This window comes from Hyperolius riggenbachi, chromosome 1 (genome assembly GCF_040937935.1).
Source record: "Hyperolius riggenbachi isolate aHypRig1 chromosome 1, aHypRig1.pri, whole genome shotgun sequence".
Lineage (NCBI taxonomy): Eukaryota > Metazoa > Chordata > Amphibia > Anura > Hyperoliidae > Hyperolius > Hyperolius riggenbachi.
In genome coordinates, this window is record NC_090646.1 from 102,557,785 (window position 1) to 102,701,963 (window position 144,179).

Genomic DNA, 144,179 nt, shown 5'->3' on the forward strand with positions numbered 1-144,179 from the left:
GAACTGCTTCCAAATTATGTGTATGTTGGTGGAACTGCTGCTGCCACATGGTCTATTTTGGGGGAACCACTTCCATATTATCTGTATTTTGGTGGAACTTCTACCAGATTATGTGTCTTTTTGGTGAAATGCTGTGAGATTACATCTATTTTTGGGGGATACACTACGGCAGAGCTCAAACTTCCTCGGCAGACCTTTTACATCACTGCTAAGGTCATGTATATTTGGCCCCACCCATGACCACGCCCACGGTGTGCTTGACCACGCCCATTTTTTTTCTCCAAGTGAGTCCACTCACTTCTTTTCCCAGGACTAGACCCCTGATGTTACCTTTCTAAACGCAGCATAGGCGCTGCAATTCTTCTTAGGGCTCATTCACACTAAGTGCTGCGCTGTCAGTTTTGACGCATTGCACATAGTGTGCGATCCACATGGTAACATGAAAGTCCATAGACTTTCATGTTACTTTTCACCGTACACATTTTACCAATGGTGTGTTGCTGCTGCCAATGTCTGCGCTTTAAGACACCTCGATGTGCATTCCGTGCGATGAAGACGCATGCACAAAATCGCATTTGTGCATGTGTTCTGTAGTGTGAATGAGCCCTTAGCCACAATGCTGGGGATATCATGTGTAACAGAGGCCTCCTGACCTGAATCTCCGGCCTGGCATACTGTGATCTTCTGGGCTGTGTATAACCTGAGGTCTGTGTATGGGGCGATGCTGAGCGATATTATGGTGCCGTTAGGGAATGTGAGGAGTATTGCTGGCAGTGTGTAGGGCTGGATCATATTCCACAAGGTGACTGCTATGGCTTCTATACACTGAAGCTACATACACACATGCGAGAATTGTTGCAATGACGGAAGGGCTTTAATTGGTGGGCAGGCTAGTAGAAAGCATTGTGAATGGTCGTGCTTGGGCATCGGGGGTCGTACGGATCTTTAACGATGCCCGAGCAATAGCGATCTGCAGCCTCTGTACACACATAATGATCGGCAGTTGAAACCGCCATTATCGGCTGTTTCAGATGCATGTGTGTACGTGTAAACCCAGCCATAAAGTGACCCTAAGGGCTGGGACCCACTGGTGTTTTTGGCAGTGTTTTGGGATCACTGACAATCGACAGCGATTCCAAAAAAACTTTGTCACTGTATCTAAATGGGGCTGAACCCACTAATGCGATTGTGATTAGAGTTAATCGCAATCGCAGGGCATGCAGCATTTTGAGTGTGTTTGAGCTCAGTGCTAAGTAGAGAAACACTGCAAAATCGCTTTGAAAATTATTTTTGCAGCAATTTGGGGGCGAGCATTTGTAAATTTAAATAAAAGGCTTTCCTTAGCCCTGCCCCCTAATGGAAGAGGTCATAGGTGTTTCTCTAGGACCAATCTGTGACATCTTCTGCTAGGGGGCGGGGCTATGGGCGGAAGCTAGACATCGAGACACCCAGTAAGTATAATTAATTCCCCCAGTATACATTAGATAGGTAGGTTCCCCCAGTATGGGTTGGATAGGTAGGTTCCCTCAGTATAGGTAGGTGCCCCCAGTGTAGGTTAGATAGGTAGGTTCCCCCAGTATAGGTTAGATAGGTAGGTTCCCCCTAGTATAGGTTATATAGGTAGGTGCCCCCATTGTATAGTCTAGATAGGTAGCTGCCCCCCAGTATAGGTTAGGTAGGTAGGTGCCCCCCTCATAATGGGGGAGCCGCAGCCGTGGGGAGGGCAGCCCGACCTCTCCCTTCCTCACCCCGGGCCGCCCTCCGTGCTCCCCCTCCGACTGCAGAGTAATTAGCGCAGGGAAGCGCTGTATACAACTACTCACCTCCCTAGTTCCAAGCGCCGCTCACTCACCGCTGGTCTTCTCCTCTCTGCACACACACTGATACACCCGTTGAACAGGAAGCAGCGTGTGTATCAGTGTCTATGCAGAGAGGAGAAGACCGGGGCGAGTAAGAGGCGATTGGAACCAGGGAGGTGAGTAGTTGTATACAGCGCTTCCCTGCGCTAATTACTCTGCAGTCTGGAGGGGGAGCACAGAGGGCGGCCCGGGGAGAGGAAGGGAGGGAGAGGTCGGGCTGCCCTCCCCACGGCTGTGGCTCCCCCCTCCATTACAGCGTTCCCCCCCCTCCCTCTGAGCTCAGAGCTGCTGCACGGCCCCTAGAAACGGACCTGCATAGCATTGAGTGCCCAAAATGCTGCATGTCATGCAATTGTGATTAATCCTAATCGCAATCGCACTAGTGGGTTCCCCACCATTTAAATGCATTGGCAAAGCGTTTTGTTTGTTTCTTTTCAATCGCCGGCGATCTAAAAACGCTGCCAGTATCTCCCTAGTGGGTTCTAGCTGTAAACATGGCCCAAAAGCCTTGTGCACGCACCTAATTTTCATCATTTACCCTCTAATAGGATTAGCACTGTCCAAAGTTTTCATTGATGGTTGGGAACACACTAGGCGATGCGTAAAAGGTTGCGTTTTGCTGCATGTGCATTAATGTGCAGCACGGTGGTGTAGTGGTTAGCTCTCTCGCCTTGCAGCACTGGGTCCCTGGTTCGAATCCCAGCCAGGGCACTATCTGCAAAGAGTTTGTATGTTCTCTCCGTGTCTGCGTGGGTTTCCTCCGGGCAATCCGGTTTCCTCCCACATTCCAAAAACATACAGATAAGTTAATTGGCTCCCCCTAAAAAAAATTGGCCCTAGACTACAGTACTTACACTCCATAATATAGACATATGGCAATGGTATGGATTAGATTGTGAGCTCCTTTGAGGGACAGATAGTGACAAGACAATATATATATATATATATATATATATACACTGTACAGCGCTGCGTAATATGTCGGCGCTATATAAATACTAAAAATAATAATAATAATGTGTTTTATTAGCATTTTGAGTGCATTTTAATTGCATTAGCATTTTGCACATGAGTTTTTCTTGCGTTTTACTTTGCTTACATAGAAAAGTGCGTAACTAACTGCGGGTGTCCTGTGAAGTATTGTTACCGCGATAATTCACTTGCGGCCGCTACGATGCTCATTTACATAGTTGTAACTATGTAAGTTAACATAGTAGCGGCTGCAAGTGAAGTATCGTGGTAACAATACTTCACAGGACACCCGCAGTTAGTTACGGGCCCTAGGCAAAGCGGGCGCTCCTTCACATTAACCTCCCTAGCGGTATGGACAGATATACCCGTCCATAAAAACATGCTGTGAACAGTATAAACGTGCATACACATCAATACTCTCCTGCACTGTATACTAGACCCTTGCTTGACACATTTTTTCAAGTTACAGGAAAAAAAAAGTTTTAAAAATACATTTTATCACTTTTTTGCACAGAAATCCTGGGAAAAATTGAACGCCAGGGTTAAAGAAAATCTGTAATGAAAAAAGCTCCCCTGGGGGTACTCACCTCGGGTGGTGGAAGCCTCCAGATCCTATTGAGGCTTCCCCCGTCCTCCTCGGTCCCACGGCGGCGGCGAAAATCCTCCCGGAGCGGCGGCGATATAAATATTTACCTCTTGGCTCCAGCGCAGGCGCAGTATCCGCTCTACCCACAGAGATTGGCGGAAATAGCCGATCTCTGTTGGGCCGCTCGCCTGCGCAGTACAGCGGACCCGACGGAGATTGGCTATTTCCGCCTATCTCCGTCAGAAGAGCCGCAACAGCGTCCCCGCTGGAGCCAGAAAAGGTAAATATTGCACAGCGCGACAAATTGTCGCCTGTGCGTTCCGGGGGCTGCAGCGAGACTGCCGTCGGACACAGGAGGATGGGGTAAGCCTCTATAGTGTCCAGAGGCTTCCCCCTACTGAGGTGAGTACCCCCAGGGGAACTTTTTTCAGTACAGGTTTTCTTTAAGCTGCACTGCTAAGGAACGCAGCTTGATGAATCAGGCCCAAGGGTACACAGAGCTTGTGCCAAAGTAAGCGCTTAGCTTCCGATTTGGAGGAAGCTAGTGGAGGCGGGGAGATCCTGTAATGGAGGAGAACAATGATTGACAAGTTACAGGTGAATACAGGTCCTATTTAGAATTAAAAATTCCGCCTTGGGTTCTCTGTAAAAACGGATTTTGAAAATCTAGTTCCACTTTCATGCTTTCCTCTGCACTGACTGATATAACTGTCCGGTTGATATGGGCAGCATCTCTGCACTGACTGATATAACTGAAACGGTTGATATGGGCAGCATCTTTGCACTGACTGATATAACTGACACGGTTGCTATAGGCAGCATCTCTGCACTGGCACAAACTGATATAACTGACGCGGTTGCTATGGGCAGCATCTCGCCTTGCATTTGCTGCACTGCCACTGCGCCACATGCATCATGTTCCCATATGGTAGATTAGATAAAGTAGCAGTATGGGCTGCTGGCTGGAGGGGATAGCACACCTGTCTGCTCAGTGGGAGGCGCCCTGCAGCCATACTACAGAGGCAGTATCAGAAAGCTTGGGAGGCTCCCTTCACCTGTAGTGTCGGGGTTGGTGTGAGCAGCACAGGCAGCCTGCTGTGGACAGTACTTCTTCCCTGCAGTGACCTGCGCCACCAACACAGGCCTACCCTGCAGTCACTGATGTACCCAGCAGTCACCTTGCTTTGATGATAAAACCCCCTATTGTACTGTGTTTAGCTAAGCAGCCTGCCATGTGCAGCAGCAGCGCCCCTGATCACGTGCAGCTCTGTCTGCACCCACCTGCATCCATATACAGCTGCCCTGTCCTTTCCAGCAGCCTTACTACTGTATTCCCCAGACTCACAATATACACACAGGCCCTCACAGCCCTAGGGCCGGTTTAAGCAGCATGGGGGCCCTGGGGCAAAGGTAAATTGGGGGCCTCCTATCCCCCTCGCCCTTCCCAGCATAGTCAGCCCCCAGGCTTGTAGTAAACTACACCCACACTATTTGGCCAATCACATCGCTTAGTGCTGTAAGAGAGTACTGTGATTGGAGAACTGCTCCCCGTGAGGAATTGTGCTGGGTTCCCTGAAGTAGACTAGAGCTAAGGATTGTAGTTAGCCAATAAATAGTATCATCCTGATTCAAAGCATTACCATACCTCCCAACTTTTTGAGATGGGAAAGAGGGACACTTAAGCCACATCCCTGCCACACCCTTCATCACGCCCAAATCACCCCCCATAGTCATGCATACCATAAAGATTTCATGAGAAAAATAGGTTGTTATATAATTCAAACCTCGCCCCACCCCCGATTTGGAGTGATCACACAGCACCCGACAATTTACTCTGCTTCATTTGAAGTGAACCTCCAGACTAAAAATCGACTCAGCAGCACTGAAAAGGCCTGGTGTTTCTGTAACAGTTTCACAGCATAAAAACTTTGTTTCTCTTATACAAGCCTCATTTTTAGCTGCACAGAAGAAAACTGCCTGGGCAGTTTTCCCCTTATGCTCTGCAAAGCATGATTTGATTTCAGATGTTGTTATTCTCGTTCTGCTGTTTTGGTGCAATTTTTTTTTTTTTGACATTTGAAGCCTAGTGCGTGCAGCTGGGAGGGGTAATCAGGACACTGGACAGTTGGAACTGTGTCTCATGCTCCCTGTCACCTCCTTTCAACCAAAAAGATGGCTGCCCCATGACTAAGATGGCAGCCCCCATACATCACAAACATTTGCCTGTTCTTTTAAAACAGGGTGGGTAAAAAATTATATTACCTATCCATTCTAATTAACATAACTAATGTAACTTAATGACAGTATGTTTGTTTAGGCTGAAGTTCCTCTTTAATGTTTTCACATGACATGCTGCAGCTCAACACAATAGCACACTGGCTGACTGAGAGTCTGTGCCAAACAGACTGCTAGCCACTCCATTCCTCCTCAGAAAGGTACACACAGTACAAAAATGCTGCCCCTGAAATCTCTGCGCCTGATGCAAATGTTTCACCTTGCTTCATGAGAGAACCGGCCTTGGGTATGGCATTTAATGTGTAAAACCTCAGTCCTTCGCAGACTGCGATAGAGCAGATAGGATAACTGTAAGTAAGAACTGTAGTGAGAGTCGTAATGGAGCAAGAGAGACAATGTGGATTTTGTGTGCAAACTGGTGTTCTGTGTGCTAAACTGCGAACAATCAGCATGTGTCCTGCTACAGCGAAGTGGGTAAAAAGGGCGCCTGCTGTGCCGTGAAATACAGGGCACCTTTATACGCGGCAATGATAAATTAGCAGTTAGCCCCAAATTACCAGCTATTGATGCTAATTGCAGCTTGGAGGCAGGGGTGGGAGGGTGTTAAGGGTTAGACTCCGCTAGGGGAGGTGGTTAATGGTTAGGCACCAGGGTAAAGGGTTAAGGGTACAGGGCACCCCTACGGGTGGGGATGGGTACACAAGATAGGCTGCTGTCATCGGAATGTATCGATAAATAACGGCTCGGTTGAGAATTGTGTATAAAAAGTGTCCCAGTCATGGTAAAAGAGCGATTATTGTCCATGTAGACAGATCTGTCCCGGAGGATTGGTTTAGACGGGTGTGGCAAATGTCACACTTCTGGGTCCTCATCTTCGCGCTTCTGGTAATGATCCGATTGGCAGACCATCGTTATGCTGTTACTGAATTAAAATGTGCGTCGAAAACATTCACTCATCACTAACCGTCAGGGATTGTTCATTTTCCAACAATCACGATCTAGCGTGTACCTCCGCACACATGCTAGACTGTGTCCTTTGGGAAACTAGCTTTAGAGTACAGCAACATTAAAAGGAACTGAACTGAAAATATGGTAATTGGGGTGCCCATTAACGGTACAATTTTTTCACCAAATGTGATCTTTCGATGTGATTTTATTGATCCAATTGTATAAAAAAATTGCCATTTATGAAGGCAATCAATAAGGAACGATTCTTTGCTGAGTAGGATAAAAATCTATCCAAAAGTTGGATTTTATGATCGAATTTGATATAAGAATTGTTCAGTAAATGGGAACAATCGATAATTACCTTCGGATTATTTTCGAGCATGAAAATCGCATTGAAATATGGCATTTGGTGAAAAAATTGTACCTTTAGTAAAATAGCTTATTACGTACAATATAACTTTATACATTATCTGGTCAGTGTTTGCCCATTTTAAAATCTTTCCTCAGCCCGATTTTGCATTCTGAAATGTATCACAGGTAGAGACATCTTTACTGCTGTCAGGTGCTTCTCTGCAGAATGCTTGTTTACCGACAGTCCCATCAGTGAAAATGATACTTAACTGGGAGGAGAATTCTGCATATTTAAATAGACTAGGCTGTGACATCATTGGGAGGGCAGGGCTACATACCAATATACTGCAAAATATACAGATATAGGAAGTGAGTCTGATGCTGAAACCAAGATAATTAATGTAAACGTGGGTATCCTGAATAATTTACGTGTCACACTGCTGTCCATGCACCTGAACCTGCCATAGGAATGAATCAGCCCTGTGCTGCTGGAGCCATAGAGTCTTATCCCCCCACCCCATACACTTTCCATGCACATGGGGGATAGAATTCCCTTCCCTTTGATGCTGGAGAAATGTGAAGGATACATCAATTTTCATGCTTTGTCATGTGATGTGCAGCTCCACGACCCTTTAAAGGACCACTATCGCGAAAATCATAATATTTAAAATCTATGTCAACACATACAAATAAGTACGTTTCTCCAAAATTAAAATGAGCTATAAAAAAATCCTTTTCAGGGAGTGTCTTTACAAAGGCCTTGCTGGGAATTCCCCATGAGGATATGGACTAGTCCAAAACCTGTCAGTTCATTTTACTCTTGGAGAAACTTGCTTTTTATTTATGTGTTTACGTTTATTTTACATTTTTGCGATAATGGTCCTTTAAGAAGAATGTAGCGGAAAGAATTGACAGATTACTGGGTGGGGCTGGGGAAGACCCGGCTGTCATGGTACACATTGGCACCAATGACAAAGTTAGTGGGAGATGGAAGGTCCTCAAAAATGATTTTCAGGTACTTGGAGATAAACTTAAAGCAAGGACCTCCAAGGTGGTGTTTTCTGAAATACTGCCAGTGCCACGTGCTACATCTGAGAGACAGAGGGAGCTTAGGGAGTTAAATAAGTGGCTGAGAAATTGGTGTAGGAAGGAAGGGTTTGGGTTCCTGGAGAACTGGGCAGACTTTGCAGTCGGCTACAGGCTCTACAGCAGGGATGGGCTGCACCTTAATGGGGAGGGTGCAGCTGCATTGGGGGAGAAGATGGCTAAACGGTTGGAGGAGATTTTAAACTAGGATCTGGGAATAAAGTCTCAATACGTAGACAAGATGAGGTAAAAAGAAAGTGGGAACCTATCATTACGGAGGGTGGAGAGGGGGGTGGGGACAGTGTAAAGATTAAGGAGGTTGGTAAAAATTCAAGTAGCCAATTTCATGTAAACAAAATTGGTAAATGTGGTGGTAAAAATATAAAGTGCATGGTAACCAATGCTCGGAGCCTTGCAAATAAAATAGACGAACTAGAGTTCATTCTGAATGACAAAGGCTATGACATTGTGGGAATAACCGAGACATGGATGGATGAAAGCCATGACTGGATAGCTAATTTAAAAGGATACAATGTGTTTAGGAGGGATAGAACAGGGAAAAAAGGTGGAGGGGTTTGTCTCTTTGTTAAGAATTCTCTTACAGCTGTCCTCAACGATGAGATGGAGGAAGATTGCGAAGATGTGGAGTCCGTTTGGGTAAATATTCATGGTGGAAATAAAAGTTGCCAATTGCTTATTGGGGTATGCTACAGGCCACCTCTTATTAATGAAGCTGCAGAACTGCGATTACTACAGCAGATTGAAAAAGCTGCAGGTAAAAATGAGGTCATAATTATGGGCGACTTCAACTTTCCAGACATTGACTGGAGTATTGAGGCTACCCATTCTGGTAAAAGCAGCAGATTTCTGGCAGCACTACAGGACAATTACTTGACTCAAATGGTAACTGAACCAACTAGGGGGAATGCGTTACTGGATCTGATCATTTCTAATAGACCAGATAATGTATCAAATGTGCAGGTTCAAGAACATTTGGGAAATAGTGATCACAACATGATAACGTTTGATCTGGTGACTGATAGGCCACGGGGCAGCGGGACCACTAAAACTATGAATTTTAGAAAAGCAAAGTTCACTCAAATTAGGCAGGCACTAAGTTTGGTGAACTGGGATAATGTACTACAAGGGGAAGACACTGAAGGGAAATGGCAAGCTTTTAAACTTATACTCAATCAATACTGTAGTATGTATATCCCATATGGAAACAAAATGTCTAGGAATAAAAAAAGGCCTCTATGGATGAATAGAAAGGTTAAAGATAAAATGAAGAGGAAAAAGAATGCCTATAAGGTCTTAAAACAGGAGGGGACCGAGGCTGCACTAAGCAATTATAAGGAGTGCAATAAAAATTGTAAAAAAGAAATTAGGCAGGCAAAGATTGAAGTTGAAAAACAAATCGCTAAGGATATCAATTCTAACCCAAAAAAGTTTTACAAGTACATTAACTCTAAAAAAAGAAAGGTTGACTGTATAGGACTCCTAAAGGATGAGGATGGGAACTCAATGGTGGATGACCAAGGTAAGGCAGAGTTATTAAATGCTTTCTTTGCTTCTGTCTTCACAAAAGAAACAGCACTGTTGCAAACTACAGAGGCGGAAGAGTCTCAATCTTCTAACTGTAATATTAAATACTTAACGCAGGAAGAAGTGAAGGCAAGACTAAATAAATTAAAAATAGACAAGGCACCTGGCCCGGATGGCATGCATCCTCGGGTCCTAAGGGAATTAAGTTCAGTTATAGATAAACCCCTTTATCTTATCTTTTGTGACTCTCTTGCAACTGGCAGAGTCCCAGTGGATTGGCGTACAGCCCACGTTTTCCCATTATTTAAGAAGGGCAAAAAATCTGATCCAGGAAATTATAGACCTGTAAGTTTAACATCAGTTGTATGCAAACTATTTGAGGGGTTACTAAGAGATACTATACATGACTTCATAGTAGAAAATAATCTTATTTCTCAGCATCAACATGGGTTTACTAAAGACAGGTCCTGTTTGACTAACATGCTCAGCTTTTATGAGGTAGTGAATGCTAATATGGATATTGGGAATGCTGTAGATGTGATATACTTGGACTTTGCAAAGGCCTTCGACACTGTTCCCCACAAAAGTCTGGTGCAAAAGTTGAGGATGCAAGGACTGGGGAAGAGTCTGTGTTCATGGATAGGGAACTGGCTAATGGACAGAAAACAAAGAGTTGTGGTCAATGGATCGTACTCAAAATGGGAGACTGTTAGCAGTGGGGTCCCACAGGGGTCTGTTCTGGGTCCAGTGCTCTTCAATTTATTTATTAATGACCTAGTAGATGCAGTAGTGAGCAATGTTGCTATTTTTGCAGATGATACAAAATTGTGCAGAATCATCAACTCTCAGGAAGATAGTGTCATATTGCAACAGGATCTGGATAGGATGGCTATATAGGCACATACATGGCAGATGAAATTCAATGTTGACAAATGTAAGGTCATGCATTTTGGACGTACTAATGGTCTAGCACCATACAAAATAAATGGAATACAGTTGGGGACATCAAACTTGGAGAAGGACTTAGGAGTACTCATTGACAACAAGTTAAATAATCGTACTCAATGCCAAGCAGCTGCAGCTAAAGCTAACAAAATTTTGGGATGCATTAAAAGGGAAATAAAAACTCGAGATGCTAGCATAATATTGCCCCTGTTTAACTCTCTAGTAAGGCCACATATGGAATATGGAATTCAGTTCTGGGCACCACATTACAAAAAAGATATTGCAGTTTTAGAGCAGGTGCAGAGACGAGCAACAAAATTGATGCGTGGGATGGAAGGTCTCACTTATCGAGAAAGGTTAGATAAACTGGGTTTATTTAGTCTAGAGAAAAGACGCCTTAGAGGGGATCTAATTAACATGTATAAATACATCAGAGGGCAATATAATACCTTGGCGGATGAGCTTTTTGTCCCTTGGCCTTCTCAAAGGACTAGAGGACATGATCTGTGCATGGAGGAAAAACGTTTTAGCCATTTATTTAGGAAAGGGTTCTTTACAGTTAGAGTGATTAAGATGTGGAATGCATTGCCACAGGAAGTCGTTATGGCAAACTCTATACCTGCATTTAAAGGGGGCTTAGATGCTTTCCTTGCGTTGAAAGACATCCATGGCTACAATTACTAGGTAATGCCTAATGATGTTGATCCAGGGATTTTATCTGATTGCCATCTGGAGTCGGGAAGGAATTTTTCCCTTTAGGGGCTAATTGGACCATGCCTTGTAAGGGTTTTTTCGCCTTCCTCTGGATCAACAGGGATATGTGAGGGAGCAGGCTGGTGTTGTACTTTGTACTGGTTGAACTCGATGGACGTATGTCTTTTTTCAACCAAAATAACTATGTAACTATGCAAGAGGATAGCTGTCATGTTCCATCTCCCTGTTGGGCCTGTGTGTGAAGAGGAATGTGCAGTGTGTGTGGATCCACTGACCGAAGATGAAAAAAATTTATATTGTTCTGAGCTACATAATAATTGTGGGACTGACAGTGGAAGGTGACTGCAAGGCATAATGAGCAGCAGCTGCTGACAGTTTGCGGCCATATTGTGTGTGCCGGGTTCGGTTGGGCCTTCGAATGACTCGCCTCACCCTCAAGGGATTATGGGACTGGTCAGTGGACAGCATAGGAACAGTGCTAGAAGGTTTATTTACACGGGATGTTTCTGATATTGTATTGTGGAGCACCAAGCTAAAAAGGACAGCTGTAACCTGCTATAAAAAAAAAGTTACATACTCCCCTCAGAAGAGAGAAGACTCTGGATCCCTAATAGCCTTCCTTTTCCTCTCTGTGTCCCCTCGTTCCACTGCCGGGGCCCTTGTTCAAATCTCCCATCGGCTGCTTCTTCAGTTCCTCTAGTACGGAGCTGCCCGTCTTTGGAAGTACTTGGAGACCCGAGCACTTCAGTGGCCCTTAGAGGATGCCCAAAGGCCTCTTCGACATTAAAGTTGAAGACTGGAGCGGGAGTTGGCGGCAGTGGAAGGAGGGGAAGCAGAGAGGAAAGGGAAGGCTCTAAGGGAGCGGTGGCAAACTCCAGTACAAAGTGGGACAAAATTAAACACTGGGATCAAGTTGTGCACCAACCTCAAAGTCTAGTGGCCACCTCCCTGCCTTATAAACAGACAACAAACACAGAACATTTATATCGCGCTTTTCTCCTGGCGGACTCAAAGCGCCAGAGCTGCAGCCACTAGGACGCGCTCTATAGGCAGTAGCAGTGTTAGGGAGACTTGCCAAAGGTCTCCTGAATAGGTGCTGGCTTACTGAACAGGCAGAGCCGAGGTTCGAACCCAGGTCTCCTGTGTCAGAGGCTGAGCCCTTAACCATTACACTATCCAGCCACACTTGGTGTCTAGTGGCCCCCTCCCATAAAATTCCCTGGCGTTTAGTGGTCCTCCCTCCCCCATACAGTTCCCTGGTGTCTGGTCGCCTTCCTCCCCTGTGCAGTTCCTTACTGTCTAGTTGCCTCCCTCCCCTGTGCAGTTCCCTGGTGTATAGTGGCTCCACCCCCATACAGTTCCTTACTGTCTGGTGGCCTCCCTCCCCTGTGCAGTTCCCTGCTGTCTAGTGGCTCCTCCCCCATACAGTTCCCTACTGTCTGGTGGCCTCCCTCCCCTGTGCAGTTCCCTGCTGTCTAGTGCTCCTCCTGCCTCCCCCATATGGCTTCCCTGGTAGTCTAGAGTGAGCCAAACACAATGCTAAGTGGGGAAAGCACTTGCGGGCCAAATTTGATAGCTCCGCAAGCCAGATTTGACACCTTCCCTCCACATAGGTGAGTATTTAAGGTTAGAGTGGCCCTGAGAGGTGGCCACAGGATAAAATGTATACATACCATATACCTGGGTCTTCCTCCAGCCCCCTCCAGTCTGATTGTTTCTGCGCCGTCCTCTTCTGACTTCCCATTCGCCTGCAATTGGCCCCAGAAAGTTCTAGGCCTACTGCGCATGTGCGGCCCGGCCGTGTCCGCTCCCACTGTGTTCACATCGCCGGGAGCACTCTGTGTCTGCACGGTAATACTGCGCAGTACACCCCTGGCGATGGGAGTGAGACGGGAGTGCACCTGGCCGAACTGTGTCCGCGTCAACTAGCCCCCCTGACGGATTTTCCGGGGCCAATTGCGGGCGAACGGACAGTCAGAAGAGGATGGCGTGGGAGAGATCAGGCTGGAGGAATATTTTATTCCTATGGCACCATCTCAGGTACACTTTAAGGTTGTCTTTTAAGCTTTGGATAGGTTGGGAAATGAGTAGCACCTTATGCCTGGTGCACAATATGCGATTTACTGGCAGATTTACTGTTGGATCGATTATTTCAAGCATGTCCGATCTGATTTCTGATCATTTGCCAATGGAGATGAACAGAAAACAATCAAAAATCACATCGGACATGTTGGAAATTATTGATCTGACAGTAAATCTGCCTGAAAATCTCATAGGGCTTGATTCACCAAGCGGTGCAAAGTGTTTGCACGCTGGTGAAAAGGCCCTTATCACGCCTAAACTCACTTTAGGCATGATAAGAAGAAACTCACGCGAAGTTACCGCGCGTACGCGCGCGCGCAGCACCCGACGCTTCGCGCAGCACCCGACGCTTCGCGCGAAGCTCCTATTAAACCCTATGGGACTTTGCGCGCGCGCTCACGCGCGTACGCACGAACGCGCGTACGCGCGGTAACTTCGCGCGAAGAGCAGGAAAAAGCGGTGATAACTCAGTGGTGAAAAGGTCATCACGCCTAAAGTCTTTTAGGCGTGATAACTGGGTTATCACCGCTTTGTGAATCGAGCCCATAGTGTGTACCAGGCATTAAAGACTCTTGATGTGACAGAAAATTAGAGAATGTGGCCAGGATCCAGGATTTCAAATGCAAATAAACTTTTTGTTGTTGTGTCCTCACTTTTTAGAACAGTCCGGCATAATAAGGAGGTAAAGAGTGCATAATAAGTAGCCGCTGCCTGTTGCCCTCTTCTGGTTGTGGAGCCTTATTTTGTATTTAGTGCCAGTAGAGAGGGTTAGCATACAGCTGACTTCCATGCATCCAGGTTTTCTTGCCAGTGCAGTACCTTTCTCATGCATCAATGCAAATGTCTCTAAATATCTTTTTGCTTAGAAAAAGTGTGATCACCTGACCAGTCTCCCCTTCTTCCCCCTACCCTAGACCGCTCCACAAAGTTCAACCCACAGGCCTTTTTTAGACGTACAAATCTGCAATGGCAATCTATGGGCCATTTCCTTTGGATGCAGCACCTGGCTCACCAGAAACAAGATACACAAAGGACCATTTTGCCCCTGCGGACAAAAAAAAAAAGGTATGGAAGACCATCTCTGAATAAAACAAAGCTGAAAATATGAATACCTTAAAGGAAACCTGAATTAACTTTAAAAAAAAGTGTTTCACTTACCTGGTGGCTTCTGCCAGCCCCCAGCAGCCGCCCTGTGCCCACGCTGTCACAGAACGATCCTCCGGTCCCCCGCCGTGGCTAAGTTTTATTATCGCCGACTTGCGAGTCAATGGGCACTGTGCCTGTGCAACCCTGACCGCACACGTCCTCGTTTGCGCTTGCATTGCCGGGAGCGTCCTGCACAGTATGAGAAAAATTAATATTGCGTCTGTGCAGAATGCTCCGGGCGATGGGAGCCCGAACGAGTGCCACAAAGGCGCAGTGGCCTTTGAATTGCAAGTCGGCGATAAAGAAACTTGCCCCAGGCGGGGGATCGTTCAGAGATGGCATGGGCACAGGGCGGCTGCAGGGGGCTGGCAGGAGCCCCAGGTAAGTGAAACTTTTCTTAATGTTAATTCAGGATTCCTTTAAGGCTCAGCACTGTAAAAACAGTGCAGGAGATTTGGGTGCAGCCAGCGCCACCACAGGCCGTAATAGGAATTACGGCTTTAGCGGCGCTCAGTGAGTAATTTGAGGGCCGTTAGAAGACAGAGCACAAATTACTATAAAAACACTGTAAATCGACCACCAGAAATAGCTGGAAGACATATTGGGTCTATCCCCCACTATCCATGGAGGCCTGAAGGGGGAATAGTAATTAACGTCGGAGGAGCAGAGTGAGCGGTTTATCAGCTTTACCCTGTGCCCAAATCTCCCGAAGGCTGCTAACGGTCCCAGTAAATGGCTAAGTCGCGCCAGTTGGGCTCTTCTGCACATACGCAGAGGAGCCATGCATGTGCAGAAGTGACCGACTGACGCGACTTATCCAGATTCCTGGTACTGTTAGCCAACGAACGGAGGCACTCGGGAGGGCGGTGAGGGACTTACAGTGCTTATGGAGCTGGAGGAAGCCCCAGGTAAGTATCAGATCTTTTACAGTTTTAGGTACACTTTAAGACCCCCCCCCCCCTTTTCATTAGGGGTTTTTGTGCCTGATTTCACACGCACAAATCTAGATCCAGAGTCACAGCCTGTTGAAATTATAGGCTGTTTTCCAAATTGCATATATTAAAAAAAACATTAGCACTACATCAGAATTCTGGACAACGCATCCAAATCCCCATAGCTGTGCATGGCATGGCTACAGGGATTCGGATGCTTAATCCCGCAGCACAAGACAGACGCCCGTCACTAGTGGGAACTCGGGCTTAGGTAGAAAAGGTGCTGTCTTCAGGAAGACGCCCCTGCTTCCTGCATGCACAGGAGACTACATAATTAAGTATTTTACTATTTTTAAGGTGTCCTTTGTCCTGTTTTCCTAGATGTGTCCCAGAAATCTTGAAGCTAATAAGCTGAGGCCTGTTGTTAGTCGTGGAGAAGATTTGAAGACATGCAACAAAAGTTCATGTAGGTATTGCCCGTAATGCTGGGCATACACGGCGTCGAGTGGAGGATTGATGGCTCAATTGATAATATCCGACGTGTCCGATCCCCGCAGGCAGACAATAGCGGCAAATCGAGCGGGTGCTAAGAAGCGGGGACGCAGCGGGGGTCAATCCGGCGACTAATCGACCGCCAGATCAACCAGTGTATGCCCAGCATAACAACTAACACTTTGTACACATGTATGAGAACTGTCCTCTACAGGGATTTCTATTTTCTGCCTTCTATCTTCTGACTTCAATCTTCTGCCTTCTATCTTCTCTTTTCTGTCTTATATCTGATGCTTTCTATCTTCTGCCTTCTATTTTCTGTCTTCTGCCTTCTATCTTCTTCCTTCTGCCTTCTCTCTTCTGTCTTCTTAATACCGCAGCACAAGAAAGACGCCTGTCACTGGAAACTCGGCCTTAGGTAGAAAAGGTGCTGTCTCCAGGAAGACGCCCTCTGCTTCCTGCATGCAGGAGACTACAACATTAAAGAGACACTGTAACGAGAAAAACGTCCCCTGGGGGGTACTCACCTCGGGAGGGGGAAGCCTCCGGATCCTAATGAGGCTTCCCTCCCATCCTCCTCTGTCCCACGGGGTCACGCTGCAGCCCTTCAAAGCCGGCGTGACAAATCCGACAGCCTGTTCAATATTTACCTTTCCAGGCTCCAGTGGGGGCGCTGTTTCAGCTCTTCTGACGGAGGTAGGCAGAAATAGCCGATCTCCGCCGGGTCCGCTCTACTGCGCAGGCGCAGGCGAGCAGCCCGATGGAGAGTGGCTATTTCCGCCTATCTCCGTGGGAAGAGCAAATACTGCGCCTGCGCTGGAGCCACAGAGGTAAATATTTACATTGCAGCCGATCCGGGAGGATTTTCGCCGCCACTGTGGGACTGAGGAGGACGGAGGAAGCCTCAATAGGATTCGGGGGGTTCCCCCACCCGAGGTGAGTACCACCCAGGGGACGTTTTTTCGTTACAGATTTTCTTTAAGTATTTTACTCTTTTTTAAGGTGTCCTTTGTTCTGTTTTCCTAGATGTGTCCCAGAAATCTTGAAGCAAATAAGATGAGGCCTGTTGTTGTCGTGGAGAAGATTTGAAGACATGCAACAAAAGTTCATGTAGGTATTGCATGTAACAACTAACACTTTGTACACATGTATGAGAACTGTCCTCTACAGGGATCTTCTGCCTTCAATTGTCTGCCTTCAATCGTCTGCCTTCAATCGTCTGCCTTCAATCGTCTGCCTTCAATCGTCTGCCTTCAATCGTCTGCCTTCTATCGTCTGCCTTCTATCGCCTGCTTTCATTTTTCTGCCCTCTATCTTCTGCTCTCTGCCTTCTAGCTTCTATCTTGCCAGCATGTAACATTGATTCCAACATGACAATCCTCTATAACAGGGGTAGGGAACCTGTGGCTCGGGATCCAGATGTGGCTCTTTTGATGGCTACATCTGGCTCACATACAAATCAGTAGGGGTTGATTCACTAAGCTACACTGCTCAAGCAGCACAGCTTAGTGTGGCAGCACAAGTAAAATTTTCAAAGTAGGCACACTACTGCTGTAGCATGCACTACTAACTTGCGCTACCCCAAAATGAACAGCTGCTCCAATTGTCCCACTCTGGACCCTGTCAGGTCCAGTGACTTTGTAGAACGAGATCCCCACATTTTGATTGGCCCAATAGGCTGCCTGTCACTTGACAGGCAGCCTATTGGGCCAAAGTGCAGGGATCTTGTCCTACAAAGTGAATCAACCCCCCAAGTCAGCTAGATAATAGAAGCTGTTAGTCAGTATTTCTCCTGTCTGGCTCTTGGGGAAATTGCTGATGTTGCTGAAACCCAAGAGAAGCTGAAGACGTGTCTGACACTTCCGCTGCCCAGAGGATCAACTGTATGCACATCTCCATGGCAACAGGGACATGAGCCCTACTGTCCCAGTTTAAAACATATTGTATCGCTCTTACGGAATTCCATTTTAAAATATGTGGCATTTATGGCTCTCTCAGCCAAAAAGGTTAATCGCCTTTTTTGAGAAATAATTGCGTCCTGGTATCTTCCACTGCGGTGTGTGGCTTTGCTTTTGGGCGCTGCTTTTCCTCAGGTGGTCATCCCATTGCAGTTTGTGGTTTCCCACCTCTGAGCCCTGGGATGATGGCACTTTGGTGGTGGCGGCCGACTAAGTGTTAAGTGGGGTGCCAGAATCAGAGCAGGAGGAGGAAGATATGTCACGGTTCCGTGAGGAAGATGAGGTGTTCTGTGTTAAATAGTCAATTACTTCCTGACAATCTTCAGGGTTGATGGCATGTGCCTTCTGAACATTGTACTTTGGTCCAGGGCTGCACGGAAGCACGACCTAGAACAGACCTACCGGGTGGCCTGCCTCTGGCTCTGCCTCTGCCTGTTTTGTCCATATTGGGAGGGATGAAGTGAAAGGTATGCACTGACTTGACTAATACAATGTGTAGTCACACAGGTACCGTTAACAGGTATGCAGTGACTGGTATATAAAACTGCGTGCTGTCACGTAGATGCAGTGAACAGGTATGCAGTGACTGGTTTCAATACAGTGTGCAGCTGTCACACACACAGGTGCAGTGAACAGGTATGCACGGACTGGTATTACAAATGTGCAGCTGTCACATGCACAGACAGGTACACTGAACAGGTATGCAGTTACTGGTACTGTCACGCAGGTGCAGTGAACATGAACAGGTATGCACGGACTGGTATTACAAATGTGCAGCTGTCACACACAGGTGGAGTGAAAAGGTAGGCAGGGCCTGGCACAGTATAGCAATTAGCAAGGGCCAACTGCGACTGACAGGGCTGTATATGCAAGTATCAGTGGGCCACACGAAAAAACAAAACACATCACAAGAACATTAGCTCTCAAAAGAGCTGTTTTGGGGTGCTTTTTAGCAATAAGTATCAGCAAGGAGCACGCTAACAAGCCTAACAATAGCCTAACTAAGCTTTCCCTAATCTCTGCAGCAACTCTCTCCCTTCTCTCCCTAATTCAGCAGCAGACTGAGTGAGGAAATGGCCGACGCAGTTGCCTTTTATAAAGAAGGGGGGGCTCCAGGAGGGAGTGTAGCCTGATTGGCTACCGTGTGTCTGCTGACTGTGATGTAGAGGGTCAAAGTTTAGCCCAATGATGTAGTATAGGGGGCGGGTCGAACTCGCATAAAGTTCGCGTTTGATCGCAAACCACCGATGTTCGCACAAATAAGTTTGCATGTGAACAGTTCGGGCCATCTCTACTCTTGGACTTTTGCTAGTTGTAATTACAAGTCTTCTGTTAGACTTGGTGTCCTTTCACACTGAATCCATTCCGTTGCACCAGACATATTTCTACAGTATGTACACAATAAGTGTGGTGTGGCCCGTCAGTCATGTGCACATTTGCAGTGAAGCGTACTTTCATTGTACTGTATGATCACATCACGCGTCTAATGCACTGTGCAACTTTTCTGCACTGCATCTTGCATAGTGTGAAAGGATCCCAGTTACCCTGGAGTAAGTACACATAATGGGAAACATCAGGATGCCTCATCAACAGACTTGTTCCAGTAGAGGCTGGGAACACACTAGCTGTTGCGTGTTGCGTTCTGCTGCATATGCGTTTGTTCATTTTATGTGTGTTTGCCTTTCACACAAGCATACAAAACGCTATATCTCTGCATTACCATTGACATACATTAGGTGCATTTTAAATGCGTTTTGAAAAAACATGCAGCAAGTTCAGCGTTTTTTAAAACGCACATTGCAGAACGCGAATATGTGTTTTTCATGCGTCCCATTGACTTACATTATACACCTGAACACTAGCGTTTCTGCCTAGTATGTTCCTACCCTCAGCAATTGGGAAAGCATTACATTTAAATGCCACTACATTTCGCCATGATAGGTATTGCTAGGTACACACAATACAAATTTCTGGCAAATTTAACTGCCAGATCAACTATTTCCAACAGGTCCGATCTGATATTCGATCGATGTTCCATAGAAGTGAGAGAAAAATCGATCAGAAATCAGAAAGGACCTGTTGGAAATACTCAATGTGGCAGGTAAATCTGCCTGAAAATTGTATTGTGCGTACCTAGCGTTAAGGGGCCCATACACCTAATGATTTTCCCGCCGATATACAGCAGATTTGATCTCTGTGATCGAATCTGCTGTGAAATCGTTGCGCAAACGTTGACCGAACGTTCGATTTCTGACCGAAATCGATTGTTCCCGTTGTTTCTGTCCGTGCGGAAGATTTCGCTCGATCGCCGGCGGGTCGGGAGTGCGTCGATAGCGGCGTTCGAATGTCCACTGTCACCGCTGCTCCTTCTCCGCTGGGCTCCGAGTCCGGCAGGCTTCACTTCTTCCTGTCTGGACAGGAAGTTTAAACAGTAGAGTGCCCTCTACTGTTTAAACATCTCCGGATAGGAAATGAAGCTGGAGCCGAGCGCGGAGAAGAAGACAGCGGAGACCGGGGGCTCGCGCCGGCCGGATCAGGTAATGTATGAAGGGGGGAGCGGCGGCAGCTTCAAAGATGGTGAATCGGTTTCATGCTGAAATCGATTTACAATCTGTTTGCAGTAAAGGCAGCCATACGATCCCTCTCTGATCAGATTTGATCAGAGAGGGATCTATCTGTTGGTCGATCTGATGGCAAATCGACCAGTGTATGGCCACCTTTAGAAGCATTGTCTTTATCTGTAGGTTATAAAAGAGTTTGGTTAAGGCTCCAGATCCTGCAGGACACAGGCTTTCATGTTATCACACACTGTGACTGAGACCCCATTACACACAGTGATCATGATGTTATCTCTGACATCCCAGGAACGAAAATAAAATCTAACTACTTTGGTATATCTCTTGCAGAAGTCAACTTCAAACTAAAGGTAAAGCTAAAGGCCATACATCTAGCGATTTGGCTGTGTGATCCACTATTTGATTTCATAATTTTATAGAATCGAGTGTTCCAGAATTCCCAATCGATGAAAAGTGGCTGATTTCATGTCGATTCGACCAGCTTAGTCAATCAAGCAGAATGCAAGATATCGGTCGATTGCACAGGAATTGGCCAATGTTCACGTCATTCAATCGACTGAATCGATTTTTGCATTCAGAGCATAGACACATCAGTCAAATCGAATGTCAGGGTGAATCGCATAGGATATCATTTGTAGTGTGTGGGGTACTAGTCGATCGACTTTCGATCAACTATACTGAAGGCGATTCCTTAATAAAGTTGATCTCTTTGTTGATTGAATTGGAATAGTTAGATGTATGGCTACCTTTAGGGACTCATAGATGAGTAAAAACAAAAAAAATGTATACATACCTTGAACATCCTCCTGCCCCCTACAGCATGATCACCCCCACGCCGTTGTCCTCAGCCTTCTGGATCTTCAACAGGTCCTGTCATTGCGGCCAGTCAGCACATGTGCTCTTTGGTCTCGCTCCCGTGGCTGGGCGCGTTCTGTGGCTACGCAGTACTACTACACCGGCGCATAACACTCCCAGCTACAGGAGTGAGACTGAGGATCACACTGTGCATGCACCAACTGGCTGCAATGAAACGACCTGTTACCAAGGATCCAGGAGGCTGAGGACTGCGGCGTGGGAGTGATCAGGCCGGAGGGAGCTGGAGGAAGCCCCAGGTATATATACATTTTTTGTTTTTACTTGTCTCTGGTACACTTTAAAACCTTAAAGAGTATTTTTCAGCTAGTCTGCTTTCCTAGCGGCCTTCTCTTGGCCCGGTGTCTGTGCCAAAACTGAAATGCTGATTTCTGGGCAGTGGGAAGTGGAAACACCCCCAGTGATGTCATCCTCTGAACCAATGCAGTGGCCTCAGCACAGTCACGTGGGAGGTTTGCTCTAAAGGCCCTTACACACCAAATTTGCTGTGTTGCAGCAGTGAGAATAAAGAATGTTGCACTGCAACAAATTCCCAAAAAGTCACATGTGGTAAAATGCACAACTGATCAATTTTAGACAGCAATTTCCCCTCTATATAATATACTCACCTGACCCTTGATGCACAAGCTTCACAAGGTGCATGCACACCATAATTAAAGGTCACATTCTTTTCAGGCAAACTTGTGTTGCCATTTGTTAACATTAGTTTATGGCGCACATGATGGACACATAACACACAGAAACTGTGCGTTGGGTCGTAACGCACCATTTTGTTGCAACGCAGTAGGTGTGGGCTGCAAACAGAAAATTTTGCATTGCGTTAGTGCATCAGTTTCAATCAGAAATCAGAATCAGAAACTTTTATTTCTCCAAGCACGACTGGGTCGTGTCCGGAATTGGGCTTGGCACGTACAGGGTACTGATACACAATATAGTTACAGATACAGGACAGGACATGCAGTAGGAACATAACATTTACAGAATACAGAACATTATATGTCCTTTATGCAGAGGAGGACAGTGTGGCATAGGTTATAATTCAAAAACAGCCGAAAGGTATGCTTAAGCTGGAGCGCCGTCTATGTGCGGAGTGCTTCAGTGCGTCATGGTATTGTGGGGTGAGGATGGCCATTTCCATGGAGAGAGTTCAGAAGGTTGACAGCTGAGGGAAAGAATTGTTCTTGTATCTTGAGGTCCTGGTGTAGATGGATCGGAACCGGAGCTTCCGGCTCGAGGGGAGCTGGTTAAAGAAACGGTAGCCTGTGTGTGAGCGGTCGTTTGCCATCTTTAATGCTCTGGTGTTCAGCCTGGAGTGGTAGAGGAGGTCCAGAGTGGGAAGGGATCTCCCGATGATTCTCTCCGCAGATCTGATGACCCTCTGCAGTTTGAGCCTGTCGCTGGCGGAGGAGCTGGCGTACCAGACCAGGATGGACGAGCATAGGACGGATTCGATTGTGGCTGAGTAGAAGTTCGTCAGAAGTTTTGGGACCACACCGAACTTTTTCAGTTGGCGGAGAAAGAAAAGTCTCTGTCGGGCTTTCCTCTGTGTTGAGGCAGTGTTGGCGTTCCACCTCAGCTCATTGGAGATAGTTGTGCCCAGTAGGCGGACACTGGGGACTCTTTCTACTTCCTTGCCATCAATGTGGATTGGAGGTGGGGTAGAGGCGCGTCTCCTGAAATCAACGATCATCTCTACCGTTTTCGCTGTGTTTAGGACCAGACCGTTCTCTCTGCACCAGCAGCATATGTTTCCGACCTGGTGGCGGTACGCCCTCTCTTCATTTTTGGTGATGAGACCTTTAATGGTCGTGTCGTTGGCAAATTTGATTACTTTTACTGAGTCCGACGTGGATTTGCAGTTGTTCGTATACAGAGAGAACAGAAACGGCGACAGGGCGCAGCCTTGTGGAGCCCCTGTGTTTGTGATTCTAGGTTGCGAGGAGATGGTGCCTAACCTGACGACCTGGGACCTGTTGGTGAGGAAGTCCGTGATCCACAGGCGTAGGGTGGGGTGGACTCCCAGTGCAGCGAGATTGTCTTGAAGTATTTTAGAGCTGATAGTATTGAATGCTGAGCTGAAGTCCAGTAGGAGGATCCTGGCGTAGGAGTCTGGTCTGTCCAGGTGGTCGTAGACAAGCTCCAAGCAGATGTTGATGGTGTCATCGGTGGACCTGTTTGATCTGTACGCGAACTGGTGCGGATCCATCAGTCCCTCTGTGGAGTGCTTAAGGAGGGGTAGCACTATGCTTTCAAAAGCTTTCATGATCACGGATGTAAGTGCCACGTGCCTGAAGTTGTTGAGGTCGAGGATGCCCTGCTTTTTGGGGACAGGAATAATGGTGGACCTCTTGAAGCACGCGGGAACTTTGCCTTCCTGGAGGGACCTTGTGAAGATGGAAGAGAGGGTGGAAGCGAGCTGACGAGCACAGGTTTTCAGGCAGGCTGGTGACACTCCATCTGGACCCGAGGCTTTCCTAGCATTTAACCTTAGCAAGTGTTTCAGTACATCCGCCTCCCTCACTGACGGTGGGGGTGAGTGCGGGCCCAGGGCTACAGTGGCAGATTGCACAGGTGGCTGTGGGGGTCCTGCAGGTACTGGCTGGTTCTCGAATCTGCAGTAGAAGTCACTAAGACTCTCTGCAAGCTCAGTGCTCGGTGTGGCATGCTGAGGGGGAGGCTTGTAGTTGGTGGCAGCCTTCAGCCCTTTCCACGCGGCTCATGAGTCATTTGAGGAGAGGTTCTGTTCCATCTTTTCCGCGTAGCACTTTTTTTCGGACCTCAGCTCTCTGTTTAGGTCGTTTCTTGCCTTCCTGTATTCTTCCTGGTAATGCGATTTTATGCTATTTAACGCAGTCAATATGTAAGAGCCCTAAACTGGGAAATATTGTAATGAATTCAGTCCTATCAGGTGTGATCAGAGAATCCACTCGTGTGTGCAGTGATCCCAGTACAGCGTGGATGCTGGGCTATGATGAGCAGGAAGTACTGTTCTATGGAGTGGGAAGATGAAAAGCATGCACTGCTGCACTATGGGGAGGGGAAGAGGAAAAGCATGCACTGCTGCACTATGAGGAGGGGAAGAGGAAAAGCATGCATCGCTGCTCTATGGAAAGGTGAAGAGGAAAAGCATGCATCGCTGCTCTATGGGGAGGGGAAGTGAAAAAGCACGCACTGCTGCACTATGGGGAGGGGAAGAGGAAAAGCATGCACTACTGCACTATGGGGAGGGGAAGAGGAAAAGCATTCAATCGCTGCACTATGGGAATCGGAAGAAGAAAAGCATGCACCACTGCACTATGGAAAGGGGAAGAGAAAAAGCATGCACCACTGCACTATGGGGAGGGGAAGAGGAAAAACATGCATCGCTGCACTATGGGGAGGGGAAGAGAAAAAACATGCATTGCTGCACTATGGGGAGGGGAAGAGGAAAAACATGCATCGCTGCACTATGGGGAGGGGAAGAGGAAAAGCATGCACCACTGCACTATGGGGAGGGGAAGAGGAAAAGCATGCACCACTGCACTATGGGGAGGGGAAGAGGAAAAGCATGCACCACTGCACTATGGGGAGGGGAAGAGGAAAAGCATGCACTGCTGTACTATGGGGAGGGGAAGAGGAAAAGCATGCACCACTGCACTATGGGGAGGGGAAGAGGAAAAACATGCATCGCTGCACTATGTGGAGGGGAAGAGGAAAAACATGCATCGCTGCACTATGGGGAGGGGAAGAGGAAAAGCATGCACCACTGCACTATGGGGAGGGGAAGAGGAAAAGCATGCACCACTGCACTATGGGGAGGGGAAGAGGAAAAGCATGCACCACTGCACTATGGGGAGGGGAAGAGGAAAAGCATGCACCACTGCACTATGGGGAGGGGAAGAGGAAAAGCATGCACCACTGCACTATGGGGAGGGGAAGAGGAAAAGCATGCACCACTGCACTATGGGGAGGGGAAGAGGAAAAGCATGCACCACTGCACTATGGGGAGGGGAAGAGGAAAAGCATGCACTGCTGCACTATGGGGAGGGGAAGAAGAAAAGCATGCACTGCTGCTCTATGGACAGGGGAAGTGGAAAAGCATGCATCACTGCTCTATGGGAAGAGGAAAAGCATCCACCGCTGCACTATGGGGAGGGGAAGAAGAAAAGCATGCACTGCTGCACTATGGGGAGGGGAAGAAGAAAAGCATGCATCACTGCTCTATGGGGAGGGGAAGAGGAAAAGCATGCATCACTGCTCTATGGGGAGGGGAAGAGGAAAAGCATGCACCGCTGCACTATGGGGAGGGGAAGAAGAAAAGCATGCATCACTGCTCTATGGGGAGGGGAAGAGGAAAAGCATGCATCACTGCACTATGGGGAGGGGAAGAGGAAAAGCATGCACTGCTGTACTATGGGGAGGGGGAGATGAAAAGCATGCACTGCTGCTCTATAGGGAGGTGAAGTGGAAAAGCATTCACTGCTGCACTGTGGGGAGGGGGAAGAGGAAAAGCATGCATCACTGCACTATGTGGAGGGGAAGAGGAAAAGCATGTACTGCTGCTCTATGGGGAGGGGAAGAGGAAAAGCATGTACCGCTGCACTATGGGGAGGGGAAGAGGAAAAGCATGCACTGCTGCTCTATGGGGAGGGGAAGAGGAAAAACCTGCATCACTACACTATGGGGAGGGGAAGAGGAAAAGCATGCACTGTTTGATAGAATTACTAATAGGTGTTGGGGGGGGGGACGGGGACGTTTATGTGACCTGCAGGTGTACACATGGAAAAGAAGGCCTCTAGAGCAGTCTCCGAACATTTCACATACCATTTGACAGGTTGTTGTAGCAGTTTGATCTAGAACCATTCAGACATGTCTAAAATAATATTCCTGCCATGTTCTACATACCTAAATCACATTGCTTTACTAATGCACAATACCATCTCACCTTGATGGTCAGAGCTGCAGAATCTTTTGCCTCTGTGTTGAGGAGGCTGCCATCATCTTCACACCAGTAAATTTGCCATGCACAAGCAGCGCACATCAATTTTACCAGTCCACTATTAGCGTCACACGCGTCACCAGGGTGAGGCATGCATTGCTATAGTAACACGCATTACCAGAGTAACGTGCACATTATCCTGGTAATAGTGTAAGGGATGGCGCAATTTCTCTGCCTCTAGAGCTGACAGGATGGAAGATCTAGGTCGATCTGCTGCTGGCAGCAGATCGATGGCCCGTAGAGTTGCATTGGATCTAATGGACCAATAATGCATTTAGATAGATTTCCAATATATTTCATTCTGAAATCTATTGGAAATCTGTTCCCAGTGTGTGGCACACATCAGGCAGATTCCTGTCAGATTTGGCTTAACAGGCATCTGACAGAAATCTATCTAATGGTTGAATCTGCTGCATATCTATAAGTGTATGGCCACCTTAAATGCATTATTAGACCATTAGATCCAATGCAATTCTATGGGCCGTGGATCTGCTGCCAGCAGCAGATCGACCTAGATCTTCCATCGTGTCAGATGAAATCCATCAACATCGATTGAAATTGGCCACAAATCGATGGCTGAAATCGACCAGTGTATGTTTCCCTTTAGTATTTTCCCTCATCTCATTTATCTAACTGAATGAAGCTACTGTAAACTAAAATAATCTCCCTGTTGTTGCCTCGTTAAAATAATGTCTGGGTCATTCAGGCTTTTTGGAGTACTGTTCTGATTTGTGTATTCATTTTTGGTTAATAGATCTAAATGTGTGTTTTGTTTTTTTTTATCCAATTTCAATTCATTTATTTTACTGATTTATACATTTTTACTATTCACTACAATTAGGGCTGGTTCACACGGGCGTCTGTCCGGCTTTCTGTGGCATCGCATTTGGTGGCGTTGCGGTGGCGACACGTTCGGGCTTTCAGCAGCCTTCACGTAGCTTTCGGATGCGGTCGGCATTTTTCTTCCCCTAGGGGAACATTACCCGTGGCAGTTAACTGCCCCAGGACGCTACATATGGCATCCAGGGTCGCCTTGAACGCCAGGGAAAATCAGGACTCGAACACTGCGTAAACGCCGGTAAAAGCCTGGTACCAACGCTCCCATTCACTTGAATGGGAGCGTTTAACGTCATGTCCCGAACGCTGGCGGTAAACCCTCCGCAGTCGCCCGTCTGAACCAGCCCTAAGGGTCTGGAGGACCTCTTACAATTAATTTATTTTGTACTTAAAAAAAAGAGGAGTTTCTGGGACGGTACATTTACATTTTAAGAGGTACGGGGGGGGGGGGGGGGGGAGGGGGGGCAGCAGCCAGGGGTCCATCGCGTTTGCAGGTAGCACAGGTTTATCTTTTTGGAAGACTCTAGGGAGTAGACTTTTTCACATTTTGCAGCATTTTTGCTGCTCCTGCAGAACTATTGTTATATTAGGTCTGTTATACTAAACCTAGTATAGTATTTCATAAGTTATGGTGATGCAGCCAGCTATCTCTAATTGGACTTTTAATGATTGAATTTGCTGTAGACACATATCAGCTATTCATTGCATGATATCAGCCCCCAGCTACTAGAGTGAAGGTAGCTTTCAAGGAGACATTACCACAATTATCAGACAATGCAAACATTTGTATAGCGATTCTCCTGTTGGACTCAAAGCACTCAAGAGCTGCAGACTAGAGTTGGGCCGAACGGTTCGCCGGCGAACGTGGTTCGCGCGAACGTAGGTGGTTCGCGTGCGGGTACCGCACGCGAACCTTTTGCGGAAGAAGTTCGGTTCGCCCCATAATGCACTGAGGGTCAACTTTGACCCTCTACATCACAGTCAGCAGGCCCAGTGTAGCCAATTAGGCTACACTAGCCCCTGGAGCCCCACCCCCCCTTATATAAGGCAGGCAGCGGCGGCCATTACGGCCACTCGTGTGCCTGCATTAGTGAGAGTAGGGCGAGCTGCTGCAGTCTCTCATATAGGGAAAGATTAGTTAGGCTTAACTTCTTCCTGGCTGCATACCTGTTCTGTTCAGTGAGCCCTCAGCCCACTGCATACCTGTACTGTGATCCTGCCACTGCATACCTGTACTGTGATCCTGCCACTGCATACCTGTTCAGTGATCCTGCCACTGCATACCTGTTCAGTGATCCTGCCACTGCATACCTATTCTGTTCAGTGAGCCCTCAGCCCACTGCATACCTGTACTGTGATCCTGCCACTCCATACCTGTTCAGTGATCCTGCCACTGCATACCTGTTCTGTTCAGTGAGCCCTCAGCCCACTGCATACCTGTACTGTGATCCTGCCACTGCATACCTGTTCAGTGATCCTGCCACTGCATACCTGTTCAGTGATCCTGCCACTGCATACCTGTTCTGTTCAGTGAGCCCTCAGCCCACTGCATACCTGTACTGTGATCCTGCCACTCCATACCTGTTCAGTGATCCTGCCACTGCATACCTGTTCTGTTCAGTGAGCCCTCAGCCCACTGCATACCTGTACTGTGATCCTGCCACTCCATACCTGTTCAGTGATCCTGCCACTGCATACCTGTTCAGTGATCCTGCCACTGCATACCTGTTCTGTGGACCCGCCACTGTATACCTGTTCTGTTCAGTGGACCCGCCACTGTATACCTGTTCTGTGAACCCGCCACTGTATACCTGTTCTGTTCAGTGGACCCGCCACTGTATACCTGTTCTGTTCAGTGGACCCGCCACTGTATACCTGTTCTGTTCAGTGGACCCGCCACTGTATACCTGTTCAGTGAACCCGCCACTGCATACCTGTTGTGTTCAGTGAACCTGCCACTGCATACCTGTTGTGTTCAGTGAACCTGCCACTGCATACCTGTTTAGTGAACCCGCCACTGTATACCTGTTCTGTTCAGTGGACCCGCCACTGTATACCTGTTCAGTGAACCCGCCACTGTATACCTGTTCTGTGAACCCGCCACTGTATACCTGTTCTGTTCAGTGGACCCGCCACTGTATACCTGTTCTGTTCAGTGGACCCGCCACTGTATACCTGTTCTGTTCAGTGGACCCGCCACTGTATACCTGTTTAGTGAACACGCCACTGCATACCTATTGTGTTCAGTGATCCTGCCACTGCATACCTGTTCTGTGAACCCGCCACTGTATACCTGTTCTGTTCAGTGGACCCGCCACTGTATACCTGTTCTGTGAACCCGCCACTGTATACCTGTTCTGTTCAGTGGACCCGCCACTGTATACCTGTTCTGTTCAGTGGACCCGCCACTGTATACCTGTTTAGTGAACACGCCACTGCATACCTATTGTGTTCAGTGATCCTGCCACTGCATACCTGTTCTGTGAACCCGCCACTGTATACCTGTTCTGTTCAGTGGACCCGCCACTGTATACCTGTTCTGTGAACCCGCCACTGTATACCTGTTCTGTTCAGTGGACCCGCCACTGTATACCTGTTCTGTTCAGTGGACCCGCCACTGTATACCTGTTCTGTTCAGTGGACCCGCCACTGTATACCTGTTTAGTGAACACGCCACTGCATACCTATTGTGTTCAGTGATCCTGCCACTGCATACCTGTTCTGTGAACCCGCCACTGTATACCTGTTCTGTTCAGTGGACCCGCCACTGTATACCTGTTCTGTGAACCCGCCACTGTATACCTGTTCTGTTCAGTGGACCCGCCACTGTATACCTGTTCTGTTCAGTGGACCCGCCACTGTATACCTGTTCTGTTCAGTGGACCCGCCACTGTATACCTGTTTAGTGAACACGCCACTGCATACCTATTGTGTTCAGTGATCCTGCCACTGCATACCTGTTCTGTGAACCCGCCACTGTATACCTGTTCTGTTCAGTGAACCCACCGCATCAGTGCGCATACCTGTGCAGTTAAGTGAACCCACCTACCTACGTGAGTGCACGCAGTGTGATATACCACTCCGTGCATACCCAATATGGACAAAACAGGTAGAGGAAGAGGAAGAGGTAGTGGCAGAGGCAGAGGAAGGCCACCCGGCAGGTCTGCGCGAGGTCGTGTAAATGTAATTTCGTGTGGATCTGGCCCACAGTACAGTGCTCGGAAGAAGGCACGTCCCATCACCTCCCAAGATTGTCAGGACGTGGTTGAGTATTTAGCGACACAGAACACCTCATCTTGCTCAGCCACCAGCGCTACTACTAGCACCACTTCCGCTGCATTTGACACTTCGCAAGAATTATTTAGTGTTGAAATCACTGATGCACAGCCATTGTTGTTACAGCCAGATGAATTTTCACCAGCTAATATGTCTGAGTTACGCGGCAACACTATGGATGTAACGTGTCAGGAGGATGAAGGACCTACTGATGGTGCAAGTTTGGATTTGTCTGAGGCAAGCGAAGCTGGGCAGGATGACTACGATGATGACGGTAATAGGGATCCTCTGTATGTTCCCAGTAGAGGAGATGAAGAGGGGGACAGTTCAGAGGGGGAGTCAGAGAGTAGTAGGAGGAGAGAAGTTGCTGAAAGAAGCTGGGGCAGCTCTTCGTCAGAAACAGCTGGTGGCAGAGTCCGGCACCATGTATCGCCACCTATGTACAGCCAGCCAACTTGCCCTTCAGCATCAGCTGCTGAGGTCCCCATAGTGCCCACATCCCAGGGTGGCTCAGCGGTGTGGAAATTTTTTAATGTGTGTGCCTCAGATCGGACCAAAGCCATCTGTTCGCTCTGCCAACAAAAATTGAGCCGTGGAAAGGCCAACACTCACGTAGGGACAAGTGCCTTACGAAGGCACCTGGAGAAAAGGCACAAACAGCAATGGGATGGCCACCTGAGCAAAAGCAGCAGCAGCACACAAAAGAAAAGTCACCCTCCTTCTCCTCTTCCTCCTTCAGGTGCATCATCTGCTTCTGCCGCTTTCTCCTTTGCACCTTCACAGGCACCCTCCTCCACTCCGCCTCTGCCCTTGAGCGGTTCCTGCTCCTCTGCCCACAGCAGCAGTCAGGTGTCCGTGAAGGAAATGTTTGAGCGGAAGAAGCCACTTTTGGCCAGTCACCCCCTTGCCCGGCGTCTGACAGCTGGCGTGGCGGAACTGTTAGCTCGCCAGCTGTTACCATACCGGCTGGTGGACTCTGAGGCCTTCCGTAAATTTGTGGCCATCGGAACACCGCAGTGGAAGATGCCAGGCCGCACTTATTTTTTGAGAAAGGCCATACCCCAACTGCACCGTGAAGTTGAGAGGCAAGTGGTGTCATCTCTTGCGAAGAGCGTTGGGTCAAGGGTACACCTGACCACGGATGGCTGGTCTGCCAAGCACGGGCAGGGCCGCTACATTACCTACACAGCCCATTGGGTGAACCTGGTGGTGAACGATGGCAAGCAGAAAGCGGCGGACCAAATTGTGACACCTCCACGGCTTGCAGGCAGGCCTCCTGCCACCTCCTCTCCTCCTGCTACATGCTCTTCGCTGTCCTCCTCCTCCTCCTTGGCTGAGTGGCAGTTCTCCTCTCCAGCTACACAGCCCCAGCTCCGCAGGGCCTATGCTGCATGCCAGGTACGACGGTGTCACGCCATCTTAGACATGGCTTGTCTCAAAGCGGAGAGTCACACTGGAGCAGCTCTCCTGGCTGCTCTTAAGAAACAGGTGGATGAGTGGCTGACCCCGCACCACCTGGAGATAGGCAACGTGGTGTGCGACAACGGCAGCAATCTGCTTGCCGCTTTGCATATGGGGAAGCTGACACACATACCCTGCATGGCACATGTCATGAATCTAGTGGTTCAAAGATTTGTGGCAAAGTACCCTGGCTTAGCGGATGTCCTGAAGCAGGCCAGGAAGTTCTGTGGGCATTTGAGGCGCTCTTACACAGCCATGGCACGATTTGCAGAAATTCAGCGTAAAAACAACATGCCGGTGAGACGCCTCATTTGCGATAGCCCCACTCGATGGAACTCGACCCTGCTCATGTTCTCCCGCCTGCTAGAACAGAAGAAAGCCGTCACCCAGTACCTCTACAACTGGAGTAGAACGAAACAGTCTGGGAAGATGGGGATGTTCTGGCCCGACAACTGGACACTGATGAAAAATGCATGCAGGCTCATGCGGCCGTTTGAGGAGGTGACCAACCTGGTGAGCCGCAGTGAGGGCACCATCAGCGACTTAATTCCCTACGCGTACTTCTTGGAGCGTGCTGTGCGTAGAGTGGCGGATGAAGCTGCGAATGAGCGTGACCAGGAACCGTTACGGCAGGAACAGGCATGGGACCAATTTTCATCAGACCCAGCTGTTTCCTCAACACCTGCGGCAGCACAGAGGGGGGAGGAGGAGGAAGAAGAGAGGTCGTGTGCAGAAGACGAGTCAGACTCAGAGGATGATGAGCAAGGTGTTTCTTTGGGGGAGGAGAAGGAGGAGGAGGAGGGGACAGCGGCAGGACAACAACCGCAGCAGGCGTCGCAGGGGGCTTGTGCTGCTCAACCTTCCCGTGGTATTGTTCGCGGCTGGGGGGAGGAGGTTGACTTACCTGACGTCACTGAGGAAGAGCAAGAGGAGATGGAGGGTACTGGATCCGACTTTGTGCAGATGTCGTCTTTTATGCTGTCCTGCCTGTTGAGGGACCCCCGTATAAAAAACCTCAAGGGGAATGAGCTGTACTGGGTGGCTACACTACTAGACCCTCGGTACAGGCACAAAGTGGCGGACCTGTTACCAACTCACCGGAAGGTGGAAAGGATGCAGCATATGCAGAACCAGCTGTCAACTATGCTTTACAATGCCTTTAAGGGTGATGTGACGGCACAACGCCAGCAAGGTACCACTGCCACTAATCCTCCTCCCGTGTCCACGCAGTCAAAGACAGGACGCTCCAGCGATCTCATGGTGATGTCGGACATGCGGACGTTCTTTAGTCCAACGCCTCGCCGTAGCCCTTCCGGATCCACCCTCCACCAACGCCTCGACCGGCAGGTAGCCGACTACCTGGCCTTAAGTGTGGATGTAGACACTGCTGTGAACAGCGATGAGGAACCCTTGAACTACTGGGTGCGCAGGCTTGACCTGTGGCCAGAGCTGTCCCAATTTGCCATCCAACTTCTCTCCTGCCCTGCCGCAAGCGTCCTGTCAGAGAGGACCTTCAGCGCAGCTGGAGGCATTGTCACAGAGAAGAGAAGTCGCCTAAGTCACAAAAGTGTTAAGTACCTCACCTTTATCAAAATGAATGAGGCATGGATCCCGGAGGGCTGCTGCCCGCCCCAAGACTAAGTCAGTCCCCGCACACACAGCATCTCTGCCTGCACGCCGTGTGACTGGCTGCCTGGCCTGCCCCAAAAAGACTAAGTCGCTCCCAGTCCCTCCACACAGCATGTCTGCCTGCAGGCCGCTTCACTACCTTCTCCGCCACCACCAACAGGGTCCGGGACTCCAGGCGGATTGCTGAATTTTTTAGGCCGCTGCTAGCAGCGGCCGCTGTAATAATTTTTATGGTGCGTGTACATGACTGCCTAATTTTTCTGGCTGCACTGAGGGCAGCTGCAACAACAAAAGAAAAGGCATGTACATGCGCCCATTCCCCTTCGTGATCATTACCTTGCCGTGGTGAAGGGGCTTGCGTATCACAATGAAGCAATGACCGGCGCCTAGATGAGTGTCTCGGGGGGCACACAAAAGATAATAAGGTCGTTGCTTCATTGTGGTCAGACCAAATTTGATCAGCTGGACAGTCACTGTTCTGTCATTCAGCTACATCAGCCAGGCCGACCATATGGGCTGTAAAGCCACAAAAACCTGCACTCTCGCCATGGTGCGCACCAGTCCAGCACGGCCGTCACTAGTACAAACAGCTGTTTGCGGTGCGTTACACGGTGAGTTTGGTGTGTCAGTGTGAAGCAGTACCTTAATTACACTACCTGATTGATGTATACACATGCAAGATGTTTTAAAGCACTTTAGGCCTGTCATTTAGCATTCAATGTGATTTCTGCCCTTAAAACGCTGCTTTGCGTCAAATCCAGATTTTTCCCGGGGACTTTTGGCGTGTATCCCACTCCGCCATGCCCCCCTCCAGGTGTTAGACCCCTTGAAACATCTTTTCCATCACTTTTGTGGCCAGCATAATTATTTTTTTTTTTCAAAGTTCGCATCCCCATTGAAGTCTATTGCGGTTCGCGAACTTTAACGCGAACCGAACGTTCCGCGAAAGTTCGCGAACCCGGTTCGCGAACCTAAAATCGGAGGTTCGGCCCAACTCTACTGCAGACACTAAGGGCGCAATCAAGGGGCCAGTCTTGAGAAAAACGCAAAGGAATCCTTACAAGTGCAAACAGTCCTATCCACTTGTATTGGCTATGCAAATTTTGTCGCTTGCGCATTCGCAATAGTGGAAACGGCCCTTACTGAATAGGTACCTACCCTAGCCAAGATTTGAACCCTGGTCTGCCATGTCAAAGGCAGTACACTATCCAGCCACTCTATCATGGGAATAACTACAAATAATAGGGATCTGTAGCAAACATTCAATTCCCCTTTAACATTCACCACTCCATTCCCTTCCACCAATGGACATCACCACAGCTTGGGGGCCCATCTTCTGGGGGTCATGTAAAAAAAATTGCCACCATGCTCCCCCTCCCCATAACAGTCTGGCTACAATAACTCCCCCCCACCCATAACAAGTGTGGGCACAACAACGCCTGCTATGGAGGGGGTCCTATATCGGCGGGGAAGGGAGGGGGGGAGTAATTGGGGCCTCCCACAGCTCTGTAGTTTATATTTATTAGTGATTTGATTCGGATGGGCAGCACAGTGGTGTAGTGGTTTGAATCCCAGCCAGAGCACTATCTGCAAAGAGTGTGTATGTTCTCCCTTTGTCTACACGGGTTTCCTCCGGGCATTCAGGTTTCCTCCCACACCACAAAAACACACCAATGCATTAATTGGCTTTCCTCTAAATTGGCCCTAGATTACGATACATACATTCATAGACATGACTTTAGTAGGGATTACATTGTGAGCTCCTCTGAGGGACAGTTAAGTGACTAGACCAGTGATCTGCAAACTTGGCTCTCCAGCTGTTAAGGAACTACAAGTCCCACAATGCATTTGCCTTTATGAATCATGACTGTGGCTGTCAAGATGCCTGCAATGCATTGTGGGATTTGTAGTTCCTTAAAAGAGACAAGTTTGCAGATCACTGGACTAGACATTATACTCTGTTTAGCTCTGCGGAAGATTTTGATAGAGCCAAGAGATGCACAAGGGAAGAGTTGTTGGCAAAGAGTGGAAAGCATTCCAGGACAACTGATGGAAAAATGAACCCCCTAGACTCATAACTCCATATAACTCTAACTGGGGTAAAATTCGTGAAATACTGACAAAATACTGGTCAGTATTGCAGACTGAGCCTGATTTGAACAGGATCGTAGGTGATCGCCCAATGATGGTGGCAAAACGTGCCCCTAATCTGAAAGATGCTCTAGTATCCTCACAGTATGTCCCACTGCAACAACCAATTGGTTAGGTAGAAGTAGAACAGGATGTGGCAAGAGTGTTGCATGCGATGTAATGGTGCAAGCCAAAACATTCTCTGATGTGTCTGGTAAGAGACAATGGAAAATCAGAAACTTTATTAACCGTGACAGTGAATGGGTCATTTATCGTCTTGAGTGTCCTTGCCACAAAATATGTCGGCCTAACAACCCGTAAACTGAAAACCTGTGTGATGGAACGCGTTTCAAATATAAATAGTGGCATACAAGATAATGGACAATATAAAAGCTCAGTCGCTGAGCACTTCTGCCTGGAACATAATGGAGATCCAAAAGGGCTGAAAGCAATGGGGATATCCCTAATTCAAGCGAATAGGAGAGGGGAAGACAGATTGAGACTGCTAAAACAGCAAGAAAGCAGGTGGATATATCTATTAGGCTCTATGAGCCCGGCAGGGCTCAATAATGAACTGAGCTATGCTCCATTCCTACCTTGAAAATAATGGCCTGTTTGAGAATACTGGACAAGGGAGAGGGGGATGAGGTGATCTGCAAAGTGTATATTGAAGGATCCTTAAGTGTATGTCTGCACTATGAAATTGCAGCGTTATGCTGTGTAAGTGACCAGTTCTGCAAAGACTATATTCTCCTGATATGCATGCAGTAAAATGCGCCGAAGTTTGACAAGTGGCTGCACTTTAACCAATAAGAACGCAGCACTGTGTGTCGTAATGGTCTCCATGGTTACTCCTGGCTGCAGGGGGCAGGGTTGAGGTTGCGCAGACAAAACTTCCTCCTGAGGGGTAAAATACGGAAGCACTGTGACACTTCCCGCCCTACGCCTGGTAAGCAGATAAGAAGAGCAGTCTGGCCAATAGCAAGCCGCACACATCCTGACAAAGCTCCCAAGTGGGCGGGCGCAATGCGTCGGTGGGCGGGTTTAAGTCCCATGGCCTGGAGCGCTCCGATCAGCTGTAACACTACGCAGGCATAGTAGCGTGGCATCAGTGCGCGTTCCCCGCAATGGCACATGAGAGCAGAGCGGGTCGAGCGAACGCCTGAAGGAAACCTTCTGTCCTTTATGGTTGCAACCATCAAATCCAAGTGTCCAGCGCTGAAAAGACTGCAGTGTGGCGTCGACTGTGCAGAAGGACTACTGATGGTTAGACTATATATGACAGATCTGTCTTAGCTTGCAAGCTGAAGAGGAGTAAGCTACCCTACATTCCCTGAATGCACAAACAGCTCTCTCCCCCTCTCTGAAGATGTGGCAAGTTCATGGTATCGGTACCAGAAGCGGTTAAATTGAGTGTGGTGTTGTGCGTGGTGAATGAATAGGAAGTTAGTGTGCTCTTAACAGGCCACTTGTAAGTGATTTTAGTTTGTTGGTTGGTCTGTCTGTTGGTTATAGTGTCCCAATAAAGCTGATTTTGTATTTTTGATACACCTATGAGTTAACTCATTTATTTAACACATACAGCAGCTCTGCGGAAGATGTCTGTCATTATAATAATAATAATAATGATGATTCTGGTTTTTACTTGCTCTGTATACCATTGTGATAATTACATTTTGCGCATTGTTTTCCAGAACTGTCATGAAATTAAAGTTTGTGAAACTCACTGTGAAAAGTGAACTGCTAAACAGCTCTGCTACAGGAGACAATGGCCCCATATAGGCCTGAACGATTTTAGAAAAAAATTGAATTGAGCGATTTCTGTCCAAAATTACGATTTCGATTCGATTCACGATTTCCTTCAAATCAAGCTTTGTTCCCCCCCCCCCCCCTTTGTGCCTGTCCCCGCTCTGTCCTCGTCTCTCATTGTGCCCCCTTTGCCTCTTCATGCCTCCTCTGGGTCTCTCTCTTGCCTCCTTTATGTCTCTGTGCCTGCTCTGTTTCTCTCTGTGCCCACGCTGTCTCTCTCTGTGCCTCCTCTGTCCCCCAAGTTGCATCAGTTCTGGACATAGCTTCAAGCACGAGTCCAGCGATGCCCATCTATCCACTTAACCTCCTGCAGGCTCTACTGCACGGCATACTTCCTGAATATCATGTGACATACAGGAACCCGAAGTTTTGCCAAGCACAAGAGGCGGCAGAGGGCGATAGAGGATGGAAGGTATGTCCAACGCTGCGGGCACTGGGACTTTAGGAAAGTTTGAAGGCACTTCTTCAAACTTCCTCTTGTGGAAATGACGTGATCGCGATATTTGCCGCTTTGACGATTCTGAAATTGTGATCTTGGTGATCGCGATTTCGATTTAAATTCGATTTATCTTTCAGGCCTAGCCCCATATGCAATTCACTCCTGAGTTTTCTTAAAAATCATAAAATGCTCTACCACCCTGGCGTTCTATTAAGATCGTCAGGGCGGCTGCGGGAGGGTTTTTTTTACATTAAAAAAAAACTATTTCATGCAGCCAACTGAAAGTTGGCTGCATGAAAGCCCACTAGATGGCGCTCCGGAGGCGTTCTTCTGATCGCCTCCGGCGGCCAAAAGTAACACGGAAGGCCGCAATGAGCGGCCTTCCGTGTTTTGCTTACTTCGTCGCCATGGCGACGAGCGGAGTGACGTCATGGACGTCAGCCGACGTCCTGACGTCAGCCGCCTCCGATCCAGCCCTTAGCGCTGGCCGGAACTATTTGTTCCGGCTGCGCAGGGCTCAGGCGGCTGGGGGGACCCTCTTTCGCCGCTGCTCGCGGCGGATCGCCGCAGAGCGGCGGCGATCAGGCAGCACACGCGGCTGGCAAAGTGCCGGCTGCGTGTGCTGCACTTTATTTGGTCAAAATCGGCCCAGCAGGGCCTGAGCGGCACCCTCTGGCGGTACTGGACGAGCTGAGCTCGTCCATACCGCTAAGGTGGTTAAATCGCCAGCAAGCAAGAAAAGACTCAAACTAATTTTGATACCTGTAGTACTTTTTCACTAACTTGTATGTACTTTTTCAATGGTAAAATACTTAAAAGTTATTTTAAAGATAATATGAAAATTATCTCCTAGGACTTAGGAGATAACTCAGAAGAAAAAAATTATTGCATATCGGCCTGTATTTCTAACTACCAGTAATCATGTTGGCTCAGGTGTTCTGAAGTGGTCAAAATGCCCTGTTTTGCTATATACAGTGGCTTGCAAAAGTATTCGTCCCCCTTGAAGTTTACCACATTTTGTCATATTACTGCCACAAGCATGAATCAATTTTATTGGAATTGAAAGACCAAAATAAAGTGGTGTACATGTGAGAAGTGGAACGAAAATCATACATGATTCCAAACATTTTTACAAATAAATACCTGCAAAGTGGGGTGTGCATAATTGATCAGCCCCCTGAGTCAATACTTTATAGAACCACCTTTTGCTGCAATTACAGCTGCCAGTCTTTTAGGCTATGTCTCTACCAGCTTTGCACATCTAGAGACTGAAATCCTTGCCCATTCTTCTTTGCAAAAAAAGCTCCAGCTCAGTCAGTTTAGATGGACAGCGTTTGAACAGCAGTTTTCAGATCTTGCCACAGATTCTCGATTGGATTTAGATCTGGACTTTGACTGGGCCATTCTAACACATGGATATGTTTTGTTTTAAACCATTCCATTGTTGCCCTGGCTTTATGTTTAGAGTTGTTGTCCTACTGGAAGGTGAACCTCTGCCCCAGTCTCAAGTCTTTTGCAGACTCCAAGAGGTTTTCTTCCAAGAGTGTCCTGTATTTGGCTCCATCCATCTTCCCATCAACTCTGACCAGCTTCCCTGTCCCTGCTGAAGAGAAGCACCCCCAGAGCATGATGCTGCCACCACCATATTTGACAGTGGGGATGGTGTGTTCAGAGTGATGTGCAGTGTTTTCCGCCACACATAGCGTTTTGCATTTTGGCCAAAAAGTTCCATTTTGGTCTCATGTGACCAGAGCACCTTCTTCCACATGTTTGCTGTGTCCCCCACATGGCTTGTGGCAAACTGCAAATGGGACTTCTTATGCTTTTCTGTTAACAATGGCTTTCTTCTTGCCACTCTTCCATAAAGGCCAACTTTGTGCAGTGCGCGACTAATAGTTGTCCTATGGACAGATTCCCCCACCTGAGCTGTAGATTTCTGCAGCTCATCCAGAGTCACTGCATTTCTGATCAGCACTCTCCTTGTTTGGCCTGTGAGTTTAGGTGGACGGCCTTGTCTTGGTAGGTTTACAGTTGTGCCATACTCCTTCCATTTCTGAATGATCGCTTGAACAGTGCTCCGTGGGATGTTCAAGGCTTTGGAAATCTTTTTGTTACCTAAACCTGCTTTAAATTTCTCAATAACTTTATCCCTGACCTGTCTTGTGTGTTCTTTGGACTTCATGGTGTTGTTGCTTCCAAGATTCTCTTAGACAACCTCTGAGGCCGTCACAGAGCAGCTGTATTTGTACTGACATTAGATTACACACAGGTGCACTCTATTTAGACATTAGCACTCATTAGGCAATGTCTATGGGCAGCTGACTGCACTCAGACCAAAGAAGGGCTGAATAATTACGCACACTTCATTTTGCAGTTATTTATTTGTAAAAAATGTTTGGAATCATGTGTGATTTTCATTCCACTTCTCACGTGTACACCACTTTGTATTGGTCTTTCATGTGGAATTCCATTAAAATGGATTCATGTTTGTGGCAGTAATGTGACAAAATGTGGAAAACTTCAAGGGGGCCAAATACTTTTGCAAGCCACTGTATATCGCCACTGTGGTTTGCTGTCTTGGTATTAAAATCTGAAAATGTTAAGAATGTTTTTTTCCATTTCCAACTCCTGTATGAAGTTTGTGCGTCTTTCATTCTATTTGCAGTATGCTAAACACAGCTCTGGTGAAATACAGATCTTGCTGAATGGTTCCGCCCCAGGTGGTGCATTTCCCAGGCCCAGGTAAGATCTAATATCCGTTATGGACAATTCATCCACTGTGGCCCATTAAGGCTGCTTTCCCATCCTCATTGGCCACATGCTCTGTTCTGTCTCCAGAGCCTTGCTGTATGGCCATCACTGTGACGGTTAGCCATAGCTCCAGAGCCTTGCTGTATGGCCATCACTGTGATGGTTAGCCATAGCTCCAGAGCCTTGCTGTATGGCCATCACTGTGATGGTTAGCCATAGCTCCAGAGCCTTGCTGTATGGCCATCACTGTGATGGTTAGCCATAGCCCCAGAGCTTTGCTGTATGGCCATCACTGTGATGGTTAGCCATAGCTCCAGAGCCTTGCTGTATGGCCATCACTGTAATGGTTAGCCATAGCTCCAGAGCCTTGCTGTATGGCCATCACTGTGATGGTTAGCCATAGCTCCAGAGCCTTGCTGTATGGCCATCACTGTGATGGTTAGCCATAGCCCCAGAGCCTTGCTGTATGGCCATCACTGTGATGGTTAGCCATAGCTCCAGAGCCTTGCTGTATGGCCATCACTGTGATGGTTAGCCATAGCTCCAGAGCCTTGCTGTATGGCCATCACTGTGATGGTTAGCCATAGCTCCAGAGCCTTGCTGTATGGCCATCACTGTGATGGTTAGCCATAGCTCCAGAGCCTTGCTGTATGGCCATCACTGTGATGGTTAGCCATAGCTTCAGAGCCTTGCTGTATGGCCATCACTGTGATGGTTAGCCATAGCTCCAGAGCCTTGCTGTATGGCCATCACTGTGATGGTTAGCCATAGCTCCATAGCCTTGCTGTATGGCCATCACTGTGATGGTTAGCCATAGCTCCAGAGCCTTGCTGTATGGCCATCACTGTAATGGTTAGCCATAGCTCCCAACTGTCCCTCTTTTGGAGGGACAGTCTCTCTTTGGGAATCCAACCCCTGTCCCTCTTTCTCCCTCATTTGTCCCTCGTTCAGGACTCAAGTACACATCTATGTAAATATGTGTATTTTTCTACAGAAAAAAAAAATGTTTGACACTAAACTTTATTCCCATCCTGTAAATTGATATATTTCTTAATTTCAATTGTTAATATAGAGGAAAATGAACCAGGATAGAAAGGACCAGTGTGGTTTGAATTATTAAACAGCATATTTTTCTTATGAATTCATTATAGTATGCATGACTAGGAGAGTGTCGGGGGTGTGGTTAGAGGTGTGACAGGATTGTGGTTTAAGTGTCCCTCTTTCTGAGCTCAAAAAGTTGGGAGGTATGTGGTTAGCCCAGACAACCTATAAGGGATGAGGTAGATTCAAGTCCCTCAGGCATGTCTTTGTATTATCCTCTGTACGGGTACCATAACAGAAAGGAGCATAGTGGCATGGCAAGTTTGTATTTAACATCTCATCCTCCAGGAAGGCTGTATACTAGAGAGGAAGTATGCTCCGCCCCCAAAGGAAACATTACAATTAAATCAACTGGCCCCTATATAGCCCTCTTCCCATCCAGCCTCCTCAGTTTAGTTGTGTTTCCCACCTGAAGGAGACAACAGGTCACGAGGCAGAGTTACCTGTGGGTTTCTGTCTCCACCAATCTTTTTTTTCTTTTTCGCCTCTCTCCCTTTGATTTGGCCGGCGGGACTGCGTGAGGAGCTATCCCTGTTCGGGGAGGAAGCGGTAGGCTCTGCGTCCCTGAATGGCGGCATGCGGTGTCTGTGGGCTCAAGCATGCAGTGCTGGCGGATACCCTGCTCGGAAGCGGCGTCCTGATGGACTAATGCGCAGGCGTGCTTCTGGACTGGTGATTGGAGCAGGGCGGGCGCAGCAGAGATGGCGTGGTTTCCGGTTCCGCTTATAAGCGGACTTCCGTTGGCGTCTCACCGCCATTTGGTTCCCAGCTGCCGGAACATTCAGTGCGGGTCGGCATGGAGCAGACAGAAGCCTCACCTGCGGCGCACGTTGACCAGGCTCAGGCCTCTGATCCTACCGGACAGGTGAGCTGTGTGGACAGACTAGGGGCGACTGGTGAGCATTGCCGCTGTCTGTCCGCACCAAAGCGGTCAATTTTAATTCTGTGTGGTAATGCTTACTATTAGCCGTTCATTGTAGCATGTAGTGGTTGTCAATGGGGCTTATAGCATTGCATATTTTGTTCATTGTCTGTTTCAGGCTCCTCCACCTCCTCCTCCTGAAAAGACAGATAAACCTGCAAAGGCTGTTGACAAGTCCAGGCGCTGCAGGGAGTGTAATGTTAAGTTAGCAGAATCTTGGACTAGATCTCATTGTCAGAAATGTCTAAAGCCTTCTGCCCCAAAAATTGCTGATCCCTCTGTTGTCATGATGAATTTTATGGAATCAATGCGTAAAGAATTTACGTCCACTTTCCAAACTTTTAGATCAGTTATGACTTCCCCGGTTCAGTGGGGTATACCTCAGATTCCACCTGCACCTATGGCCCAGGCCTCGCCCGTTGCGGGCCCTGTCTTGCTGCCCCCTCTGGCCCCACCGCCTCCACCAGTAAGGGCCCCGACTGGGAGCTCTCAGGATCCTCAGCCGGTCAATATCGTTCAAGATCTTGCGGTATCTTCGTCGGCTGATGATTCTCTGGAGGAGGGTGAGGATAGAGGGGTCGGAGATTGAGGACGCCCCTAAAAAAAGACCAAATACCTCTTTAATGCTGAAGAAACTGCTGAATTGCTCAAAGCAGTTTATGACGCTGAACAATTAACTGAGCCTATAATTTCATCTTCTGCTAGAGATGATATTTACTTAGGTTTGGAGGGTTCAGAGGGTAGAACTTTTCCAGTACACCCGGCTATTCGCAAGATGATTATGTCCCAGTGGGAAGACCCTGAAAAGAGACTTTATATTCCTAGATCATTTAAACGCAGATTTCCCTTTAAAGAGGATGACATTTTTCCATGGGAAAAATGCCCTAGGCTGGATGCTGCTTTAGCCCAATATTCTAAAAATTCAGACTTATCATTTGAGGATTCTGGTATATTAAAGGATCCAATGGATAAAAAAGCGGAAACTTTGCTCAAGAGAGAATGGGAAGCTATTGCCTTTGCATTTAAACCGGCCATTTCTTCCATCTGTATATCTCGTAATTTAAATTAATGGTTGGCAGGCCTGAAAGGACGTCTGGAAGATGGAACCCCTCATGCCACAATTCTGGAATCTTTTCCAGTTATTGCTCGTTCTGTGGCATACTTGGCAGACGCGGCCACCGAATCACTAAAAGCAATTGCCAGGGCAGCTGCACTTATTAATGCAGCTAGACGGGCAATATGGTTGAACACTTGGGAAGGAGATGTAGGATCTAAGCTAAAATTGTGTTCTATGAAATTTGATGGAGACTTGTTATTTGGTAAAGGGTTAGAGGAGATCTTAGAGAGATCCTCTGGTAAAGGAAAGAAATTTCCTGACAAACGGAAGAAGCAGCCCTTTTGGAAAAATTTCCAGGGGAAAAAAAACGTTGAGCCTTAAGGATGGCAAGTCTCAGCAACCCAAAAGGAAATGGGTCTACAATTCAACTAAATCTAAGACCCCCTTCCTTTTCAACAAGCCAGCCGCCACAAATCCTAGGGAAAACAAGTGACATGGAGCGGGTCGGGGGGAGACTTTTGTCATTCAGCCACGTCTGGGAAAATGTTACATCAAATCCCTTCATTCTAGACCTAATACAGATGGTACAAGATAGAGTTCTCCTCCCGTCCACCGTCAAAATTTGTACTAACAGGTCTTCCAAAAGACAAAGAGAAATCGTCAGCATTACTGGAGTCAGTCAAGGTTCTGTTAGACCAAGAGGTAATTATCCAAGTTCCAAGGACCCAATATCGGAAGGGGTATTATTCCAGAGTATTTATGATCAAAAAACCCTCAGGAAGATGCAGGATGATTCTGAATCTCAAACAATTGAACCCCTTCATTATGCAGAATAAGTTCCGCATGGAGACAATTTTCACAGTAAAATCCCTGATCCCAAAGGACGCTTTTATGGCGACCTTGGACTTGCAGGATGCGTACTTGCATGTACCAATCCATCCAGCATATCAGAAGTTTCTAAGACTTGCTGTGAGGGTGGGAGATTCGATTCTGCACTACCAATATCGAGCCCTACCCTTTGGGATCTCATTCGCCCCTCGGATTTTTACCAAAATTATGGCGGAGATAACAGCTTTCCTACACCTACAAGAGATTCAGATCATACCCTACCTAGACGATCTACTGATCCTTGCAAAATCCATACAGATCCTTTTGAATCACATAGATATTACCATCCATTACCTGTCTCAATTAGGATGGTTGATCAATTACGACAAATCCATGCTAGTACCCACACAAAGAGTACGATTTTTGGGCTTCTGGGTGGATTCAGTGAAGGAAATGTTTTTTCTCCCGGAAGACAAACAGGTACACTTGATTCAAGCAGTTCAAACGTTCAGGGAGAAGGAGATTTCTCTAAGAGAATTCTATCCCTATTGGGTCTCATGACTTCAACCATTCCAGGAATAGTCTGGGCCCAGGTACATACTCGCGCCCTTCAGGGATGGTTTCTGAACACCTGGGACAAGTCCAAGAATTCACTGGACCAGTGCTATTTGCTTCCACCCTATGTGGTCTCTTCACTCCTATGGTGGGAGCAAACAGAAAACCTGAATCGGGGTCGACTTTGGAAACCGCCTTCCCCCAAGAGAATCTATACAGATGTCAGTCTTTGGGGTGGGGAAGCCCATCTAGACCATCTACAAGTACAGGGTCAATGGACAGCGGAGATTCAGGCAAAATCCTCCAATTTCAGGGAGCTTCTGGCAGTAAAGCTGGCGCCAATAGAATTCCTGCCAGTAAGCTTAAAGGGACAAAGAAGCCAGCTCCTAGCGATAAGCAGGGATGGGTTGCTACTCTGATTCTAAATGTTAAGGAAGAGCTGATTAATCAGCTGTGACCATGGGTTAACTTACCCATAAGTCCGCAGGATCCTCTGCGTGTCATACGTGTTTGGCTGCTCAACATTTGGAGCCCATCAGCTAACTGAAGGGGGGGAGCTCTGCCTAACATGTGGGGATCACTGAGCCTAGGTAATGACAAATGCTACACACAGTCTGCTTCTTCAGATCAAATAACAAAGTGTCAGGTTTCTTGTGACCTTCCGGGGTTCGGTTGATCCCGTCACTGGTATCAAGGGGTGAGCAGCCCCAGGGTGTGGGGTCTAAGCTGTCTTTCCCCCCGAATATAAGACACGGTCTTATATTCTTTTTGGGTAGAAAATTCGTGCTAGGGTTTATTTTCGGGGGTGGGAGGGGCTAGTCGCTGTGTGTATGGGGAGGCTCTTACCGTACCTCCCTTGTGGCTGCGTCCCCCTCCGTTCCTAGTAATTCCTCCGGTGGCGGCATTGTAATTCATCTGTGAGGGTGCCCTTTGACCCTCACATAGTACGCTAGGTCGGGCTTTGCGCTGGCGCTCTCTACCCTGTCATCATGTGCGCCCGGCTGATGCGTCCAGGCGCACATTGATTCAATGTGCACCTGGGACGCATCAGCCGGGCGCACATCACAGGAAGAGAGCGCCAGCGCAGAGCCCGAACTAGCGTACTGCGTGAGGGTCAAAGGGCACCCTCAAAGATGAATTACAATGCCGCCGCCACCAGAGGAATTACTAGGAACGGAGGGGGACGCAGCCATATTCTTTTTGGGTAGAAAATTCGTGCTAGGGTTTATTTTCGGGGGTGGGAGGGGCTAGTCGCTGTGTGTATGGGGAGGCTCTTACCGTACCTCCCTTGTGGCTGCGTCCCCCTCCGTTCCTAGTAATTCCTCCGGTGGCGGCATTGTAATTCATCTGTGAGGGTGCCCTTTGACCCTCACATAGTACGCTAGGTCGGGCTTTGCGCTGGCGCTCTCTACCCTGTCATCATGTGCGCCCGGCTGATGCGTCCAGGCGCACATTGATTCAATGTGCACCTGGGACGCATCAGCCGGGCGCACATCACAGGAAGAGAGCGCCAGCGCAGAGCCCGAACTAGCGTACTGCGTGAGGGTCAAAGGGCACCCTCAAAGATGAATTACAATGCCGCCGCCACCAGAGGAATTACTAGGAACGGAGGGGGACGCAGCCACAAGGGAGGTGCGGTAAGATACCACACACCTCCTCATACACAAAGCGCCCCCCAGCTAGGTCTTAATTTCAGAGTAGGGCTTATATTTCAAGCACGCTTGAAATATAAGGTAGACCTTACTTTAGAGGTAGCTCTAACTTTAGGGGAAACATGGTACGGGTCTTCACCAGCGCACCCCGCAAGGGATGATGGGCCGTCACTCCTAGTGGGTGGTGGACTACTTTGCTGCCTGTTGCTAGCCAGGTCACCACCCCCAGGGCAACTGCACCAGTGACGGGAAGAACAGAGTTCAATCAGAGTAGACCGTCGAGCAATCAGGCCAGGCCAGACTAGATGGGACTGGCTGGGCAGGAAGGCCTAACCCTATTGGGATCCCAGGAAGGATAGTGACAGGTAGGAGGTCCCAGGAGGGGAATGTGCATGAGGGAAAACCCAGGAAAGGAGCAGACTGGAGGGGCTCCCAGGAGTGTAGCGGACAGGCTGGGGAAATCCTGGGTAAGGAGCTGACAGCAACGGATCCCAGGAGGGTACTGACTGACGGGGTAAATCCCAGAGATACTGACAGTCCGAGATAACCCCTGGGAAAGGAGCTGAAAGGCTAGGTACCCAGGAGGGGAACGAACAGCCTGGAGGAAACCCCAAGAAGGGAGCTAGCTGTAGGGGCTCCCTGGAGGGAAGTGGGCAGCTGGAGAAATCCCCAGGAAGTTGCAAGTGATTGGGGAACTGGAAGGCTGCAGGAATCCCCGGGATGCTGCAAATGACTGGAGGGTTCCCAGAGGGTAACAGACAGACAGGGGGAATCCTGGGGATGCTGCAGGTGACTGGAGAGATCCCCGGAGGGGAACTGACAGGCAGGGGGAATCCCCGAGATGCTGCAGGTGACTGAATCTCCGGAATGCTGCAGGTGACTGGAGAGATCCCCAGAGGGCAACTGACAGGTAGGGGGAATTCCCGGGATGCTGCAGGTGACTGGAGAGTTCTGGGAGAGGAACTGACAGGCAGAGGGAATCCCCGGCATGCTGCAGGTGACTGGAGAGATCCCCGGAGGGGAACTGACAGGCAGGGGGAATCCCCAGGATGCTGCAGGTGACTGGAGAGTTTCGGAAGAGGAACTGACAGGCAGAGGGAATCCCCGGGAAAGCTGCGGACAACTAGTTCCCAGGAGGGGAACTGACAGGCAGAGGGAATGACAGGTAGTGCAGGGATAAACTGGCAGGCCATAGAAATGCGGGGAGACAGGCAGGGCGGTGAATCAGGGAAGCACAGTGTAAGGCTGGAAAATGACTGGCAGGCAGGGATCCTAGTTAGGCAATGTAGGCTAGCAGGGAAATAGCAGGCAATAGCATCAGACAGGCTAGAGTAGCACAAGGGATTACCCAAAGGGGTTCCTGGATAGGAATACCTGGTCGAGGGAAAGCCAAAAGGGGAACAATTAGAAAAGGGGAGAGAGGGAACGTCAGCGGAACGCCGCAGCTGAGACCAGGGATGCAACAGCATCCATCTGTGAGAGCGCAGGGTTTAAAGGGGAGCTTCAGCCTAAACAGTGTCATTAAGTTACATTAGTTATGTTAATTAGAATAGATATGTAATATAATTTTTTACCCACCCGGTTTTAAAAGAACAGGCAAATGTTTGTGATTCATGGGGGCTGCCATCTTTGTCATGGGGGCAGCCATGTTTTTGGTTGAAAGGAGGTGACAAGGAGCATAAGACACAGTTCCAACTGTCATTTGTCCTGATAACCCCTCCCAGCTGCATGCGCTAGGCTTCAAATGTCAAATTCAAAATGTAAAAAAAAAAAAAAAAAATTGCACCAAAACAGCATAACAAGAACAATAACATCAGAAATCCCATAATGCTTTGCACAGCATCAGGGGAAAAATGCCCGGGCAGTTTTCTTCTGTGCAACTAAAAATGAGGCTTGTATAAGAGAAACAAAGTTCTGATGCTATGAAACTGTTAAAGAAACACCAGGCCTTTTCAGTGCTGCTGAGTCGATATTTAGTCGGGAGGTTCACTTTAAATACCCTGCCTCTCAATTAAGCAAGGTGTACTACCGTCCTTGGCCAATGTGTAAATGGAGGAAGAGAGGTGCGTGCGCCTAGCAACAGAGGGATGCCTGACCCGGAAGTCCATCGGGTCAGCGTCTCTCCGCCATCTTGGACAGAGCAAGCAGCTGTGTGGGACTTGGAGGCTGGAGGGTAACGGGGATCGTTAACCTCCTCCGCCCTTGCTGGAGCCGGCGCAGGAACAAGGAGAGGCGAGTGACAGGGAGCTTCTTATTTTAACTGTCATTTGCAACTATTTGGTACTTGGGGTGCCTCTTCCCTCCCAGTTATAGCCTACACAGCCCCACAAAACTTTGGAGGTTGTTTAACTTCTACAATTTTTTTTTCCTAGTGCGACCAGCACGAAGATCAAAGAACCTCACCTGCTATTACACTGTGGTTACTGCTATTGCAACCTACCTTTGAGAGCACCTGTCATTACTCTTGTCATTTTCAGGTTATTTTCCTGATATACTACAAAAAGTAGCTTCTGATGTTCCTGTGTCTTTTTTGTTTGCTTTGGAAGGTCATCAGATCTCTCTGGTCACTTATACACCCCCTAACCACCAATAAGGTCTTTGAAGGTATTCCCGCCACTGGGGCTTGAGAGGAACCAGTAGGTCACCTAAGAATGGGAACTACTCTAAAACCCAACAAAGATGTAACGATTGTTAACACAATATTTCAGCTTCATTTGATGGTAAAGGCACCGAAAAAAATATATAAAATAATTTAAAAATGTTTAAAAAAGGAGAGGCATGGTTGGTTTACTTCTCCCATCGATCAAAAAGCAGCACATGCAGCAAATATAACTCAAATTAATTTTTCAACAGTTTGTTGCACAAAGGCGGGTCAGACAAAGCATTTCTCAGGCATTTCCCGCTTCATCAGGTCAAAAAAAACCACAAAAAGTGCTTAATAGTAAGTATAATTAATATGTTTTAATATAAGTGCTTTCAAAACATCAACTGATAAAATATATCATATTTTCCATAAGATGAACCAGGTTTGGAGGATAAAAACTAGGGGGGAAAATATACTTAATCTGGTGCATCCATGGTACAGGGGCGTCTTGTGGAGCTTATACACTTTGGACCGGCACAGTTGTCCTTCCCAAGTACCTACTGAAGCATTGTGTTACCATCTGCTACCCACTGCTCCATTTATCAGTCTGAGCTACTAGTCTTCTTAATTCCTGTTGATGTATTCCTGTGTGTTCCCAGAGCCAGCTCTAATGATCAGACTCCAGTAAATCCACCGCCTGCAAGGAAAGCGCTTCAGACTGGGGACACAGCTGCAGGGCACAGGCCATGCACACGTTATCTTCAGGACAAGTTATCAGCAGGCGGGAGAAAGGTAGCGGCGCTGCAGGTAGCTTTTCTGATGGGGAGAGACACATCGGCGCTGTGTGACAAGAAATGCACTTCTGAAATTCACACACAGCTTCCTCCAATCAAAAAGCAGCAATGCTTGTGCCTGCTTGAAACTGGTTTCCAACCATGGGACAAGGCTCCCATTGGGGCACAACCACTGCACTTGCTCAGCACAGAGCAAACTTGATGAAGTTACCTAAATGGGGTGTTTGGGAGGCTGGACTATAATAAGTCTGGTTGGACAGGGAACAAATAGAAATTTGTAAGAGGTAAATTTTCTGATTCGCAATACGTATAATGACCACTCATTTATACTGAAGGCTGCACATGTATTTATTTAATGAAAAATAATGATATCTAATTTACTCTGTACTTTTCATGTGATGTGTTAATAAACATTTAGAAAACGTGTCATTTTAGACTGAAATGTCCAAGCAACTAGTCAGTTCTGTTCATGATCAGGAAGGTTTCTTGTCTTTGCTAAGACGGTCAGCAAATTCTATCAAGGTCCTTGTGGGGCGTCCGGACATGCCTTTGCGCATGTAAGGAACCTCGTCCTTGTTCATCATGACCCCAGCAATGTCTAGATGAGCCCAGTGAGGCACGGTAACAAACTCCTTCAGAAATGCAGCTGCGGTGCACGATCCTCCAGACCTGCAAACCAGATTATAGATACAACAGAAGATTATTAGACTGCTACAATAAAATCTATTATGCAGGAGAACAGAGGCGCCAAAAAGGATAAAAGGAAGCTAAATGAGCTTAAAATAACAAATTCTTGGTAAATAGAGGAGGTGGTGGTGGACTTACCTCCTCCAAGTAGACACACAACGACTGTAGTAAAGACAGTCAATATATTTTATTTATGAACTCCAAATATGCAACGTGTTTCGCAGGTTTGATCCCGCTTCATCAGGCAATAACAACGGAGCAATAGCATATGTGATCAGTAGAAGAGCCAGGCACCTCTGTCTATAAAATCTATGGTCAACCAGTGAAAAAGCCAGTACTGAACTGGCTCCATTTTTAAATAATGGACCCATCAGAATGTATCATGGGGCACACCACCACATCATTATTACAACAACTATGGTCTACTATTCCAGTCAATGTAAAGTTTCAGCTGTAAGAATAGGCAGTCATTGCAGAGGACATAGATTACTTAAAGGGATACTGAGCAGTTTCTGAAAAAAGAAAACCAGACTTAACTGGGGCTTCCTCCAGCTCCAGCCCCCATGTAGCCCGCTAGGCACCCTAGCATCCTCCTGGTTCCTCTTCCGGTCCCGATGGCGGCTCTGGTAATGTGCTGGCTTCAGGTGTCATACATGCTTGCCCCCGCTGCGTGGCCGTCGCGTCATTGTACTAGCCTTCGTAAGAGCCCTTCGCAAGCGCGGTTAAGTCTTTAGAGAACCGCAAAGGGCTCTTACAGCAGCTGGCACACAGCAGGGGTTGGCACATTAACGGAGCTGCCTGCAGGACCGGGAGAGGAGCCAGGAGGATGACGGGGGCTACGGTGGGCTGGAGGAAGCCCCAGGAAAGTTTGGCTTTCTTTTTTCAGAGACTGCTTAGTATCCCTTTAAAGAGGAACAGTAATGAAAATAACGTAAGGAATAAAATTGCTTCCCCCCCCCCCTTTTTTTTTTATAATGTTGTATTCATTTATAAATTAGTCAGTCTGTGTTTACCCATTTTTAAATCTTTCCTCACCCCGATTTACATTCAGAAAGTTATCACAGGTGGCCACATCTTTAGTAGAGATCACTTTTGTTTACTGAGAGTACTAATGCCAGTTGAAAATACACAATTCTGCATAATGACCAGCCCAGGCTAAGCATCACTGGGAGGGAAAAGGACTGTTTACATGTAAGTACATTGTATGTAGACAAGGATAGCTTGCCCTATATAACAGCATCACTCATGATTGTATTGCAATGTAGTCCATTAGCTCCTTCTGTGTCACGCTGCTGTGGTGTCCACGATCCAACAAGGTATCCGGGAGCATTCTGTGCAAGGACAGCCAGAGTCCTAAAGAGGAGCTTTTGCTCTACTTACATATGTATTACACTGTCCACTTCTTGATTTTAGTGGTTGTTCTATAGTAAAAAAAAAATATTTCTTAAAATTCTCCATCTTAATTGTGTATTTTGAAGCCAATCCTAATGTAATTTCCTCCCTTACTCTCCTCTGCCTGATTGTGTACGCATTGCCCACTCTCCTCCCAGTCTCCAGGCAATCCCTCCCAGCTCTGCAATAGAAAGTGCATTGTCTCAGCATGAAAAATACTGGCCAATCAGAGAGGAACAGAGGTATGGGAGGGGAAAACTGGAGGAAAAGAGGCTTCAGCCAATCAGGCTGCATTAGTTAAGGGGCAAGTAGAGAAGCAAAAAAGAACAACCCAGCATGCCCTGCAAGTTCCTTTGTGCGGCAGATGTACCAAATAAAAGACAGGGAAACGGGGGAATGAGGTTTTATGGATAAGAAAACTAAGTGATTTTTCACTTTTGCATTGCCTGGTTAGTATCCTTATTACTGGTTTACCAGATAAAAATAAATAAAGAATTGATTTTTGATTTTATGCCTGACAGTAACACTTTAAAGAAGCTTTTAGCCATGGTTGTGCAATGTGGAGGTGCACACGCCTAGGAAAGCGCATGTGCATTAGTCCCTGAATGGCTCAGTCATGGACTTTACTGTGGCTAACAGTGACGCAACAGAGGGAGGAAGCCGAGGGACCAGAAAATAGAAATAAAATAAATGTAAAAAACAAAACTATGTCGTTGTGAGACACCACCAATAATCAACATACAATAAATTCATATTGGTTTCTCAGGTACTCAATATAGTAGTAAATCTGCTCTTATCCTCTTGAGGACTGCAGTGCTAAACCCCCCTAGTGACTATGCTGAAGATCCGCACAACACAGCACACAAGTGATTTCCTCCCCCCCTCCCCCCTTTTCTCCCCACCAAAAGAGCTCTCTGTTGGTGGGGTCTGATCGCCCCCAGATTGTTTATTTTTTTGTGTGCAAATATTTTTGTTCCTCTTTTTATTAAAAAAAAAAAGTGTGTTCCTTTAAATATATTCCCTCCCTCCCTCCCCACAGCCAGCCAATTGTGGCAATCGGCTGTCATAGGCTTCTGCCTATGAGAGCCGATCGCTCTCCAGTGTCCCAGGGGGACAGCCGTGTCACACGGCTGTCCCCAGTACAGCGCTGCTGCCGATCGCAGCGCTGTACGGCTAAATAGACGTGATCACGCCGTCTAACAGTCTATTGCCGCTCGGAGACTGAAGAGGGGGCGGAGCTCCGCCCTCCGAGAATGAGATGCGCGCGCAGCGTGCACGCAATCTCATTCAAAACAGAGCCCCAGGACTTTACGCCAATTGGCGTTAGGCGGTCCTGGGGCTGACACCGCGGCCAAGCCCATCGGCGTGGCACGGTCGGCAAGAGGTTAAAGTGTACCAGAGCTCAGGACAAGAAAAATATTTATTCATAATGGAGCTTCCTCCAGCCCCATCCGCTCAGATCGCTCCCATGCCGTCCGTCCTCCAATGTCTGCAGCTCCGGTACCGAGTTTTAGTACTTCCGTCAGTCGGAGTCAGTCTGACGTAAGAGAAGTGCGCTCTCTACGTATCTCTCCAGCAGCTTCTGGAGAGATACACTAAGAGCTCACTTCTCCTGCGTAGACTGGTTCCGAGTGACGGAAGTTCGGGGATCTGGTACCGGCGCTGCATACGTTGGAGGACAGCGGCGTGGGAGAGATCTAAGCGGATGGGGCTGGAGGAAGCCTCAGGTATGAATAAATATTTTTCTTGTTCTGAGCTCTGAGTCCCTTTAAAGTGTACCAGAGACCTAGATATACAAAGTTTTTTTACTTACCTGGGGCTTCCTTCAGCCCCATAAGCACTGATGCGTCCCTTGCCGTCTTCTGTCTATCTGCAATCAGCCTCGTAACCGGCTCAGTCGCGCCAGTTGGGGTCCTTCTGCGCATGCGTGGACCTTCCGCGTATGCGCAGAAGACCCCGACTGACACAACTGAACCAGTTACTGGGGCTGATTGTGGCTGAACGGAGGACCGTGAGAGAACGGGCGAAGGGATGCATCCATGTTTATGGGGCTGAAGGAAGCACCGGGTCAGTAAAAAAGGAAAAGAAGAAAAACAAGAGTACTGCTGATATATAAAATTCAACTTAAAAAAATTCAACATCCTTATCTCTGCATTGGCTCTTAGCATACTTAATGTGTGATGAATGCAAACAGATATTTGTTCATGTAGGAATAAGGTGTACAGGGATTTATAAACTGGCATAAACTAATGGGGTGAACGGTAATAGAGAACTGGAGAGAGGTCAAAGCACTCAAAGACTAAGGAATTTTGAACACTACAGAAACCAGTATACAGTGGTGTGAAAAACTATTTGCCCCCTTCCTGATTTCTTATTCTTTTGCATGTTTGTCACACTTAAATGTTTCTGCTCATCAAAAACCGTTAACTATTAGTCAAAGATAACATAATTGAACACAAAATGCAGTTTTAAATTTTTTTTTTATTATTTAGTGAGGAAAAAAAACTCAAAACCTACATGGCCCTGTGTGAAAAAGTGATTGCCCCCATTGTTAAAAAATAACTTAACCTTCCTGCGTCGGGGTAAGCCGCGCAGGAGGTTTTCTCAGGCCCTGCTGGGCCGATTTGAGTAATTTTTTTATTTGAACGGGATTTCCTGATCGGCGGGGCTGGGGGGATGCCGCTGAGCAGCGGCTATCATGTAGCGAGCCCTAGGCTCGCTACATGATTTAAAAAAAATAAAATAAATCAAAAAACGGCTGCGCTGCCCCCTGGCGGTTTTTAATAGACCGCCAGGAGGGTTAACTGTGGTTTATCACACCTGAGTTCAATTTCTGTAGTCACCCCCAGGCCTGATTACTGCCACACCTGTTTCAATCAAGAAATCACTTAAATAGGAGCTATCTGACACAGAGAAGTAGACCAAAAGCACCTCAAAAGCTAGACATCATGCCAAGATCCAAATAAATTCAGGAACAAAAGTACTGTAATTGAGATCTATCAGTCTGGTAAAGGTTATAAAGCCATTTCTAAAGCTTTGGGATTCCAGCGAACCACAGTGAGAGCCATTATCCACAAATGGCAAAAACATGGAACAGTGATGAACCTTCCCAGGAGTGGCTGGCCAACCAAAATTACCCCAAGAGCGCAGAGAAAACTCATCCAAGAGGCCACAAAAGGCCCCAGGACAACATCTGAGGGCTCGTTCCCACTATCGCGAATCTGCATGCGTCCAACGCATGCAGATCCGCACATGTAATGCAAGTGGATGGGCCTGTTTCCACTGTAGCGTTGTTGAGGTGCGTTTTTTTCAGCGGTAAAAAAACGCACAAAAGAGCCAACGATTTCACCTGCGTCGGGAATCCGTGCGAATCGCCGCTAATGTATTTAATAGTAAAAACGCATGCGTTTGTTACATGCGTTTTTACCCGCGATTTCGCACCTTTTTCAATTTTATTTAGCCCTGGCAGTGTCATGGTTAATTTCGCATGGCACCCTGCCATGCGAAATCGCATGCGAAATCGCGGGTAAAAACGCATGCGGAAACGCATCCGCATGCGTTTTTACAAGCGTCGGAATGCGGCCGAAATCGCGTCGCAACAGTGGGAACGAGCCCTCAAGAACTGCAGGCCTCACTTGCCTCAATTAAGGTCAGTGTTCACAACTCCACCATAAGAAAGAGACTGGGCGAAAACGGCCTGCATGGCAGATATCCAAGGCGCAAACCACTTTTAAACAAAAAGAACATTAAGGCTCATCTCAATTTTGCTAAAAAAAACATCTCAATGGATTGCCAAGACTTGTGGGAAAATACCTTGTGGACCACCGAGACAAACGTTGAACTTTTTGGAAGGTGCGTGTCCTGTTAAATCTGTCGTAGAAGTAACACAGCATTTCAGCAAAAGAACATCATACCAACAGTAAAATATGGTGGTGGTAGTGTGATGGTGTGGGGTTGTTTTGCTGCTTCAGGACCTGGAAGGCTTGCTGTGATAGATGGAACCATGAATTCTACTGTCTACCAAAAAAATCCTGAAGGAGAATATCCGGCCATCTGTTCGTCAACTCAAGCTGAAGCGATCTTGGGTGCTGCAGCAGGACAATGACCCAAAAGACACCAGCACATCCACCTTTGAAAGGCTGAAGAAAAACAAAATGAAGACTTTGGAGTGGCCTAGTCAAAGCCCTGACCTGAATCCTATTGAGATGTTGTGGCATGACCTTAAAAAGGCAGTTCATGCTAGAAAACCCTCAAATAAAGCTAAATTACAACAATTCTGCAAAGATGAGTGGGCCAAAATTCCTCCAGAGCGCTGTAAAAGACTTGTTGCAAGTTATCGCAAACGCTTGATTGCAGTTATTGCTGCTAAGGGTGGCCCAACCAGTTATTAGGTTCAGGGGGCAATTTCTTTTTCACACAGGGCCATGTAAATTTTGAGTTTTTTTCTCACTAAATAATAAAAACCATCATTTAAAACTGCATTTTGTGTTCAATTATGTTATCTTTTACTAATGGTTAACGTTTTTTAAGAGCAGAAACATTTAAGTGTGACAAACATGCAAAAGAATAAGAAATCAGGAAGGGGGCAAATAGTTTTTCACACCACTGTATATAGGGTGGCACATACAAGACCGACCCCTGCACGAGTGTGTGAGTAAATAGGCAGATGCCGGCCAGTGTGTGTCCATGCGCCTGCTACTCGCTTCCACCCTGTTGTGTGTGTGGTCCTGGGCTTTATTGCAGCCTGCATAGTTGATATTAGCTGCTGTATGAAAACATTACCATACAGTAGTAAATACCCAGCTGCAACAAAGCCAAGGACCTCGACACATACGCACAGCAGGGAGAGAGAGCGAGTAGCAGGCACACGGAGATGGGCTGGCTGGTATCTGCCTATATACTCACACGCTCGTGTAGGCGGCAGGGGCCGATTATATATGTGCCACTCTGGAGATAAATATATATATCTATATATATATAGAGAGAGAGAGAGAATATATATATATATATATATATATATATATATATATATATATATATAATTTATTTTATTTAATATTCTCTACCTTGTGTGATGGGACGGCATTAAAGAGAAACCGTAACCAAGAATTGAACTTCATCCCAATCAGTAACTGATACCCCCTTTTACATGAGAAATCCATTCCTTTTCACAAAAGGATCATCAAGGGGCTCTGTGTGGCGGATATTGTGGTGAAACCCCTCCCACAGGAAACCGTGAGGAACATGGTCCTGGGAGTTTCCTGTCTGTGAACCTCGTTGCATTGTAGGAAATAGCTGTTTACAGCTGTTTCCAACTGCCAAAAAAGCAAGCAGCAGCTACTCCAGTGACATCGCCTGCCAGCAGTAAAAATGTCACCATGTGATAAATGTCAGAATGTAAATCAGGGAGAGGAAAGTTTTTACAATGGGCAAACACTGACTAAATCATTTATACATAATTATTGTAAAAATAAAGCACTTTATTACATTTTCACCGGAGTTCCTCTTTAAGAATAATTATAGTTAACAAAAAAAACCTGAAAAACTGGCAAACATGAAAACTACAAATGTTTGACAATATACCTTCCATTTCGCTTTCCAAAAATGGCTCAAATTGGTTAAAAGAGGTTTGTGTGCAGCAATATAGAACAAGCATTGTCAGCATACCTGCCATCTTTCCCAACATTATTAACATCAGCCAGGGCTGACTCTGTCACTTGTTTACTATAATGCTCAAACAGAGGCATCCTCCACATCCGGTCTCCTGTTATGCCACCGGCCTGAAAGCATTCAAACACAATCATGTTAACATTGAAATATACACAATTTGAGAAAGACAACCGCACCAAAAGCCTGTAGGTGAATCTGTGTGAAGAACGTGTGAGTAAATCGTTTTCAGTTCTGACTGGTTTCACTACCCATCAACCTAAAACTTTCCCATGATACATTAGGTAAGCCCCCCCTTTTTTTTTCTTTTTAAGATAGACTTCTGTGTATCGACACTTCATGTACCAATGACTCTCTGATGTTGTTCTTTAACCACTTCGCGTCCCTGGGGTTTTCCCCCTAAAAAACCAGAACAATTTTCTACATTTCACACTCTTCCCATTCGTTTAGCAATAACTTTATCACTACTTATAAGTAAATGATCTATACCTTGTTCTTTCCGCCACCAATTAGGCTTTCTTTGGGTGGTACTTTTTGCTAAGAATTATATTATTTTCTATGCATTTTAAAGGGAACAAGGGGTAAAAAAATTATTTCCCAGTTTTCAGCTATTATAGTTTGAAAATAAAAGTTGCTGCCGTAAGTCAAACCCACACATTTTATTTTTCCATTTGTCCTGGTTATTTTACCACTTAAATTTCAATCCTACGGTAGTACAATGTATGATGACAATAAATTATTTGGAAATAAAATGCATTTTTTCATTTTGTGTCCGACTTTTATTTATTTTTTTCCTCCTTTAGAATCTGATCCTCCCCCCCAGTTAGCCAGACCTACATATTCCTCCCTCCCTCAGATGTGCCTCTGGATACCCCCCCCCCCCCCCCCACAGCCAGGCCTTAGTACACCCCCCCCCCCCCCCAAGCTAGCCAGATGTATATCTTTGGCTATTCACACCCCTCTCCCCCCAAAGCTGGCTGGATGTGTATTCCCTCCTCCCCCCCTCCATAGCCAGGTGTGTGTGCCACTTTACCCCCCCCTTGTTAATCCAGTGTGTGTTGCTCCCCTTCCCACCCCCCCCCCAACAGCGGCGGTGTCTCTTTAATCATCCCCCCCCCCCTCCATGCTGCGATCGGGCAGCATGGGGAATTTCAAAGATGATTTCTCACCTAATCTTGTTCCTGCGGCGGCGATCGGCTCCCCTCCATTCAGTACCGCTGACAGCCTCTATGTGCAGAATGGATCGGGTTTCCGGCTTGATGACGTCATTAATCCGGGACCCGATCCATTCTGCACATAGAGGCTGTCAGCGGTACTGAATGGAGGGGAGCCGATCGCCGCCGCAGGAACAATATTAGGTGAGAGATCTTCTTTGTAATTCCCCATGCTGCCCGATCGCAGCATGGAGGAGGAGGGGGGTGTAATTACAGGGGATCGGGCGTGGGGTGGGGTGGATCGGACCCCCGGGAAGGCATCCAGGTTTAGTGTAGTTAGAGGGAGGGGGGGTTGATGAGCCCAGGTGCATGCTAGCACGCAGTGCTCATTTAAAGGGGGCAACTTATATTCACGTCATGTGGCTTTCAGAAGCCACTTGCAATGACGTGAATATACTGTAGTTAGGACATGAACTGGTTAAAGTGGACCTGAACTCCTGCACAGGACTGAAGGAAAACAGAGATATGCATCCTGTGTGTATTTAGAGAGTTCAGCCTGTCTAATTCCCCCTAATCTGTGTCTAATCACAAGTAATAATATGATCCCTGAGCCGATTCCATGAAAGCAGAGAGTAGACAAACTGCAGATTTATTGCAGAATTTGCATCAACTGTAACAAAGAAATGTTTTTTAAAATGTTATTATGCTGTTGCTTATATTTTAGAGCAGCAAGGAAGTTGCTTTAAAGCAAGTCTGAAGGGTTTTTAAAATTAAAAATCAGTTACTCATCTAAGGAGAGGGAAAGCTCAGGGTCCTGTAGAGCCTTCCTGTTCTCTCGGCATCCTTGTTCCCCCGCAGGCTCCACGGTTTGAATCTCCAGCCGCGGGAGACTTCAGCAGTCTTTCTAAGCACTCAGGCTCCTGAAGACCAGCGGATCTGTACAGCGCACTTGCCAGTGCGTCAGAGAGGGCGCTCCCGAGTGTGCAGTATGGAGCGGCCAGTCTTCGGAAGCCCACCCAACATGGAAGAGAGCAGTCCATGAGTCGTGGCCTGCTAAAGGGGGAGCCTGCGGGGGAACGTGGAGACCGGGAGGAGAACAGGAAGGCCCTACCACACAGTTCCCCAACCCTAGCCTCAAGGCCCACCAACAGTACATGTACAGGAAACCACAAATATTCACAGGTGAGGTAATTAGTGTCTCAGCAGAGCTGATTAACTACCTGTGTGGATTTCCATAAAACATGCACTGTTGGTGGGCCCTGAGGACAGGCTTAGGGAACATTGCTTAGGACCCAGAGGCTTCCCTCTCCTTGCATGCCCGGTTTTAGGCAAGGTTATAGGGATTTGGATGCGTGCTGCCAACAAACTGCAGCACGGGGTCCAAAATCACCCTGGCATGTGATTGGAATGGCATGCTATTGGCAGAATAGGCAGTTTTCCCATCCAGCTCGGCTGCGGGAAACCGCTGCTTATTCGTACCTAGTAGAAACAGGCCATGGAGGAAGTGAAATGCCACACCCAAGAGCACTAAATGTACTTGAACACGAGATTGAGAGAAGGGGAGTAAACGGAAATTTTAATGTGCAAGCTTGAATGATTATAATTGAATACGAAAAGTCTCGCCATAATATTATAATTGGCATTTATATAGCGCCGACATTTTGTGAAATACTTTTCAGAGTGTATAAGAACAAATTCATGTCTCTGTACCTCAAAAGAGCTCAATATCTAATACCCTTACCATAAAATAGGACCAATTTTAGAAAAGTCAATAAGCTAATGACCTTTCTGGGTTGTAGAAGGAACCAAAGTGCCCAGAGGAAACCCAAACATGAGATACAGTAGGAACAGTAGATTCTCATTATAGTAAACTCACATATATTAAACCTCTGGCTATAGTAAACTCAGGTCCCGACCATGTGACTGTATGACTATAACCGGTATAATGAATCCTGTTATAGTAAATTCCTGATATAGCGAACTATTGGCCAGGTCTCTTGGACTTCACTATAAAGGGATTCTACTCTAGTATCAAAATACTGAATATAGGCTTAGATCTGCAAGGCAAGAGTGCTAACCGCTAGGGATGATCAATGAGATGCAAATATTTCTGAGTGCATGCAGGATTAACCTCTAGATGACCGTGTCACACCGATGGGCGTGGCCGCAGCGGCAGCCCCAGGACCGCCTAACGCCGATCGGCGTAAAGTCCTGGGGCTCTGTTTTGCAGGAGATTGTGCACAGGCTGTGCGCGCATCTCCTGCTCGGTGGGCGGAGCTCCTCCTTCAGTCTCCGGGCGGCTATTGTCAATGAATGACCACTGGCACGCCAGTATTGTTGGCATGCGCTGCTAGCTCGCTCCACGCTGTCATGCTTTGCTGTTTAGCTACACTGCTTTCTGTTGCAACAATGAAAGTTTAAGTAAGTGCTGTTTGTATGTTGCTGACAAGAAGTTTTCAGAACACTACTAGCAGCCTTCCAGTGACACAGCACCACAAACTGCATTGGCAAACGGGTGTGAAGTTTTAACCCATGGTGTGCCTGCCTGTTCCTTTCCGCTTGTTTTTTGGATAAAAGAAATAATCCTGCATGAACTCGGAAATATTTGCCTCTCATTGATCATCTACTAACCACTTAGACTGCCTTGCTAGAGGACACTTGCAGCGAGTGATATTTGGAGGCTGCCATCTTTTTTTTTTTTACCGCATACAAACATCAGTTGCAGTTGGCATGCTGGTCATTTAGCTTCAGCAGTTTCTCATTTATACACTAGGCAACACCACTGCAGCCAAAGGAATCTTGATCTGAATCAGTGATTCGTAAGACAGAGATCCTGAAGGTGTGTCTTATTCATCACAGAACCATTCACATGCCTCATCGGCTCTTGGTGGAATGTATAAGGCTCCCTGCACACTGCAAATCCGTATTCCGATTCCGTTTCCGATTTTCCTTGAATACATTCAACAGAAAAACGGATCAAAAAACGCAGCATGCAGTTAAGATTAAAAATCTGAATCGGAATCGGATGTAAAAACAGATTAAAAATCTGAATCTGAATCTGATTTGCTTGCAGTGTGCAAGAGGCCTGAAAGGCAAAAAAAAGTGTGTGTGAGTGTAGTGATGGGCATTAAAGGGACTCCGAGCAGTGCAGAAACTTTGGAAAGATGCACATCATTTTAAAGCTCTCTTTCTCCTCTTTCCAATGATATATAAACCACCACCCTACGTCTTTTAGTTTTCGCTATTTTCGCGATTGAAATTGCCGCGATCGCGAAAATAGAGAAAACTAAAAGGCGTAGGGCAACGATGTAGGTGTCGTCAGAAAGAGGAGAAAGCGAGCTTTAAAATGATATCCATCAAGCCATAGTTATATTGTATTACACAGGACGACACTTTCCCCAGTGTCAGCAGCTCCATTCTGCTGAATGCAGCTGCTGACTTTGACAAAAAGTCGCCCTGTGTAATACAATATAACTATGGCTTGATGGATATCATTTTAAAGCTCTCTTTCTCCTCTTTCTGACGACACCTACATCGTTGCCCTACGCCTTTTAGTTTTCTGTATTTTCGCGATTGAATTCGCGGCCTCGGCAATTTCAATCGCGAAAATAGCAAAAACTAAAAGGCGTAGGGTGGCGATTTATATATCATTGGAAAGAGGAGAAAGAGAGCTTTAAAATGATGTGCATCTTTCCATAGTTTATGCACTGCTCGGAGTCCCTTTAAGAAAACATAAAATGGTCACCTCTTGGAGATGGGTCCACAGCCAGGAGGAATTGGTGAACACACCAGTCGCAGCAGATCCTAGAGCTACAACCATAGCACCTGCAGAAAAATCATCTATGGTAAGTATTCAGCAAGAAGAATCTGTTTTCCATGCTGTATTTTTAACTCCCTGTGTAATTCGTCTATAGCTAAAGATTCTTACTCTACATCAGGTAGTTACCCCAGAGAAACAGGCTATTGCAACTATACAAAAAGTCTTAGGATTTTCATGTTTTGTAAGAAAGCCAATTTAAAATAACATCGAAGCATCCTGGAAAAAAAAAAATTAGATACTCACCTATGTAGAAGGTAGAGGCGCTGTACTTGGCTACACAACTTCTGAGTTACTCCAATCTGTATTGTTGCCTGTCAAGTGATAGGCAGCCTATTTATTTTAGTATTTATATAGCGCTGACATATTACGCAGCGCTGTACAGAGTATATTGTCTTGTCATTAACTGTCCCTCAGAGGGGCTCACAATCTAGTCCCTACTATAGTCATATATGTCTATGTATGCATTGTGTAGTGCATGTATCATACTCTAGGGCCAATTTTTAGGGGGAAGCCAATTAACTTATCTGTATGTTTTTGGGATGTGGGAGGAAACCGGGGTGCCCGGAGGAAACCCACGCAGACACGGGGAGAACATACAAACTCCTTGCAGACAGTGCCCTGGCTAGGATTCGAACCGGGGACCCATCGCTGCAAGGCGAGAACGCTAACCACTACGCCACCGTGCTGCCCTATTGGGCAGCCTACTGGGCCAATCAAAGTGCAGGGATCTCATCCTCAAAGTCACTGGACCTGACAGGATCCAGGGTGGAACAATTGGAGCAGCGAGTATGCTAGTAGTGCATGCTACAGCAGTAGCGTGCCTACTCTGAAAATGTTACTTGCACTGCCACATGAGGCTGCGCTGCTTGAGCAGTGTAGCTTAGTGAATCAACCCCTACTGATTTGTCTGTGAGCCAGATGTAGCCATCAAAAGAGCCACATCTGGCTCCCGAGCCACAGGTTCCCTACCCCTGCTATAGAGCCTTCCTGGTCCTCCCTCTGCATCCTCGGTCCACTGTTGCCTGTCATTTAAATTTGGCACCTCCAGGACATCTCCCACACCCCCCACCGGCCTCCCATTGAAGATATTCGACCAACCCGGACGCGGCAAATTTCAAATGAAAAAAAAAGGAGGTTGTACATACCTGGGGCTTCCTCCAGCCCCATAAGCTTGGATCGCTTCCATCGCCGCCGTCCTCTGCTGCCTCTATCGCCGGTACCGGGTCCCGTCACTTCCACCAGGCGCGGCCAGTCTGAATGAGCTGCCCCACAGTTCTGTCGGTAACTTGAATTCTGACTTGTTGCCCACAGATGGTGCCAGTTATGTGTCTCTCCTCTTCACTTTTTACAAGCCACTGACTTCTTTTATTTTTTTTCTTTTTAACTCAAACCTTAGGCAGATATTATTTAATTAACTTAAAACGCTGCCAGTTCATGATAGTGCCTCTTTAAAAGGACCACTATCGCAAAAAAAAAAAGAGGGCAGTTAAAACCTGACAGAACAGACAGGTTTTGGGCTAGTCCATCTTTTCATGGGGGATTCTCAGGGTTTTCTTTGTTTTCAACAGCATTTCCTGAACTGCAGTTTAAACTAGCAAGATACCAGCCAGCTTACCTACTCACTTGCACAGGAAACGCTGTTAAAAACAAAGAAAACCCTGAGAATCCCCCATGAAGAAGTGGACTAGCCCAAAACTTTTTTCGCTATAGTGGTCCTTTACAGAAACTGGCTTCCATAACTAATTATGTATTTTTCCGTTCCCCAATATCCTCAGACTTGTTTAATAACCGTCACTCCTCAGAGTTTCCCCAGCAAGAAGGATGAAGGACTGGAAGCTTGGTCCAGCACCTAATGGATCCCATTAGAGATATCTAGTGATATATACGCTACTTACCAGTCAGAGTTGCAGCATTTACGATAGCTTGTGCATTGAAGCTGTTTGCATAGCAGAGAGCATCAGCCAGCAGAAGCCGTCCCTCAGCATCAGTGTTGTCCACCTGTCAGAATACTTTCATTAACAGTATATTCACTGAATTGTTTTAGTTGAAGCCTAAAGGTGGCCACAAGCCATAACATAGTTTTTTTTGTTTGTTATTTTTTCAATTTTAGAATTATGATTGATTATTTCAACATATTGTAACGTTTCAAACCTATGAGTAATGTATCACATGTGTTCAATTTTCTTCTCAATTATGAGAAAAAATTGACAAAAACTCATAAAAAATATTGCTTTGGTCTATAAGTCAAGAAATTGATAAACTACCCTACATTATTCAATTTTCTACAAAGTTTATCAAAATTTGTATTGAAAATTGGGAAAATAATCTTTCAATTGTATAGTGTGTGGCAGAGTACACAATTGCAGTATTGGTCGTGCAAAACAATTTTTGCAGATAGTTTTGGGTGGCATTTTGGAAACAATTGCTGTACAGACATGCTGCATGGCTTAAAGGGAACCTTAGAGAAAAATGGATGTTTCCTTTTAAACAATACCAGTTGCCTGGCAGTCCTGCTGATCTCTTTGCCTGCAGTAGTGGCTGAATCACACACCTGAAACAAGCATGCAGCTAATACAGTCTGACTTCAGTCAGAGCACCTGATCTGCATGCTTGTTCAGGGGCCGTGACTAAACGTATTAGATTGATTTGATTCACATCAGCATAGTTTGAAGCTGCCTCACTTTGTTGCAACTATCACCAACTGGATGCATGGAGGATCCTTGGGCCATCTTTCCAACTTTGATTAGCAGCACACGTGCATGGACACATTGTGATCGGAGCTTGGTTCACTCCCCAAACTGTGAGTTGTGACAGAGGGGTTGAGAGACCAACAACCCACAACTACCAGGAGCTAACTGGACTCCATTTGACTACATCTGGATGTGGTACAGTATGTTTTGACTCTGTGCTCACATGCTTATATGCTTTCGCTGCAACTTTCTACGTTTTGCTTGCTAATCTGCAATTATTGAACTGCTTGCTTCTGTGCGCTGCTTTACCCGGATCCTTGACGGTCAATTTGAACTCTGACAGTTTATCATATGGCTTAGTGTTTTGGAGGACACTCTATTGATTTGCATTTCCAGGCCCATGCTATGGTAGATTTTGGGATCCCAGATCACACTAGGTGATCCTAAGTAGTGGTATGCATGTATGGCTGTATGCATGAGGGGTGAGGTCCCCTGTCAGTTTGTACCGTTGCTCTCTTTTAATCTGTTTCAATATAATAATACATTTTGTATTTTTTCACTTTGTGTAGTTGGTGTTATTCTATGACATATGCTCCCCAAACCCCCTTTTTTCCTTTACATTTACGCTTTAAACGTATTAGAGACACAGGATCAGCAGGAGAATCAGGCAACTGGTATTGTTTTAAAAGAAAAAAAAATCCATATCTTTCTCAGTTTAGGTTCCCTGTAAATGGTACATAAGCATTTATTGATTTTGGCTCATCTACTTATCTGGGGCTTCCTCCAGCTCCTTGAAGTCTCTGTGTCCCTTGACGCAGCTCCACTGGCAACCGATCTTATGGGGTCCCCTGCGTACTCATGTGGATGGAAGCCTTCTGCACAGGCCCAGCACTACTGCAGCACATGCATGCACTCGGCGAAGCCACCAACCTAGTCGGGCTGGCAGGCCGCTGCGGAAGGGAACCCAGACGAGTGTCTGCCAGCAGTGAGGGACACAGGAGTTCAAGGGACTGGAGGAAGCCCCAGGTAAGCAGATCAGCAGTTACTAATATTGGCTTATGTATCCTTGAGGCAGCTTGTATTGCTATATGTGGGGAACTCGCAAGGTTGCTACAGGAACAAAGGCAATTAGGTAATAGCGACCATTTCCCCATCCATATTAATAAGCCTTGGGTGCCCATAACCCTTCAGTCAGTTTAACAACTATCCCTCCTTGGGCAAAATTTTAGTAGGTACTAATTAGTATACCAGGAACACTGCTGCTCCACCCTAAACAGCTAATGACTGGATTCTCCCTTTGAGCCTCTCAATACATTTTACCTGAATTGTCTTCCCATTCCTTGCCCTCACAACATCTCCGGGCTTATTAGCTCTGCCACTGGGCATATTCTCACACAGAGGGGCTAGACCTGGAAAAAACAGCAATACATTCATTAATTTCATCTGAGCAGCGTACAAAATACATATGCACCACATGTAATGTCCAGGCCTAAAGAGCACAATGATAAACACTTTACAGCTTTTAATGGAGAGATTAAACAATACTACATAGAAGCTGTTAGCCAAGAGAAATAACAAGTTTAAAAGTCAAATTCTAAACTGAAATCTGGGCACCCAAAACTCTTCCATCTTTCCAGTGCAAAGCAGAGCACAGGACTGCTTCTCTGAGGGGATCTAGCTTACCCTGTATGTCAGAGTAAACAGTAGCAAGAAAAAGTACGTGAACCCTTTGGAGTTATATGGATTTCTGCACAAATTGGTCATAAAATGTGACCTGATCATCTAAAAATTAAATTTCAACAGCAACTGGTCTGAGTGTATTAACCTCCCTGCCGGTTATCCCGAGCTCAGCTCGGGGTAACCTGCTGCGGAGGTTTACTCAGGCCCTGCTGGGCCGATTTGCATAATTTTTTTTTGTTACACGCAGCTAGCACTTTGCTAGCTGCGCGTAACTTACGATCGCCGCCACTCCGCGCCGATTCGCCGCAACCCGCCGCATCAGAGGGTGCCCCCCCGAGACCCGTGCGCTGCCTGGCCAATTAGTGCCAGGCAGCGTCGAGGGGTGGTTCGGGACTCCCTCTGACGTCATCGCGCCCGTCGCCATGGCGACGGGGGAAGCCCTCCTGGAAATCCCGTTCAGAACGGGATTTCCGGATGGGTATATGCGCCGGCGGCAATCGGCGCATTCGGGGGGACGCCGCAGGGAGGGGGGAAGCATGTAGCTAGCGCTAGGCTAGCTACATGCTAAAAAAAAAAAAAATAATGCCAAAAAACACCCTCCCTGCCGTGCGCAGCAATTTTTTATAACGGCAGGGAGGTTAAGTGATAAAGATGCTAATCCTGCATTCAAAACTTGCAAAACTTTTTCTGCTGTTATGGTTTGTAGTTATCATTTGTAGTTTCTAGTGCCAAAAAGTTGAATGCTGGGAGTTCATTTATCTATAATATATTCCTCCTCTTCCATTTATTACCCTGCCTAGCTGATCAGGTGACTCAGTGATTGGATGTGTAAATAAAAAAAAAAAAAGACTCTGGGAGAAGGGCAGCTAATGAATACACAATGAGCAAAAGAAAGGAGGTGGGAAAACAAGAGTCAGGGAGGATATGATGTCAGCATTAGCTTGGCAAGATGGCCACTGCCTAGAATATGATTTTCTGCTTTCCCTTTGTAAAATTCACAGGAATCATTACGTGAATAGCACAATACATCTGTTATGTAAGTAGAAGTAGTATTTATCTACGTATATATGCGTTTTTTATCTCTACATTAGCATGGGTGTTGCTTGTTCTTTAAACTAATACCACACAAATAATTAAATGTTTCCATGTTTTTAATGAACACACCATGTAAACATTCACAGTGCAGGTGGAAAAAGTATGTGAACCCTTGGATTTAATAACTGGTTGAACCTCCTTTAGCAGCAATAACTTCAACCAAATGTTTCCTGTAGTTGCAGATCTGACGTGCATAAAGATCAGCAGGAATTCTTGACCATTCCGCTTTGCAGAACTGTTTAAGTTCAGCAATATTCTTGGGATGTTTGTTGTAAATCGCATTCTTGAAGTAATGCCACAGCATCTCAATCAGGTTGAGGTCTGCACTCTGATTGGGCCACTCCAGAAGGCATATTTTCTATTTAAGTAATTCTGTTGTTGATTTACTTCTATGCTTTGGGCTGTTGTCCTGTTGCAACACCCATCTACTGTTGAGCTTCAGCTGGTGGACAGATGGCTTTAAGTTCTCCTGCAAAATGTCTGGATAAACTTTGGAATTCATTATTTCTTCAATGATAGCAATCCGTCCAGGCCCTGATGCAGCAAAGGAGTCCCAAACCATGATGCCCCAAACCACCATACTTCACAGTTGGGATGAGGTTTTGATGTTGGTGTGCTGGGGGGTGGAGAGGGGGGTGGGGACAGTGTAAAGATTAAGGAGGTTGGTAAAAATTCAAGTAGCCCATTTCATGTAAACAAAATTGGTAAATGTGGTGGTAAAAATATAAAGTGCATGGTAACCAATGCTCGGCGCCTTGCAAATAAAATAGACGAACTAGAGTTCATTCTGAATGACAAAGGCTATGACATTGTGGGAATAACCGAGACATGGATGGATGAAAGCCATGACTGGATAGCTAATTTAAAAGGATACAATGTGTTTAGGAGGGACAGAACAGGGAAAAAAGGTGGAGGAGTTTGTCTCTTTGTTAAGAATTCTCTTACAGCTGTCCTCAACGATGAGATGGAGGAAGATTGCGAAGATGTGGAGTCCGTTTGGGTAAATATTCATGGTGGAAATAAAAGTTGCCAATTGCTTATTGGGGTATGCTACAGGCCACCTCTTATTAATGAAGCTGCAGAACTGCGATTACTACAGCAGATTGAAAAAGCTGCAAGTAAAAATGAGGTCATAATTATGGGCGACTTCAACTTTCCAGACATTGACTGGAGTATTGAGGTTACCCATTCTGGTAAAAGCAGCAGATTTCTGGCAGCACTACAGTACAATTACTTGACTCAAATGGTAACTGAACCAACTAGGGGGAATGCATTACTGGATCTGATCATTTCTAATAGACCAGATAATGTATCAAATGTGCAGGTTCAAGAACATTTGGGAAATAGTGATCACAACATGATAACGTTTGATCTGGTGACTGATAGGCCACGGGGCAGCGGGACCACTAAAACTATGAATTTTAGAAAAGCAAAGTTCAATCAAATTAGGCAGGCACTAAGTTTGGTGAACTGGGATAATGTACTACAAGGGGAAGACACTGAAGGGAAATGGCAAGCTTTTAAACTTATACTCAATCAATATTGTAGTATGTATATCCCATATGGAAACAAAATATCTAGGAATGAAAAAAGGCCTCTATGGATGAATAGAAAGGTTAAAGATAAAATGAAGAGGAAAAAGAATGCCTATAAGGTCTTAAAACAGGAGGGGACCGAGGCTGCACTAAGCAATTATAAGGAGTGCAATAAAAATTGTAAAAAAGAAATTAGGCAGGCAAAGATTGAAGCTGAAAAACAAATCGCTAAGGATATCAAATCTAACCCAAAAAAGTTTTACAAGTACATTAACTCTAAAAAAAGAAAGGTTGACTGTATAGGACTCCTAAAGGATGAGGATGGGAACTCAATGGTGGATGACCAAGGTAAGGCAGAGTTATCAAATGCTTTCTTTGCTTCTGTCTTCACAAAAGAAACAGCACTATTGCAAACTACAGAGGCGGAAGAGTCTCAATCTTCTAACTGTAATATTAAATACTTAACACAGGAAGAAGTGAAGGCAAGACTAAATAAATTAAAAATAGACAAGGCACCTGGCCCGGATGGCATGCAACCTCGGGTCCTAAGGGAATTAACCACCCTGGCGTTCTATTAAGATCGCCAGGGCGGCTGCGGGAGGGTTTTTTTTAAATAAAAAAAGAACTATTTCATGCAGCCAACTGAAAGTTGGCTGCATGAAAGCCCACTAGAGGGCGCTCCGGAGGCGTTCTTCTGATCGCCTCCGGCGGCCAGAAGTAACACGGAAGGCCGCAATGAGCGGCCTTCCGTGTTTTGCTTACTTCGTCGCCATGGCGACGAGCGGCATGACGTCATGGACGTCAGCCGCCTCCGATCCAGCCCTTAGCGCTGGCCGGAACTATTTGTTCCGGCTGCGCAGGGCTCAGGCGGCTGGGGGGACCCTCTTTCGCCGCTGCTAGCGGCGGGTCACCGCAGAGCGGCGGCGATCAGGCAGCACACGCGGCTGGCAAAGTGCCGGCTGCGTGTGCTGCTTTTTATTTCAACAAAATCGGCCCAGCAGGGCCTGAGCGGCAGCCATCGGCGGTGATGGACGAGCTGAGCTCGTCCATACCGCTAAGATGGTTAAGTTCAGTTATAGATAAACCCCTTTATCTTATCTTTTGTGACTCTCTTGCAACTGGCAGAGTCCCAGTGGATTGGCGTACAGCCCACGTTTTCCCATTATTTAAGAAAGGCAAAAAAACAGATCCAGGAAATTATAGACCTGTAAGCTTAACATCAGTTGTATGCAAACTATTTGAGGGGTTACTAAGAGATACTATACATGACTTCATAGTAGAAAATAATCTTATTTCTCAGCATCAACATGGGTTTACTAAAGACAGGTCCTGTTTGACTAACATGCTCAGCTTTTATGAGGTAGTGAATGCTAATATGGATATTGGGAATGCTGTAGATGTGATATACTTGGACTTTGCAAAGGCCTTCGACACTGTTCCCCACAAAAGTCTGGTGCAAAAGTTGAGGATGCAAGGACTGGGGAAGAGTCTGTGTTCATGGATAGGGAACTGGCTAATGGACAGAAAACAAAGAGTTGTGGTCAATGGATCGTACTCAAAATGGGAGACTGTTAGCAGTGGGGTCCCACAGGGGTCTGTTCTGGGTCCAGTGCTCTTCAATTTATTTATTAATGACGTAGTAGATGCAGTAGTGAGCAATGTTGCTATTTTTGCAGATGATACAAAATTGTGCAGAATCATCAACTCTCAGGAAGATAGTGTCATATTGCAACAGGATCTGGATAGGATGGCTATATAGGCACATACATGGCAGATGAAATTCAATGTTGACAAATATAAAGTCATGCATTTTGGACGTACTAATGGTCTAGCACCATACAAAATAAATGGGATACAGTTGGGGACATCAAACTTGGAGAAGGACTTAGGAGTACTCATTGACAACAAGTTAAAAAAATCGTACTCAATGCCAAGCCGCTGTAGCTAAAGTTAACAAAATTTTGGGATGCATTAAAAGGGAAATAAAAATTCGAGATGCTAGCATAATATTGCCCCTGTTTAACTCTCTAGTAAGACCACATCTGGAATATGGAATTCAGTTCTGGGCACCACATTACAAAAAAGATATTGCAGTTTTAGAGCAGGTGCAGAGACGAGCAACAAAATTGATACGTGGGATGGAAGGTCTCACTTATCAAGAAAGGTTAGATAAACTGGGTTTATTTAGTCTAGAGAAAAGACACCATAGAGGGGATCTAATTAACATGTATAAATACATCAGAGGGCAATATAATAGCTTGGCGGATGAGCTTTTTGTCCCTAGGCCTTCTCTAAGGACTAGAGGACATGATCTGTGCATGGAGGAAAAACGTTTTAGCCATTTATTTAGGAAAGGGTTCTTTACAGTAAGAGTGATTAAGATGTGGAATGCATTGCCACAGGAAGTCGTTATGGCAAACTCTATACCTGCATTTAAAGGGGGCTTAGATGCTTTCCTTGCGTTGAAAGACATCCATGGCTACAATTACTAGGTAATGCCTAATGATGTTGATCTAGGGATTTTATCTGATTGCCATCTGGAGTCGGGAAGGGGAGCATTCTGCGCTGTGCTCTTGCAGTCATCTTTAAAGGACGGCCACTCCTGGAGATAGAGTAGCAGCAGTGCTGAACTTTCTCCATTTATAGACCATTTGTCTTACCGTGGACTAATGAACTGCAAGACTTCTGGAGAAACTTTTATAATCCTTTTCAGCTTTATGCAAGTCAACAATTCTTAATCGTAGGTCTTCTAAGAGCTCTTTTGTGCGAGGCATCATTCACATCAGTCAATGCTTCTTGGGAAAAGCAAACCCAAAACTGGTGTGTTTTTTTAAAGGACAGGGTAGCTGTAACCAACACCTCCAATCTCATCTCATTGATTGGACTCCAGCTGGCTAAGGGCTCGTTTCCACTATTGCGGTGCAGAATCGCCTGGATTCCACTGCTGTTGAAATCGCATGCGGATGCGATTCCCCATGCGTTTTTTGCAGCGAATTCGCATAGGTGAGGGTATATGCGATTTTAACCATGTCACTGCCTGTGTGAATTTACATTGGTACCTATGCGAATTCGCGGCAAAAACGCATGGGGAAACCACATGCGATTTCCCTATTAAATACATTGCATGCGATTCGCATGCATTCCACTCGCAGGCGAATTCTGCGGCTCTTTTGTGCGTTTTTTCACCAGTGGAAAAAATGCACCTCAACAACGCTACAGTGGAAACAGGCCCATCCACTTGCATTACATGTGCGAATCCGCATGCGTTGGACGCATGCGGATTCGCGATAGTGGAAACGAGCCCTAACACCTCACTCCAATTAGCTTTTGGAGAGGTCATTAAGCCCCATCTACATGATACGATTGTTTGTGCGATTCGATTATGATTGTATTTACGATCTGATTAAATCCGATCGGGATTCGATTCAATTCAATTTGATTTGCCATTGCAAAACAATGGCAAATCGAATTGCATTGAATCGAATCGAATCCCGATCGAACATGTCGGATTTAACTGGATCATAAATAGAATCGTAATCGAATCGCACAAAAAATCGTATCGTGTAGATGGGGCTTAAGTCTAGGGGTTTACATACTTTTTTCACCATGTTTTTATTGACCACACCATGTAAACATTCACAGTGCTTGAATGTTTACATGGTGTGTTCAATAAAATCAAAGAAACATTATTTGTGTGGTATTAGTTTAAGCAGATTGTGATTGTCTATTGTTGTGACTTAGATGAAGATCAGATCACATTTTATGACCAATTTGTGTAGAAATCCATCTAATTCCAAAGGGTTCACACTTTTTCTTGCTACTGTATAAGGTTTATACTGCCTAGAGGTCCCCCCCCTCTCCTATAGGGCTCACACAGACTGCAGAGCGCTTTTCAACCATCAGCATGGCGTTAACCCTTTTTAAAAAATGCCCCCATTGACTTAGGGCATTAAAAATCGGCGCACAATTTTATTTTATTTTTAAATTGCGATCATGGCAATTTTGCACTGATTTTAATGCAAGTCAATAGGAACATTTTTTTAGAAAATGCAAACGCAGCGCTAAAGTATCAAAAAACGCTCTGCGGTGTGGCACAGCCCATAGAGTGTTTCCTGAGGGATCTAGTGTGTGCCATGCATCTACACTTTCTCTAATTGGAGAGTACTGGCAGCAGAGGCAGTGGAAGAACAATCTTACCTGATCCTGGACCAGACAACACAGCACCTGGACTTTCCATGCCTTCCATCATGTCCGATTCAGGGCCCATTTCCACTATCGCGAATTCGCATGCAAATTCGCATAGCAATACAAGTGAATGGGACTGTTTCCACTTGTCAGGATTCCCTTGCGTTTTTCTGTGCAGAAAAAATTTGCATGGCAGAGCCATCAGAATTCGCATACCGCTATGCGAATCGCAAACAATGTATTTAATAGGAAATTCGCATGAGGTTTGGGTATGCAAATTTTCATGCGAATTCGCATAGAAACAATGGAAAAGCACACCAGCACTGCCATGGCTAAATTCGCATACATCGTCATCCATGCGAATTCGCATGAAAATTCACATAAACCCGCATGCGAAATTCGCATCCGCATGCAAATTTTTACCGCGGCGATTTGCACCGCACAAGTGGAAATGCAGCCTCAACCTCTGGCTTTTGCAGTTTGCTCTCTACTTCATGGTTCTGTGTGCCAGAACAACCACTAGAGAGCAAATTTGACACAAAGGAAAACATGGGGAGTCCCTTTGTAGTGTGTCTGACACTGGTTTAGGCGAGATGCTCTTAGTGAACGCAGGGAGGGAGGACGGCTACTAGACCACCAGGGGAGACTGTATGGGAGAGGGAAAACATTAGGTACGCTGTATGGGAGAGGGGGACCACTAGATACTTGTATGCTTTGTGGAATAGGGAGCCACTAGACACCACGTAAGCTGTATGTGGAAGGAAGGTACCACAGTGAACGTGAAGCCAGACACCAGGTAAGCTGTATGTGGAAGGAAGGTACCACAGTGAACGTGAGGCCAGACCAGTGTATCGGGAAGAAACGTCCCGCGGACCAGCAATGGGCAGCGGGCCGGTGGTTGGGGAGCGCCTTATAGTCCGAAAAATGCGGCATCTATAATGCCATTTTGCCACCTTGAAAGTGGGAAGGATATTTTGGGGGAAGTCGTATGCTATTTCACAATGTTACACAATGTCTTGTGGTATTTGTCATTCAAGATGAAAAAGTACATTACACAACAACTCATAACTAAGCCATGGAATGCAAGCTGTGTTTACCTACCAATCAGATTTATGGGTAACTTGAGGGTTGCGGCAGTTAATATAGCAGAACAAATAGTCGCAGCTCCACCCATATCTGCTCTCATCTCATCCATCCCCGATGATGGCTTTATCGAAATCCCACCACTACGAGGAAGCACAGCATTTTCATTATTATCACATAATAAACGCAAAGCCATTGCAACCACATATCCAATACAGAAGGACTGACACATTAGAAAGATTCAGTTCCATTTGAAGTGACACCGAAATAAAAAACCTTATGATATAATGGGGGAGATTTATCAGCGCATTACTGACAGTTTTTTCTTCTTAACCTCCCTGGCGGTACAAAAAATCCGCCAGGGGGCAGCGCAGCACCTTTTTTTAAATTTTTTTTTTTTTTTTAAAAAAGCATGTAGCTAGCCTAGCGCTAGCTACATGCTTCCCCCCTCCCTTCGCTATCCCTACCACCCCTCCGATCGCCGCCGGCGCTTTTGCCCTGCAGGGAATCCCGTTCTGCACGGGATTCCCTGTATGGGCCTCCCCGTCGCCATGGCGACGATCATCGACGTGACGTCGGCGGGTGCTCCAATCCACCCCTCAGCGCTGCCTGGCACTGATTGGCCAGGCAGCGCAAGGGGTCTGGGGGGGGGGGGGGGGGGGGCGGCGCGGCAGATAGCAGCGAATCGGCGGCGGGCGGCAGCGATCAATCCAAACACGCAGCTAGCAAAGTGCTAGCTGCGTGTTTGAAAAAAAAAATTATGTAAATCGGCCCAGCAGGGCCTGAGCTGCACCCTCCGGCGGCTTACCCCGTGTCCAGCACAGGGTTACCGCTAAGGGGGTTGATCTGTTCTAACAAGCAGCGAGAACAGTTCTGCATCTATAATAAGAACCTTCTTAAATCCTAGGTAATAGTGGCAATTTAGCATGAATTTCTAGAGCCGCACTACAGTTAAGAAAAGTGCAAATCCATCCCTAAACTGGTGCAGATTAAGAAGTGCTTGATAGTAGTTCTACAGATGTAGAATTGCAGGCTAGACATGACTGCAGAGTGCAGGCTAGACATGATTTGTGTGGTGATCCTCCCCCCTGCTGAATTCCTCCTCAGAGCCTGCTGCTATCAATACAGCAGGTGTGTTGGTTACCTCAGCAACAGAAATTCCCCTCGCACACTGCACTGTCTGATCGACCTTCCTAGCTCCTCCTATTTTACAACAGTTTAACCCTCCTGGCGGTTTGGCAAAATCCGCCAGGGGGCAGCAAATACGTTTTCTTTTAATTTTTTTTTTTTCATGTAGCGAGACGAGGTCGCAGCTAGGAAAGTGCTAGCTGCGTGCGGCAAAAAAAAAAATTTTGCAAATTGGTCCAGCGGGGCCTGAGCGGTGCCTCCCGGCGGCATAGCCCGTGCTCAGCACGGGCTTACCGCCAGGGAGGTTAAGAAGGAATCTATCTAATGATTTCTTAAGATGCCTGAGACCGTTCTGCACGGATTTCTAAAAACCTACCAATGTTTTGTCTCAGACACTTGTTAAATCTGGCCCACTGAATTGTATGTGTACTACGGATAATAAATAGAACATTAGTAGCAAACAAACAAGTCTCATTTTTATTTATAGTTATATAGCTTTTTTTTTTTTTTTTTTTTTAACAGTGCATCATTCTCTAATAATTGCAGTTTACAAGTTTCTCTGATGTTCAAGTGCCTCAAAAAATAGCACTGCTCTCAGACTAAATTAGTTGGAGAGCTCAGAGAAGCTCTTTTGAATAGCTAACAAGTAAAGTTTTTTTTTTAAAGAGAACCCCCCCCCCCCCCCTTCCCGGGCTCTGCTGCCCCATAGAAAAAAAAAGCGCCAGGCTAGCGACACGCAGATTGTCGCTAGCCTGTTATTTACCTCTGCCCAGCCACTCAATGCCTTTCCTCCGCCTCCCGTGTAGAGCGGCTCCCTGCCTGTGTCCTTTCCCTCCCCGCCTCCTTAAGCTTCCTCCAATCGTCTTACGGCGGCAGGGAGGAAAGGGATACAGGCAGGGAGCCGCGCTATACAGGAGCCGGGGGAGCGGCGGTGAGTGGCAGCCTGAGGTGCATAACAGGTTACAGGCTGGTCATTGTATACAGACTATGCCTCTGTGTCCTAATAGGATTACACAAACCCACCTCAGGTTCTCTTTAATTCTTCCTGTACTGGAAACAACATGAGACTCTTTTCTTTGCTACAAATGTTCTATTTCTTAGCTGTACTACACATACAAATCATATCATGTTTATTTTCACTTCAGATTCCCTTTAAGTACACTGACAAAAAATTGCAAGAAATATATGGAAATAGCAAGTCTAGGAGTGCAGAAAGGGTTACTAATCACAGAGATGCAGCACATCTCACAGTCCTAATTCAAACTTTCTGATAACATCTAATTAAACAGTCTGATCTCCCTAAACACACACAGAACATGCAGCAGTACATTTCTAAGCAACTATAAGGACTTTTCTTTGTGTGCTGTGCAAAAGTTTGGGTAGCCTTTAAAGTGCACCTCCGGACTAAAAATCGACCCAGCAGCACTGAAAGGGCTTTGTGTTTCTTTAACAGTTTCACAGCAACAGAACTTTGTTTCTCTTATACAAGCCTCATTTTTAGCTGCACAGAAGAAAACTGCCCTGGCTTTTTTCTCCTGATGCATGATGGGATTTCTGATTTTGTTCTCGTTCTGCTGTTTTGGTGCAATTTTTTTTTTTACATTTTGAATTTGACATTTGAAGCCTAGCATGTGCAGCTGGGAGCGGTAATCAGGACACAGGATAGTTGGAACTGTGTCTCCTGCTCCTTGTCACCTCCTTTCAACCAAAAAGATGGCTGCCCCCATGACAAAGATGGCAGCCCCCATGAATCACAAACATTTGCCTGTTCTTTTAAAACAGGGTGGGTAAGAGATTATATTACCTATCTATTCTAATTAACATAACTAATGTAACTTGATGACAGTTTTGTTTAGGCTGAAGTTCCCCTTTAAAGAGAATCTGTACTCTAAAATTCTTACAACAAAAAGCATACCATTCTATTCATTATTTTCTCTGGGGCCCCTCTGTGCTGTTTCTGCCACTCTCTGCTGTAAACCTGGCTTGTAATTGCCAGTTTTAGGCAGTGTTTACAAACAAACTAACCAGCTTGTGATAGGCTCACATAAGCAGAGTATGTGAGTCACACAGAGCCTGCAGGGGGCCTGGAGAGGGTGTGTATAGCTTCTAGCCAATCACAAGCAGCCCTGCACATTCCAGTCTGAGTGCCTCAGCCCAACAGAGCCGACAGAGGAGAGAAGATTAGATCATATAACAGAGAGAATACAGCCACTGTGCAAGTAGGAAAGGCTGCAGTAAGCCAGACCACATTAGAACAGGCATAGGAACTTATAGGATAGAAGAAATAAGGATGAAAATTTTGTTACAGAGTTCCTTTAAGCACTGTACATAAACTAGACCAGGGCTTTTCAATCCGTGGTACGCATACTAGTGGTGGTACTTTGCTGTTGGCCTGGAGGTACGTGCCAGGTTTGCCCGCCTGCCGCTTGCTCACCTGCCCGCCCACCAGGCAGCTGCCAATAAAGTGAATGCATCTGCCTGGTGGTACTTAAAGTGGATCCGAGATAAAACTTTTACTCATTGCATAATTGTGTTCCTTTCATGTAGTTTATAGGGCATTCCTCAAGCCAAATACTTTGTTTGTTTTGTTTTAATACTCAAATTCCCTATAAACTAAACAAGACTCGCCCACAGCTTTTCAGAGAGCCTTGGCACTCAGTCCCAGGTAGCAAGGGCTTATGGGAGCTCAGTCTGGGCAGGAGGAGGAGGTTACTAGCCAGAGATTTTAGAGCATACATGCCAAATCTGGCCCTCTGAACCATTATATTTGGCCCTCAGGTGGTTTCCCCACTTTGCATTATGTTTGTCCCACTTAGGACCACCAGAGAAGGTATATTGGAGAGTAAGCCTTAGATCACCACTGGGAAGTCGTATGGGGTAGGGAAAAGCACTAGGTACCAGCAAACTGCAGAGGAGAGGGAGGGGGCCACTAGATACCAGGTAACTGTATAGGGGAAGGAGGGGGCTACGAAACACCAGGGAACTGTATAGGGGAAGGAGGGAGCCACTAGACACCAGGAAACTGTATAGGGGAGGAGGGACCACTAAACATCAGAGAATTGTATAGGGGAGGGAAAACCAATAAATACCAGGGAACTGTATAGATGAGGGCCACTATACACCAGGGAACCGTATAGGGGAAGGAGGGGGCACTAGACATCAGGGAACTGTATAGGGGGGAGAGGTGGCCACTAGACATTGAGGTTGGCCCACGACTTGGTCCCAGAGCTCAATTTCGTCCCACTTTGTAATTTAGAGGCAGAGGGGAGGAGGGGGGAGTGAAATTTTCCACAGGCTGAGGAGATGCTATCTGCTTGCCTCCGTGTAGTGTGACAAACAGAACATGGCTGCCCTCGTATCACAGGAAGAAATAATCATAAACTTTTGAAGCGGATTGCAGATAGATTTGCTGTGTAAACTATAAACTTTTGATAAGATATATAGACAAGTTACTTGTTAGTTACTTTTTCATCTTGGATTCGCTTTAAAAATTTTCATGCAATAAAAGTGGTACACTTTGTAAAAAGGTTGAAAAGCCTTGCACTTGACTGTTCTAGCATGTGTACAAAGCCCTCCCTTCCTCATAGCCTCTGCCAGCGATCAACCGGGCAGACCATCTATGCCGATTGCTGGCCATGGGCATTGTTCTGCCAACTCACTCCACCTGATCTGTGCCACTCCTTTGTGTATGGTAGCCTTTAGAACCTGTCCGGAGGTAAAATTTGCTATAGAAATTCATAACAGAGTGTTAATACCTCAAAAACGTAAAGTTTAATAAAGACATTTAAATACATCAGAAGGTCAATAAAAGGTCAAAAATAACAATTAATGAAAATACTCTTACTGCTTTGTTGTCTACAGATCTGGGAAGATGTAGGACTTTCAACTATCTTGACCTTTAAAGTGGACCTGAACTCTTGTACAGGAAAGAAAAAAAAGTGCCCCCTGTATGTATTTAGAGAGTTTAGCCTGTCTAATTCCCCCTCACCTGTGACTAATCACAAGTTGTGATTTGATCTCACCTGTTTCAGCTGGCTGCCTCGCAGAGCAGCTAATTTGTAAACGCAGAATGTTAACCCTATGTCTGCTTCCATGAAAGCAGGAAGTAACACACTGCAGAGTTATTGCAGGCTTTGAATTAGCTGTAAGAAATGTTTTTCTTTAAAGGTTATTATGCGGTTCCTTATCTTTTAGGGCCCGAGCCCACTAACGTAGTTGTGTCCGCTTTTCAGCATCTGTAACATTGATGTGTAACTGAAAAAGCAGACAACTGCTTAAGTCGGCTCAGGCCCTTAGAGCAGAGAGGAAGTTCTGAGTTCAGGTCCACTTTAACAAGACAAAGAACTTTTACATTTGAGGGACAAGCTGCAGTATCAGATATACCAGCAGGTGGTGCCAGTGCACACTGGACAGCAGGGAACACAAGGGACTCAGATATTACATCTATAGCATTTTTATGCATTTTATATAAACGTCATTTTAGGTCATAAAACTGTACAATAGGTCAGTTCCTGTACCTGTCAAAAGTGACTCCTTTGCCAACAAACACAAGGGGCGATTCTAGGGGGTCAGGACTGCCAGTATAGTGGATTTCCAAGAAGACTGGGGGTTCTTCTGATCCTTTGGCCACACTTAGAAAAGCCCCCATCTGTTGTTCTACAATCCATGACTTTTGCCTATGAACAATTGAAATAATGAGTTTACTTCATTTAGAAATATCAATAAAATATTTTTATTGCACCATAAGATACATACAGTACAAAGATCAAAATAATGATACTGCATAGAACCAAATTATCTGGCCATAAAATACTAAGAGATCCCAATAACCCAAACCCTGTAGTTTCCCTATACAAGAGGGACGGTCTGGCCCACCCCTTATCTTACCGTATGAAAGATACACATCAAACATGGTAATTAGGGGAGAGGTTTGGGGAGAGTAGAGAAGCAAAACCTACTGCTGTCCAACCCTTTGGAGAGCACTTTGCATCTGAATGGTGTACAATACAATTTTATAATTCGAACCCGAATATTTGTTTAGCACATTTCTGCACGGACTCAAAGCGCTGAAAAGCTGCAGCCACTGGGATGTACTCGAGAGGCCTCCCTGCAGTGTTGGGGAGTCTTGCCTAAGGACTCCTTACTGAATAGGTACTGACCCTAGCCAGGATTCGAACCCTGGTCTCCCATGTCAAAGGCGGTGCCCATATCCAGTACACTATCCAGCCACTATTGTTACACAAAAGGGTCCTGTGTGCTTTTGACACACAATATGAGTGTTCACTGCCTGAATCTTTAACTGTGTTCAACCTTTTCGGGACTCTGGTCTCTTAGGCCTGGAATCCACTAGCAGCGCTTTCTAAGTGCTTTTGATTTGTAAAACTCTTGTATGTAATGCTATGAGGGATTTTTATAAAAATCATACCTGGGGCTTCCTCAAGCCCCCTCCAACCCTGATCGGTCCCTTGCCGCCATCTTCCACTGCCTGTAGCCTCCACAAATTGCCCCCAAAAAGGTCTGGCACTGCATAGCTGTGCACGCTCCCGTAGCCGCGAGTGTTCTGTACCGTAGTACTGGGTAGGCGCAGAATGCTCCTGGCTACGGGAGAGCGCACAGCCAGACTGCACAACTTACTGGGGTCAGCTGCAGAGAATGCAGGCTGCGGAGGATGGCGGGGAGGGAGTGATCACACTGAAAAGGACTGAAGGAAGCCCCAGGTATGTATACCTTTTTTAATGCGCCACAAACTCAGTGCATATAGTGCTAGCTGGGATATGACGTGGGGACCCAACGATGCAAGACGTTAGCGCTATGCACGCTGACACCGTGCTGCGGCAGCGGTCTACTACCTATAGCATCTATAAGGTGTGAGTGCGCCTGTATTCTCCGCCCCTTTCAGCTTTATATTATGCGCTGCACAGAAGTCTTACCTAGTGAATACCTTCACATTGCTTCCCAGTTTTCCCAACTTCTCCTCAAAGATCTGAGCAAACCTGGTGGGGGTGATATAGTTTGCAGGACTTTCCATCAGGTAGCGAGCCAAGTTCTGTCCCTCTGCAAAGGAAACACCTTTCTGCCAGGCCTCCTCTTCTTTACTGGAGCAGAAAAAAAATGTACTTTACTGAAAAATCCTGTGTGCACATTTATTTTTATGGATATTAAAATACAATGTACGGTATAATACAATGCAATTCTCTCCTCTCCAGTGGTTTCTAGACGAGAGAGAGAGAGAGAGAGAGAGAGAGAAATAAAGAAGAGAAGATAAGGAGGGGAGAGGAAAAAAAATGGGGGGGGGGGGGGGTTTGCGGCAAAGGTTTCCCTCCCCACTATAATGCAATAAGTATGCCGTAATATGACAGCTGAAAACATTGACTCCTGCAAATGGGGTGTTATTAAAGTGGACCTGATCTCAGGACAGAAGAAAAACAGAGAGAGAACCACCTTGTATGTATTTAGAGTTTTGCCTGTCTAATTCCCCCTCATCTGTGACTAATCACAACTGTAATTCAAGCTCTCAGTTGTGACAACTCAGGAATTCCAGTAGTGTCGGCAGAGCCGCTAATTTGTAAACACAGGATGTTAACCCTACGTCTACTTCCATGAAAGCATTAAGTAGACACACAGCAGATTTATTGCAGGATTAGCATCAGCTGTAACAAAGAAATGTTTTTCTTTAAAGCATATTATGCTGTTGCGTATCTTTTAGAGCAGAGAGGACGTTCTTAGTTCAGGTCTGCTTTAAATAGGAATTTAAAAAAAAATGCATTTTCCTGTATGTGTAAGAAAGTGCCTGAGTCACTTTAAAGACACATCTTATTTTCCTGCCTTTCTTGGCAAGTTATCAGACTGCTTAAAGGTACATTTTGTGAAAACCCAACATAAAGAAACCCGCATACTTGCCTTGTAAAATCACTGTTTACTCTGCTGTGGCTCTCTACCATCTGGAGGTGCCAGAGCTTCGTTCCCAACATGTGACCACGATTCTACCTCAATATTACCCACCATGTGACACAGGTCCTATGCTTAGGATTGATGCCCATAGCTGAACAGTCTCAGATGGTAGGATGGGGCCACGCTAAGACGGGAGTATACCATGGAGGTGCCCAGAAGAGAGCAGTGACACAGGTGTGAGGGGGGAGGCAGTAGGCTGCTCAGATTTGGCCTGTCATACAGAGAAATGCAGTTGCAATCCATACATGTGCAGCTGCCCTAACAGCATTCCCATTCCTGTCCCTGTCTCCTCCAAAGTCCTTTTGTTGCCCTTCAGTTATAATTACCCTTATTCATCGCAATCTCTGGCCTGTAGCCTACCACTACCCCAACTTCCTGAGCACAGACAGGAAGGGGGAGTGGATTTGCACAGCATGTACCAAATCTGACCTATAAATCTTGTATAAATGGGTAACTATCAGAGCAATGGCAAGCTGAAGTACGAAGTAAGGCTACACGATTGCATTAATAGAGAAGGACTGGTAAAGAATAGGCAGCCAATGTGTGCTCAAATCACGCCAGGAACACAAAATGTAGAACACATTTTAATTGATCGGGGTCATTTTACGGAGTAATTATTGATTAGAAAAGAAGAGAACTAGAAAAATGTCAAAGCAATAAGGAACAGTGCTGTGTAGATATTTTACTGCTATTAATGGTGGAGTTCTTGCAAACAACAGACAGTAGCAAGTTCTCAAATCACTCCAGGAAAAGAAAAAGGCATCAATGCACTACAACGGAACTGAGAACAGCCTGAGGCGTTGCTACACGGATATGTTTAAGAATTCAGCGACAGAAAAGAAAGTAACAAACATGCTACAGGTAGTCCCCGGTTAACAAACGAGATAGGGACTGAAGGTTCGTTCTTAACCTGAATCTGTTCTTAAGTCGGAACACTGTGCCATCTCTGTCCTCTGTGCCCCCCAGTGCCTCCAGTGACCCCCTCTGTGTCACCTCTGCCCTCTGTGCCTGCTTATACAAGTTTAAAAGCCATTTTTCTTTGAATTTTTTCAAATCGATTTTCTCAAAAACTACTAAGTCTCATTTGAAAAAAAATGTTTTAACTTGTTCCCATGGAAACAGAGAATCCATGCCCTTCATATCAGTGGGTCGTTTATAAGTCGGGGACTACCTGTATTAATTCAAGGTAGAGATTATGTTCTACTTCTTTAAACTGTATGTTAAGCAAAGGTCGGCTTTAAAACGTCATTATTGATCAAAGGGTGATTTGGAGTTGGTCCTGAGCATTTGTAAAAAAAAAAGTCCACTTATATAGATAAAAAGAAATGCAGCACTGAGCTCTTAATACCTTCCAAACAGTGCTGGCGTCACAACTTTCTTCTTTTTCTTCTTCAGCTCATTATATTCAAAGAGCCCCAGAACAGCGCCCTCTGCTGCGGCTTGTGCATCTCCACAAGGGTCCACCTCTACCTGTTCTATTTCCAATTCCTGCAGATGCCTGCAACCCACTGGGCAGAATGAAAACACATTCATAATGAACCCATATTATCAAGTCAATTCTATCTCACAATCTTTTTTTTTTTTTTTTTGATTGAGAAGCTAGTCATTTTGGTTAACTGGTTTTGTTGCATATTAAATTCCACCAGCAATTACAGAAAGTGAAGGTTACTACTCTACTACAACAATTAGGGCAAAACATCCATTATCCATTACCTGAAACAGCAGTTCTAATATTCTCCTTTCTCTCGTTCCAAAGCTCAGCTTGGTTGAAACCAACAGATTCTTTACCCAATCCCACCACAACAACACTGGGGAACTCCTGGATTTAAACAGGAAAAAAAATATATAACATTTAAAGTGGATCCAAGATGAAAAACTAACTATGACAAGTAACTTGTCTATAGCTCTTATCTAAAGTTTAGATTGTTTACACAGTAAATCTAGCTGCAAACAGCTTCAACAGTTTCATGTTTATTTATTCCTGTGATGCAATGACAGCGCCTTCCTCCTGCCCAGACTGAGCTCCCATAAGCCCTTGCTACATGGAGTCCCAAGGCACTATGAGCAGTGCGCGAGGCTTGTTTAGTTTATAGGGAATTAGAGTATAAAAAAAAAAAAAAAAAGTATTTGTCTTGAGGAATGCCCTATAAACAATAGGAAAGGAACAATTATGCAATGAGTAAAAGTTTATCTCAGATCCACTTTAACCTCTAGCCGACCGCGCAACACCGACGGGCGTGGCTGCGGCGGTAGCCCCAGGACCGCCTAGCGCCAAGTCCTGGGACTCTATGTTACAGGAGATCGCGTGCAGGCTGCACGCACATCTCCTGCTCGGTGGGCGGAGCTCTTCAGTCTCCGAGCGGCGGTTGCTGCTCGGGAGACTGTTAGACGGCGTAACCGCCGTTTAATTACTGGTACAGCGCTGCGATCAGCAGCAGCGCTGTACTGGGGACAGCCATGTGACACGGCTGTCCCATCCTGAGCCACAGCCTATGACAGCTGATCAAGGGGATTGGCTGGAGGGGGGAGGGAGGGAGAGGGGTATCCAATAGATACACAAAAAAAACCAGTTTTTATAAATAAAAAAAATGCAAACAAACATCTGTAGAACTCTGTTGATGGGGAGAAAAGGGGGGCGGAAATCACTTGTGTGCTGTGTCGTGTGGCCTGCAGCTTGGCCTTAAAGCTGCAGTGGCCAATTTAATGAAAAAGTGCCTGGTCTTTAGGAGGCTTTAACACTGTGGTCCTCAAGTGGTTAAGGAAAAAAACAAAACAAACAAAAAAAACACACACACCAAACCTCCACGACACTCAAAAATAAATTTTCAGATGACAATTGCCACTATCTACAAAAAGTGAACACCTGCATGTTTTGAGCTCTCACCCTTTTGTGTTTTGGATTTTGTTACACATTTATTCATTTTTATTCTATCACTGTTATTACCGATTCTGTACTTTGTACTGATTCTGTATTTTGTACCAACTCTGTACCCTCTTTCCCTGAAATTAAGACATCCCCTGAAAGTAAGCCCTAGCAGGAATTTTTTCAATCATGCTCGAAATATAAGCCATACCCCAAAAGTAAGCCCTAGCAGAAGTAAGGGGAAAAAATATGGCAACTTGTGTATCTACTGAATTGGATGGCCTTGTGGGCAGGACCATGGCGAGCGCAGTGATTTGCCCAATAACGGAGCCATGATTCCACCTGCGAGACCATCAGCTCCAGTAGAAGCATAAGTTGCAGTACTTCTTCCCCATAGACTGAAAATCGGGGACACAGCGGAATGGAGCTGGGGGAAAGATGAGGATGCAGGGGGACATCGGGTGTTCTGATGGACACCAGGAGGACGCAGGACGACAGGGGATAGAGGACGACATGGGTACAGAGAGCGACACCAGGACAACACTAAAGGTACAAAAGGAGACACAGAGGCACACAAGAGGTAGATCCAGCACAGGAAGAGGCGTCACGATGGAGAAGACAGGAAGACACAGCAGAGAAACGTGTTCATAGAAATATAAGACATCCCTTGAAAATAAGCCCTAGCACATCTTTTGGTGTGAAAATTAATATAAAGCACTGTCATATTTTCGGGAAAACACGGTATTTTGTATATTGGTGTATGTAATTGTCTGTATTACTTTGTACCACGGTGTTTGCTTCTTAGTTTGTATAAAACCATGGAATATGTTGGTGCTTTATAAATTAATAACAAAATAATAATCTGAAAATAAAGTAGGAGGTTAAAGAGGAACTGTAGTGAAAATATCCATTCATAAAATTGCTTATTTTTGTTTTATAAATTATTTAGTCAGTGTTTGCCCATTGTAAAATCTTTCCTCTCCCTGATTTACATTCTGAAATTTATCACTGGTGGTAACATTTTTAGTTCTGCCAGGTGATCTGTGCGGAATGTTTGTTTCTGAGAGTTCTGTGCAGAGGGTGATACTGGTTGCTTGGCAGTTGGAAAAAGCCATTGATTTCCAACAATGCAACGAGGTTCACAGACAGCAAACTGTCAGGACATCACACTGTGGGAGGTGTTTAACTACAATATCAGCCACGCAGCCCCCCCCCCCCCCTTCCCTATGATCTATTTGAGAAAAGGTAAAGATTACTTGTGGGAAAGGGGGTATCAGCTACTGACTAAGATGAAGTTCAATCCTTGGTTACTGTTCTTCTTTAAGAGTTACATTCACACAGTTTGCTGTGCGCTGCATCAGACAATATAATCACATTAACATGCTGCAATTACATTGTAATGGTACGTTCTCAGTGACATGTTAGCAGTATGGCACAAGGGAATCCATTGGCATAATGTGATGAATTACATGTGCATTACCAGCAGCAGAGACGCATACTTTGTATGTACTGTATGCATCACAGCACAAGCATAACCCGCTATGCAATTTTTCCCCTCTGTTGTGATCCTGCTTTTGCAGTATGTGCAACATATTGCCCCAGTGTGAAACTAGCCTAAGGCCTCGATTCATAAAAGGCTTTGCGATAAAAAAAAAATCTGGGAGGGAAAATACCGCATTCGGTATTTTAGACCTTTGTGTGCTAATTCATAAACATTTTCACAGCTGCCTTTGAAGTTCGGTAAATTACTGCAGCCCATTGAGCGGTACAGCAGAAGTGTGGAGATACCTCTCTTTTGTTACAAGCTGTAATTATGGTTCCCTGCACAGGCTTGCAGAGACTTCGGCTCCCTGCACAGATGACACACAGACTTCGGCTCCCTGCACAGAAGACTCACACAGACTTTGGCTCCCTGCACAGACGACTCACACAGACTTTGGCTCCCTGCACAGACGACTCACACAGACTTTGGCTCCCTGCACAGACCACTCACACAGACTTTGGCTCCCTGCACAGACCACTCACACAGACTTCGGCTCCCTGCTCAGACTTTCGGCTCCCTGCACTTTGCAATAATAAGACCTCACCAGAGGTGTCGGTAATTATCGTCTGGCTTACCGCTTGTTGAAGGCTTTATCAATTGACATTTGCTGACAATTTACTGACATGTGTTGGAGGTAACTACAGCCAAGTCGGTAACTTACCTCACTGCTCGGTATTTTCAGTTTTTCATGCGGTAACAGCCTTTATGAATTGACACTTTGCTAAGTGCTCTGGAATGTCTGCTGTTTTCAGCATTACCGCATGTGGTAATGCTTTATGAATTGAGGCCTTAGTGTACTTGTAAAACATAACTTCTGGCTCTGTACAAGTCCTTAAAAAATAATAAATTAGGATACAACCAGTAATACAAAAAGTAGCAGTCCATGCAGGAAATACTAAAATTGATAAGTCAATAGTTTCAATATGGGTATAAAATCAATTATGTAAATGAATTGTATTATTAAACAAATGCCTCACTTTACCTAACGTCCGCCTAACGCCAATTGGCATGAACAAGGTGGCTCCCCAGGACCACCTAACGCTAATTGGCATCAAGTACTGGGGCGGAGATTGCTGGGGATCGCACGTGCATCCCTGCTTGGATCATCAGTCTCCCAGCGGTGATTGCCGCTGGGAGACTGCTAGACAGCGTCTATTTACATTGTACAGCGCTGCGATCTAAGGCAGGAAGTAGACAGCCAGGAATCAGGAAGTAGACTGCCAGGAAGTACTTAGGACTGAAGCAATATAGCAGCAGGCGGGCCAGAGTGTACAGGAATCTGCAGGAGGAGAAGAGGATTACGTGTGGAGCTGCAGGACTGGAGCGCGGCTAAGGATGTGGTAAGTATATTCCTGTCAAAATGGGACAGTGAAATCCAAATGAATTGCACAGAGCATTAAAAGATACCTGATGTAAACCATAAAATATCCTGGACTTTCCTTTCTTCAGGGAGGGCCCAGATCTGTAAAGGTGAAATAATTAAGTAAAATAGCAGGAAATACTGTACAGGAAGGAAAGATTTAATAAATAGTAACAGCAAGTCAGACATTACCTTTCCAATTGATCCCTCAGCTTCCCGGACACAGTACTATCAAAGCGATCTCCAGCCTGGGTGAGTACCAAGATCTCATCTTCCTTATTTTTTTCATACACACCCAGGACCAGTCCCTGAAAATTAAATAGATTGATATTACATTCCTTATCAGTTTTATTATGCCTGAACCTCAAAACCCCAGTTCACACTAGTGTCTAATGTATATAGTGTGGAATACAGCTGTGTTCAAAATTACTGAACTCCCACTGAAATTGAGTGTTTTGGCCAGTTTGACATTGATTTTGCTCATTTCAGTCATCGTGTTTACATCGTGTTAAATCAAAGAGGCACTTGTAAGTCAGACAAATATAACATAACATTTATAATGAAATAACCACAAATGTCTTTTCTGTGCTCACATCATCAGTTTTATTCAACCCCCAAGTGACATTCATTCTTAGTACAACATCCTTTTCCAGTTATAACAGCTTTTAAAAACGTGAAGCATAGCTTGACACAAGTTCCTTGCAGCGATCTACGGGTATCTTAGCCCATTCTTCATGGTCAAAAGCCTCCAGTTCAGTCACATTCTTAGGCTTGCGCACTGCAACTGCTTTCTTTAAGTCCCACCAGAGGTTCTCAATCGGATTTAAGTCTGGTGACTGTGATGGCCACTCGAAAATGTTCCAGCTTTTAATCTGCAACCATGCTCTAGTGGACTTGGAGGTATGCTTGGGATCATTGTCCTGTTGAAAGGTCCAACGTCTCCCAAGCCTCAGGTTTGTGATGGACTGCATCACATTTTCATCCAATATCTCCTGGTACTGAAGAGAAGTCATGGTACCTTGCACACGCTGAAGCAAAACAGCCCCAAAGCATGATTGACCCCCCCCCCCCCCGCCATGCTTCACAGTAGGCAAGGTGTTCTTTTCTTCATAGGCCTTGCTCTTCCTCCTCCAAACATAGCATTGATCCATGGGCCCAAACTAATATTGTTTCATCAGTCCACAGAACACTATCCCAAATCGTTTGCGGTTTGTCCACATGACTTTTGGCATACCGCAGTCGACTCTTCTTATTCTTTGGAGACAGCAAGGGGGTGCGCCTGGGAGGTCTGGCATGGAGGCCTTCATTACGCAGTGTGCGCCTTATTGTCTGAGCTGAAACTTCAGTACCCGCATCTAACAAATCATTTTTCAGTTCCTCAGCAGTCACACGGGGACTTTTCTCCACCTTGCGCTTCAGGTAGCGCACAGCAGTCGAAGTCAGCATCTTTCTGCCACGGCCAGGTAGCATTTCAACAGTGCTCTTTGCCTTGAATTTGCGAATGATGCTTCCTATGGTGTCTCTTGGTATGTTTAACATCTTTGCAATCTTCTTATAGCCATTGCCCTTCCTGTGAAGAGAAATCACCTCTTCTCTTGTCTTCCTGGACCATTCTCTTGACTTCACCATGTTTGTAAACACACCAGTAAATGTCTAGAAGGAGCTGAGTATCACAGTCATTTTAAATCTGCCTAATTGGTGGTTATTATGCTTGATTGCTGCTCGTTAACATCCACAGGTGTTTTCAATACCTGATCGAAAACACTTGAATGAACCTCTGTTCTTAAGAGTGGTAATCTTTAAGGGGTTGAATAATTGTCAATGAAGAAATCACACAAAAAAAAAACATTTAATACTGTATTACAAAAACAATTGATGTCATTTTAGTTGCATTTGGTTCTTTAAAGAGAACCCGAGGTGGGTTTGAAGAATATTATCTGCATACAGAGGCTGGATCTGCCTATACAGCCCAGCCTCTGTTGCTATCCCAAACCCCCCTAAGGTCCCCCTGCACTTTGCAATCCCTCATAAATCACAGCCACGCTGCTGACAAACAGCTTGTCAGAGCTGGGTGTGTTTATCTCTATAGTGTCAGTCTGCTGCTCTCCCCGCCTCCTGCAGAACTCCATTCCCCGCCTGCATCCCTTTCCTCCCTGCTGATTGGAGGGAAGGGACAGGGGCAGGGACCGGAGCTATGCAGGAGGCGGGGGAGCAGCTGAGACTGACACTACAGATGTAAACACAGCCTCACAGCATGGCTGTGATTTATGAGGGATTGCAGAGTGCAGGGGGACCTTAGTGGGGTTTGGGATAGCAACAGAGGCTGGGCTGCATAGGCAGATCCAGCCTCTGTATGCAGATAATATTCTTCAAACACACCTCGGGTTCTCTTTAAAAAGTCCTTGTAAGATTTCATTCTGAACACAATTACAAATGTACGCTAAATTCCCTAAAACCCTTTACAGCATTGGGTGTTGAATAATTTTGAAAACAACTGTATATCAACTGGCCATAAACCATTTTTGCATTAATTTTTTTTTTTTGCCTTGCTGGCTAGGTTTGAAAATTTCCTTCTTCTGCCAAAGATGAATGTTGCTAGGCTGACAATACAGTAATTGGTCAGATGTTTAAACTCCTCCTCTATCTTCATAACCACTCACATGACTATTAATCTCTCTGTAACACATACTAGTGTTCTCCCCAGGCTCTTTGAGCCGGGTGATTTTGGTGAGCACCCAGATGTCATCGGCTTGCTGACTTGTGCCAGCCCTTCATTTCCCCATTGCGCACCACTCGGCTACTTTTTCATGCCACCCAACTTGAAAAAAATTCTGAGAACACTGCATACTAGTGTTGAGCTTTGCATAGCTCCGCTGTTCATAATCGAAATTACGAGTACAACTTGCTAGCCACGGCAGAGGGAGGTTAGCTCACCCATGTCGCCCCCTACAGCCAATACACTCCACGTCGCTTTTACTTGTGTTCCACGTCACTCCAAAGCTTCCTATTTCCGGCAAGGAGGAAGCATGGGAGTGGAATTGAACACAAGTAAACGCGACATGAAGCACATTGGATATAGGGGGGGCGACATGGGTGAGCTAACCTCCCTCTGCCGTGGCTAGCAAGTTTTGCTCATAATTTTGATTACGAACAGTGGAGTTATGCGTAGCTCAACACTAACCCATACCACCTAGCCAAGAGGTACAGCACTGGTTGAGATGACTCATTGAGCAAGCATACATCTTATTAGCTACATAAAGTCCTCAATCCAGTAACAGCACTCACTCCTGAGCACAGAGCAGACAACCCATCCCCTCTGCTGCTGAAAGATTAACTCTTTGTGACCAGTACTGCAGCTCTACTGAGTCTTTTCTTCTAGTCAAGCTACTCCCTGCATAATAAAACATTTATCTGTCCACACACACTCCCCAGTGGGTTTATAAATAGTTAAATTAGTGTTTTTGTTTTTTCTTCAGGAAGGAAGACCAGGATAACAGGAGTTACATGAAGCTTTTACAACCACACTGGTGAGAGTGTAAAGGGTTAAAAGGAACCCGAGGCGTGAGACCTATAGAAGCTGTCATATTTATTTCCTAGTTTGCACAATCTGATAACGCTGTGCTGGAAGATGAAATGCAGTTGCAGATCTCAGCCTCTGGGCCGTGTCCTCATTTTCTGCCCCTTGACAGCCTGTTTCCACCCTCTATCCTCACTGGTGACTGCCGCTGCTCTGTGGCTCGACCCACTGCAATGTAAACCCACCCCTGCATGTAGGCTAGGGTTGCTGGGGAGAGCAGGGCTTGAGGATGCCTGTAGAGACCTCCCCACCACACATGATTGAAGACAGAGGCCCAAGGAGCACTCAGTTATCTACTGTCTGCACTACTGTCATCCACTATCTGCATCTCCAACTTTCTGAACTAATGTCACCCACTACAGTGTTCTTCCCAAGCTCTTTGGTGACCGCCCAGCTGTCATCAGTTCACCTCCTTATCCTCCTCCTACGCTGTAAGCAGAGTTGCACTGACCCTGCATTCCCCCATTGTGTCCCACCCGGCTACTTTTTCATGCCACCCCGCTGGAAAAAAAGTCTGGGGAGAACACTGCACTATCCGCACTGCCACCCACTTTCTGCACTCCCATCACACACAGTGGTGAAATGAGGAAGCAGTCCCCCATGATCATGGGGAAGCCCTCTGGAAACAGTGGACCTGGACATCTCCATTCGTCCTCCACCAGGTTCCCTGTCCAGTGTTCCACTGGCTGTCACCACCCTTTAACAGGCCCACAGATCAGTGCAGCGGTATAACTGGGGCTTACCTCCTCCAGCATCGGGTCCCTGATGCACCCCTGCTGCAGCCATTAGGTCTCCTCTGCCTAATGCTTCATACGCACTTCAGATAAAAGTCTTTGGAAAAGGCAAGATCACAGACCAATTTTACCCCCTTCTATGTAGTATGAGAGCCATACTCTACACAGTCTATTCTATGGAGCTGAACTCCCCATCAAATAAAATCTTTGCAGGATGCTGCACACAAAGATGCCCGTACACACTCAAAAGATCATTATCTGCAAAAGATCTGTTCCTGCAAAAGATCCATTCCTGCAAAATGCATTCATAGTCTATGATATCTGCAGATCCTCATACACACTTGGTTTAACAGACAATCATCTGCAGATCATCTGCAGATCAGATCCACCAGGATGGATTTTCAGATCTGCAGATGCTTGCCAGATATGCAGATGAAGTCTGTTAAACCAGGTGTGTATGAGGATCTGCAAATCTCAGACTATGAATGCATTTTGCAGGAATGGATTTTTTGCAGGAACAGATCTTTTGCAGATAATGATCTTTTGAATGTGCACAGCATCTTTGTGTGCAGCATCTTGCAAAGATTTTATCTGATGGGGAGTGCAGCTCCATAGAATAGACTGTGTAGAGTATGGCTCTCATACTACATGGAAGGGTGTAAAATTGGTCTGTGATCTTGCCTTTTCCAAAGACTTTTATCTCAAGTGTGTATGAAGCATTAGTCTTGTGCACATTATGTGAAGTCACATGATGTGGAGGCAAACATGGACTGAGAACGCAGCAGAAGAGAACTAGTGGCTACAGAGTGAATCAGGGACCAGGATGCTGGAAGAGGTAATTCCCAGGCACTCATTTTTAACTCATCTGTGGGTCTGTTAAAGGGAGATGACAGCCAGGTGAGCACGGGGCAGGGACGTTAGTGGAGGAGGGATGGAATATGTACAGTAAAGTGCTACCGCAACAGTCTAACTTTTGAATGATCCTTTATTAAATTAACTGCTCTGTGACTGCCTAACACCGATGGGGGGCTGCCTAGTGGCTCCGCCAGGACCGCCCAACACTGATTGACGTCAAGTCCTGGGGCAGAGATTAGCAGGGAAGGGGCACGCATGCACGATCATTCCTTGCCGAGACACAGAGCTTCGTGATCAGCCTGCCAGCCGCGATCGGAGCCATTTTGATTTTTGATTCGTACAGCACTGCGATCTAGCACAGTACTGTACAGGGGACAGCTCTGTCGCTCAGCTGTTCCCAGGAGTGGCACACTATCTGATCCCTCTCATATGCCAATGCCTATGAGAGGAGATCATGGTGATTGGATCTCGGGGATAGGGAAGGTGGAAGTGATAAAGCTTTTTTTTTTATTACAAAAAAATAAAATCAATAATAAAAGAAAAAAATTCAGAAAGCTCTGTTGGTGGGCAGAAAAGGAGGTAAGATTCATTTGACTGCTAAGTTGAATGGCCGAGTAATAAACGGTTAAAGCTGCAGAGTGCTGAATTGTAAAAAAATGTGCCCGGTTACTAGGGTGTGTAAGCCTGTGGTCCTCAGGAGGTTAAATACACATATAAATGCAAAAATTCTGAAGCAAGGTGCCACAGCGATCTGTACTTTTTCCTCGCAGCACTAGAGTTCCAGTCTTGAATCTTAGTCTAAACACTATCTGCATGGAGTTAGCATGTTCTCCCTGTAATTGTGTATCATGTTTCATCATTACTAGTCTACTTGAGGGGGCTCAGCAGGAAACCACATAATGAAAATTCGCTAACGTGATTGGGTGGACAGCAACCTCCAACTTTTAGGTTTCAGATAGATTGTAGTAAACTACGCCCACACTATTCATTCAGCCAATCACAACGCTTCGTGCTGTAGTGGGAGAACTGTTCCCCATAAGGATTGCTGCTGGGTCCCCTCAACTAGGCCATTTCCTCCCCAAACACACACATAAATTGGTTCTTTCCATACAAGTGGCCTAAATTAGCCTTTTCCACTAGCTGGGATCCGTTTAGAAAACTAGATCGCAGCAGTTTTGCTGATCACTAGAGCACCGCAATTTACATGTAAAGCACAATGCTCATTTCCCACCTGTGCGTGCCGTTTTTCCCCCCATATGCAATCACCAGCTTATGCGATTCTCATATCGATCGCGCTCCATTCCCGTCTGCTATATGGCGCAATCACTGATAGTAGAAAAGGCTTCCACTATCCACAAGCAAAGCACGCTTGCAATCTCACTTGTAGTGGAAAAGGGCCCTTATGCTGGGTACACACGATGCGATTTCCCGCTCGATCAGCAGGATCGATCGATTATTTCCGACATGTTCGATTGGGTTTCGATCGATACAGCTGTCGATTTTGCATACTTAACATGAGTAAATCGACAGCTGTATAGATCGAGACATGTCAGAAATATTCAATCGACCAGTCGATTGAGCGAGAAATTGTGTGTAACCAGCATAGGCAAACACAGGGTGGGGATTACAGCTGCCCAGAATCCCCCCTCAGGCCAGGGCCATGCCTGGGGACAGGCACAAGTTGAGACACCAGAATATCTGCAGTTATCCTGCAGCCCACAGCACTGCCCCCTTTCTTGCCCTGCTACAGTTGACTTTGGATGTAGCAGTAGCATGTGTACAGAGCATGGAGCAGCTCCGGGGAACTTAAGGCCCCGTTCACACTTGCGGTTTAGTAAAAACCGCACCGGATGTCCGGACCGCACCGTATCCGGACCGGACCTGATCCGTACGGTTCCGATCCGGTCCGGATCCGGTCCGTTTGCATCCGGTTTCCGTGCGGTGTGAACACGGTTGCGGTCCGGATCCGGTTTCTTAAGGAGATAACACCCTTTAATTACCTGGGGTCTGGGAGGTTTACCTGGGGTCTGGGAGGTCAGCAGAAGGGTCTGGGGTCATTGTTGGAGACAGGTGGACGTGTGGAGACCATCCGTGGATACAGAGACTGCAGTTGGGACCATGGATCCAGGCATTTTTTACTCGTAAACCTGGGAATTCTCTCTGTTGTTCGCCTCCTTCACATATCAGACATGTTGCTGGCAAAAAGAGCTCCAGCATGAAATCGCTGCTGCCCCACTCTTTGCTGGGCCCATGTGGTCCCCATCCAAAATGCATAGGAAGTGGGGTAGAACGTCCGGTTTTTGTAGCCAGTGTGTTGTGCGCTCTCCGGCTCTCATTGCTTTGTATTGGCCGGATGGTGCAGTCCGGCTCCGCTCCGGATACGGCTGCCGGAGGAGCCGTACCAAAAAATAGCGCATGTTGGAACGGACGCCGGAGTCCGGATCCGGCCCGGATCCGGTCCGGCAGAACGGACGCATGTGAACGGACGCATAGGCTTTCATTGCCATGCCGTGCGTCCGTTCCGTCCGTTCTGAAAGCGGTCCGGCTCCGGCACGGCGATTCCGGACGGCCACCGCTAATGTGAACCGGGCCTAACAGAGTCAGGTATGAACACAGCTCTGTGTCCCTGCTGTGTGAATGCTTTATCTGCATCCAAATTGCTCCTGATCGATCCCGTTGACGGTCAGGAAATTGCATTATGTGTACCCAGAATGGTGTCTTACAATATTATTATACTGTACTGGGCGTAGCTGAGACCTTTCATGAATCCCCCCCTTGGAAATTCAGGGTTTGCCCCTGCCCAGCATTACAGTATGGTAGGTTATTAGACTGATAGTGGCACTGACTAGATTGTGAGTTCTCCTGAGGGACAGTGATGTGACTATCTAGTTGTATAGTGCTACAGAAAATGTCAGGCTCAGGCTAGTCTATAGTGATAATTTTAGTGCAGTGGCTAAACCAGAAAAATGCATCAGCACGAGCAGGTGTAGATGCCACAAGTATGAGATGCTACAAGTATTCATACACACTAAAGGAGAATGAGCATGCTTCTCTTATGCTTTTTGCCAAACCACCAGAATATTGATTCATAATTAAGTACCATACACTAAACTGTTTCTTCATTTTGTAAATACCCCTTTTCCAAAGTTTTTTTTTTCATTTTTGTATTATGGGGCAATAATCTCTTGTAGATGAGTCTCGTTTTATGAGGACATGTCATTCATGGTCTTGATTGCAGACAGACAGCAGTAAATGTTGCCAGGCAGAGCTGGGTCACACAGTACAGAGCAGCAGCACTCACCTTCCGTGCAGAGCTGTAGCACTGGGCAGACAGTGACAGGCGCCTGCAGCAGCTGTGCTGGACTCCCCTCCGCACAGCACATCTCAGAGGCTGCAGCATGATCCCTGCCACCAGCGTCTGCACTACAGCTCAGAGAGATGAGTGCCCTCTAACATGTGACTGCCGCGCACACTGATGACTCCACAGGAGGCGTGTCCCTGCATAGCCTCTATCAAAGATAGGAGTACAAGCCCCTCTCATCACACTGAGCAAGCATTTCCTCTCTACGGTATGGACATACTAAAGTCTAGTTGTAGCTCATGTCTGCCACCTTGCTGGAGTGCAAAGAAGAACATTTGTCAATAAAAAATGTTTTATGCTAGGTACAAACCATACAATTTTCTGTTAGATTATTCTGTTAGATTTACCTACAACATGGAAAAAAGCTATCTGGCAGATAAATCTAACAGAAAATCTAACAGAAAATTGTATGGTGTGTACCTAGCATTATGGATAGTATCCTGCATACACACAGCTGGAGTTACGTTTCTGAAATACAAACAAAATTGTCTTCATGTACAAAATATACAATATTCTTTTTTTATTTCATATTGTTTGTTGTAAAATGTTATAGTATTAAGAACACGGTGTTAAAAGACTTAGGAGTCCAAATACCCAAAAAAGTTAATTACCTGAATTGAATTTGAATGCACGAAGGACGCCATCCGCGCCCTCCGTGCCGTCCCCCTGGGCCGCTCCCGACCGCACAGCCCGGGTCGGGCTCTCCTGCCTCCACTAACATGGCCGCATGAGCTGGCCGTGGCTGCGCAGTCCGCATAGCCGCGTGTGCGGCTGCGCAGCTCTAGGGCCTAGCCCCCGATCCACGCTACAGGCTGTTTCCTGTAGCGTGGATGAGGGGGGAGGCCCTTGAGCTGCGCAGCCGCACTCACGGCTATGCGGACTGCGCAGCCGCAGCCAGCTCATGCGGCCATGTTAGTGGGAAGCAGGAGAGCCCAACTTGGGCTGTGCGGTCGGGAGCCGTCCCGGGTGGCTATTGAGCGGTGGGGACCCGGTGGAACAGCACGGAGGGCGTCCTCCGTGCCTTCAAATGTGATGCAGGTATTTAACTTTTTTTTTAGAGTAGGCCTCGTAAGTCCTTTAAGTGTATTCAAGGCGAACCTAATGTTAAAAAAGAAAAAAAAAGAAAATTCCCTAAGAAGAGATCCAGCAGAGACTTCCCATGTTCTCCTGGCCCACTGTTGCCGGCTGTGACAGCAATCCTCTGTATGCTGGAGCGTGACCACCCATGGCTCTGTGCTACTGCAGGAGCAGCATGGCCACGCTTGAACGGAGGAACACAGTTGCGATCTTCGAGAGGGTCCTCTGTAGCCACGGTGTTCTGGAGGATACGAGAAGCCCCTGGAGGATCCAGAGGCTCCGCCTTCTTAGGTAAACATGTTTTTTTACATTCAGTTCACCTTAGGGGCTTGATTCACTAAACCGTGATATTAACATTTAGAAATTAGTAATATATCAATTGAAAGGATGGGAATAAAGTTTAGAGTCAATCAAACACATTTTTTGGTAGAGAAACATATATATTTACATAGAAAGAGGGACATGGTTCTGAAAGAGGGACAAATGAGGAGGAAAGAGGGACAGGGGGACAGGGTTTCCAAATAGGGTTGCCAGGTGTCCGGTTTTACACCGGACAGTCCGGTTTTTGTGCGCTGTGTCCAGTGTAAAAAAACATGCTAAACCGGACAATTAAGTTGTCCGGTTTTAGAGCCCCCCGCAGCGCAGGAGGAGAACAGCGCAGCAGAGAGAGAGCTGGGAGCAGCGGTGGAGAAGGGGGGCAATCTCCCCCCCCCTTCCCTCACCTTAGGGTGCTCTCTCTCCCCCGCTGTCTCCTCCAATATGATGTGCAGGGCTGGCGAGTGGCTGCAGGCGGAACTTACCTCTGTGTCGCTCCAGCGCCGGAAGTTCGGGTCCCGCAGCCGCTGAGAATCTCATTCATGAGCCGGACAACACTATCAGTCTGAATAGTGTTGTCCGGCTCATGAATGATTCGGATCTTTGATCCGGATCTTTTTTGAGTCGAAACTCAGCGGCTGCGGGACCCGAACTTCCGGCGCCTGCGACACAGAGGTAAGTTCCGCCCCCAGCCACCCGCCAGCCTGCCCTGCACATCAATATTGGAGGAGACAGCGGGGGAGAGAGACAGCACCCTAAGGTGAGGGAAGAAGGGGGGGGAGATTGCCCCCCTTCCCCCCGCCCCTGGCTACCTATTCTGGGCACATATAGCCCCTGGCTACCTATTCCGGGCACATATACCCCCTGGCTACCTATTCCGGGCACATATACCCCCTGGCTACCTATTCCGGGCACATATACCCCCTGGCTACCTATTCCGGGCACATATACCCCCTGGCTACCTATTCCGGGCACATATAGCCCCTGGCTACCTATTCCGGGCACATATATCCCCTGGCTACCTATTCTGGGCACATATAGCCCCTGGCTACCTATTATGGGCACATATACCCCCTGGCTACCTATTCTGGGCACATATACCCCCTGGCTACATATACTGGGACATATATACCCCTGCCTACGTATACTGGGACATTTACACCCCTGCCTACATATACTGGGACATATATACCCCCTGGCTACATATACTGGGCACATATATCCCTGGCTACATATACTGGGAACACTGGCTGTTTGTCATTATGTGCATTTAGTGGTGAAAAGCTGTCTCTTTTGTGCATTTACTGGTGAAAAGCTGTCTCTTATTATGTGCATTTACTGGTGAAAAGCTGTGTCTTATTATGTGCATTTACTGGTGAAAAGCTGTCTCTTGTGCATTTACTGGGAAAAAGCTGTCTCTTATTATGTGCATTTACTGGCGAAAAGGTGTCTCTTATAATGTGCATTTACTGGTGAAAAGCTGTCTCTTATGTGCAGTTACTGGTGAAAAACTGTCTCTTATGTGCACTGGACCAGTACTACTGGTGAGGACAGTTAGTGACATGGCTATGTGCTCTGTAATGTGCTGCAGAAGATGTCAGTGCGATATAAATACTATAAATTTTTTTTTAAAAAAGCCCATTGCTTAGCCCCACTCTACATAAAAGTGCGCTTCTGACTCCGCCCCTAACTCCACCCCTAAATCCACCCCCTGTCCGGTTTTCTCCATCAGCCGACCTGGCAACCCTACTCCCAAAGAGGGTCTGTCCCTACGAAAGAGGAACAGTTGGGAGCTATGAGTATAGCATAACAAAGGAGGCCTGAATAGCATCTGTATTTATTATCCCAACTCTTCAGGATTTCCAGGACAACCTTGTGACCTCTATAGACCCAGACTGTCCATAAACATTCTAATCCACCCCTTAGAACAATTTCAGGATCTGGCCTGGTAATATTAACCCTTTGTGACTTTTTTTTTTTTTTTTTTAAGAAACAACATTATTTTGGTTAATAACTTTTTAATTTGTTATTGATACAAGGCAAATCTAATTAATTCTGGCTAATTAGTGTAGGCTATGATCTTCCTAATCATGAGTTCATGGGGATAAAGGCACTTTACCTAGGGCACTATAATGGCCTGAAACAGCCCTGACTAAGGTTTGGTTCATAAGGCATCTGCTCAGCGTTTCCTGCCGACCACCGCACTCATCGCTACAGCACTGCTCATTCAAATGAATGGGCAGCGCATGTACGGTAGTTTCCCGCCATTTATCGTCGTTTGCATGAACGCCCCCTTCCGATCCCGGTTTTTCCTGTAGTTCCAGCTGACCCTGGAAGCAACATGCTGTTTGCAGGGTCACTCACCGCCACATCTCCGTGTCTCCCTGTGGGGGTGAAATCCACCGGACGCTGCCCAAGTCGACCGGAAGATTTAAAATGCTTTTCTGCAAACTTGCTTCTTGCAGACACCCTTGTGAACCAGTCCTTCAGGCAGGGAGGTTAGCCAGCCCTGCAAGGGATGCCGGCGCAGGGGGTCCTATGGGGGTGAAGCCTGGTAGGGGGGCCAGCACAGGGTCATTTTAGTGGCAGGAGGGGGGCGCAGCACAGGATAGGGAGCACTGGGCACACAAGAGGGGGGCCCAACTCCCGGCCTCCCTCACCCTGCCCCCCCCCCTTCAGCGCTCCTGGCTCCCCCCCTTCAGAAATGGGGGGAAAGTGTGGGGGAGTGGTGAGGGGGGGCCCATCCAAAGTTTTTCAGGGGGGCCAGTGGTTTCCAGTTATGCCCCTGCCTTAAGGTATGATAAAATAGTGACAGGAGATGTGATAAAGGTGTGACTGGAGTTGTGGTGAAGATGTGACAGGAAGTGAGGTAAAGTGTGTCTTCAGCCACTCGTATGTTTGTTTCTCATCACAGGAAATTGTTAGGTAAGTTTCTCAGGTAAATAAACAAAGAAGAAACACATGATAGGAGCTCTTATATGCCTATGCTGTAGACACAGAATGAGCATTCATACTGTATCTCAACTTAGGATGGGAAGCGGAATCAGTTGAAAAGGGCACCTGAGCCACCTGTATTAAAAGGGTGCCTCCATAGACTTCAAAGTTATTTCTGCAAATCTCGGCTACAAGGTGGTGAAAAGACTGCCTGGTGTAGCCAAGATGCCAAATTCGGCTACAAAGGGTGCCTGGTGTACCCGAAATGCCAAATTTGTCAACAAAGGGCCCTGGTGTAGCCTAAATGGCAAATTCAGCTACAAAGGGAGCCTGGTGTAACTGAAATGCCAAATTTCGTCTACAAAGGGTGCCTGGTGTAGCCGAGATGCCAAATTCAGCTTTAAAAGGTACCTCGTGTAGACGAGATGTCAATATTGGCTACAACAGGCGCCTGGTGTAGCTGAAATTCCAAATTCATCTACAAAGGACACCTGGTGTAGCTGAAATTCTAAATTCGTCTACAAAGGACGCTTGGTGTAGACGAGATGCCAAATTTGGCTACAAAAGGCACCTGGTGTAGACGAAAAGCTAGTTTTAGTTTATAAAAAAGATGCTGTTATAGGTGAAATTTGTTGGATTATAAAAGGGAGCTGGATATAGACTCGAAAAGTGATATAACTGAGAAAAGTGATTACTGTGACCTAACTTCTGTGTGAAAGTAGGGAGAAGTTGGGTCATAGTAATCATGAGGGGGGGGGGGGGTGTTAGGGTTAGGCACCACCACGGGGGTCTTAGGGTTAGGCACCCACAGGGGGGTCTTAGGGTTAGGCACCACCAAGGGGGGTTAGGGTTAGGCACCACCAGGCAGACCCGTTTCTAGGGGCCGTGCAGCCGTGCAGCAGCCCTGAGCGCAGACAGCCAAAGGGCACTGTGAACTCTGTCTCTCCCCAGGGGACTGCAAAGTAATTAGTTCAGGGAAGCACTGTATACAGCTACACTGACTGGCCAGGGGGGAAGGGGGGCAATCTCCCCCCAGGCCACCTTTCATTCAGTGATTTAGGGCAGGTCTGGTGTCTGGTGTATTTGGGTTTGTTGTAAGGCAATGTGAAACTTGAGGCTAGCTGATAAAAGTGCAATCAGAGGACAGGCAAGCTGGCAAATATACACAGCATGAATGATGCAGAGCTTGCCTGAAGGGTCTGTGTGCAAACATCTGTCTGGTCTCTCCCCATTGTTATTATGACTGCATGTGTGGGTAAGGTGTTATACAAGTTGAAAAGTTTTTGACAGTCCCTAGACTCCAGGAGGGCTGCTTTCTGACTTGTGTGAGGGACTGTCAGGGACAGGAGTCCTATGATAGGCAAGTAGCCTCTGTGTGATGTGCAATACAGATAAGCTCTCTGCTCCATCTCAGGCTATTCTCAATTTCTCTCCACTCCTCTGGGCTAGTGCACGCCAAAATCGCAATAGCAATCACTAGCAATTTGTGAGTGTGATTTTGTGAAGCGATTTTCAGAGCTATTTTTTAATGAATTGCTCCAAAAAATGCTACACACTGCATGTAGCATTTTTTGGAGCAATTCATTAAAAAAAAACGCTCTGAAAATCGTTTCACAAAATCACACTCACAAATTGCAAGCGATTGCTATTGCGATTTTGGCGTGCACTAGCCCAGAGAGAGGAGGAGTGGAGAGAAATTGAGAATAGCCTGAGATGGAGCAGAGAGCTTATCTGTATTGCACATCACACAGAGGCTACTTGCCTGTAATAGGACTCCTGTCCCTGCCAGTCTCTCACACAAGTCAGAAAGTAGCCCTCCTGGATTCTAGGGACTGTCAAAAACTTTAACTTGTATAACACCTTATCCACACATGCAGTCATAATAACAATGGGGAGAGACCAGACAGATGTTTGCACACGGACCCTCCAGGCAAGCTCTGCATCATGCTGTGTATATTTACCAGCTTGCCTGTCCTCTGATTGCACTTTTATCAGCTAGCCTCAAGTTTCACATTGCCTTACAACAAACCCCAATACACCAGACACCAAACCTACCCTAAATCACTGAATGAAAGGTGGCCTGGGGGGAGATTGCCCCCCTGGCCAGTCCGCCCCTGAACTATACTGGATACCTATACTGGAGGCACCTACCTGGCTAATCTATACTGGGGGCAATTATACTGGGGCACCTATGCCTGGCTACCTATATTGGGGGGACCTATAGCCCACTACCTATACTGAGTGCAACTAGACCTAGCTAACCTATACTGCAGGCACCTATACCTGGCTCCGGCACGGGGGGGGGCGCAATTTTTACACTCTCGCACTGGGTGCATTTTAGCCTAGAAACTGCCCTGCCACCAGGGGAGGGTTCTGTGTGAGAGTAGGGAGAAGTTAGGTCGTAGTAATCATCGGGGGGATCGTAGGGTTGGGCACCACCAGGGGGCTCTTAGGGTTAGGCACCACCAGGGGGGTCTTGGGGTTAGGCACCACCAGGGGGGTCTTAGGGTTAGGCACCACGAAGGAGGAGTTAGGGTTAGGCACCACCAAGGGGGAGTTAGGGTTAGGCACTGCTGGGGAGGGTTCTTTGTGAGAGAAGGAAGAAGTTAGGGCATAGTAATCACTTTTTTCGGCTATATCACTTTTCTAGGCTATATCTAGCGCCCTTTTATAGCCCAATAAATTTAGCCTATGCCAGCATCTTTTTTATTAACTAAAACTAGCTTTTCGTCTACACTAGGCGACCTTTGCAGACGAATTTGGAATTTTGGCTACACCAGGCGCCCTTTGTAGACGAATTTTGAATTTACGCTACACCAGGCACCATTTGTAGTCGAATTTGGCATTTTGGCTACACCAGGCGCCCTTTGTATATGAATTTGTCATTTCAGCTACACCAGGCGCCCTTTTGTGGGTGAATTTGATATTTCATCTACACCAGACACCCTTTGTGGACGAATTTGGAATTTTGACTATACCAGGCGCCCTTTGTAGACGAATTTCGAATTTCAGCTACACCCTTTGTAGCCGAATGTAGCATTTCGTCTACACCAGGCGCCCTTTGTAGATGAATTTGGAATTTCGGCTACACCAGACGCTGTTCGTAGACAAATTTTGCTTTTTTCGTCTATATCAGACGCCCTTTGTAGCCGAATTTTGTTTTTTCGTCTATCTCATCAGGCGCTCTTTTTTCCAGGCGCCCTTTTCAAATATACGCTGGGAAACATCATTCAACAAGCAATTACTTCAGCAACAACTTCATATATAAATAATCACTGTTTTCTGACAGCGTTCTGGCAGTGACTGAAAGTCTTGTGTTATTTATACCACTGCCTATATCCATGGTCTTATCTCACTTCTGCTTGCCAGAGAAACCATCGTCTGATGAATTAAGTAATCAAAGCAACTTGATACTTTCAGTTGAAAGATGATTCGGTACAGAGAGTTCAGCTTTCTATCTCTTGTGTCTCACTATGCTAACTGGCTGCACATCCCAAGAAAAGAAGCAGCGTGAAAACTATGATGTGGTGTACATCATCTGTAAAAGTACAGAAAGGCGCATTAGGTAAAAACACAGCCATGATCAAATGATAGTTCTGCAAATTACCATGCATTTGAGTGTTAAAGTGGTCTGAAACTCAGCATTTCTTCTTTGCTCTAAAAGATTTCTTACAGACTTAAACCTACTATCGCAAAGAAATTGTAGCAGAACAGCATTTATTCCAACACAGCACTTTGTTCTTCAGTGGAATGCTTCTTAATGGGAACCTAAACTCACGTTAAAAAAAAAGTTTCACTTACCTGGGGGCTTCTATCAGCCCCCTGCAGCCATCCTGTGCCCTCAAAGTCACACCTGGATCCTCTGGTCCCCCTGCTGCCAGTTAGTTTTGTTTTTGCCGACTCGGAGTTGGCGGACCACCACGCGTATCATTGCACACGTTCCCGAAGGTACAGGATGCTACTGCGGGCATCAACACATATCTTTGTATGCGTTGCAGGTGCACTTGGCGGACACAATTTTTATCCGATTCGATTATAATAAATAATTGAATCGGGTGGTCGATTGGCCGCCAAGGTGCCTGACGTATGGCCACCTTTATGCTGGGAATACACCATAAGTTTTTTCAGAAGATAGATGGTTCGATAGATAATTTCCGACATGTCCGATCTTATTTCTGATCGTTTTTCTGATCGATTTATCATAGAAGTGAATGGAAATTGATAAAAGATAAGAAAAATCGATCGTAAATAAGATCGGACAGTAAATCGACTGATGCTGGTAATACACAGCTCGATTCTGAGTCATTTAGATGGCTCGATAGATAATTTCCGACACGTCCGATCTCCCGCCCGATTGTTTCGCTGCTCGATTCTGCATTGAGGACAATGGAAAAAGATAAGCAAAACGAGCGGAAGATAAGAGAATCCCCCGCAGAATCGAGCAGGGAATCGATCGAGCTAAAGAATCGAGCGGCAAAATCGAGCCGTGTATTCCCAGCATTGGACAAACTTCTGTTCTTATCTTTGCTTAAAGGACTTACGAGGCCTGATTTTTAAAAAATAAACAAAAAAAGTTAGATACCTGTGTGTTTTTGTAAGGCACGGAGGGCGCCGTCCGCGCCCTCCGTGCCGTTCCGCCGGGTCCCCGCTGCTGAATATCCCCCCGAACGACCCCCTACCGCACGGCCCGGGTCGGGCTCTCCAGCCTTCACCAAGATGGCCGCCGGAGCTGGCCGCGGCTGCGCAGTCCGCATAGCCGCGAGTGCGGCTGCGCAGCTCTAAGGCCAACTCCCCGATCCACGCTACTGTTACGTGGATCGGGGGGTTGGCCTTAGAGCTGCGCAGCCACACTCACGGCTATGCGGACTGCGCAGCCGCGGCCAGCTCCGGCGGCCATCTTGGTGAAGGCTGGAGAGCCCGACCCGGGCCGTGCGGTCGGGGGTCATTCGGGGGGATATTCAGCAGCGGGGACCCGGCGGAACGGCACGGAGGGCGCGGACGGCGTCCTCCGTGCCTTACAAAAACACACAGGTATCTAATTTTTTTTTGTTTATTTTTTAAAAATCAGGCCTCGTAAGTCCTTTAAAAATATTGCATTGAAGCTGTTACCACTGCTTCTACGGGGTTCAATTTACCTTCTGACTTCATTAGCATATCTATGTTGACATATTAGTATAGATGTAAAAGCATTGAGGAATGTGGAAATTGCAGGAGAAGTTTAAGTTTACAACACAAGCAAAACCAGTAATACTTGTATACTGCACTACCAATCATAGTATCAATTGAGAATATTTTAAGCAGAATGGCACTTTAAAACTGTCTGCTAGTAAATGGTTAATATTTGTGCACATTTCCCTTGGTTTAAACAGATTACAGGGATGGTTCTGAGAGAATTGTGAGTTAGAAGTCGTGTCATCACAGTTGCATCTACAATACGTTTTTTTCTTTAAGGCGCCTTTTACACTTGTAAAATGTAAACCTGGCTTATCCCTCCTAATACAAGAATTGTGCTCTACTACAGTGTTTCTCAACTTTTTTAAGCCAAGTACCCCTTATTGCTACTCCATCTCTACAAAGTACCACCTGGCGAGTGAGCGGGCGCACACACACACACACACACACACACACACACACACACACACACACACACACACACACACACACACACACACACTTGGAGAATGAGGGTGCTGGATGGGGAGAGGCAGATTAGGGTGCTGGGTGGGGAGAAACTGTTGAGGGACAGGTGAGGGTGCTGGTTGAGGCTGGCAGAGAGTGATGGGCGGTGAGGGACTGGAGAGGGTGCTTTCAGTGGCTGGCAGAGGGTGAAAGGTGGGAGAGACAGGTGAGGGTGCTGGCTGAAGCTGGCAGAGGGTGAAGGGTGGGAGAGACAGGTGAGGGTGCTAACTGAAGCTGGTAGAGGGTGAAGGGTGGGAAAGACAGGTGAGGGTGCTGGCTGAAGCTGGCAGAGGGTGGGAGAGACAGGTGAGGGTGCTGGCTGAAGCTGGCAGAGGCTAAAGGGTGGGGGAGACAGGAGAGGGTGCTGGTTGAAGATGGTAGAGGATGAAGGGTGGGAGAGACAGGTGAGGGTGCTAACTGAAGCTGGTAGAGGGTGAAGGGTGGGAGAGACAGGTGAGGGTGCTGGCTGAAGCTGGCGGAGGGTGAAGGGTGGGAGAGACAGGTGAGGGTGCTGGCTGAAGCTGGCAGAGGGTGAAGGGTGGGAGAGACAGGTAAGGGTGCTAACTGAAGCTGGTAGAGGGTGAAGGGTGGGAGAGACAAGTGAGGGTGCTAACTGAACCTGGCAGAGGGTGAAGGGTGGCAGAGACAGGTGAGGGTGCTGGCTGAAGCTGGCAGAGGGTGAAGAGTGGGAGAGACAGGTGAGGGTGCTGGCAGAGGGTGATGGGTAGTGAGGGACTGGTGAGGGTGCTGGCTGAGGCTGGCACAGGGTGATGGGTGGTGAGGGTGCTGGCTGAGGCTGGTACAGGGTGATGGGTGGTGAGGGACCTCCTCTTGTTCCCCTGTGTCACCTCTTGTGCCCTGGTTGAGAGGTCCCCCCAGTACAGACAGCCCCCCCCCCCCCCAGTTTAGGTAGTGAGTGGTGTCCTCGGTATAGGCAGCCCCACCAGTTTAAGTAGTCAGTAGTGCCCTCATTATAAGCAGCCCCCACAGTTTACCAATAAGTGGTCCCCCAAGTGGTCCCCGCAGTATGAGCGGCCTCTCACCCGTCCCTGTTACAGGCCTGTCCAGTGCCAATCATCCCCGCTGCCTTCCCATCGCAGCCTCAGATCTCCGATCAGCGCTGCCTGCTGTTCCAGCTGCCTCCGCGTTACAGTAGCAATGATCATTACACTTCAGATCAACGGGACAGTGAAGGCGCATGGTCCCCGCGCGGCTGATGGCTGTACTTCAAATGCGGAAGTGACTAATGACGTCACTTCGGCATTTGCAGTACTGTGCGCAGGGACCATGCGCCTTCACTGTCCCGTTGATCTGAAGTGTAGTGATCATTGCTACTGTAGCGCGGAGGTAGCGGGGACAGCAGGCAGCAATGATCGGAGGTCTGTGGCTGCGGGGATGGCAGGCGTACCCCCGGCAGTAGTCTCGCGTACCCCCAGGGGTACGCGTACCGCGTCTTGAGAAACCCTGCTCTACTACACTTGATCCCGAGAAGGCCTTTGATGCCGTAAATAGGGATTGGCTCCATAGAGTCCTTCTTAAAATGGGTTTTGGAGGGGAATTCCTTAATCTGGTTAATCTGCTGTATGATAAGCCTTATGCGAGAGTATATACACCGGGATATTTATCTGCACCCGTGCGACTACTGAGAGGCACTAGACATGGTTGCCCATTGTCACCATTGTTGTTCAATTTAGCGTTGGAGCCTCTGACCAGAGCACTTGAAGGGGCAAATAATGGGATCACAATTAATGGGTATAAGCTATATCACCTTTTGTTCGCGGATGACATCCTGTTGTTCCTGGACGACCCACAGGTGCAGGTGGAACCTTTGTTGCAGTTAATAAGAAGGATAGGGACAGGGTCTGGATTTCGTATTAATGAAACTAAAAGTGACCTATTATATTTTTCTTGAAACGCTATCATTCCTCCTGATTCTTTACCTGTTCCTATAGCAAAAGAATCTATTACATATTTGGGATTAAAAATTGGTAGGAATCTGAGTTCTTTATATGATCTCAATTACACGCCTCTAAAGTCTATCATAGAACAATTAGATAGGTGGAAAACGTTGCTATAGGAATAATGGGAAGAGCTGCGTTGGTAAAAATGATCATTTTTGGTCGACTATTATATCCAATGCAGACCCTCCCATTGTTTATTAAACATTTGGATATACAGAATGTGAATAAGGCGATTTCGCAATTTTAGTGGAAATCTAATAGGGCTAGGATCAAGATGACTTAACTGCAACTCCCAAAGGAGCTGGGGGGCCTCCATATTCCAGACATTCATAGGTATGATATAGCTTGTATCTTTCGTCATGTTAGGGATTGGGTCCTTTAGACAAGACATTTTTCCAATTGGGATCTCGAGAGTGGGATAGCTGAGTCCTGGGGACTATCTGGTCTTTTGCATACAAAATGGGCTGACTTGCCAACAAGAATAAAGCATCATTGGCTGATGAGGGATACAATTGTGACATGGCGGGAGTTGAGAAAGCTTTTCTCGGCACCATGGAGGGTGTCCAAATATATGCCATTGGGAGGACATCTGGGGTTTGGCCCATTCAGGTTGCATAACTGGGAAGGCAGAGGTATTACCAAACTGGGTATTTTGCTGGACCTGAAACATCATAGTTGGTTGACCATGAATGAAATACGTGCTGCATTTGGCATACCTGCCACACATTACCTGGCAATAGCACAGATTAAGTCTTTTGTTGAAAGTCTGTTGCAAGACATTTCCAGCATTGTAAGACCTTTGCCTTTTGATTCTTTTTTGCAGCCTGGGGGGACAAAAAAGTCCCTGTCTGAGTTACAGAGTGATCTAATGCATCTGAAAGCATGTGACATGGATATACATAACATGATGACTTGGGATAAGTATTTCATATGTCTTCATCTGGGGATTAAAATTATAGAGGGTAATAATATGGTAAGAAGTTTAGTGGTTAATGAAGTCTGGAGAGGTTCGCATATTATGATGCTGTATCACACCAAATATGCATTTAATATTAAGTATCAGTACAGACCGGAAGGTTAGACAGGGGCTTGCCCAAAATGTGGAGAAATTGATGCTGACATGGTACACTGTATATGGCACTGTCCAAATATTAGCAATTACTGGGATGAAGTACTCAAACATATCTCTAGGGTTTTTAAAAAACATTTAACAAAGGGCTTTTAGTTCTGTATCTTCAACTATGTGGATAATTCTTTACTGCAAACTTCTACAGCTCAAAAACCTACAGATCTTGCAGCCCACTATTAGTAATCCACATGCGAATACCTTATTCTTATTCTTTTTAGTTAGCCAATAAATGGTATCATCCTGATTTAAAACTTCTTGATATTATTGCAGTGGCAGCTAGAAAGACTATATATAATCAATGGATTTATCCTATTACACCAACTGTTTGGGATCTGAAAGAGGAACTTTTACATGTTATGAATATCGAAAGGCTAGATGCAACAATAAATAAAGAAGCAGGGACTTAAAAAATTCTTCAAAAAGTGGAAACCGTTTATATTCCATACTTTCACTGGACAAGAACTAAAGGTCCTCATGTCACCCTTCCGGCTCACCTCATGGTGTCTGGAAGGAAAACTAACTGGGACCTTAGGAACTTTGGAGGTTGATTAATTTTATGATGCCCAATCGGGCATTTGCATGATGAAGATGTGAGATAGGGTATGAGAAGAGCAAAGGGTGGGATAAAGGGTCAGGTGAGGGGTTGTTCTGGGATAAGGGGGGTTTGGGAGGGGGTGAGGGTGAAAACGTTGAGTTGATGACTTCGCTTTTATGTCATAAGTTGCTTTGAGTGTACCAATGTGTTCTGCGCTGACTGCAAAATGTTTGTCAACTCTTAAAAAAGTTTAATAAATATATTTCTTAAATTTTTTTAAAAAAAAATGTAAACCTGCATTGGGGACTAGCAAACTTAAAGCAATATCGTCACCATAAAAATCAAATTTTAACAGCAACTGGTCTGAGTGTATTAAGTGATAAAGATGCTAATCCTGTATTCAAAACTTTCAAAACTTTTTCTGCTGTTATGATTTGGAGTTATCACATACTTAACCACTTTACCACCAGCGGCGTATATATACGCCCCTGGCGCCGCTCCCGCCGCTGAGCGCGCTCCCGCGCTCGTGCACGCTGCCACCCGCTCCCCCGGAGATCAATGAACGGGAAAAAAATGTCCTGTTCGTGGATCCAAGACCCCCAGCAATGATCGGCTGCTTCTATGAGAAGCACCGCGATCATTGTGAAAAAAAGAAAAGTTTCCCAGTCCTGTAAGCGTACTTCGTACGCTTACAGGTCGCATGAACAAAAAATTACTGTGGCCATCTTGTAGCCAAATAGTAAAACTACACCCAAAAACATTTTTCATATATAAATACCTAATTATAACTTGACTCCCACACTCCCCAATTTTTTTTTGTTTGTGACAAAAAAAAAATTACAATAAAAAAAAATACATAAATAGTTACCTTAGGGACTGAACTCTTTCAATATTTATGTCAAGTGGATATAACACTGTTACTTTATAAACTATGGGCTTGTAATTAGAGATGGATGCAAAACTGAAAAAAATGCACCTTTATTTCCAAATAAAATATTGGCGCCAAACATTGTGATAGGGACATAATTTAAACGGTGTAATAACCGGGACAAATGGGCAAATACAATATGTGGGTTTTAATTATGGAGGCATGTGTTATTTTAAGACTGTAATGGCCGAAAACTGAGAAATAATGAATTTTTATAGACGAATGAATGGAAGGAGCACTGAAAGGTGAAAATTGCTCTGGTGGTCAAGTGGTTAAGGAGCACTGGCCCTTTAGTAGTCGTGCCAAAGAATTGCATGCTGGGGGTTCTTTTTATCTATAATCTATTCCTCCTCTTCCCTTTATTTCCCTGCCAGCTCCTTATCTGAAACCTAATCCCCTACTCACTTGTGTTTACAAGCAAGGCTGAGGTGACTCAGCGATTGGAGGAGACAAGAAAAAAAGTAAAGGGCAGAAATGACATCATGCCTTAGCCTTAACTGTGGGCAAAAGACATGGCCCCCACCAGGAACAGAATTCTCATCATTTACTATATAACATTCACTGAAATCAAAATGTGGACAGTATAATACATGTGTTATGTAAGTAGATCAAGTATTTATCTACTTACATATGTGTTTTTTTTCTCTGGCATAGTATGGCTGATCCTACTGCTTTAATCCGTCGCGCCAAAAATGCTGATCCGTCACCGATCTGACGCAGGAGCAAACAACGTGTTACCACCGGACTTCTGCGCCAGCAGAAGTAATGTAAGTCAGTGGGTTATGCAAACCTTTTAAAAAGGTTGGCAGGGGCGTCATTGCAGCATGCATGTGCGGAACATCAGGGCGGAGTCGGGAGGTTCGCTGGCTCTGTTCCAGTGAGGAGGCAGACCCGTGTGGACGTACTGCCGTGTCCGCGGCCAGGTTCTGCACTTGTGCAGTTTATAAAATTATAACTGAGCCTACTCAGAATGGTGGCGGCTGCAGGAGAATGATCGAGGACGTGCGCAGCTGAGGCACGCATGTGCAGTAGCCCGCGACAGGTAAAGACGGCCTGCTTTCAGAAATAAGCTGCTGCTGGACGGAGTAGTGTGGAGTGAGGGTGAGAAACCAGTTGGACTTCGAGGGGCTGGTGGAATTGGAAAAAGCCTCAGGTAAGTTAAACTGGCATCTTTTACTTTAGGTACCCTTTAAATAAATCTGGGACAGTCTATGTAATGATAGTAATGTCTGGTATAACTACCGTAAGTCAGGGTATTTATTTAAAGGGAGAGAGGTTCAAAGGAGTAGTGAAGCACCACTCTGTTTAAGAAACGGGTGATGTGCCGTGGCTTGGACCCGGCAGCACTCCTGGGTTAACGTAATGTAGAGAAGAAGACAGCCGGCACCATCCAATATAAATGCTATTTTATTCTTCCATTTCCATAACAGCCATAATTTGCCTAAAGGGAGAGAGGCAAATGGAGACTGACATATACTGTACATTTCCTTGTAAACAATGCACATGCCTGGCTGCCCTGCATATCACTAATCGTAATGGTAGACATAAATTAGCAAAATGCAAAGTTACAGTCCACTTGTAACTGCCATCAGGGCCGGGCCGAGGCATAGGCTGGAGAGGCTCCAGCCTCAGGGCGCAGTGTAGGAGGGGGCGCACAATTCATTCAGCTGTCATTCCTAATTGTGTTTTAAGCAGAAAGAAATAAAAGAAGGGGATACATAGCAGTGACTGCAAGCCAGATAACTAGATATTAAGATGTTGGGGAGGTTGTGGGCCCTGTGGCACCTCTTAGTCTAGTAGCAATCAGTGTGTGACGGCTGTGGTGACAGGGATGGAGGGGCGCACTTTGGTGTCTCAGCCTTGGGTGCTGGAGGACCTTGTCCCGCCTCTGACTGCCATCCTTCTGACACCATGAAACCCCCCATCTGCCTCATAGGAAAACCTGAAAACCAAGTTTAGATCATTTTGTGGAACCACAGTTCCCAGTAAGCTCTGAGCATGGATTAGTGATATCATAGTGAGAAGTAACTTACTGCTTTCAAGTTTTTAATGCTTTACCCCACTGAAATATTAACCTAGTAAGAATAATAGCGCTAAGGGTGTGTTCACTAACTATTCTACCACACCCCTGGCCCAGCCTACACTTTTCTGTGAATGTTTGGGAAAACTTTGTTTTGTAAGGTACACAAATTCTCATACAAAATGTTTTTACAGCTCTCCCCTAATGTCATCTGTTGCTGACCTCCGCAATAAAGAAACAGGCAGTTTATACATCCTGGACAACTGCAGTTACCTACAGAGACTTAGTTGACATTCCATTACTACAAGAAGGGTGATCTTGCTACATCTATCCATGTCTAGATACTATAACATATTTACACATTAATACCAGCAACACGACCGTAGATGTCATCACACTATATTTTGCATTACTGCAATGTCTTTTTATTGGGCGTTGCTCTGTAGATTGTCTCTGTACTCAATACAAAATAACACAAACGCTTTTGTTTTCCAATACATAAAACTTGAAATGATTGTTGCATTTTAATAAAATGAATGTATGAAATGCACCTTTTGGTCAGACTGGTCTCTGAGACATATTCAGGAATCAATTATGTTCTTACTGATATTTCCTAAGTGCGTTCTATCAAGTGATCATAATCAAGATGGCAAAATCCAACTCCATTCCTGTAGGAAGCAAGTAAGGGGCAATAAGGCCCAGGTCTCATGAGTGTCATCATTCTCCTTGGAGATAATGTACTGGTGTCTCCACCCACAACCTCAATACTTGATGTCCTCTGCAGTTACATTCGCTGGTGTCTCCACTAACAACCTCAATACATGATGTCCTCTGCAGTTACATTGGCTGATGTCTCCACCCACAACCTCAAGACATGATGTCCTCTGCAGTTACATTCTCTGGTGTCTCCACTAACAACCTCAATACATGATGTCCTCTGCAGTTACATTCGCCTCTTCCGTTTTAGTCTTAAATTTAGGTAGACGTATTGCGGTAGCCGCCATAAGTAGCATGTTGACAGCATGTGTTGCTCCGCTTGCCACACAGATCCAGAAAGAGTCCTCATAGTGTTCTTCTAGAATAACAATCCTGAACACATTCTCCCGGAAGTTTGCTATCCGCTCTGTTAGCCGATGGAGCTGCACTGCTGCGATAAAGCTAGTCACCGCAAACACAATGAACAGGCCTGCAGAGAAAAACAGTGCATGAATATAAAATAGTCACTGAAACATAGAAGAATAGCTGACACTTCAATTTGTAGAACACCTATGGGTTTCTCATTACTTTTATCATCCTGCCAACATATTTTTTTTTAAAGTATGTGTATGTAATACAGTAGTGAAGGTCAAAAACATCGATGTTCAGAAATTGTGTACGTGGTTCAAAAGCACCAACTTGACATAAAAATGTTAAAATCAGTTTAAAAATAGAAGAGGTTGTAAACTAACCTCCTCTTGGGGAAAAAAAAACTCAACAGTGAGGTTAAAAACTTTAATTTTATTGATCCAAATGAAGAAAACGCTTATAGATTGTAATGTGTTTCTCAGGAATAACTTCCTGCTTCTTCAGGCCCGTAAAGAGAGCAAAATCTCCAATGAGCCGTAGCAGAGCCTAGCGCCTCTGGAGCTCTACTACGGCTCAATGAAGATTTTACTCATTATACGCCTGAAGAAGTGGGAACCTCATCCCAAGAAACACGTTGCAATCTTTGAGAGTTGTTGTTCATTTGGATCGATAAAATTTAAGTTCTTAACCTTACTTTTGAGTTTTTTTTTCCAAGAAGAGGTAAGTTTACCTTTACCTCCTCTATTTTAAACAGTTTTTAACTATTTTAATTTGTTTTGGTGCCTCTTAACTGTTATATTTAAAAAACGGATTACTTAAACTACAGTATAGTGAATCAACCACAAGAGGTCACTGTCTGTAAAGTGCTGTGGTGATCTCTATGGTATTGGGATTTCCTGTATTCCTTCTGCGTTCCTCTATGTTGTAAGTAAGCTGCATTACCTGATGGTGGTGTATGATATATCTCTGCAGGTTTTCTTCAGTAAAGAGTAAACCTGTTATACCGGTGCCTATCTGCGTGTACAGACCTCTCTGCTCCATTATGAACCAGGTGTCTCTTTGTTGTTTTGTGCATAACTGCAGAGCTACTTTTTATCCTGAGCGGGGTTGGATTTGTTCTCACTTGCCCACTGTTGTGCCACTGCTGTGGCACAAAAGTAGGCAAGTGAGAAAAAAATCCAACCCTGTGGCACACAGTTGTGAGTATAATTATCTTGCACAGTTAGTCATTAACTGGGTCCGGACCGACGCAGTACGAATCTACGTCCAGCAGGCGGTGCTGTGCCCGACACTGAATGTAGATTCAACGTTGCACTGAATCGCACATCCCCGCCATTACCGCTGATACCACCGATCTCGACAAACTGCACTCGCCGCAATTCACTTGCTCTGTCGTCTATGAGATGGCAGAGTTCTGTAAGCAGGTCAGGAACCACTTTTATTGGCTGATGACCGCGTGATCATGGAGAGCCAATCACATTGGCTCCCATCGGTAGACAGTGTCAGGAGCCAATGAAAGTGGCTCCTGGCCGGCTGTCAGCACACTGCCATCATAGAGACGGCAGAGAGAGGAGCCTGTGGCTATGGGGCAGCATCGTGACTAGCGAGAGAGGCGGGTCTGAGCGGCGATTTCTCGGGAGGCGGCATTTAACGTGCCAGCAGTCTCTGGTCCTTAAGGGGGCAGAGACTGAAGGTACAGAAGTGGTTAAAGCAGGGGTCAGGAACCTTTTTGCTGAGAGAGCCATAAACACATATTTTAAAATTTAATTCTGTGAGAGCCATACACTATGTTTCAAACTGGCAGTGTGCATGCGCAGCAGAGGGCTCACGTCCCTGTTGCCATGGTGATGTGTACACAGTTGATCCTATGGGCAGCGGAAGTGTCTGACACGTCTGCAGCTTCTCTTGGGTTTCAGCAACATCAGCAATTTCCCCAAGAGCCAGACAGGAGAAATACCGACTAACAGCTTGTACAATTCGCTAGCTGACTTGGGGGCTGATTCTCTTTGTAGGTCTAGATCCCCACACTTTGGCGCAATAGACTGCCTGTCAAGTGACAGGCAGCCTATTGGGCCAACCAAAGTGCGGGGATTGCATCCTACAAAGCCACTGGACCTGACAGGGTCCAGAGTGGAACAATTGGAGCAGCTTTTCCTTTTGGGGGAGTGTGAGTAAATTAGTAGTGCATGCTACAGCAGTAGCGTGCCTAGTTCGAAAATGTTACTTGCGCTGCCACACTAAGCTGTGCTGCTTGAGAAGTGTAGTTTAGTTAATCAACCCCTACTGATTGGTCTGTAAGCCAGATGTAGCCATCAAAAGAGCCACATCTGGCTCCCGAGCCATAGGTTCCCTACCCCTGGGTTAAAGGTATCACCTAAACAACTTATGTTGTTATGTCTTCGGAGTATAATTATCCATGTCCTCTTAATCCCGTGTAAGAAACTTACTAAAATGTATTGGCTCTTGCTTTCTTCCCATATTTCCCTGCCCTCTTTTTTTCAAGCATACATAAATTGTTCTTCATGGTATTACCTGCAATGAAGTTCCAAAGACATATGCCTGCAGGACCTTTAATGGAGCGGTACGGGACCTTCAGTGCATTGTATATGCAGAACCCCAAACTAATCAGAGCAAAGGAAATGGCTGTACAGAGGAAGAGGATGATGAAGACATGGAGCGCCCCATTCAACTCCTTCACCAGATCCGGGAACACTATAGTGGGTCAGAAGAAAGAGAAACATTGCTTTATTCTCTTATCCAGTATTCCACTAATGACTGTCATATACAGTATACAGTCCTTCCTGCTAGTCTTTGTCTTCTGCTGCTGTCTGAAACTATCTACGCTGGCTTACAGTTCAACAGTGACACTTCTGTGTTTTTTGCTTTTAAAACAATTCAAAGCTTTTGTCCCCAGGGGCGTAGCAATAGGGGTTGCAGAGGTTGCAACCCTATTGGGGCCCTTGGACCAGAGGGGCCCACCCTTAGCTGCAGTATTAGCATTCTATGGGTCCTGTGCTCATAATAATCACTTCCATAGATACAGTGGTTTGAAAAAGTATTCGGCCCCCTTGACATTTTCCACATTTTGTCATATTACTGCCACAAACAGGATTCAATCTTATTGGAATTCCACATGAAAGACCAATACAAAGTGGTGTACATGTGAGAAGTGGAACAAAAATCATACATGATTCCAAACATTTTTTTTACTAATAAATAACTGCAAAGTGGGGTGTGCATAATTATTCAGCCCCCTTTGGTCTGAGTGCAGTCAGTTGCCCATAGGCATTGCCTGATGAGTGCTATTGACTTAACAGACTGCACCTGTGTGTAATCTAATGTCAGTACAAATACAGCTGCTCTGTGACGGCCTCAGAGGTTTTCTAAGAGAATATTGGGAGCAACAACACCATGAAGTCCAAAGAACACACCAGACAGGTCAGGGATAAAGTTATTGAGAAATTTAAAGCAGGCTTAGGCTACAAAAAGATTTCCAAAGCCTTGAACATCCCATGGAGCACTGTTCAAGCGATCATTCAGAAATGGAAGAAGTATGGCACAACTGTAAACCTACCAAGGCAAGGCCGTCCACCTAAACTCACAGGCTGAACAAGGAGAGCGTTGATCAGAAATGCAGTCGAGAGGCCCATGGGGACTCTGGACGAGCTGCAGAGATCTACAGCTCAGGTGGGGTCATCTGTCCATAGGACAACTATTAGTCGTGCACTGCACAAAGTTGGCCTTTATGGAAGAGTGGCAAGAAGAAAGCCATTGTTAACAGAAAAGCATAAGAAGTCCCGTTTGCAGTTTGCCGCAAGCCATGTGGGGGGCACAGCAAACATGTGGAAGTAGGTGCTCTAGTCAAATGAGACCAAAATGGAACTTTTTGGCCAAAATGCTATGAGTGGAGGAAAACTAACACTGCACATCACTCAGAACACACCATCCCCACTGTCAAGTATGGTGGTGGCAGCATCATGCTTGGGGGTGCATCTCTTCAGCAGGGACAGGGAAGCTGGTCAGAGTTGATGGGAAAATGGATGGAGCCACATACAGGGCAATCTTGGAAGAAAACCTATTAGAGTCTGCAAAAGACTTGAGACTGGGGCGGAGGTTCACCTTCCAGCAGGACAACAATCCTAAACATAAAGCCAGGGCAACAATAGAATGGTTTAAAACAAAACATATCCATGTGTTAGAATCAGTGGCGCAGCTAAGGAGCTGTGGGCCCCGATGCAAGTTTTACAATGGGGCCCCCCAAGCACACTATACATAACAATTGATACGGTGCACTAAAACCTGCCAATGGCAACTACAGTGTCAGAGGTGCAAGAAAGGGATGGAGAGCAGTTTGTTAATTATTAACACTATTCAAGGTATCTATAGAAGTGATTATTATGAGCACTTCTCATAATTGGCCCAATAGAGAGCTAATACTGTAGTTTAGGGAGTACCCTTCAGGGCCCCTCTGGCCCAAGGGCCCCAATGCGGTTGCAACCTCTGCAACCCCTATTGCTACGCCCCTGGTTAGAATGGCCGAGTCAAAGTCCAGTTCTAAATCCAATCGAGAATCTGTGGCAAGATCTGAAAACTGCTGTTCAGAAACGCTGTCCATCTAATCTGACTGAGCTGGAGCTGTATTGCAAAGAAGAATGGGCAAGGATTTCAGTCTCTAGATGTGCAAAGCTGGTAGAGACATACCCTAAAAGACTGGCAGCTGTAATTGCAGCAAACGGTGGTTCTACAAAGTATTGACTCAGGGGGCTGAATAATTACGCACACCCCACTTTGCAGTTATTTATGTTTTTAAATGTTTGGAATGATGTATGACTTTCGATCCACTTCTAACGTGTACACCACTTTGTATTGGTCTTTCATGTGGAATTCCAATAAAATTGATTCATGTTTGTGGCGGTAATGTGACAAAATGTGGAAAACTTCAAGGGGGCTAAATACTTTTGCAAACCACTGTACTTTGAATAATGGTAATCATTAATAAGCTGTTCCCCATCCCCTTCTTGCACCTCTGACACTGTAGTTTCCATTGGCAGGTTTTAGTGCGCCGTATAAATTATGATGTATGGAGTGCTTGGGGGGCCCCATTGTAAAACATGCATCGGGGCCCAGAGCTCCTTAGCTACACCACTGTTTGTCCAAATAACATTTTCACACTCGTACGTAATATATTCCTAATAAGCCTCTCTGCTCTTCCAGTTGCCTACTAATGACTTCCTCACACTAACCTCTTCCTATTGTTATGCTTCATGAATCCTCTAGGACCTGCCCCCTCTCTTTAGATGTGAATATAATAAAGGCGCTGACTACTTCATTTATATAGTAAAATACTATAACTTATTCACTGCTTATCACACCTAAATGATCTATATCTTGTTTTTTTAACCACAAATTAGGCTTTTTGTGGGTGATATTGTTTTCAGCAATAACTTTATTTTTTATGCATTTTAAAGGGAAAAACAAGGACAATTTTTTTCTTAAATTCCATCCCCTATAGTTTTAAAATAAACAATACTACTGTAGATATACACCACACATTTTAGTTGCCTATTTGTGCAGGCTATCACAACATTCAAATTATGTCCCTAGTACAATGAATGGCGACAATACATTACTTGGTAATAAAGGTGTTTTTTTCTGTTTTGTGTTTTTTTTCTTCACTGAACCCTATCAAAAATGACAAACACTTATTCACAAAAATAACAGTTATATACCCTGATGACATACACAATAAAAAAGCAAAGTCCCTAAAGTATCTATTTATGTATTTTTTAAAAAAAAGAAAATAACAAGTGTTTTATTTTGGTGTAACGATCGGTGTCAGCACGCAGAGAGAATCTGATTATTGGTGATCCGCAGTATCACCAAGAATACAGATAAATACCTGATTATTGATGATCTGCAGAATCACCGATAATACAGATATATTACTAACCTCTGGACACCTATGTATATAAGAGTGTTTGGTGTAACAGTAATACTTTGAGAAACACACCTGATGAGCAGGTGATCTTTGGCAGTATAGGCAATACTGCTTTTAGAGAGTACAGGAACCTTCCAGCAGCCTGAGACTCTCCAAGGGGTGGAGTCAGGCTGGAGGTAGGAAGGACCAGAGAGTGAGTGACACCTGAAGGTGTATGTCTCTATCTGATCCGGAGACTATCTCTTAAGGGGAGAGATAGATCTCGAGGTCGGGCAAGCCAGGTCGGCAACACACGGACAGACAAAGTACAAAGACAGAAGGCTGATTCGGTATCCAAGGCAAGCAGGGTTTGGCAACGGAATATCAGATGTGCAAGGTACCGAATCAGAGATCAGAAGAGTAGTCAGGAAAGCAATAAGTCATAACAGATATCAAACAATGCCTAGTCTGGGTGTGAGGTCCGTGGTCTCTACACCCTGAAACTAGTCTGATGTATAACAAGTTCCCTAGTCTGGGTGTGAGGTCCGTGGTCTCTACACCCTGGAACTAGTCTGATGCATAACAGAATGGTAATACAAGTTCCCTAGTCTGGGTGTGAGGTCCGTGGTCTCTACACCCTGGAACTAGTCTGATGTATAACAGAATGATAACACAAGTTCCCTAGTCTGGGTGTGAGGTCTGTGGTCTCTACACCCTGGAACTAGTCTAACATATAACAGAATGATAACACAAGTTCCCTAGTCTTGGGTGTGAGGTCCGTGGTCTCTACACCCTGGAACTAGTCTGATGAATAACAGAATGATCACACAAGTTCCCTAGTCTTGGGTGTGAGGTCCGTGGTCTCTACACCCTGGAACTAGTCTGAAGAATAACAGAATGATAATACAAGTAATCTGGCTCAGTGTGAATTCCCAGGTCCTCCTGGTTCAAACACATTGTTGGATCTGACTAAGGTCTGAGTGCTTCCACGTAGTGTTCGCAACGGCAGATAACTTGTGACTGGCCAGCAGTAACTATATATGGAGTAGTGCTCTCTGGCACCACCCCTAAGTGATCAACCAATAGTTACCAGCTCTGGGGTCAGCTGATCGGCTTGGTCAGCTGATCCCCCCTTGCCCATCATAAAAGTTCAGCCTCAGCGCGCACGCGCGCGCGTATTCCTAAGCCTGTGTGAACTAACAGACTCAGCCACACCAGACACACGCTGCTGCGTGCAAACCGCCGCGCTGGACGCGGAACCAGCTGCCTTGCTGTCAATACATGCGGCAGCTTTTCCGCGTTCTGCCATGCTACCAGACGCACGCTTCCGCGGGCAAACCGCCGCATTGGACGCGGAATCAGCCGCCTTGCTGTCAGCACACGCGGCGGGGCAGAAGGGGATAACAAATTAAAGTGGATGTTTTATGTAATGTATTTTATATTTAAGGGCCAGTGCACACAAAAAGCGCTAGCGTAATCGCAAACACTCAGCACTTTTTGAAGTGATTTTTCAAGGAAATTCTAGGCATATGTCAAGCGATTTTCTGTTTGTACCTAGCGTTTTTTGGAGTGTTTTTGTGTAGCATATTTTTTTTATGTACAGTACAGTTGCTAGTGTACTGGTTTTGTCACAAAAACGCTTGGAAAATCGCTCTGATCTAGATCCATCCCATTCTAATACATTAGCTAAGCTCTTTTTAAAAGTGCTCAGGAGTGCACCAGCTCTTAATTTTACTTTTTGACCACTAGATGGCACTACACACTGATTGAAGCCATAATCGTTCTCTCACAAGCACTTTGAATGCCTCAGAGAACGCATGTTCCCGTTCACAAATCAGTGCAGAGTAAGAGGTCCAAGGGCTCTGCCCACGCTGCACCCCTTCCCTTTTTATGGTTCAGCTGCTCCCAAGTCACCATTGCATGCATGTTCCCAAATCTTTGGGCGATTTTAAACTTTTAAAGGCTAGGGTGGGGACCTGAGAGAATCCTGTATGCGGCTAATGTGCTTTGCAACGTGCGGAACTGATGTCTCTCCTAAAAAGTTAAAGGTGAGGTCCCCTTTAATAAGTTGTAGCTGTGTGAATTGCATTAGCTTTGAGCACCTGTTTCAGCTGTAATGAGCACAATCGTGCCTTTGCAGTCCTATGTAGCCAGTGTCATTCAGGTGCAGCTTAGTCTAAGGCCCAGTGCACACCAAAAACCTCTAGCAAATCTGCAAAAAGCTAGAGGTTTTTGAAGCAGATTTCAGAGCGATTCTAGGCGTGTTTAGAGACGTTTTCTAAACATGCCTAGCGTTTTTTTGGAGTGTTTTTGTGTAGCAGATTTCATATATTGTTACAGTAAAGCTGTTACTGAACAGCTTCTGTAACAAAAATGCCTGGAAAACCACTCCGATCTAGCGTTTTCAGAGCTGTTTTCCACTTTCCTATACTTAACATTGAGGCAGAAACGCCTCAGAAATCTAAAATATGCTGCAGCCCCCGAGTTTGCGTTTGTGGAAAAAACAAACCTCTCTGGTGTGCACCAGCCCATTCACTTTCATTAGACAAGCGGTTTCCCCCCTGCAAGCGTTTTAAAAAACGCTTCAGAGCCGCTCTGGTGTGCACCTGCCCAAATATGTGCTGCCTTCCTTTTTTCATTGTGAATAACATTGTAACTTTTTTTTTTTCTTCTAGTAACCCAAATGTTTTGTGGGGATTTTTTTTTTAATACACAAACCATTCATGTTCCACCTCTCTAAATGTGATAGGTAATCGAATCTCCCTAGCAAAATTGTTGCTAATGTACGCCCAGGGCCTGTTCTCTCATGAAGTAAGGTGAAACATTTGCATTAGGTGGCAGAGATTACAGGGGCAGCATTTTTGTACTGTGTTCACACTGGCAGCATGCAGTCAGAGTGGGAGGAGAAGCGAGACTCAGACTCACAGCCAGCCAGTGTGCTATTGTTTTGAGCTGCAGCATGTCATGTGAGAACATTATATGAAGCAAAACAAATTGTTAGGTGCTGTGCGATCATTCCAAATCGTGTGTGTGTGTGTGGGGGGGGGGGGGGGGGGGGAGGCACATCCTCACAAGTTTGGCTCAGGCAGCAAAAAGTCTAGAATCGGCCCTGTGTACCCCACACTTTAGGCTATGCTGAAATGCCCCCCCCCCCCCCCCCCGCAAAAATTATATCATAAGCAGAGAGGCTAGGTGCACACTTAGCAGAAACACAAGCGTTGCGGAAAATGCTGCATTTTTGCCACTAATGGAAGTCTATGGGGAGCATCTAAACCGCATTTTGCGTTTTGTATGCATGCGTTTTTTCAAAAACGCTGGTTTTGTTGCATGGTATTCAAAAACGCTTCAAAAATGCACATAATGAATGTCAATGGGAACACAATGTATTGCGTTTGGTATGCGTTTTTCATGCATTTTTATATGTGTAAAACGTAATATAAAAATGCATTGAATAAGCATACAAAATGCATATGCATTTTATATATGCGAACTGCAAACGCATAAAAATGCATGCAAAACCCAAGATAAATGCATATGCGGGAAAAAACGCAAACGCACTAAAAACGCGCACACACACACACAAAAAAAACCCGCACATGACAGCAACGTGACCTTTCATGCTCTGTTATGTGTTTACCCAGCCATAGTGTTCTGCTGTGAAGCAGTGTCTGGAAGCAGGAAACCATTACACATGCTTCAGCACACTTGCAGCTGGGGAGAGGAAGGAAAAGGGGCCTCCTAAGCCTCTGGCCCCCCCTGCGGTGGCAGCAGGCGTCGTAGGGGTGATTGTTACACGCATGGTTAGGAGTGTTTCTTCCACGTGCTGTGTACGTATTTCAGCATCACCCATGGATGGGAGCATTCCTCCAGTCTACCCCGAGGATTAATTACTATACCTGTTGCAGCCGTAGAGGTGCAAAGTGAGGAATAATGTTTCCCTTCTGCTTTTACATAGCTACATAGTTTGGTCAAAAAAAGACATTAATCAAGTTCAACCAGAAAAAAAAAACCACCATCCTGAGCCCACACATATCCCACTTGATCTAGGGGAAAGCGGAAAACCTTACAAGGCCTGGGTCAAGTTGCCTTAAAAGGGAAAAATTAATTCCCAACTCCAGATGGCAGTCAGATAAATCCCTGGATCAACTCTCTTATTGTGCAGACCAATCATACAAACTAGGGAAGAATAATTGTATCTTTAAAGCATACTTGGACTGTAAAAAAAAGGGTTGATTTTCACTTACCTGTGGCCTCTTCCACCTCCCATATTATTTCAGGTTACTCAGTGTCCTCCAGGTCCCCTCCATTATGCCGCTCCCCCCCTAAAAAAGATCTCTGCGGCTTGGCTTCCTATTGGTGGAAGCTAACAGAGGCGGGGAGCGGCGAGAGGAGCCTGGAATCCAGTGGGAGATGCTACGAGGCTGACTGACAGCCTCACATAAATAAAGCACGCTAGCAGCAAGCAGATTGTTGCTAGCCTGGTGATCTTTTAAGGGGGTGCAGCGTGGCGCAGGGGGGGCTGGCAGCGGCAATACAATGACCCAGAGGCATGTCATTGTGCACACAACAGGCCTCTGGGTCATATTAGGATAACAATATGCCACCATGGGTTCTCTTTAAGCCTGGTTTCGGAATACCACTAAGGAGTGGCCACTGAGGTGCTACACCTGCTACTGCTGGAATTCTGTTTTGTCCCCACTTTATTGCCTGATGAAGCGGGCCCGGCCTGCGAAACGCGTTGCACTTTTGGGGTACCATATAATAAATGTGATTGCTACTTTTCAGACAGTCTTTCGTGTCTGCTTTATGGAGGTAAGTCCACCACTTCCTCCAAGCAAATTTTAAAGCTTTTATCCACTTTTATTCTGCTGGCGCCTCTGTTCTCCTACTGCAAAATCGTGTCCACCCCTGGTGGAGGGGTGATCTACCCCTTTTCTGATCTACAGAGAGCGACTTCTTATCCCTGAGTGAGGACAGGTCTAATCTCCTCACCTGCTTATACAGTGGTTGCTTGTGTGGTAACCCACGTTTGTGAGTATATTCTTCTCACTGATTTGCCTTACTTCGTTTATGTTTTAACCACTTCCCGACCGCCCACTACACAGGGGCGGCGGGGAAGTGGAGCCCTTCAGGACGGCCTCACCCACAGAGGCGGCGGTCCATTTAAGGGCATGGGCGGAGCGATCGCGTCATCCGTGACGCGATCCTCCGCCGGCGCCTGTCACCGTTCGCTCGCCGCAACATCCCGCCGGCTATACGGAAGCGCCGGCGGGATGTTAACCCCGCGATCGCCGCATACAAAGTGTATAATACACTTTGTAATGTTTACAAAGTGTATTATACAGGCTGCCTCCTGCCCTGGTGGTCCCAGTGTCCGAGGGACCACCAGGGCAGGCTGCAGCCACCCTAGTCTGCACCCAAGCACACTGATTTCTCCCCCCCCTGCCCCAGATCGCCCACAGCACCCATCAGACCCCCCCCCTGCCCACCCCCCAGACCCCTGTTTGCACCCAATCACCCCCCTAATCACCCATCAATCACTCCCTGTCACTATCTGTCAACGCTATTTTTTTTTTATCCCCCCCCTGCTCCCTGCCCCCTCCTGATCACCCCCCACCCCTCAGATTCTCCCCAGACCCCCCCCCCAGACCACCCCCCCCTGTTTACTGTATGCATCTATCCCCCTGATCACCTGTCAATCACCCGTCAATCACCCATCAATCACCCGTCAATCACCCCCTGTCACTGCCACCCATCAATCAGCCCCTAACCTGCCCCTTGCGGGCAATCTGATCACCCCCCCACACCAATAGATCGCCCACAGATCCGACATCAGATCACCTCCCAAATCCATTGTTTACATCTATTCTCTCCTCTAAACACCCACTAATTACCCATCAATCACCCCCTATCACCACCTGTCACTTTTACCTATCAGATCAGACCCTAATCTGCCCCTTGCGGGCACCCAATCACCCGCCCACACGCTCAGATTGCCCTCTGACCCCCCCCTTATCAATTCACCAGTGCATTAATTACATCTGTTCTTCCCTGTAATAACCCACTGATCACCTGTCAATCACCTGCCAATCACCTATCACCCATCAATCACCCCCTGTCACCCCCTGTCACTGCCACCCATCAATCAGCCCCTAACCTGCCCCTTGCGGGCAATCTGATCACCCACCCACACCATTAGATCGCCCGCAAACCCGCCGTCAGATTACCTCCCAAATGTATCGTTTACATCTGTTATCTTCTCTAAACACCCACTAATTACCCATCAATCACCCATCAATCACCCCCTATCACCACCTGTCACTGTTACCTATCAGATCAGACCCTAATCTGCCCCTTGCGGGCACCCAATCACCCGCCCACACGCTCAGATTGCCCTCAGACCCCCCCCCCCCCCTTATCAATTCGCCAGTGCATTAATTACATCTGTCCTTCCCTGTAATAACCCACTGATCACCTGTCAATCACCTGACAATCACCTATCACCCATCAATCACCCCCTGTCACTGCCACCCATCAATCAGCCCCTAACCTGCCCCTTGCGGGCAATCTGATCACCCACCCACACCAATAGATCGCCCGCAGATCCGACATCAGATCACCACCCAAGCGCAGTGTTTCCTCTAAACACCCACTAATTACCCATCAATCACCCATCAATCACTCGATATCACCACCTGTCACTGTTACCTATCAGATCAAACCCTAATCTGCCCCTTGCGGGCACCCAATCGCCCGCCTACACGCTCAGATTGCCCTCAGACCCCCCCTTATCAATTCGCCAGTGCAATATTTACATCTGTTCTCCCCTGTAATAACCCACTGATTACCTGTCAATCACCTATCAATCACCCATCAATCACCCCCTGTCACTGCCACCCATCAATCACCCCCTGTCACTGCCACCCATCAATCACCCGCTGTCACTGCCACCCATCAATCAGCCCCTAACCTGCCCCTTGCGGGCAAACTGATCACCCACCCACACCAATAGATCGCCCGCAGATCCGACATCAGATCACCACCCAAGCGCAGTGTTTCCATCTATTCTCTACCCTAAACACCCACTAATTACCCATCAATCACCCCCTGTCACTGCTACCTATCAGATTAGACCCCTATCTGCCCCTAGGGCACTCAATCACCCGCCCACACCCTCAGAATGCCCTCAGACCCCAGCCCTGATCACCTCGCCAGTGCATTGCTTGCATCTATTCCCCCCTCTAATCACACCTTGAGACACCCATCAATCACCTCCTGTCACCCCCTAGCACACCTACCCATCAGATCAGGCCCCAATTTGCCCCGTGTGGGCTCCTGATCACTCGGCCAAACCCTCAGACCCCCTTCCGATCACCTCCCCAGTGCATGGATTGCATCTATTTTCCCCTCTAACCACCCCCTGAGACACCCATCAATCACCTCCTGTCACCCCCCTAGCACTCCTATCCATCAGATCAGGCCCAATACAACCTGTCATCTAAAAGGCCACCCTGCTTATGACCGGTTCCACAAAATTCGCCCCCTCATAGACCACCTGTCATCAAAATTTGCAGATGCTTATACCCCTGAACAGTCATTTTGAGACATTTGGTTTCCAGACTACTCACGGTTTTGGGCCTGTAAAATGCCAGGGCGGTATAGGAACCCCACAAGTGACCCCATTTTAGAAAAAAAAGACACCCCAAGGTATTATGTTAGGTGTATGACGAGTTCATAGAAGATTTTATTTTTTGTCAAAAGTTAGCGGAAATTAATTTTTATTGGTTTTTTTTCACAAAGTGTCATTTTTCACTAACTTGTGACAAAAAATAAAATCTTCTATGAACTCGCCATACACCTAACGGAATACCTTGGGGTGTCTTCTTTCTAAAATGGGGTCACTTGTGGGGTTCCTATACTGCCCTGGCATTTTAGGGGCCCTAAACCGCGAGGAGTAGTCTAGAAAACAAATGCTTCAAAATGACCTGTGAATAGGACGTTGGGCCCCTTAGCGCACCTAGGCTGCAAAAAAGTGTCACACATGTGGTACCGCCGTACTCAGGAAAAGTAGTATAATGTGTTTTGGGGTGTATTTTTACACATACCCATGCTGGGTGGGAGAAATTTCTATGTAAATGGACAATTGTGTGTAAAAAAATCAAACAATTGTCATTTACAGAGATATTTCTCCCACTTAGCATGGGTATGTGTAAAAATACACCCCAAAACGCATTATACTACTTCTCCTGAGTACAGCGGTACCACATGTGTGGCACTTTTTTACACCCTAATGACGCTAAGGGGCCCAAAGTCCAATGAGTACCTTTAGGATTTCACAGGTCATTTTGCGACATTTGGTTTCAAGACTACTCCTCACGGTTTAGGGCCCCTAAAATGCCAGGGCAGTATAGGAACCCCACAAATGACCCCATTCTAGAAAGAAGACACCCAAAGGTATTCCGTACGGAGTATGGTGAGTTCATAGAAGATTTTATTTTTTGTCACAAGTTAGCGGAAAATGACACTTTGTGAAAAAAAACTATTAAAATCAATTTCCGCTAACTTGTGACAAAAAAATAAAAACTTCTATGAACTCACCATACTCCTAACGGAATACCTTGGGGTGTCTTCTTTCTAAAATGGGGTCATTAGTGGGGTTCCTATACTGCCCTGGCATTTTAGGGGCCCTAAACCGTGAGGAGTAGTCTTGAAACAAAAATGACCTGTGAAATCCTAAAGGTACTCATTGGACTTTGGGCCCCTTAGTGCAGTTAGGGTGCAAAAAAGTGCCACACATGTGGTATCGCCGTACTCGGGAGAAGTAGTACAATGTGTTTTGGGGTGTATTTTTACACATACCCATGCTGGGTGGGAGAAATACCTCTGTAAATGACAATCTTTTGATTTTTTTACACACAATTGTCCATTTACAGAGGTATTTCTCCCACCCAGCATGGGTATGTGTAAAAATACACCCCAAAACACATTGTACTACTTCTCCCGAGTATGGCGATACCACATGTGTGGCACTTTTTTGCACCCTAACTGCGCTAAAGGGCCCAAAGTCCAATGAGTACCTTTAGGATTTCACAGGTCATTTTGCGACATTTGGTTTCAAGACTACTCCTCACGGTTTAGGGCCCCTAAAATGCCAGGGCAGTATAGGAACCCCACAAATGACCCCATTTTAGAAAGAAGACACCCCAAGGTATTCCGTTAGGAGTATGGTGAGTTCATAGAAGATTTTATTTTTTGTCAACAGTTAGCGGAAATTGATTTTAATTGTGTTTTTTCACAAAGTGTCATTTTCCGCTAACTTGTGACAAAAAATAAAATCTTCTATGAACTCGCCATACTCCTAACGGAATACCTTGGGGTGTCTTCTTTCTAAAATGGGGTCATTTGTGGGGTTCCTATACTGCCCTGGCATTTTAGGGGCCCTAAACCGTGAGGAGTAGTCTTGAAACGAAATTTCTCAAAATGACCTGTGAAATCCTAAAGGTACTCATTGGACTTTGGGCCCTTTAGCGCAGTTAGGGTGCAAAAAAGGGCCACACATGTGGTATCGCCGTACTCAGGAGAAGTAGTATAATGTGTTTTGTGGTGTATTTTTACACATACCCATGCTGAGTGGGAGAAATATCTCTGTAAATGGACAATTGTGTGTAAAAAAAATTAACAAATTGTCATTTACAGAGATATTTCTCCCACCTAGCATGGGTATGTGTAAAAATACACCCCAAAACACATTATACTACTTCTCCTGAGTACGGCAATACCACATGTGTGGCACTTTTTTGCAGCCTAACTGCGCTAAGGGGTCCAAAGTCCAATGAGCACCTTTAGGCTTTACAGGGGTGCTTACAATTTAGCACCCCCCAAAATGTCAGGACAGTAAACACACCCCACAAATGATCCCATTTTGGAAAGTAGACCCTTCAAGGTATTCAGAGAGGGGCATGGTGAGTCCGTGGCAGATTTCATTTTTTTTTGTCGCAAGTTAGAAGAAATGGAAACTTTTTTTTTTTTTTTTTTTTCTCACAAAGTGTCATTTTCCGCTTACTTGTGACAAAAAATAATATCTTCTATGAACTCACTATGCCTCTCAGTGAATACTTTGGGATGTCTTCTTTCCAAAATGGGGTCATTTGGGGGGTATTTATACTATCCTGGAATTCTAGCCCCTCATGAAACATGACAGGGGGTCAGAAAAGTCAGAGATGCTTGAAAATGGGAAAATTCACTTTTTGCACCATAGTTTGTAAACGCTATAACTTTTACCCAAACCAATAAATATACACTGAATGGTTTTTTTTTATCAAAAACATGTTTGTTCACATTTTTCGCGCTGCATGTATACAGAAATTTTACTTTATTTGAAAACTGTCAGCACAGAAAGTTAAAAAAATCATTTTTTTGCCAAAATTCATGTCTTTTTTGCTGAATATAATAAAAAGTAAAAATCGCAGGAGCAATCAAATAGCACCAAAAGAAAGCTTTATTAGTGACAAGAAAAGGAGCCAAAATTCATTTAGGTGGTAGGTTGTATGAGCGAGCAATAAACCGTGAAAGCTGCAGTGGTCTGAATGGAAAAAAAGTGGCCGGTCCTTAAGGGGGGTAAAGCCCTAGGTCCTCAAGTGGTTAACATACTACACTATATTGGGCTCTCGGTTTCTCTATATTTTACCATATTATTATACTGTATTGTGATTAGCTGAGGAAGACCTTTCAGGAGTCCCCACCTTGAAAATCCTGGGTTTGCCCCTGAACTTACAGATGTAATAAAATATTACATTTATTAATAAAAAATGAGCCAAATAGTCAAATAAAAACAAAACAAAAACCTCCAATCTCATTAGTTAGGCCTGGTGCACACCAGAGGAGTTTTTCTGAGCATTTTGAGTTTTTAAATCTGCTGCTAATGTTATCCTATGTGTCTGTGCACACTGGAGCAATGAGGTTTTGTAAACAAAACCCATAGCATTACATTGGGAAGAGCTTTTGAAACCTGTAAAAGCTCTTCCCAATGTAATGCTATGGTTTTTTTTTTACAAAACCTCATTGCTCGTAGGGTTGCCAGGTGTCCGGTTTTACACCGGACAGTCCGTTTTTTGTGCGCTGTGTCCGGTGCAAAAAGGCATGCTAAACCGGACAATTAAGTTGTCCGGTTTAGAGCCCCCCCCCCGCAGCGCAGGAGGAGAACAGTGCAGCAGAGAGAGAGCTGGGAGCAGCGGTGGAGAAGGGGGGCAATCTACCCCCCCCTTCCCTCACCTTAGGGTGCTCTCTCTCCCCCGCTGTCTCCTCCAGGATGATGTGCAGGCTGGCGAGTGGCTGCAGGCGGAACTTACCTCTGTGTCGCTCCAGCGCCGGAAGTTCGGGTCCCGCAGCCGCTGAGATTCGACTTAAAAAAGATCCGGATCAAAGATCCGAATCATTCATGAGCCGGACAACACTAATCAGTCTGAATAGTGTTGTCCGGCTCATGAATGATTCGGATCTTTTTTGAGTCGAATCTCAGCGGCTGCGGGACCCGAACTTCCGGCGCCTGCGACACAGAGGTAAGTTCCGCCCGCAGCCACCCGCCAGCCTGCACATCATATTGGAGGAGACAGCGGGGGAGAGAGAGCACCCTAAGGTGAGGGAAGGGGGGGAGATTGCCCCCCTTCTCCACCGCTGCTCCCAGCTCTCTCTCTGCTGCACTGTTCTCCTCCTGCGGGGGGGGGGGGGGGGGGCGGGGGCACCTGGCTACCTATTCTGGGCACATATAGCCCCTGGCTACCTATTCTAGGCACATATACCCCCTGGCTACTTATTCTGGGCACATATAGCCCCTAGCTACCTATTCTGGGCACATATACCCCCTGGCTACCTATTCCGGGCACATATAGCCCCTGGCTACCTATTCCGGGCACATATAGCCCCTGGCTACCTATTCTGGGCACATATAGCCCCTGGCTACCTATTCTGGGCACATATAGCCCCTGGCTACCTATTCTGGGCACATATAGCTCCTGGCTACCTATTCTGGGCACATATACCCCCTGGCTACCTATTCTGGGCACATATACCCCCTGGCTACATATACTGGGACATATATACCCCTGCCTACGTATACTGGGACATTTACACCCCTGCCTACATATACTGGGACATATATACCCCCTGGCTACATATACTGGGCACATATATCCCTGGCTACATATACTGGGAACACTGGCTGTTTGTCATTATGTGCATTTAGTGGTGAAAAGCTGTCTCTTTTGTGCATTTACTGGTGAAAAGCTGTCTCTTATTATGTGCATTTACTGGTGAAAATCGGTGTCTTATTATGTGCATTTACTGGTGAAAAGCTGTCTCTTGTGCATTTACTGGGGAAAAGCTGTCTCTTATTATGTGCATTTACTGGCGAAAAGGTGTCTCTTATAATGTGCATTTACTGGTGAAAAGCTGTCTCTTATGTGCAGTTACTGGTGAAAAACTGTCTCTTATGTGCACTGGACCAGTACTACTGGTGAGGACAGTTAGTGACATGGCTATGTACTCTGTAATGTGCTGCAGAAGATGTCAGTGCGATATAAATACTATAATTTTTTTTTTTAAAAAGCCCATTGCTTAGCCCCACTCTACATAAAAGTGTGCTTCTGACTCCGCCCCTAACTCCACCCCCTGTCCGGTTTTCTCCATCAGCCGACCTGGCAACCCTACTCCAGTGTGCACAGACACATAGGATAACATTAGCAGCAGATTTAAAAACTCAAAACGCTCAGAAAAACTCCTCTGGTGTGCACCAGGCCTTACTGATATTATGCTGGCTGCACATATCCAAGCTAAAGTCACAGATAAAATGGTTAGCTTTTATAATACCTGGACTCTATGGTTGGAAAATTGTGGCCTTTCCCTTTTATTACATAACTTCTGACTTGGTGTTTAATTCTCGCTGTTCTGCTGACACATAATGAATGATTGGTGACCCTGAGACTCCTGCTCTACTATACTTTGTATTCTTGTTGGAATATGTGTGGTGTTTTCAGGCTTCTTGTTCTGATTCTCTACGCTTATTTTGACATATTGTTATCACCCCTGCGCCCACATAACGCTAGCGGTAGTCGCTAACGTTTTGCGAATCCTAATGTGAACGAGCACTTAGGGCTGGTGCACACCAAAAACCGCTAGCAGATCCGCAAAATGCTAGCAGATTTTGAAACGCTTTTTCTTCTTTTTCTGCAGCGTTTCAGCTAGCGTTTTGCGGTTTTGTGTAGCGGTTTTGGTGTAGTAGATTTCATGTATTGTTACAGTAAAGCTGTTACTGAACAGCTACTGTAACAAAAAACGCCTGGCAAACCGCTCTGAAGTGCCGTTTTTCAGAGCGGTTTGCGGTTTTCCTATACTTAACATTGAGGCAGAAACGCATCCGCAATCCAAAATCTGCAGCAGCCCGGGAGTATGCGTTTCTGCAAAACGCCTCCCGCTCTGGTGTGCACCAGCCCATTGAAATACATTACCCTAGCAGATCCGCACCCGCAAGCGGATCGCAAACTGCAGGCGAACCGCTCTGGTGTGCACTAGGCCTTACTGCATATTGACTGCAGTTGACTAAAGAGGTTAGTTGCCCTTACACACTGACAGACAATCACCTAAAATCTTCTCAAATTATTGCTTCGGGCAACAAAAATATAATATCTGTACTATCTTTACCTGGAGGTCAGCAGAAACTACCTTCCTCAATGCCACCAATCACCTAGATCCTGTCCTTGCAGCCAGTTTAGTCAGTCAAGAGAAACAGAGGAAATAGCAAGATACAAATTAGATTACAATTAGCATGGGAGAAGCATAGGAGGTGAGGCAATAGTCTCCCCAGTGTTTATTCTGTACTGCAGCTTGCCACTTTCTGCCCTTTGTGTGGGTGTTTGTGCTGACATATAGATGGACTTTGCAGTGGCAGTTTGCTGGCACTTGCACACAGCAGCCAGGGGTGTAACAGTAGATGCTGCAAGGGATGCAGCCACAGGGGGGCCCAGAAGCCACAGGGGACCCCGTCCTAAGAGACTGACAACTAAAGGCAAGGAGAGAAAAAACGTTCTGCTCTCTGTATAATTGTTCCAATGACTGCATCTGCTCAGCTACTGATGAAGAATCATACAAGTTTTGTAGACAAAGATTTGTTGACAGTCCCTATTCAGTGTGCAGGGGGAGGGGGCCTCATCCAAAATTTTGCAGGTGGCCCAGTGATTTCTAGTTATGCCCCTGATAGCAGCTCGGGGAGGTGATTGGGGTGGTCTCCTGGTAAGTATTCTCTCAGGTGCTGCATGTGTTCCACTGGTGAACACTCATTCTCACTATGGCTTTATGCATATTAAAAATATTTGCAACTGTTAACTTGTAATTAATTGATGTTGTTTTTTGGTTGCTCTGCACTGACATAGCTAGGATCTGTCATTTACATCACGCAATGTTTATGGTTACCTGTGACATGCACGATTTCTCGGATCATGTTTACTTACAGCAATGTAAGCAATGCCTCTTATGAATAGGTGTTGCATTACCAAACCTGTCACTAAAGGACCAGCATTCATTGGAGGTTGCTGGATGATCCACAAACTAACTGGAAAGTTGATTTTTCATAGAGGAAGGGAGTGCAAAAGGTGTACGTTGAAAAAGGCCGCAGAAAGAAGCCGCTAGTAGAATATCGGTAAAATGACTGATACGTGACAAGACTGTATTCTTTGTACAGTGTTGCGGAAGATGTCAGCACTATATAAATACTAAGTAATAATAAAAAAAGAATAATTGCCAAGCATTGAAACCAGGCGCCGCCATAGCAGTGATGTTATACTGCGCAGGGTGCGTAAAGGCGATTCGGGTTTCCGAATGACATGCCCTTCGAGTTGTGACGGCTCGGAGATGGAATAGTATTTTACGCCGCCAGGCATTTGAGCGTCTCACCCTGCACCCAGCTCACTGGCGGCGCACATATAGGCATGCATTTTAACTACTCCTAAAACTAACTGACCCCAGCAGATATCTCCGCCGCAATCTCTGCTGCTAAAGTGTCCCCGCGCTGATACCTGCGCTGCCCTCCGTCGATATTTCTAGCTGGCAAATTTTGTTCATAAGTTGCACCACCGAAACCCAAACTGTACCCTGGGCAGTGGGCACCACTATAGCTGTGTGGAACCCAAAGTACCATGCACGCAGACGTACCCAAATTAACCACTCCAGTGCAAAGATCAATATTACAAATTCAGAATTTGCCATGGGAATAAATAGTAATACAGTAAGCTAAATAAGCAAGCTTCGTACACATACTAGATGGAATCTAAAGTGTGTAGGGTGACCCACATATGTTGGTGAAAGCTCTGGCCTGCTGGATCATCTTGTCCGAGTACAGGCCAAGGCCATTGTTCCCCTCCCTACCTCTCCCGCTCTGTTGTACACCACGCTATCATCCCTTGAACACCCCCATAGAAAGACAACTGCACCCGTACTGCACTTGGCTTTGAACTGTCGCCTAACAGTCCTTGTATGTGTGTGTGAGCCTTTAGTCTGTTGGCCTGATTTGCTAAAGATGGGCATACACTATATGCTTTTAAGACGTTAGACGCCATTGAATTTGGCTCCACTTTTTCAATTTTTATAATTGTTTATTAAAGAGGAACTATCGAATAAATTGTCATTCTGTAAACCCCACATACCTATAGAGCTTTTAGCCAGCAACACTAGAAAGCTTTTTAGAAGTCTCTCATCACAGCCTGTGTGAAAGAATGCTTTTTTTATCAGCTTTTTGTAACAAAGTCGACGATGGGAAGGCAGGGGCTGTACCATGTAGATAGGTGCCACTGTCACTATTCACAGAGGAATGATTTACTGTTTATTTCTGCACTGCCCACACACTGCTTTTTCACAGGTCAATCTGAGAACAGCTGAGAGATTTATCAGCTACAAAGAAAGGATCTGAAGAGAAGGGGCTTACTTTATTCCTGCTTACACCCCCCATTCAGAATGAGCTGTTCCTGTCTGTAATCTGTTTTGATTCTGCACTCAATTCTCTTATCTTTGCTCGTTTTTCTTATCTTTTTCTATTCAATTCTATGAGAAATCGAGAGCGAGTAATATCGGACATGAGGGATTTTATCACTGGGATCCATCTATCGCACGGAAAATCATACCGTGTGTATCCAGCATTACAGCCAGTGAGGACTATTTTTGTGTGCTGGATGTGCTGGACACAGTCCTCCATAGTAATGCCCACAGTGAAAACTGTTCTCTGTTAATCTCATATTTTCTTCACACAAGAAATGAAAATAGGAAAAAAAAGCCTTTTCTATTTGCTAGTAATTACTGGAAATATATGTGGCATTTAGAATTTTAGTTAACTTTGATAGTTTTCCTTTAAGTGGTTAACCTTTACTGTTAAATAGTTTGTTTGTTTGTTTTTCATCCCTTTCCCTAAAGGGAAGGTCCGAGGAGCCTAAAAATAAAAAATCCACTTACCTGGGGCTTCCTCCAGCCCCTGGCAGCCGTGCTGTGCCCTCGCCGCAGCTCCGGTGGCTCCCGGTCTCCTCCGATGCAGATGCCGACCTCGCCAGGTCGGCATCTACTTGCGCTCCAGCGTGCGGCTCACTGAGTTGCACTGACATAATCTAAACTGTACTGCCAGGCGCAGTACAGTCCGGATGACCTCAGTGCGGTGGGGAGCAGAGCTGCGGCGAGGCACAGGACGACTGCAAGGGGCTGAAAGAAGCCCCAGATGAGTGGATTTTTTATTTTTAATGTTCCTGGACGTGGCCTTTAATTCTGCATTTTTTATTTATTTATTCTTATCTTCATCGTGCCTTCCACCCATATCATGTGGCCACCCAGAACTCCCATGAAAGACTTTCCGCATGTGCAGGCTTCATACATTTCACTTTCCAGCTCACGTGAATGCTGTTCTGACTTTTAGACAAAGTTCCTCTACTTTTCTGCCATTTAAGATTTTCAAAATCCTGAGCTATTTTTTAAGCCACTGTAAGATAATCAAGGTAACACAGTCTCTTTTTCAACATTTCCAAAGGAAAAAAGAATTTTATAACTGCATAAATTAGTAGAAACTGAATAGAAAATGGTGACTAAAAAGTTGGCTGGATATGCCTCATCCCCCCCCCCCCCCCCCCAGGAAAATTGCTAAGGATGGGTTCACACTGTACCATTTGCACAACAGAACTTTCGCAGTTGATCTGTGCAGGATACAAAGGGCCATATGCAATTCTCTTTTTCACTTGAGTTTTCTCCTAGGAGATAATTTTTCATCTTCAATTTTAAATAACTTTCCAGCACTTTTCAACAAAAAAAGTACCAAAAAGTAGGTGACTAAGTACTATCAAAATTATTTTGAGCCTTTTCTTGCTTTCTGGTGGCTTAAAAGGCATTTTATTGACAAGTCTAAAAATATCACCTGGGAGAAAACTATGGAGAAAAAGTGAATTGCATATGGGCCACTGTGTTCTATCTCAAGTCTGCATGCATCGTTCACATTACCTTCCATAGTGCATTCCTTTTGCTCGCATTGTGACCTGTGTGGTTCACCATTTGGTTCCACTGCTGCTGCTGTCAGCTTACCCCCCCCCTCCCCCCCACCTTAGGGGAGAATATATACAGATCAGAGTCCCGGCAGATAGAAGCATATGGGGTTCACTATTGTATTGCAACAGACCAAATCCACCAGGGCGGATTTTCGTTTGTCTACTCAGTGAACCAATGAGAACCCTCCCTGGGAACAGCAGATTCCCATTGGTCTGTTCCAATCCAATGGGGAGCCCCATGCTTCTGACGGTGCTCATATCTGTATACTGGCATTTCTACCCTACAGTGGACTGAGAGGCAGTGCCAGCAGTGGTGATGGAACAGCATGTGATGGTGGCAGGTGAGTGAAATTAGCAAAATGTATGCAGAGGACAGCCTAGTAAGAACGGACACTATCCATTCCATAGGCTTCCACTAATTCTGTCTGCATCAGCTCGTATCTGGATTTATCCTGCACTGCACATTCTTGCATTACACTCACTGGATGAAATCAGGGCCATTTTTAGGCAAAGGCATTCCAGACCATTGCCTGGAGTGCCATGAGTCCTGGGGGTGCCATGTACCTGGATTAAGCCCCACCCTAAATGAAGCCCCCTCCATTAGCAGGACAGACAGGCAATAGCATTGTTTAAAATTAAACAAATATGTCAACCTCCATATCCCTCTCACTTCAGGTAACCTTTAACTAGCTCGCTGGCTGCAGGAGTCCCACTTCCTGTCAAGACAACAGTATATTTTCATGGAAAGAAAGTTGCGCAGACAATTCACCCCACCCTGGGAGGAGGCAGAAGCAAGTCTTTCAATTTCAGCACAGATCACCTGACAAAATCCACCTCCTCTCTCTGCTAGCAAATAATGAACTGTTTGTGGCCAGCACTGAAGCTACAGAGAACTCTCATAATGGAAAGAATCTGCTGAGCTGCAGTGCTAACCACAAAGAGTTAATTCGTCAGCAAAATAGGGAGGGGCTTGACAGTAATAGCCGTTCTCTAGTTAGCAACAGCCACCCAGTGATAACTCTACACTTGCTGGAGTTATCGCTAGGTCACATGACTGGGTTTACCAAAGAGAATTTCTCTGGAATAGCTGCATCAAATATGAAGATTACGCAATTAATGTCATATCTCCTAATACATCTTTACTATCAATGAAAAGTAATCGAGGTTAAACTAAAGTTAAAACATAGAACTCAGGGCAAGGTAAGTATATAGTTGGAACAGGCACAGGTTCCTCAATATCATTCCCATTACTTTCAGCAACTTGTGGTTTGTGTTCTCTGTATACAGGTTGCTGCAGTAATCCACCATACATCACATCAAATAGAAAAATGTTGAGAAAAAGAGACTGCAGACATGACCTCTACACTAAAAGTGCAGGCAGCTGATGCAGGTGCGGGACAGGAATATCGAGGTAGGTGCCACAGGAGAGGTCAGCATACGTCGCTTTGCCCGCTCCTTTCACTTTGCTTACAATTCTACTTTAAAACATATTTTGTGAACAGCACAAGCATACTTACCTTGGAATGTGAACGTTCGTTTCCCAAGTCCGCACTGTCGCACTTTGCCACCTTGGAACAACCCATAGTAGATATCCCCAACAAATTTCACCAGCTCTGGGTCAGACGCATTGACCAGATCAACTCCCGTCTGACACAAAATCTTGCCAGTCATCCATTTCTGAGTCGCCATAGCAACAAGGATCAAGACAAATGACACAAAACTGCCTGCAGCTGCAAAGGAGAATATGGTTTTCTTGAAGCACCCTGGCATTCTAAAGCTTTCATGAAATCATCCCTGGTACTGCCATGCAGCAACTATACATCTTGTTTCCATCCACACGTATTCCAATGTTTGCTCCCCTCTGATGTTCCATTGTTTTCAGGCCAGGTTGTTTGGCTTCAGTGTGGGGGTCCAGGGGTGATCAGCAGTCTGGTCTGTGACACAAGCTGCACACAGAAGGGCATCTTGTAATGAAGATCTTCAGCAGAATGACACACAGGTGTAGGCGGAATCCTAGAGGCAGTAACTCTATCCCCTGCACTCTCCTAGTGTTTCATCAGACTATTTTATTGTCTCCTTTTTAAATACTCAAGTGACAAGTGCTGTGCAGAAGCAACAGACTTTCATGGGCTCGATGTTCACTTAGCCTAGGCAGCATACACACTGCATAAGCATAAGCATCATTCTGATAAAAGCAAACCTTAAGCAAAAATAAACCTATGAGATAATGATTTGTATGCGTCGTACAGCTAAGAAATAAAACATTAGTAGCAAAGAAAAGTCTAATACTGTTTCCAGTACAGAAAGAGTTAAAAAACGTCAGTTGTTTTTTTTATGTAAAAGAGCTTCTCTGAGCTCTTAGGCCCACTGGGGTGAATACAGTCCTGTTTCTGAAGCACTTAAACAGCTGAAAAACAGTGAGAGGCAGCTTGAGATAAGGTTTTACTACAGGAAAGTTCAAAGGGTCATTTTTTTCTGCTGTGCTTTGTAGCTTAAAAGACAAGGGCTGATATGCAATTAACTTTTTCTCCTTAGTTTTCTCCTAGGTGATATTTTTACAACTTTTCATAAAATGCCTTTTGAGCCCCCAACAAGCAAGAAAATACACAAAATAAATTTGTTGGTACCTTATTGCCAACTTTTGGGTACTTTTTCAATTGTAAAATGCTGAAACTTAAGTTTAAAGAAAAGATGAAAATGATCTCCTAGGTGATAACTCGGGTGATAAAATGAATTGCATATGGGCCTGTGTGTGGGGTTTATATTTTTTAAACTGGAAATATGACAAAATAATGCAAAGTACAAAAAATACAAAAATAAAAATAGCGATATAACTGAAAATAAAAATATGAGACTCTTTTCTTTGCTACTAATGTTCTATTCATTATCCCAACTACAAATACAATTCATTATATCATTTTTTTTCATTAATCATTAAGTTTTTTATCGCTTCATGTTTGCTTTTAAAGTGACCCTGAGCAGTAAGAAAAAAAAAGGAAACCGGACTTACCTGGGGGCTTCCTCAAGCCCCCCGTAGTTTGCAAGGTCCTCCAGCGTCCTCTGGGTCCCTTCCGCAGTCCCGCTGGCGCCTCCGGTAATCCAGTGACTTCAGCTGAAGCCGCGTGTGTGCGCCATCACGCTGGTCGCCGTAAGAGTCTTGCGCATGCGTGGTTCTCTAAAGACTGAACTGCGCTAGTGCAGGACTCTTATGGCGACCAGCGTGATGGCGCGCATGTGCGACTTCCGCCGAAGTCGCCAGATTACCGGAGCTGCCGCGGCAGGGCCCCTGGAAGACCTCGCGGGCTATGGGGGGCTGGAGATAGCCCCAGGTAAGTCCAGATTTTCATTTTAGCTGACTGCTCAGGGTCCCCATAAATTACCAGTTTGGGCATAGTTTTATGGGCATTTAAAGAACCACTACTCTGAAAATACTAAATTAAAAATACATATGTCCATATATTTATAAGAAGTACATTTCTCCCAGAATAAAATGCTTCATCATATTTGTTTTCCTATGTCACTGTCACTTACAGTTAAAGATGTGACTGGTTTTTGACTAGTTCATCTTCAAGGCCGGATTTACAGTATACTTTTTCCACCCCTAGGCTAACTTTCTTGTGACCTTTTGGCGCATCTGTTTGCTTTATACCACAGCCTCTCTACTTGTTTGCACAACCCTGGATTGAGCAACTGCAGTTTAGTACATGTTTTTGAAAATAGAAAAAAAACTCTGAAAATCCCCTATGAGAAGATAGACTAATCCAAATCCAGTCAGATTGGTCACATGCATTTTACTCTGTGACAAATTTACATCTTATACAGTGGCTTGCAAAAGTATTCGGCCCCCTTGAAGTTTTCCACATTTTGTCACATTACTGCCACAAACATGCATCAATTTTATTGGAATTCCACGTGAAAGACCAATACAAAGTGGTGTACATGTGAGAAGTGGAACCAAAATCATACAGGATTCCAAACATTTTTAAAAAATCAATAACTGCAAAGTGGGGTGCAAAGTTTGCAGCAGCTACATCACCTGCCAACAGTAAAAATGTCACCATGTAATAAATGTCAGAATGTAAATCAGGGATTTTAAATATTTTACAATGGGCAAACACTGACTAAATCATTTATACATAATTATGGTAAAAAAGAAGCACTTTTTTTTAATTACATTATTTACACTGGAGTTCCTCTTTAACACGTTCAGCAGCGTTGCACTGCTACAATGAGCACACTGTACAATGTAAATATGCTTTACTGCCACTGTAGATGCATGCAGTGCTCGGGTTACTGCACAGAATGTTGTGTGTTACTGCAACGGAACGTACTGCGCGCACTCACTGTGAAAGCCACATAGGAATATCAATCGCAATGCAATGATATTGTCCGTTGCGATGAAGTGGTAAGATTGTACATCAATATAATTAACCACTTAAGCCCTCGGTTGTTTTCACTTTATGCATCCGAGCAATGTTCACCTCCCATTCATTAGCCTATAACTTTATCACTACTTATCACAATGAACTGATCTATATCTTGTTTTTTCCGCCACCAATTAGGCTTTCTTTGGGTGGTACATTTTGCTAAGAGCTACCTTACTGTAAATGCATTTTAACAGTAAGAATAAGAAAAAAACAGAAAAAATTCATTATTTCTCAGTTTTCGGCCACTATAGTTTTAAAATAATACATGCCTCCATAATTAAAACCCACGTATTGTATTTGCCCATTTGTCCCGGTTATTACACCGTGTAAATTATGTCCCTAACTCCCTATCACAATGTATGGCGAAAATATTTTATTTGGAAATAAAAGAGCATTTTTTCCGTTTTGCATCAATCACTATTTACAAGCTTTTAAAAAAAGAAAAAAAAATTGAAATATTTCATCTTTACATAGATAGTTAAAAAGTTTAGACCCTTAGGTAAATATGTATGTGTTTTTTTTACTGTAATGTTTTTTTTTTATTATTAAACATTTTATGTGGGTATTTTTGGGAGGGTGGGTGTGATGATCCGCTCAGCTGGCTGCACAGGCAGACAGCTGTTTGTCCATTCCTCTAGTCTGTGGGCTGCAGGTCTCTGGAACAGAGACCTGTCTTTCCATTGCAAGTTTCTGTTCTGTTCTCTTGCTGGGGAATTTGCATACATTCGTTATGCAAATCCCCTACCTGCCTTCTTTGATGACTGGCACTATAAGAGCTTTATGGTTCCCAGAATGCTTTGCTGGACATTTCCCTTCCATGGTCTGTTCCTGATGGACACTGCTGGAGTGTCAGCCATTGCTATCTAGTATAGTTAATTCCTGGGGGTTGCTTTATGCTCCCCTTCTAGCCCAGTCAGGTTGTATTATCCGTATTGCCTGTTCTGTCTTGTCTTGCCTGTTGCCATTGTCCTGCCCCTATGGTGGTCGACAGGAAATGGTTCTGATCTCTGTTCTTGGAGTATAGCTGGTGCAGCGGTTGCTGCCAGCTATCTCTTCTGTTCTGTTTCCTGGGATCGCGCTAGCTACTTTTCGCTAGCTCTGGGGATCCTTCTGTTCTGTCTCCTGGGATCGCGCTAGCTACTTTTCGCTAGCGCTGGGGATCCTTCTG

At 45.9% G+C, this 144,179-nt stretch overlaps 2 protein-coding genes and 1 long non-coding RNA gene across 3 annotated transcripts; 1 reads left to right on the forward strand and 2 right to left on the reverse strand.

The window, feature by feature from the left end:
- Positions 1-15,791: 15,791 nt before the first annotated feature.
- On the forward strand, positions 15,792-40,602 carry LOC137545889 (uncharacterized). Its single transcript, XR_011026114.1, has 3 exons — positions 15,792-15,867; positions 16,920-17,003; positions 40,525-40,602. It is a non-coding gene; the product is annotated as an uncharacterized lncRNA (long non-coding RNA).
- Positions 40,603-50,426: 9,824 nt separating this feature from the next.
- On the reverse strand, positions 50,427-97,558 carry LAP3 (leucine aminopeptidase 3). The gene is made up of 13 exons (XM_068277700.1): positions 97,404-97,558; positions 89,129-89,244; positions 88,984-89,038; positions 84,884-84,989; positions 84,519-84,678; positions 82,150-82,314; positions 80,737-80,895; positions 75,110-75,234; positions 66,834-66,922; positions 64,719-64,821; positions 62,749-62,828; positions 57,850-57,962; positions 50,427-50,772 (listed from the first exon to the last, which is right to left on the reverse strand). Exons 1-13 carry the CDS (start codon positions 97,500-97,502, stop codon positions 50,577-50,579), a joined length of 1,566 nt encoding a protein of 521 aa, XP_068133801.1. The 5' UTR covers positions 97,503-97,558; the 3' UTR covers positions 50,427-50,576.
- A 17,003-nt stretch (positions 97,559-114,561) lies between these two features.
- CLRN2 (clarin 2) lies at positions 114,562-140,514 on the reverse strand. Its single transcript, XM_068267655.1, has 3 exons — positions 140,102-140,514; positions 117,639-117,818; positions 114,562-115,227 (listed from the first exon to the last, which is right to left on the reverse strand). The coding sequence occupies exons 1-3, from the start codon at positions 140,352-140,354 to the stop codon at positions 114,962-114,964; spliced, it is 699 nt and encodes a 232-aa protein (XP_068123756.1). The 5' UTR covers positions 140,355-140,514; the 3' UTR covers positions 114,562-114,961.
- Positions 140,515-144,179: the final 3,665 nt, after the last annotated feature.

What these genes read in the sequence shown, in the direction of transcription:
- LAP3 (XM_068277700.1), bottom strand. Translation starts at nt 97,502, where the DNA reads ATGCTGCAGCCTCTGAGATGTGCTGTGCGGAGGGGAGTCCAGCACAGC. An exon ending in AAAGGAGTCACTTTTGACAG is followed by an intron (nt 75,235 to 80,736) that starts GTACAGGAACTG and finishes GCTTCCTCGTAG; the next exon opens with TGGTGGGATTTCGATAAAGC. An exon ending in TGTGGACCCATCTCCAAGAG is followed by an intron (nt 57,963 to 62,748) that starts GTGACCATTTTA and finishes GAATGCTTTCAG; the next exon opens with GCCGGTGGCATAACAGGAGA.
- CLRN2 (XM_068267655.1), bottom strand. Translation starts at nt 140,354, where the DNA reads ATGCCAGGGTGCTTCAAGAAAACCATATTCTCCTTTGCAGCTGCAGGC. An exon ending in ACGAACGTTCACATTCCAAG is followed by an intron (nt 117,819 to 140,101) that starts GTAAGTATGCTT and finishes GACCCACTATAG; the next exon opens with TGTTCCCGGATCTGGTGAAG. An exon ending in TCTTTGGAACTTCATTGCAG is followed by an intron (nt 115,228 to 117,638) that starts GTAATACCATGA and finishes TTTTCTCTGCAG; the next exon opens with GCCTGTTCATTGTGTTTGCG.